Raw genomic sequence first — 144,179 nt, 5'->3', positions numbered from 1 at the left:
ACCGATATGGGTTCGGTTGGTATCAGGTTACGACTTCGAAATTAAAGCAATAAGTTAATTCGTTCATACTCAAAATACAACAAATTAACATATTTACATAAAAAAGACCATGCGAAACCAAAAATATAGGCATGTTGTAGCCTTGACCTGACGTCCAGAATGGATGGACTAAAAATAACTCACGGGGAAAACAACTCTGGGTAGCAATCGCGAGCTGACGCGAATTTGACCCGGATTTATTTGACGGTATAAACGATAAAAAAAACCCCGTATTTTTCGTTAGTGAACCGACAAGAATTTGAAAATGCAAAACAAATTAAAAGCAAATAAGAAGGTTTGGCGACCAATCACGTGATTGCGTCGCCAAACTTCTTAATTATTATATATAATGATTATTAGGTTATTTATTTAAATAAAAAAAACTAGTTAAGCAAGCCAAACAGGTTATGCATAATGTTATAAGTTATGGCTGCAAGATAAATTATTGTAGTTATTAATTCCTTGGTTTTGTAATTAAAAATAGGTTAGTGACACAACTTATTTGTCTTTTGCCTTCTATTTCGATGTAAAAGTGTATATATATATATATATATATATATATATATATATATATATATATATTGAATGAAAAATTATAATACGTTGATAACTTTTATAATTTACTTCGTATTTGATCTGAGACATATTACTTTCTTTAAAACTTTCCACAACCATGGTTTCGGTTTGGATGTAAAAAAAATACCTTACGACCCCCCGGTTGAAAAGTTCTGGTTCCATCACTGTTAGAAGATCATATTATACTCAAACTCTTTTCTTTCTCTCTAAGGGAACAAGCCTTAGAATTGACATAATTTCTTCCTTCTGGTTCCATCACCAACTGGGACCATTCGTCTTCTCTGAAGAATGTGTTGAATCATTCAACATATTAAAAGACAAACTTGTCAACGCACCAATCATGACTACACCCGATTGGACCCTTCTATTCGAAATCATGTGCGATACAAGTGAATTTGCAGTTGGAGTCGTATTCTTGACAACGCAAAGAAAAACATTTGCACCCAATTTACTACACTAGTAAAACTCTTAATAACGCATAAGAAAATTACACCACAATATAAAAAGAGTTATTAGGTGTAGTTTTTGCCTTTGAAAAATTTAGATCCTACCTGGTTTTTTCCAAAACCATAGTTTACACCGACCATGCCGCCATACGACACCTCTTCAACAAGCAAGATGCAAAACCCAGACTTGTCCGATGGATTCTACTACTCCAAGAATTCGAAATAGAAGTCAAGGACAAAAAGGGAGCAGATAATGTAGCCGCAGACCATCTTTCCCACTTAAAATGCCCAGCTTCAGAAGAACTTCACAACGAAATTATTGATGATTATTTTCCACACGAGGTTCTCATGCATATCCAAACGTTCATGAAAGCGGAGGATGAAAGTCCTTGGTTTGCCGACTTCGCGAACTATCTAGCTTGTGGAATCCAAAGAAAAGGACTAACTCATCAACAACAGAAGAAATTCTTCTTCGACCTTAAGTTCTACTTCTGGGAAGACCCTTACTTGTTTAGGATAGGAGTCGATCAGGTTGTTCGTAGGTGTGTATCAGGAAAGGAAACCTTAGATATCCTCAAACACCGCCATGAAGGACCAACTGGTGGACACCACAGTACTGCCATCACGGTCAGAAAAGTGTTTGATGAAGGATTTTTCTGGCCCACCATATATAATGACACACATGCTTTGATCCAAGCATGCAAAGCTTGTCAAAAATGAGATGGATCAAAAAAAGGAATTCAAATTTGTGAGATCTTTGATGTATGGGGAATAATTTCATGGGCCCATTTCCTAACTCATTCAGAAATAAATACGTCGTAGTAGCAGTGGAATACGTGTCTAAATAGGTGGAAGCACAAGCTCTTCCCACTAACGACGCTCGGGTTGTTGTACGATTTCTGAACAAGTTATTTTCACGATTCGGTACTCCAAAGGCCCTAATCAGCGAAAAATGTACTCACTTCTGCAACGCCCTTATGGACAAAGTCTTAGCACAATATGGAGTTCACCACCGTTTGGCAACACCGTATCACCCTCAGACCAATGGGCAAGTAGAAGTCTCGAATCAAGGGATAAAGAGGATCCTCGAAAGAACTATTGGGATGAAGCGCAAAAATTGGGCAGAAAAGTTAGATGACGCTTTGTAGGCCCTCAAGACGGCCGAAAAAACCCCCATAGAAACAACACCCTTAAAACTTGTTTATGGGAAAGCATGTCATCTACCCGTAGAACTAAAACACAAAGCTTATTTGGCTCTTAGAGCAGTGAATTTTGATCTAATGTCCATCGGTAAAAACCGAGAAGATAAATTCATGAGTTAGAAGAACTAAGAGCATTGGCCTATGAAAACTCCTGGTCTTACAAAGAAAAGACTAAACATCTACACAACGCCCACTTAAAAGGAAAAAAGAAGTTTCAAGTTGGCAAACGTGTACTATTATACAACACACGCTTACGTCTTATCCCAGGAAACCTAAAATCTCGTTGGACAGGTCCATATGTAGTCGAATCAGTTTTTGACTATGGGATAGTAGAGATTTCAAATTCAGACGACCACAAGTTCAAAGTTAATGGACATCAATTAAAACCATGCATTGATGGACCATTCGAAGCCGTCTCTGAGGTATTAATCCTCCACCAAAACCGATGAACATACTGCAAGTATTGTCTCGCCGAGACCTTCATTAAACCAGGCATTGTATATATGTTCCTTTGTTTACTTAAAATAAATAAATAAATAAATAAATAAAAAATATAATTAATCAAAACACAGGGGCGTGCTTCTTTTACCACGGATCCGTGCCACACAGTGTGGGCCGGAATCTTCGCTGCAAAAATCTTAGTCGGTCTGACTCTGTAGAAACACGTTATCGAGCTTCAATTACAATTGATCCATACATGGTGACAATCTACGATCTAGTTATTAGATATGCGTATGTGTGTAATAGATTAGTGAACGAAGTGTGTGAGTAAACAAAATGACAGAGTAACGGCTTGGGAGAAATACTTTAAACACACTTGTTAAATTACTAAGGCATGAACAACCTATTTATAGAAGACGAACGCCATTCGTTACACATGTCGTAACGAAAGGCCTTCATTCGTCTTCATTACAATAAGTAACATAATGGTATAGCGAATGACTCTTCTCTATACCCCATTCGTCAACATTCCATGACGAATGGGTACATAACAATAACGATTAAGGTCCATTCGTTAAACATCCTTAACGAATGGACACGTATAATAACGTAAACTCTCATTCGTTAAACATGCTTAAAAAATGGGCATACATAACTTAACGAATGGCATGGTAATTACCAAAATACCCTTACATAATAATAATAAATTACAAACGATTACAAAGACTCGAGACGATCAAAACCATGTACTAACAAACGCCCCCTCTTCCCGTGCTCTTTGTCTTTAAATTACTTAACTATTGTTCTTCCAATCACGACAACTATGAATCCCGAATGTGTGACATACACGTACAACACGTTGGAATTGGATAGCGCGATCATAATCCTCAAGTCTTGCAAAAAGTATCTTGTACTCGAACAAAACGTCATTGTCAGTCTCTGATAAATTAACGACCCACATAGGATCTATGGCTCATATAAAGTTAGTCTTCAGACCTTTATCCAAAACAATGACCGCCTCGCCCGTTCGGTTGTTGTAGTACCACCGATTGAATGACATGCGAAGATCTTGCGGAAAGGAATTCACCGCACTCGCTTCATCGTCTTTGGCGGCTTGAACTTCAACACGAGCTTTCTCCAACCAGTTTGAGAATCAATTTAAGAAATATATTTCTTGGTTGGCACCTACGGTTTACAAAATTTTAACCCGTGGTTGACCTCAAAGAGCAGATGTTGGTGAAACCATCCTACTAATTGATTTCCACCACGGTTAATAAAGGCCGAATAGCGAGTGTCCGCGCATCTCACCTCAGATGTAAGAGAACGCCAGTAACATACTGTTAGTGCACGGTTTTGCGTCTCGAGTCTTTGTATTTATCGTTTTGTATTTATTAATGAAAAGATATTATTATAATAGTCTAGTTCGTTAATGTATGTTTAGTTCGTTAAGGATGTTGAACGAACTAGATAGTTAATTTAAGTTTCCTCCCATTCGTTAAGGATGTTTAATGAATGCGAAGTAGTTCGTTATGTTAATTCCCATTCGTCATGGAATGTTGACGAATGGGGCATAACGAATCAGTTGATTCGTTATGTCTTGTTTATTTATATGTAATTTAACGAAGTAGACTCCAATTCGTTACGGGTTGTGTAATGAATTGGATCCATCTTCTATATATAGAGGCTTTGTCCTCTGATAATTTAAGTTTTGGAGATTAACGTAAACAAACTCTGTCCGATTCTCTCTGGCAACCAAACTTCAATTTAATCTAATATACTATACACATATTACAACTAACATAACATATATATACATATAATCTATACCCATTAAGAGTAATCAATGAACTAGATCCTAGTAATCGTATTAACGGATCTTAGATCTGAGGTTCTCACAACTGGTATCAGAGCTTTCGGTGTTAGAATTGCTCTTGATATGGTGTTATAGATTGTTAATTGAAGGACTATCAATATAATTTTGAGTTTATGTAGTTTAATTTTGAATTCGGTTGTATTAACACTTGATTTAGGTGTTAATGGATTGATTTGAAGTGGATTTGTGTTGAGTAAGGTATAAGGAGTGTTTGAATGAATGGAATTGGTAATTGGATTGGATTTGAGTTGATTTTGGTTTGGATCTGAATTTGTCCGAAACAGAGTATGTGTTTGGCTCAATTATGTTCGGAAATTGATAAATTAGTATACGAGATGTGTTTATTTTGATTCGCGTTGAGTGTACGATTGATTTGAGCTACCGGGTGTACGATTTGGTGTTGTATTGAGGGAGTATTACGGATTTGGTTTGGTTGTGTGTTTTCATCAGATTTCCATATTTCTGGAAATTGATAATGAAGATTTGAAGATCTTCATCATCTGGTTGAAGATTCGTTATAAAATCTAATTCGTTACTGTTGGTACATGTGTGTCAGTAGTTCATAGTCTAGCATTTGTAATCGAGTCTGTAATGTAATTATGTTTATGAGTATGTTTATGTTTTTGTACGTGCGAAGTTGTCAACAAGTTCGCTCAGGCGAACTTGTTGAACCAGCGAAGTTATTGACAACTTCGCCTATAGCGAAGTTGTCGTGTATATAAACTGTTCAGCAGAACAGTTTGAGGGGTTGGTTTTTTAGGTTTTCGTTTCAGTTGTTCAGTGAACGTGTTACGTATCAGTGTCTGTAATTGTGACCTCGAGTCACGTGTTCGGTTATCTACATAACGTGTTCGTTCATTGCTCGTGTGTTTGGTTTATACATATTCTGCACTCGTATCTAACTACGCAGGGATTCCGCACCTGCGCAGATAGCGACATCCCGTGTACGATCCGTCCAGGAGCCTACAATTGGTATCAGAGCCATCGGCTCGATTGTGAGGTTCGGGATTTCACGCGGGTGTAGAAAACGTCTCGTTTGACCTATTCGCGGGACGTGTTTTTGTTGGGTTTGTGTTTTACTCGTGTTTGACAGTCATTTTCAAGCCATTACATCGATCGGAAACTGCTAGATTGACGAAATCAGATCTGAACAGTTTCCTTGTTCATCGGGCGAAGTTATCTCTTCAGGCGAAGTTGCCGTCACCGGAAGTAGGGTTTCGGCGAAGATATAAGGATTAAGCGAAGTTAACCACAACTTCGCCTAACCTCATAAGTTCGCCTCAGCGAAGTTATCCTCAACTTCGCTCACCTCCCAAGTTCGCTTACCTTCTAAGTTCACTCATTCTAAGCGAAGTTATTCTTAACTTCGTCAGTCAAGCGAATTTCTGACCCAGCGAAGTTACACTTTCCAGCGAAGTTAACTTTCAAGCGAAGTTATTCTCAACTTCGCCTATTGTGCTGTTTGGAAAATTTTTTTTAAATTTTCGGATTTTCGTGTTTTCAAAAAGATGTCGTCAATTAACATCTCCGATTTGGTCAAGATGGAAGTAGAAGCGGGGTCAGCCACTAAGGCCCCGAGGTTGATGAAAGGAACTGACTTCGTGGCATGGAAGGACAGATTCATCCAATACATTAAATATCAGGATGCAAAAATGTGGGTGTGCATCCAGGATGGATATATCCCTCCAACTATGCAATACGAAGGACGGGATGTGGTTAAGAAGTATAGCAAAATGGAGGACGAAGAAAAGAAAATGTACGAGGCCGAAAACAAGGCCCATGCTGCGATAACAATGGCACTTCCTCAAGAGGTTCTCCATACGTTCCGAAAGTACACTTCTGCGAGAGAGCTTTGGGATGCTCTTGAAAATAGATTCGAGGGGAACGTGGGTATCCGTGCATCAAAGATTAAACTTTTAAAGACTCAGTTCTCCGTCTTCAAATTTTTGAAGAACGAATCACTGGATGATATTATCACCAGATACTATCATCTAATGACAGAGCTTAGCAATTATTTGATTGCTTACCGAGAAGAAGAGATCGTTGAAAAGCTTCTCGATGCTCTCCCACCGAAGTGGGAAATGTACACCGTTCTTATGAGGGAAGACAGAGACTTTCCTAATTATGATCTTGAAACGGCAGTAAACAAGCTCAGAACTTATGAGCTTAATATGGTTCGAAAAGAAACACCAACAGATCAGATACAAGACCCTGGTATGTATGGTGCAAAGGTTAACTCAGGCTCAAGTTCGAGGCCTGAATCTGCTGCTTATTACACAAAAGGGGAGTCAGGTTCTGACTCTTCTCATGAAGGAAACGTTTCTGTAAACTCGAATGGTGATGTCTGTTTCGTTGCTGGAGGATCAAGTACTTCAAAGCCTCAAGCATCCACAAGTGGTTTCTCTGCAAATACCTCAAGCAATAATTATTCCAAGATGCCTATGAGTGTAAAATCTGCTGAAGAGCAGTTTGCAGTCTATGCATCATTTATTGCTTCCTACGAAAACTACATCCAAGGGAAGATTATGGACCCTGCTGCTCTAGATGAGGATTACGACCAGATCGATGCTGATGATCTGGAGGAGATGGACTTGCAATGGCAAATGGCAATGATTGTAAGGCGAGTTAAACGGTTTATGAATAAAACTGGGAGAAAGTTTGTTGGTGGTAGGCCTGGATTCGACAAATCTAAGGTAAGGTGCTATAATTGTCAGCAATACGGGCACTTTGCCAAAGAATGCAGAAATGAAAGAGTTGAACGTGGACAAGGTCGGCCTACACAACACTCTGGATTTAACAGAGAGATTAATGCCATGTTGACCAGAGAAGCAGGTGAGTACAACTGGAACCTGCATTCAAATGAATCTGGTGAGCAAGCGAACATGGCTGAGGCTGAAGCTGAAGAATGTGAGAAGGTTGATGGAAATGAGAAAGCTACTGAAGAAGAAACAGCTTTCATGGCAGATGACAAGGATAATCGCTCCGAGGTACGTAATAAGAATATTTGTACTAATTGTGAGAATTTGTCTGAGCAACTAACAACAATAACTGATCAATACGTTCGTTTAGATGCTGAATTTAAAAATATTAAAGACGATCATCATTTTACTAAGGCAAGAGAAAACAGTTTTAAAGTTAAAATAAAAGCATGTGAAAAAGATGTCAAAAGCTTAAAGACTAAACTTGCTGAGAAAATTGAAATAATTGATCTTAGTTATGAAGTTTTAGAGGAAAAAACAAAATTGATTGCTGATCGAGATAAACAGATTGCTGACCACCAGGTGAAGGTGGTGGAACTGAATCGCAAACTTGAGCAGTTCAGGAATTCCTCGACAATCCTTGATCATCTCGTGAGTGATCAAGGTACCTCTGCAAAGAGGGGAGGAATCGGTTATCACGAGGTTCCACCACCCTTTAACCACAACTATACTTATAATCCGAGTGTTCAGAAATCTGTTGATTTCGAAGTTCCTCAGACAACTCCAATCAAGATTACAAGTGTAGAACCAAGTGTTAGCTGTGGCGAAACAAGTTCGCCTGTTTCTAGTGTGAATATTTCTGTTTCGAGTCCAGTCTCATCGGATTCGGATAAGTTGTCCGAATCTGGTCAGACAAAAGAGAAGGTAGGGTTATCCACCGGTGGAGATGAAAATAAAATTTCTAAAAAGAGTTCTCCACTCAATCCGTACGTCCCACCTTATGTGAGACGAACGGATGGTAACACTGCCTCTACATCCAAACCAACATTTGACAAGAAAATGGAGAGTCGATGTTGCTTTAGATGTAACAAGTTAGGACATCTAGTTGCAGATTGCCCGTTGAAGCCGAGATTCAGAGGTGTGAAGCCAAATAAAACTGAGTATAAGCGTCATTTTGTTACTGCTAAAAATGAAAACTCTACAAAATGCCAAAATGTAATGAATTCAAGTTTTCATAAAAACAAACCTCAGTTTTACAACCAAACCACAAGATATAACACTTACAATTCACAAAGGTTTGGGAGGCTTTACCCTCAATCTGCAAGGAGATTTCCTAACAGGACTTACAGAAATTATCCTGATGCTAACTTGAGAAAGCCAGGGTACGGGACGTATCGATCCAAGACCAATTGGTCTTGGGTCCCAAGATTCTAACTCTTTGTTTTATTGTGCAGGAACAGTTGAACAGGGCTGCCAACAATCTCTGGATTGTAGATAGCGGCTGTTCCCGGCACATGACAGGCAACAAACACTTGTTGCAAGATTTAAAACCTGTTCAGGGAGCAAGAGTTAGTTTTGCTGGTGAGAACGGTGGTAGGATTACTGGTAGAGGAACAGTGTCGAATGGGAGAATGACACTTGAGAATGTAAATTTTGTGGAGGAGTTAAAGCACAATCTGCTGAGTGTGTCGCAGATTTGTGATAAAGATTACACTGTCCATTTCACGAAGAATGAAGCAATTGTACTGAAGCCTGGTTTTCAGATACCAGACGAATGGATAGTTATGAAAGCTCCACGTGAAACGAATACATATGTGATGGACATGAGGTCTACTGAAATGGCCACCGGAGAATCTTGTTTAATGACAAAAGCAAGCGAATCAGAATCAGAATTGTGGCACAGGAGAATGGGACATATTCATCTTCGGAAGATGAACTTCATTGTCAAGAATGGGCTTGTGATGGGCGTTCCCTTAAAAAGTTTTAATTTTGAAGACAAATGTATAGCATGCAAGAAGGGAAAGCAACACAAGAAATCCCATCTCACCAAGAAGATTAACTCAATTGCCGGTACTCTAGAACTACTTCATATGGATCTCTTCGGTCCCGTGAATGTACAAAGTCTAGGAGGTACCTCTTACTGCTTGGTGATCACTGATGACTACTCGCGATATTCGTGGGTATATTTTCTGAAAACGAAAGATGAGACGGCTCAAATGGTGAAGAATCTAATTACAAAAGTTGAGAACGTCATGAGTAAATCAGTTAAATTCATCAGAAGTGACAATGGGACAGAGTTCAAGAACTTTGAAATGGAAATCTTCTGTCTTCAGAAGGGAATTGAACATCAATACAGCGCTCCGTATACTCCGCAACAGAATGGAGTGGCTGAAAGGAAGAACCGAACGTTAATTGAAGGAGCCAGAACTATGCTGGCAGACTCGAAGCTTCCTGTGATGTTCTGGGCTGAAGCAGTTGCTACAGCCTGCTATGTTCTGAATAGGGTGTTAACCGTTAAGAAACTTGGAAAAACTTGTTACGAGCTTATGCATGGAAGGAAGCCCAACTTGTGTGGTCTTGAACCATTTGGGTCTCCTTGTTCGATTTTGAAGACTAATTCGAAGTTTGGTGAAGTAGCTGATGAAGGAATCTTAGTCGGTTATGTAGTTGGGACTCCCAACAGACGGGTCTTCAATACGTCGACTTGCAAGGTGGAGGTAGTTTGTAACACCGACATTACTAGTTACCAATCGCCAAAACCAAGCAATGGACCTGCTGAGCTTTTCGACTATGTTAAGCTTTTTAAGTCGTTTAACGTACCTGATTTGAAAATTTCTGAAGAAGACGAAAGAGCTGTGACGAAGATGATACTTGATGACGAAGAGAATCTATTGCAACGACAGCTTATTGAGAAAAGTCAACCTTCCACATCAAACACTTTTAATACCCCTGCTGCCTTACCTGAAGTTGAGTTTATCAATCCATTTCACTCTCAGCCAGAAACAACCATTGATGAGATCTCTTCAAATTTGGAAGATAATTTGCATGTCGGTGCTGTTCCGACCACGAGAATTCACAAAGATCACCCTTTGGAGAATATTATAGGTGATGTGTCCTCAAGTGTACAAACCAGAAGTAGCTTGAATGAGCACACCTGTGTTTATACAAGCATAAAAGAAACGGGTATAATGAATGAATGTTTGTACTCCTGCTTTATTAGCCAGTTTGAACCGAAAAATTACCAAATGGCTCTTAAGGACAGCTCGTGGGTCCAGGCCATGCAAGAAGAGTTGGCTCAATTCGAGAAGATGGAAGTCTGGACTTTGGTTGAAAAACCAAGGAATGTGCATGCTATAGGCACAAAATGGGTGTTTAAGTGCAAGAGGGATGAAAAGGGGATTATCATAAGAAATAAGGCGAGGCTTGTTGTTAAAGGTTTTAATCAGCAAGAGGGTATTGATTACAATGAGGTGTTTGCTCCTGTCGCACGGTTAGAAGCGATTCGATTGTTTTTGGCGTTTGCTGCTTTTAAAAAGATGAAGGTATTTCAGTTGGATGTGAAGAGCGCGTTCCTAAATGGGAAAGTTGATGAGGTTGTGTATGTTGAGCAACCTCCGGGTTTTCCTGACCCAGACTTTCCTGATCACGTATACAGGTTGAGCAAGGCATTGTATGGGTTACATCAGGCACCTCGTGCCTGGTATTCAACGTTATCAGACTACTTGCTGGAAAACGGTTTTGAAAGGGGATTGATCGACAGTACGTTGTTTGTGAAGAGAGAAGGATGTGACTTCCTGCTGGTTCAAGTCTACGTGGATGATATCATTTTTGCTGCATCAAGAGTATCCATGTGTCAGGATTTTGAAGCGGTCATGAAGAAACGATTCGAGATGAGTGCTATGGGTGAACTAACTTTCTTTCTAGGATTGCAGGTTGATCAGAAGAATGACGGGATGTTCATTCATCAAACGAAGTACGTTCATGATGTGCTGAAGAGATTCAAGATGGAGGACAACTCTCCATATGACACTCCAATCTGCGTCAATCACAAATTGGGTGCTGAATCAGATGGTGACGCAGATGTGGACCCAACTCTGTATCGGGCGATAATAGGTTCATTAATGTATTTAACTGCTTCTAGGCCTGATATAATGTTTGCTGTTTGTCTTTGTGCACGTTTTCAGGCAAATCCGAAAGAATCTCATTTGAAAGGTGCAAAGAGGATACTACGGTATCTCAAGGGCAAGCCGAAGCTGGGGTTGTGGTACCCGAAGGGAGGAGACGTTGAACTGGTGGCATATACAGATTCTGATTATGGAGGATGCAATCAGAGTCGGAAGTCAACCACAGGAGGCTGTCAGTTTCTTGGTGGAAGATTAGTTTCCTGGCAGTGCAAGAAACAGACATCAGTTGCAATTTCAACATGCGAAGCTGAATACATGGCAGCATCCAACTGCTGCTCTCAGGTTTTGTGGATTCAGCAACAATTGCGCGACTATGGTCTGAATTTCTTACTCACTCCTATTTTAATTGATAACACTGCCGCCATCTCAGTAATTAACAATCCCGTGAAACATAGTAAAACCAAACATATTGACATTCGTCATCATTTCATACGGGATTGTGCTGAGAAGAAACTGATTAAGATCGAAAAAGTGGATACGCTAGAAAATTTTGCTGATATGTTTACAAAAGCGTTTGATAAATCCAGATTTCAAAACCTAATTGAGCTGAACGGGATGATCAATCCCGAGTAACCATGTCTTTATGTTTATTAAAAAAAAAAAAAAAAAAAAAAAAAAAAAACGTCACTATTGCTTAAAATTAGTCGGTTACCTCCGTTTGACGGACATATTCATGGATATGTTTTGGTCCTCGTTTCTACTTAGAAAATGAGGGTCGCCATTAACCAGATGACTGAAAGTATGATGTGTTTTCTTTCTGTTGCTGAAAATTAGTCGGTCATACATAGTTAGAAGGACACATACTTGTATGTGGTCGGTCCAGTTGATCCATTGGATCTTCAGGATTGCCGTTTACCTGAAGACTTTGACTTGATCGGGGTGACTGAAGTCAAAAGTTTTGTTAAAGGGAAATGAAATTACCTTTCAAGTCTATTACTTCGTATGAAGTAACTGTGCTATGTTTAACAGAAAATTGATCTAACCTTGGAAAATGATATATATACTGATTGTGTGTGCTTAACTGGTGAAGTTATTAGGCTTAAAAGGCTTTAGGACAATCATTGTATGTCATGGTAACTTTTTATGGTGCGTAAAAATAGATGTGATACAAACTAATTTTACTTGATTTTACGTGGAAACTCCTTAAGAGTTTTGTGTGTCTTCATATATATCTTTTCGAATGATAGGCAGAAAAGCGATTACCCAGTCATACACGAGCCCATATGTGTGCTGATTCCCGTGAAGAAAGCGTTTCAAGACACTGCAGTGATCCAGATTCGGGACTTGCAGTCATATTCTACTTTGAAGTATATGTTCAAAAAAAAAAAAAAAAAAAAAAAAAAATTATATATTTTTGAGTTATTGTAACATATTAGTGATCATAAATTCAAAACTTCTCTATCTTAGAGCAAGATGAACAACGGAAAACAGAAGAAGAATACATACAAGATAATCAGATACTATGAGTCGAAGTCAATTCGGGGTGACTTGGGGAAAGCCAAATACGCTTTGAGGATAGATAGGAGGCATCACTATTTCTGAGTTGTTGCCCACTTAAATTTTAAGGATTAATTGAACCTAACTCGTATCACAGAAACGATGAAAACCATCTTAAGTATATTACCTGCTTACAACCTGTCTCTATATGTCATAATACAGCTAAACACAGATCTATGTAACAGTCACACAGTTAGTATGATTCCTGTTAGGATCTTTTCTAAAACGTAGTAGTCCCTGAGTAGACTGAAATTTGATCCCTTATTTCGTTAAATTTTTATAAGTTTTTCTATTTTTGTAGTTGTATTATTGTATAACTGGTTACTTGAACTTGATCATATTTGTTTAACTCTTTTTGGAAGCTTCTAATGTTAAGTACAGGATTCTTCAAACTTAAAGGGTTGATTTTGAAATTACGGGCGAAGTTGTTGAATTCGGCGAAGTTGTTCTTAACTTCGCCTAGGCGAAGTTAAGCGTAACTTCGCCTGAACAAACTCCGCCCTATATAAGGACTTTTAAATCTGGAACAGTACCATATCTTTAAAAATTCCGGCGAACATAAAATCAAAAAACCAAATTATCCGGCGATCTTGTTTACATTCCGTTTTCGATCTTTGATTTCAGTTTCTAGTGTTCATTGACGGTATGTGTTGTCAATATCATTCCCAAACTTACTCGTTCGTTATAGTTTTACCCGGTTCGAGACCTCGGGTCGTCGAACCTTCAAAACCTAGTTTTTCAACCGTGTATTACGTGTTCATAGACGACCTTTACGTCTCAAAATCATTAATATATGCTGTTCTCCTCTCCTAAATCGTCAAATCGTTGCGAAAACATCGGATCTAAACCTTATGAATCTGAACAGTCGCCGTTTCAGATTCAGGCGAAGTTAGGGTTTAGGCGAAGTTATCTGCAACTTCGCCTGAAGCTTAATTTCGCCTGTGGCGAAGTTATCCGTAACTTCGCCTTGAACTCAAGTTCGCCTGTGGCGATGTTGTGATAAGGCGAAGTTATCATCAACTTCGCCTATACCAATTTACTTAACAGTTTTTAGACGAACTTACAGTTGAAGCGAAGTTGTTCCCAACTACTGCAGGGTTACCAAGTGTACCACCTGCGGTCACTTCTGCTGCTGATGTCCCGCCAACTCCGACGCCTACTTCTGACAACGAAAGGATTGCATCGCTAGAGCGGATTGTTGCTGAACAGACAAAGACCATTCACAGCCTAGTGGAATCCAATCGACTACAAGCAGCCCTCCTGGTTGAACACGGAAAAGTAATAGATGCCTTCAAGGCATTCTTGGCATCTCAGGGGGAGAAGACTTGTAGGGGAGATGAGTTGAGGACGAAACGGAGAGAAGATCATGACGATGATCCCAATGCACCGGAAGGTGCAGGTGGTGAGCTGCCAAGAACCTCTCAGGCTCTTGGGGCTTCCACAGCTGAGGGGGAGTCTACAAGCGCAGCCGGTGACGACGTTGCAGATGGTGATGATGATGCTGATGTTGAAGATGTTATAGATGCGTTGAAAGAGTTGGATGAGGAGGATGATGAGTTTATGAATGAAGATGATGTGCTGCCTGTTGATGAGATCGAGAGGATCGGAGAGCAGATTACTGTTGAAAACGTGATAGAAGAAGGTGAGATTGTAGATGACTCCGTGGAACACGAGATTCCGGAGGTTGAGAGACCAGAGTTGGGTGATGAGAGCGTGGTGGAAGATACTGAATGGGAGGAACAACCGAATTGGAAGGAGAGTTGTGCTCACTGGTTCATAAAGACGAAGAAGCCGGCGGTCCCTAAGATGTTCAGAAAAAGTTACAATATTAAGGGATACGCAGAAGCTAAGAAAGGAATTATCTGCTGGTTATATGACGAGCAGCTGCGGCTCTTCGTGATCAAGAGATACGATGGCATTCAGTACTTCAGAAGAACGTCGAGATCTCTAAACACACTGCCAGAATGTGAGGTAAAAGATTTAGCCAGATTGGGATTGATAAACAGAAGTGAAGACAACATGGCTAGAATCATCGGGAAGATCGTGTGGAAGGAGTGCGTTAAAGAGAAAAAGTTTGAGCTACTGAAACCACAAAAGGGGAAACTTGTCGAAGACAAGGATAGAGGTCTGAGAGTTGATGGAAAACCTTGGATGGTTATGAAATATAAACCGATCCGGTGCCTTAAAGAAGTACCGATGAAGCTCATGCCCAAGGACGTGCTGAAAGACCTAAAATGGTGGTTCGTGGATTGTGAGACAGCGGAGGCGGTTATGGAAGATGAGGATGAACAAGAAGTGCTTAGGGTTTACGACCCGATGCATCTTGTTAATCTATCGCAGGCTGATCTGAAAGTGCTCAACGAGAAGAAGATCTTCTACATTCCTGCTTGGAAGGATCAAGCTAGGAAATATCAACGGGTGGTGTCGGTGTGTGTTAGTGAGGGAGCGCACGCATAGAGATGCAAGATTACAAGACTCAAGATTTGAAGATCAAGATATGAAGCTACTGCCAAGGGGGAGTCTGTTGGTACATGTGTGTCAGTAGTTCATAGTCTAGCATTTGTAATCGAGTCTGTAATGTAATTATGTTTATGAGTATGTTTATGTTTTTGTACGTGCGAAGTTGTCAACAAGTTCGCTCAGGCAAACTTGTTGAACCAGCGAAGTTATTGACAACTTCGCCTATAGCGAAGTTGTCGTGTATATAAACTGTTCAGCGGAACAGTTTGAGGGGTTGGTTTTTTAGGTTTTCGTTTCAGTTGTTCAGTGAACGTATTACGTATCAGTGTCTGTAATTGTGACCTCGAGTCACGTGTTCGGTTATCTACATAACGTGTTCGTTCATTGCTCGTGTGTTTGGTTTATACATATTCTGCACTCGTATCTAACTACGCAGGGATTCCGCACCTGCGCAGATAGCGACATCCCGTGTACGATCCGTCCAGGAGCCTACAGTTACGTTAATTCGTTATTAATTCTATTTCGTTTAACTTAGTTTGTCAGACACGTGATCTGATTCGTTAACTCATTCTCTAAAAAACTCATGCCATGTGGCAAAGTTTGTTAGAACCGTTTTAACAACCTGCTTCATTAATTAACTGTATGTAAGGCCCCGAACCCGGTGGCCCTACTTTAGCGTTGGATTTACTCATAAACGCAGTTCTAAATATCAGAGTTAATTAAAACATTTGCGGAATATAAAAGCTTTCATAAAACATTTCGTAACAAAACACGTCTTGTCTTAAAACATCATTTTGTCTTTCAAAATTAACGAACATTAACTTAAACGTCTTGAGTCTTCCGATGCCAGCCTCTTATTCAGTGCCACGTGTCTCCTCAAGCGAGCTGCCTCATCCTACTCACCTGCGTGCATACTAAAAGTCAGCTACGCTGAGTGAGTTCTAGTTAATCGTACGCCATACAATACAACACATACATACATATCCGAAGATACATATCCATACTTCACTTGTTACCCTTCTGTTCTACATACATACTTGCTACCATACATACATACATATCTACAATCACTAACCTCAGTCAACCGAGAGTACGTTCATAGTCCGCCGTCTATACCTGTACTCACGATCGTGAACACGTAAAAGGTCCGCAGTCCTTACCTATGTTCACCATTCATGGTACGTACAAGGTCCGCCGTCCTTCCCTATACCATCATACATCCACAACACGTACAAGGTCCACGGTCCTTCCCTATGTTGCAACCTAATTCATAGCACGTACGAGGTCCGCAATCCTCCCCTATGCTAAAGCACGTATAAGGTCCACAGTCCTTTCCTGTGCTGACGCCTATCTATATTACGTTTAAGGTCCGCAGTCCTTATCTACGTTACGTATAAGGTCCGCAGTCCTTATCTACGTTGGCGTCTATCTCCTATAACACGTATAAGGCCCACCGTTCCTATCTACGTTTACATCTATCATCTACATCACGTATAAGGCACGCAGTCCTTAACTACGCCATCACCTGCCAAGTCTATGTCCAACAGAAGTTAGAGGGATTTGCCATCCTAACTTACTATGTCGAACGTAGAACTCACATACCATTCGTGTACCTGTGTACACATACTTCACATATACAATAATTACATTATAGCATAAGAACACTCTAGGCGTTCTTTACATCCTTCATTTAACAACCATACCCCTTGTCGTTACGTGCAATATCCGAAGATCGTTCACGCCCCGACAAGTATTCATTTGTAATATTCATACATCTTCGATATATAATATTCGTACCTTTTTTTTAACCTGACAGTACGCGCAATATCCGAAGATCGTTCGCGTACCGACAAGCAATCATTCATATCCATCACATATATCACATATGGCATACACTTATCACTTAGGATAAATGTATTAACAACACATCGAGTATGCACACAGCCCCGAAAACATAACAAGGAATGGGGCTAGAAACTCACCTGAACTCTGCTTCTTCCTCCGATAGTTGTAAATCCCTTCTTTAACTGAGCTCGGCTGACTGTATAAGTTACACGTATCAATACTCGCCTGATCTAATCTGGTGGCCTAGTATTAGCTTACTTTTACTTATCGTTTTAATCTATTCTCTAATCGAACTTGACTTTAGGCGAAGTTAAACCTTAGGCGAACTTAGCTTTAGGCGAAGTTAAACCTTAGGCGAACTTAGCTTTAGGCGAAGTTGTCATCAGGCGAACTTGGCTTTAGGCGAAGTTGTCATCAGGCGAACTTGGCTTTAGGCGACGTTGTCATCAGACGAACTTGGCTTTAGGCGAAGTTGTCATCAGGCGAACTTAGCTTGCAGGCGAAGTTCATCAGGCGAACTTGGCTTTAGGCGAAGTTGTCATCAGGCGAACTTAGCTTGCGGGCGAAGTTCATCAGGCGAACTTGGCTTGCAGGCGAAGTTGTCATCAGGCGAACTTGGCTTTAGGCCAAGTTGTCATCAGGCGAACTTAGCTTGCAGGCGAAGTTCATCAGGCGAACTTAGCTTGCAGGCGAAGTTGTCGTCTGCAGCTACTGTTCGTTCTTAAATCCCTTAATCACCTTCGTTTCTTAACCAAATAACTCGATTTAGGTACCCACGGGATCGTCTGACCAGCGCCTACAAACCCCAACCATCAAATCGACCTAACATCGATGTTTAAAGGGTGCGATTTAGGCATATAGGTTACGGGTTCTTTTTATCAATCGATTAACCCATCAGGTCATAACCATTTTCAGTAAGATTAGCTTTGTTGGATTCGTTTTTACCATACAAACTCAGATCTATCATTTCTTAAATCAACCCGAACCTACACGAACGATTTCTAACTATAAACGTAACTTGAACGAGTCGAACTACGAACACGGTTAAGCCTTGATGTTGTTTTGGTCCGTCACAACGTTCCAGCACCAACAAGCTCGGGTTTTCGCCTTTGGATCTTGGTTCGGGTCGTGTGTGTTTTGGGTGTGTGTGGAATATGTGAGAATGAGGATTAAATGGTGATTAATGGTATTTATATTTAGGGATCATGGGCTTAAGCCCATGGACTCTCCTTTCTTCTTTCATAACCCAAGTCCATAACCCATATCCATTACCCAACACTAGCCCGACCAATACCAACTCCTACTCTATTTATTTATTTCCCGATAACCCGAGTAAACTTTCCCTCTATTATTAAGTAATACAATTAATATTATTTTGGAAATTTCGGGATGTTACAAGTCTTCCCCCCTTAAAGAGGTTTCGTCCCCGAAACCAAACTTATTCCCTATAAAAGGAAAACTTCTTATATTTACACACTTTATCGAATCGCCTTTGCCTTCTGGGTTATCCTCCTTACTCCTGACTTTGCAGCCATCGAATGGTGGTCATGTGTTTTAGCTATTTAAGGTAGCTCGTCCATGAGACCCTCGATGTACCAAGACTCATCTCATACTTCCAAGGCTTCGATTAGTACTTTTAACACTATTGTCTAAAACAACCTTTCATCATAGCATAATAATCATTCATAACCAAACTCAATATATTACACGTCACTGATAAACATAAGTTTTAAACCTTAACACAAAACAAGTCCTTAAGCAAAAGTAACTTAATAAAACCATTGCATGAGCAATTATTCCTTCATCAAGTGTTCCTCTCTGCAGTTTCCCCAAGTCTTTATCCTTTCGCACCTCCCGCCCCTGATTCCTTGCAATCCCTAGCCATGTGGTCAGCTTTTCCGCATTTGAAGCACTTTGGACGATCAGGGCATTCTCGAGAATAATGCCCACTCTTTCCACACCGATAGCACCTGTCTGTCCCAGTCTTGCATTCTCCCCGGTGCACTCGCCCACACGTCTTACATGCATCCTTGTTCCCAACCTTGGCCTTCCTCTCATCAGTTGTTGTCACCATCTCGCCGGACCGCTTAGCAGAGGTAGCCCATTTCTTCTCCTTCTTTTCCTCCACCACCACATCGTCCTCAGCCAGGTCAGCGTAAACCACTTCTGCAAGTTCAACAGCAGAGTCAAAAGTAGCAGGTTTATTTTCCCTGACTAACATGCGGACTTTTGGTGGCAATCCCCTCACATAACATTTGATTCTCTGGACCTCAGTGTCAACCATATCAGGCACCAACCTAGATAGTCGGTTGAATTCAGTAGTATACTCACGATGCGTCATCATACCGGCCTTTAAATTCAGGAACTTCATCTCCGTCCTTTCAACCTCGGCATCTGCACAAAACTTCTTCATCACCAACTCTTCCAGATCGTCCCATCTCAACGCCTTGATCTCATCCCTAGTCTTTCTCTGCTCCACACTTTCCCACCAATACATAGCTTCTTCCTCAAATAACTGAGTAGCATAACCCACAACTTGGTCGGGACGGCATTCGCTAATGCGGATAATCTTGTCCATAGTGGTTATCCATTAGAGAGTAGCGATTGCGTCTCCCAACCCAGTCAGCTTTGGTGGGTCGCATCCTTTGAAGGACTTATGGTTGCACCCATCTTGGCCTCTTTTCCTGTCATCGACCTTCACAGACTTATCCTCACTCGAGGCCTCTCTTTCTCCTACCCCATCCTTCCTACCATCACCACCTGCCCCTTCAGCAGTTCGTTCACGGCTTCCAGCAGATCTTTCGGGATTCAGGTTCTTCACAGCAGCTACAGCTTGAACAATGGCTGCTTGAACTGCAGGGCTAAGTTGAACCTCTTCGTTGTTGTTCTGGTCTCCTCCAGCTGCGCTTCCTTCATCTTCGGTGTGGGAAGCTTCTTCTACCGAGGGTTGCCGGACAAGACGAGGCCTGCCGCGTCGTTCAGTGCGACCTCCAGCTCCAACCATCGTATTCTAAAAGGGAAAACACAAACATCATCACTCAAGGAACTATTTAGTACAAGGATAGCAAGGCTAACAGGTAATAACAGTGGCCAGCTGTGACTAGCTGATTACGTTGCTTTCCGTGTCCTATACACTTCCCTTTATGAGTCTATTTGTGCTGGTTCTACTTAAGCAGTTAATCAAATCAAACAATCAATTATCCCTATCCCTATCGTTCACGTATCTTTTCTTTCTCATTAACATATATCATTTAATCATACACTTTACCTTTACTGATCTTGCTTGAGCGACACATGGCATTCTTGAACTAGCATCTTCTTTCTTTTCTTACTTAAACCCCATTCTCTGTTCGAGTCAAAGCATGTAGGATGCTTAAATCTCTCGAACTTTGCTCTGATACCAACTTGTAAGGCCCCGAACCCGGTGGCCCTACTTTAGCGTTGGATTTACTCATAAACGCAGTTCTAAATATCAGAGTTAATTAAAACATTTGCGGAATATAAAAGCTTTCATAAAACATTTCGTAACAAAACACGTCTTGTCTTAAAACATCATTTTGTCTTTCAAAATTAACGAACATTAACTTAAACGTCTTGAGTCTTCCGATGCCAGCCTCTTATTCAGTGCCACGTGTCTCCTCAAGCGAGCTGCCTCATCCTACTCACCTGCGTGCATACTAAAAGTCAGCTACGCTGAGTGAGTTCTAGTTAATCGTACGCCATACAATACAACACATACATACATATCCGAAGATACATATCCATACTTCACTAGTTACCCTTCTGTTCTACATACATACTTGCTACCATACATACATACATATCTACAATCACTAACCACAGTCTACCGAGAGTACGTTCATAGTCCGCCGTCTATACCTGTACTCACGATCGTGAACACGTAAAAGGTCCGCAGTCCTTACCTATGTTCACCATTCATGGTACGTACAAGGTCCGCGGTCCTTCCCTATACCATCATACATCCACAACACGTACAAGGTCCACGGTCCTTCCCTATGTTGCAACCTAATTCATAGCACGTACGAGGTCCGCAGTCCTCCCCTATGCTAAAGCACGTATAAGGTCCACAGTCCTTTCCTGTGCTGACGCCTATCTATATTACGTATAAGGTCCGCAGTCCTTATCTACGTTACGTATAAGGTCCGCAGTCCTTATCTACGTTGGCGTCTATCTCCTATAACACGTATAAGGCCCACCGTCCCTATCTACGTTTACATCTATCATCTACATCACGTATAAGGCACGCAGTCCTTAACTACGCCATCACCTGCCAAGTCTATGTCCAACAGAAGTTAGAGGGATTTGCCATCCTAACTTACTATGTCGAACGTAGAACTCACATACCATTCGTGTACCTGTGTACACATACTTCACATATACAATAATTACATTATAGCATAAGAACACTCTAGGCGTTCTTTACATCCTTCATTTAACAACCATACCCCTTGTCGTTACGTGCAATATCCGAAGATCGTTCACGCCCCGACAAGTATTCATTTGTAATATTCATACATCTTCGATATATAATATTCGTACCTTTATTTTTAACCTGACAGTACGCGCAATATCCGAAGATCGTTCGCGTACCGACAAGCAATCATTCATATCCATCACATATATCACATATGGCATACACTTATCACTTAGGATAAATGTATTAACAACACATCGAGTATGCACACAGCCCCGAAAACATAACAAGGAATGGGGCTAGAAACTCACCTGAACTCTGCTTCTTCCTCCGATAGTTGTAAATCCCTTCTTTAACTGAGCTCGGCTGACTGTATAAGTTACACGTATCAATACTCGCCTGATCTAATCTGGTGGCCTAGTATTAGCTTACTTTTACTTATTGTTTTAATCTATTCTCTAATCGAACTTGACTTTAGGCGAAGTTAAACCTTAGGCGAACTTAGCTTTAGGCGAAGTTAAACCTTAGGCGAACTTAGCTTTAGGCGAAGTTGTCATCAGGCGAACTTGGCTTTAGGCGAAGTTGTCATCAGGCGAACTTGGCTTTAGGCGAAGTTGTCATCAGGAAAACTTAGCTTTAGGCGAAGTTGTCATCAGGCGAACTTAGCTTGCAGGCGAAGTTCATCAGGCGAACTTGGCTTTAGGCGAAGTTGTCATCAGGCGAACTTGGCTTTAGGCGAAGTTGTCATCAGGCGAACTTAGCTTGCGGGCGAAGTTCATCAGGCGAACTTGGCTTGCAGGCGATGTTGTTATCAGGCGAACTTGGCTTTAGGCGAAGTTTTCATCAGGCGAACTTAGCTTGCAGGCGAAGTTCATCAGGCGAACTTAGCTTGCAGGCGAAGTTGTCGTCTGCAGCTACTGTTCGTTCTTAAATCCCTTAATCACCTTCGTTTCTTAACCAAATAACTCGATTTAGGTACCCACGGGATCGTCTGACCAGCGCCTACAATCCCCAACCATCAAATCGACCTAACATCGATGTTTAAAGGGTGCGATTTAGGCATATAGGTTACGGGTTCTTTTTATCAATCGATTAACCCATCAGGTCATAACCATTTTCAGTAAGATTAGCTTTGTTGGATTCGTTTTTACCATACAAACTCAGATCTATCATTTCTCAAATCAACCCGAACCTACACGAACGATTTCTAACTATAAACGTACCTTGAACGAGTCGAACTACGAACACGGTTAAGCCTTGATGTTGTTTTGGTCCGTCACAACGTTCCAGCACCAACAAGCTCGGGTTTTCGCCTTCGGATCTTGGTTCGGGTCGTGTGTGTTTTGGGTGTGTGTGGAATATGTGAGAATGAGGATTAAATGGTGATTAATGGTATTTATATTTTGGGATCATGGGCTTAAGCCCATGGACTCTCCTTCCTTCTTTCATAACCCAAGTCCATAACCCATATCCATTACCCAACACTAGCCCGACCCATACCAACTCCTACTCTATTTATTTATTTCCCGATAACCCGAGTAAACTTTCCCTCTATTATTAAGTAATACAATTAATATTATTTTGGAAATTTCGGGATGTTACACTGTAGTTGATTCGTTATCAACTGTAGCTACTTCGAGTTCCTTGATTCGTCACCTTGAATCATTGATTTGTTACTTTGATTCGTTAAGATTGAATCATTGAATCGTTACTTTGATTCGTTATTGTCTATCCTGATTCGTTAAACTTATCCTTAGGATTGATTCGTCAACTTGACCTGATTCGTTGACTCAGTTCGTTGGTGATTCGTAACTGTTTCTTGTTCGTTACTCAGATAACAATCAATTCGTACAATTGATTTGTTATTTTCAGTTCGTTACAACTACTGTTCCCAGTCCGTTAAAACATTTTCATTTTTAGTCCTTGAAGTTTGATTGATTGTTACTTATCAAGATGGCTGGTTTGTATGCATTAGCTTCTCAAAACGTACTCATGCAACAAATGTTACAATTGGACACTGAAATTGGATCTCATTCCAAGTGTCCTCAACTGATGAAATTTAGTGACTTTGCTAAATGGGAACCTCGTTTTCGTGCTCATATAGGTTCTGTTCATCCTGATTGTTCCTATTGTCTTGATGAAGTATATATTGTACCAATGATTGGAGATGAAACAACTGGATTCACTCCTAAAGCTATTTCACAATATTCTCAAGATGAGAAAAAGGCGTTAGAGATTGAAACAAAAGCTTACTCGACTCTTACTATGGCTTTACCAGATAATATATTCCATCAAGAGGGAAGCATCAAGTTTAGTGCTTCTTTGTTTCAACACATCCGAATGAGAAGCCTGGGTAATACCGCAGAAAGTAAAAAAGTAATGTTAAAGTTTCAATTCAGAAACTTTAACTTACTCAAAGGTGAGACTGTTGAAGAAATGACAACTCGTTTCAATCATTTAATTACTGAGATGGACAAGTTGAAGATTGAACCTTCTGAATCAGACAAGTTAGATAAGATTACTCAACATTCTTGATGGTGTTGAAAGAGAATAATTATTTCAATAATGAAGATTTGATTACTTCTGAGTTTATATTGAAGCTCGGGAATATGATCTAAAGTGTCAAAAGTCATCTAAGGGAAGTCAAGATCCAGCCTTTTATGCTGGAAGTATGCCTTTGAGTTCAATAATATCTCTGGTCACTGCATTTTATAGTGATCCACGTGCATGCTTTTTAACTACTGGAAGTTCTGGGTCATTTGGTGCTTCTGGTTATTCTGGTGGGTCTGGAACTTCGGCTACTGCAAATCAATTCTCAGCACCACCGAATGTGAAACATGAAGGAGGCTGAACAAAATTTTGCCTTTTTGTGTGCCTTCATGACTTCTTATAAGAAACTGGTTAGTAGTAAAATTGCCACAAGTGAGTTGACTGATGAAGATTATGACCAAATTGATCCTAATGAGTTAGAGCTCATGGATTTAAAATGGAATATGGCAATGATTGTCAGAAAAGTGAAAAAGTTCATGCAAAGGACCGACAAAGATCTTCCCTCATTAAACAAGAAGGTTGGATTCGATAAACTGATAGTTAAATGTTATAACTGCAAAGAATTTGGACATTTTGCCAAGGAGTGTGACCAACCAAAGAAGGAGTACACTAGTTCTCAAAATCAAGATCAAATTTCTTCTGTGAAACGGGGTAATGATGCTGATACGTCTTCTGGAAAGAAACCATCTGCTTCTGGGTCACAAGCTTTGCTATCTGATGGAACTGATTGGTCACAAAGATTGTTGTGCAATGACAATCAAGCTAACTTGGTCATGTTCGAGTCAAATGAAAATTTTCAAGATGCAAGTGGGAGTGATTTATCTTCTGACAATGATACTGAGTCTGATTCTGATGACTCGTGTGAGAAGAAACCAGCTGCTTTTGCTTGCATGGCCAAAATTAACAAGATTAGTTCTTATGTTCCTAACTCTATTAATTTATAATGCTAATGTGTCTTGTGCTTATTGTGATAAAACTAAGCCTAAGATAGAATCATTGAAAAATCATAATGATTGTTTAGTGAGAGAAATTGCTTCGCTTAAGGATACTTATAGACAATCTTTAGAATCTTAAATGAGATCTTGGGAGAAAATTGAAGCATTGTATGTTAGTAATCATGATCTCAAAGCTGAGTTGTAAGTCAAAATGACAATTAACGATAAAAAATTTCAAGAAATCTTGAAACATCGTTCTAAGATAACTGAGCTTGAGAATGAAGTTCTTGAGTTGAAAAATAAGTTGGGCAAATTTAGAAACTCATCATTTTTGCTAAATGAGATAATCTAAGTATCTGGTAAGAAAAAATATTCTAAAAAAGGTGTAGGTTTTGTTGAAGTACCACCACCATTTTATAATAATTATACAGCAAATCCTTTTGCTAGAAAAGAAGAAGAAGTGATTGTGAATGAACCTATTGTTTCTTAAAAACCTAAACCAGTAATATAAGATAATGTTAAAGTCCAATCATCAACTCAAAAACATCATGTCTAAAGCAATAAAGTGTTTGTAGAGAATGTTGAGAAAGTTATCATTGAAGATGTGTTTGAACCAGAAGTGATACACAAATATCATAACATTCCATGTTCGAATCACATTTTATGTGAACCTCATGAATTTGAGGAGGCTGTGTATGGTTCACACACAACTCAAGTGAAAAAGGAGGGACAAGTTAAGGTTAAACCAGTGAATGTCAAGAAAACAGAAAAACCAACAATTTCTGATGAGGATTTGATGTATTTTATCAATCCTACTGTTTCTAAGCCATCAACTGCTCGTGTGTTTAAGCTTAAAGGAATAAGCACAATGTTCACTGAGAAATACATTCCACTCGATATCATCAAACCCGAATTGATTGAAAGTGTCTTTCACAATGAAACTTCTAAGGTACAAGACCTTGAAAACAAGTTTGTGAAATCTAAGACATCAAAAGTGGTAGATCTGTTGATAAAAGTAAAATGTTTGTTAAAATATGCTAAAAATGTTCAGTTTGTAAAGTCAAATGGAACTTATTCTTTACAAAGCTTTTCAAATTGTTCGAATTTGGATTTTTATATGAAACGGAAATCTGTGACTTTTGATGACTTTGATAAGGGTCCAATTGTTGGAGTTTATCATCAACCTTCAACTGCACATGTTTCTGCTAAACCATCACATGAACGTGTTGACATGAGAATGTGTTTTCTCTGTGGTGAACATGGCCACGTTGTCCGAAACTATGGATTGAAGAAATCCCAAAATCTTAATCCATTCATAAAGGAACAATCAAAACTTGTTCCTTTGATCTAGGAGATTTTGAGACGACCAACGTCGTTTGATGATGAAAATCACATTATGTTTTCTAATGTGAATCCACGAAAAGTGATTCATGTTAATGAGAACCTAAGTTATGTTAAGCCCAAATTTGTACCCACTGAACCAATTTGCAAAAATGTGAACGCGAATATTTTTGAAGCTGCTTACTTACGACGAAAGTTGAAAAGACCTGTGACATACTCACAAGTGGCTTAACAGTATTCAGATTCACTTAATGTTAAACTTCCAAGTGAAACTCAAGAGGTGCCCAAGACTGAGGCCTGGGCTGCCTTTTTGAACTAATCATTTTCTTTTCATGTGTAGGGTTCATCCAAGACTATTTCTGGGGAGAACTGTATAATGGACAGCGGATGTTCTCGTCATATTTCTGGCAATCTTGATCTCTTAACAAATATTAGAAATATTCAAGGAGGGTTGTTGCTTGTGCTGGGAATTCTGGGGGTATTATAATACAAGAAGGTGAAGTTTCGAATGCGCATATCACGTTTGAAAAAGTCAACTATTGTGATAAGGTTAATCATAATTTATTAAGTGTGTCACAAATTTGTGATAAGAAATACACTACTTTATTTATTGATAAAGAATGTCTGATTCTGAAACCGGGATACGTCATTCCCGAGGACATGGTTGTCATGCAATCCCCTCGATCGAATGATATTTATGTGTTAAACATGTCTTCTAAAGCATCAACTTCTGTGGAAACATGTTTTGTATCTAAGGCAACTGAAAAGGACACGATTCTCTGGCACAGAAGGATGAGTCATATTCATGTTAGGAAGATGAATTATTTAATGACTAATGACTTGGTAGAAGGTGTTTCCTTGAAACATTTTAAATTATCTAACCACTGTGTTGCTTGCAAAAAGGGCAAACAGAAAAAGTAGTCACACCCATCTAAGTTAATCAATACTAGTAACACTCCATTGGAACGACTTCATATGGATCTGTTCGGTCCTGTGAATCGTGCGAGTATCTCTAGAGATTGGTATTGTTTGGTCGACACTGATGACTATTCAAGATATTCACGGGTTTTATTTATGAGTTCAAAAGATTAAACACCCATTCTGGTTCAAAACTTAATCACTAAGATCGAATCACTATACAAACTGAAAGTGAGACGTATTCGAAGTTATAATGGTACGGAGTTTAGAAACAACGTGTTGGATTTGTTTTGTGTTCAAAAGGGAATTCATCGAAAATATAGTGCTCCTTACGTACCACAACAAAATGGGGTGGATGAAAGAAAAAAAAACAGAACATTGATTGAAGCAGCAAGAACTATGCTTGCAGATTCTAAGCTTCCTGTTCAATTATGGAATGAGGCTGTGAATACTGCTTGCTATACGCTCAATCGTGTTTTGATTGTGAAGAAGCTTCAAAAGACGAGTTATGAGCTTCTAAACAAGAGAAAACCTAATTTGAAGTACTTGGAACCATTTGGTTGTCCTTGTACTATGTTGAAGAAAGATGCGGGAAAATTTAAAGAAAAAGCTATTGAAATTTATTTCTTGGGTTACGCACCACCTAAGAAGAGAGTATTTAACTTTACCTCGGGTTGTGTAGAGGAATGGTATCATGTTGATTGTCAACGGTACACAACTCCTTCCCAAGGAAAAGGTCCTGATTGGATGTTTGATTATGAGAGTTTATTTAATTCTTTTACTCAAATGGAGGATCAATCGGATGAAGATTTGGTTCGTTCATATTTAGAAGATCAATTCTTACCTCCAAGACCTTCTAGTTCTATTTATGTTGATGCTTCACAAGATGATCTTCCTGATACATATGATGTAATTTCGATTTCATCTACTGATGGTCATTTTGTTGATTCTTCCTCGGCTCCACTTCCTAAAACACATGAGATTGGTGAATCATCTCATGATGTTGAGGAAAATCTTACTAACTTAACAGACAATGTTGTTGCTCTTGAGAATCCCACTCTTAGGATTCACAATTATCATCCAAAGGACAACATCATTGGGGAACTTGATGTGGGTGTGCAAACACGTCATCAAGTTGCTTCTTCAAGTGAGAATAATGTATTGTGTGCTTATGCAGATCTACATTCCTCTGGAACCGTAAATCTTGCCAAATACACTTGCTTCCTATCCCAAGTAGAGCCAACGACGACTCGTATGGCACTTGAAGATCCTTCTTGGGTAGAAGCAATGCAAGAGGAATTGCAACACAGTTTAACCGACTCGGTGTATGGGATCTTATTGATAAACCTGCTAGAGTCAAAAAGCCTATTCCGACTAAGTGGGTATTTAAATGTAAAAATGACGATCATGGAGTGATCGTGAGAAACAAAGCACGGCTAGTGGTGCAAGGTTTCCATCAGCAAGAGGGTATAGACTACACTGAGGTATATACTCCGGTTGCAAGATTGGAAGCTATACGAATCTTTCTGGCTTATGCGGCTTACAAGAAAATTAAAGTCTATCAAATGGACGTAAAAAAGTATTTTTCTCATGGGTGAATTACACGAGGAAGTGTTTGTTTTACATCCTCCTGTCTTTGAAGATCCTGATTATCCGGGCCGAGTTTACCGATTAAACCAGGCCCTGTATGGTCTACATCAAGCCCCGAGAGCTTGGTATGGCACGCTTGCCGACCATCTAACTGATAACGGCTTCAAGCGAGGGATTGTCGACTGCACGTTATTTTATAAGAATATTGGTGATGATCTTCTCCTCGTTCAGATATATGTCGACGATATTATCTTTGGGTCAACAAATGACATGTTATGTAAAGAGTTCGAGAAGTCAATGCAAAAAAAGTTCGAAATGAGCTTGATGGGAGAGATGAACTTTTTTTAGGGTTGCAGGTTCATCAATCTGCGAAAGGAATCTTTATTCACCAGACTAAGTATGTGAACGATGTCTTGAGCCGATTCAAGATAACTGCCGGAAAATTCCCTTCAACTCCTCTCCCTGTGGGTCACAATTTATCACCGGATGAATTGGAGGACACCGTCGATCCTACCCTTTATCGACCTATGATTGGTTCCTTAATGTATCTTACTTCTTCTCGATCTGACATAATGTTTGCAGTTTGTTTATGTTCTAGGTACCAAGCTAGTCCCCGAGTGACTCACCTGGCAACGGTCAAGCGTATTCTTCAATATCTGCGGGACAATCTTGACATCGGGTTATGGTACCCCAAGGACGATAACTTTGAACTCACCGCATTTTCTGACTCAGACTATGGAGGGTGCAAGATTAATTTCAAATCGACTACAGTAGGGTGTCAATTCTTAGGAAGCCGGCTTGTTTCATGGCAGTGTAAGAGAGCAGACAACGGTCTCCACTTCAACCGCTGAGGCAGAATATGTGGAAGCCTCGAGTTGCTGTTCACAGGTCTTATGGATCCAACAACATCTGCGCGACTACGGTTTGAAGTTTCTTACTACTCCAATTTTAATTGATAACTCTGCTGCCATTCGCATCACCAAAAATCCCGTATAACACTCTAAAACGAAGCATATCAAATTTGATATCATTTCTTACGGGATTTTTTTGAAAAGAAATTAAATGATCTTGAGAAAGTACATGCCGATTTTCAAAAAGCCTATCTATTTACCAAGGCATTTGACAAAACTTGTTTTAACTTTTTGCTAGGTTTAAATGGATTAAAAACCCTTGCTGATGTCCTGAAACAAGGATAATTATCTTTATTTTCTGTTTATTTTTTCTTTTATTTTTATGTTTTGGGTTTTAGGGGTGAAAAATTAGAAAATACAAAAAAATTGTGCTTTTAGCTTTTATAGATAAAATCCAAAAAAATTATAAAATTTTGAAAAATACAAAAAATATTGTGATTTGTTTTAAAGTATTATTGAAAATACAAAAAATTGAAAAATTGAAAAATCAAAAGTACTGTGTTTTTCTGTTTGTGTAGAAAAATCCGAAAAATCAAAAAGATTGTGAATTTTTAGTATGTTTATAAAAATTTTTTGAAAATTCAAAAAGATTGTGTTTTAAGTATGTAAAGAGAAAATCCAAAAAGATTTTTGCATACATTCGCTGAAAATTATGTCAATTACTCATATTTGAAGGACTTATACTTATATATGTTTGGCCCTGATATTTACTTGTAAATGTTCAGGATAGCCATTTACCAGACAATGAAAAGTATTTGGGTCGATTGTTATGCATTTTACTTTTTTCTCTCGCTGAAAATTATGTCAGTTATTTAAGTTTGTGGAACATGCTTGCATGTTTTGGTCCTGTTATCCACTTGTGGATTGAAATGATAGCCATTAATCTATAGACTGAAAGTGACTAGGGCGATTGAATTTATTATTTTATGCTCCTCAAAAATTGAGTTTTTGAAGCAAAAAATAGAAAATGATAGTACATTGATCATCTGGTCCCATATCTAGAAATAAATAAGCTTAAAAGACCGAGTGCTTAATTGCATTGGTGCATTGATATGTCTTAAACAAGCTGTTAGAGTAAAGTAGGTGATATAAACATAAAGAAACGCCAAATTGAAAGAGGTGTTAGTCTCTAACAAAAATCTCGGTAAGGATGGGAGAAATGTAATAGCCTATCATACTTAAGCATTATATTTGTTTGATCAATAAAAATAAAATAAAACAAATAACAGGCGTTAGGTTTCTGGACACTGTGAGTCTTTATATAGCTTAATCATCTGGGTATTCATATGCATGAATACTTCATACGCTTTTTGATCAAACCCAAAGTCATTAAACTTGATCATTATTGTACCTCGTACAAATAAAAACTACTAACTTGATCAAAATCCGCTGTTAGTCATACATTTGTTCCTCCCTTGCGCGCGTCTCAATACCAGTCTAAAACGGACCCCAGGGTATACAATGTATGTAAGCTGACAGATGGACTCGTGCATACTCATTCACAGTAAAGGAAACATAATGCATTGCTAAAAAATTTCTATAAATTCAAATTTTGATCAACAATATAATGGTTTAAGTCAAGTTGGGGTGATACGGTAAAAATAAAATTAAGCTTGAACCAAGATTAGAGGCTGATAGTTTCTGATATTATGTGCTCTAATTGAACATTTAATCATATCACAGAAACGCTTGAAAGTTTGTTATAAGATTTAGGTGGACAACATTATCAATGACCAACTTAACGCCGGTCACAATATCGCTGAAATATAAAACTGCGATAGACAGGCAATTTGGTCAATATAATTCTATGCTTAAACTCAAGAAAAAATTACTGCTTTTGAAAAAAAAACATACAAAAACACACAAATATTTTATTTTTAGTTTTATTTTTTATTTTCGGATATTTTTCTTGTAAATATTTTACATCAAAAATACAATATTCCAAAAATATTTTACTTTTCCCTTTACATATTATTTGATATACTTAAGTTAAGTGCTTAATCGTAAAACACGTTAAGATATTTGATCATCGGGATACGAGATTTTGTTATTTTATTTATGAATTTAAATATTCTTTTATTTAATTGATTTATTTATTCGATTTAAAATTAAATAAATCTAATTCGTTATTTATGAATAACGAATTGAGGTAATTTATAACGAATTACAATTCAGTTTGTTAACCTAATTCGCTTCCGCCACTCTGTAACGAATGACCTTTAGTTCGTTATATATAACTTAACGAATTAAGCACGAATTACTGCTAATTATTTATTTACCTGTTTAAGTCTAATGCGTGTGACACGTGTATTTAAATACGATGACGAATAGGTTGATTCGTTATTTCAAATTTGAACGAATCAAATGATTCGTTGTCTGGGAAACTGTGTCAAGCTGTGCCTTATAGGAATTCGTGAAACCCATTCGTCTCACTATTCATTTTCTTCCCACTTAAGCAACGAACCTCTGCCCAAATTTTCTAAAAATTCCGACCATAACGAAACGTTGTTTTAATTTTCAATTCTGAATCACAAAGTAATGGAGATCATTGTGTAATGATTTTTGTCAGTTTTGATGAACGTTTTAGGGGTTAATTAATCGATTATACTATCGGTTGTTAAGTTATACATAAAACCTACAATTTACCTAATCTATATCATGATTTGGTGCAAATGGACAATCTAAATCATGTTGCAATGTGTTTCCGAGATCCTTGTGATCATATGTTCGGCTTTACATCGTTGATTATGTGCTAATTGATTCAGCTTCAATCTTTGACTGTACATGTTCTTGCTAATTTTGACTTTGAATTTAATTAGTCAAACAATAAATCTTATTAGTGACCATTCGTCATCGAATTGAAACTAATTCGTGTTCAATTCGTTACTAAGGCTTAACGAATCACCTTTTTATAAACAATGATAACGAATCAAAGTCTATTCGTCTTTAATTCGTTATCCAGTCACTCTTGATTCGTTATGCCTAATTCATAGACTTTAATTGATAACGAATTAGTCAGTTCGTGATAACTTAACATCAGTTTGTTATAACGAATTAGCTTCTTTTTAATGAATGACATTATAAATTATTATATATTAATATTTTAATTTTTATAAATTTTAAGTTATATTAATATTATTTATTGATAATTTTACTAAATCTCGGAGTTATTTATTATCAGTTATGGCTGACAATATGGATCAAGATCCTCCTGCAGCTGACCACAACAACAACAAGAACAAGATCTTCCATTACTCCCATATGACAAAAAGCATAACATTTGTGCTTTTGTTGGTACTAAGTTTGCTGACGATGATATTTTTTGGGAGATGCTGGCTTTCATCCGTCTCTCACGTATCAACTATGTTGTCACTGTTAATCTTGAGGTTAGGTTCAGCATTATCCGTCAGTTCTGGAATACTGCTAGATATGTGGAGACGGAAAATCATATTGCTGCTGAGGTGAAAGAAAGACCAGTTGTAATATCAACTAAGACTATCCAACGAGTGTTGAGGTTTGGAGAAACTATGGATGACCCGAGTGAGTTCCACAAGGAATTGATTAGAGGGTTATTTGGCCGATTATTCTATTCTTGTGATCTTGAGATGTCCATGTATAACAAGGCATACTTGTGTCCCACAAACAAGTACTTACTACATGTTCTTATACATTGCCTTGGTGGACGAAAGGTGGTTTTGATGAATGTCGTATCATGCTTCAATCGGCATTCTTCGCGTTAATTCTGAACAAACCTTAACTTTTCTGAGATGATCTTCTATCATCTCAAAGAGAATTGTCTTGTAGAGAATTGCCGCAAGAAATTCTTAACGTATCCTCGATTTATCCGACTGCTTGTTCAGGATGCGATTCGTGATTTGGTGATCGATCCAACACTACGCGATGCTAAATTAAAGTTGGAGCATATGAAAGTGAATACAATGAGGAGGATGAAGCTGTATCGTCAAGATCCTCCACCAAGATTCAAGCGCTTGATTGGTCATGTATCCAATCATGATTATGTATGTCCTTCCAATGATCGCTGGATCCATGATGATTCGGATTCTGAGCGTGAAGAAGGTCAAGGTGGGAACAATGATGATGATGATGGTGACGATGGTGATGAAGGTGGAAATGATAACCAACGTCGTGTTGAGGTTGAGGCAGCTGCTGTTGAAGCTACTCAACGTAAAAGAAAAGGGAAAGAGATAGCTGGTGAAGGGTCATCCAAGCGTAGAGTGACTGCTGGTGCTGGTATATCTTTTGGAGTTCTGCCTCTAAGGTCGTCCATTATTCAAAGACCGGTGGTGCCGCTTACTACTAACACCCTGGAACTCACACTGACGACCACACTCACATCTGATCCTAGGCTTGGTATGATCCCACAATCTGTTTTATCTACATTGCCAAGGCCTACGACTTCTACATCGCGGTGGTTTCACCAACACCGACGATGATGCCACCACCGCCTATGGATATTTCATTTATGAGGCTTAATCGTCCTCAAGGTCGTGTTCAGCCAATTCCTCCCTCGTTTCATGCTATGACACAGGATCAACAGATGAATATGCTCGTGAGCTTAATTCATCTTTATGAAAATCAAATGTCTGCTGGCCGTCTTAATCAAGAGCATATGCTGGAAAATCAAAGAAAGTTGCTGAGCTATGTCTCTTTTTGCCAAAAAGAGACCAAAGCCCTTCGTGAGATTGTTACGTCTCAGGGGGTGAAGATAAAAGAACAAGAGGACATGATTCTGCAGCTTACATGTAAAGGAGATGAATTAAAGACGCTCAGAAATGATGATGAAGATCCATATGAGTCAGGTGTGGTGGAAGTGAGACGAAACAAACTCACGGCTCATCCTCCGGTGTAGGTACGAGCGGGGTAGCTGGTAATGTTGACAATCATTTGGTCATTTATCAAGACTCGACGAATGCTAAGCCAATTGAGTCGATAAAGGCTAACACTGTTATATTTATTGACAGTGAGGGGGTGATCAGAAGCATTGTGAATGCTGATGAAATTGAAGTGGGATAGTTTGTGGAACGGTCATTAACACGAGAGCAGATCTCTATACTGCTGGATTTGAATGAAGATGAGCTGAACGTGCTAGAGACTGAGAATGATATGGAAGTTGAGAATGACTAGGAGATCTTGAATGATCCAACGATTCAAATGAACGCATCATTTATTTATGAAGATGAGGAGGTCGAGATTGAGTATGTGACGGCTGAGGAATAGCCTGATCTATTTCAACGATCATACGTTGATCAGGGTGCTCCTGTATCTACTGAAGAAAACATCAAAGCAGCCGAAGATCATCTGGAGAAAGTCTCAAAGGGCAAGGTGTTGACACAAGGTTTGATTCGAAGCATGATCCATCTGTTGATGATATTCAAGGATAGTTTGCATATAGAGATAAGAGAGCACATAAGATTATTGATGCACACAGGTATGTTGATAAAGAGCTGAAAATGGAAGCTGTTGCATGTGCTCAAGCCAATCAGATGACTTCCTTTAAAGTTGTGTCTAAAGTAAGAGGTGACATTATTTCATGGCTTTACGATTCTGATTTAAAGGTCTGTATTGTTAAATGGGAGAATGGTGTTCAGTACTATGAAAACATTACTAACGTTCTCTCATTACCGCGTTGGGATGTTCGTACCCTCGCGTATCGGCCTTTCTTAAACCGTGGTGGGAATCACCAAGAAAATTGGTTCCACCAACATTTGCCGTTCGAGGTGAACCACGGGTTTAAATTCTTTAAGCCGCAGATACCAACCTGTAAACGTATTGACGAGATTGATCCAAGGACGGGTTAGAGGAAGCTCGTGCTTAAAGTAAAGCCGCCAAAGACGATGAAGCGTGTACCAATCAAGATGCTTAATCAACATATGTATTTATCTTTCAACCGCTGGTACTATGACAATCGTACTGGCGAGGCCGTTATTGTTTTGGGAAAGGGTTTAAAGACCGATCTGATTAAGATTATTGATCCAATGTGGCTCGTGAATTTGAATGAGACTGAAAATGACGTGCTCTTCAAGAATAAGATATTGATGGAGCGTCGTGAATACTATGACCGAGCAATGCAGTTTCAATGTGTTATTCGTGTATATCACGAGCATGGAATTCACAGCTGTCAGGACTGGCAGACGAAGCGCTTCAAATAAGTTAAAGACAAAGAGCTCAAGACGAGGGGGTGTCTGTTAGTGCACGGTTTTGAGTCTCGAGTCTTTGTAGTTATCGTTTGGTATTTATTAATGAAAAGGTGTTATTATAAAAGTCTAGTTCGTTAAAGTATGTCTAGTTCGTTGAGGATGTTTAACGAACTAGACAGTTAAGTTAAGTTTCCTCCCATTCGTTAAGGATGTTTAACGAATGGGAAGTAGTTCTTTATGTTTATTCCCATTCGTCATGGAATGTTGACGAATGGGGCATAACGAATCAGTTGATTTGTTATGTCTTGTTTATTTATATGTAATGTAACGAAGTGGACTCCAATTAGTTACGGGTTGTGTAACGAATTGGATCCATCTTCTATATATATAGGATTTGTCCTCTGATAATTTAAGTTTTGGAGATTAACGTAAACAAACTCTATCCGATTCTCTCTGGCATCCAAACTTCATTTAATCTAATATACTATACACATATTACAACTAATACATAACATATATATACATATAATCTATACCCATTAAGAGTAATCGATGAACTAGATACTAGTAATCGTATTAACGGATCTTAAATCTGAGATCTGAGGTTCTCACATATACTGAAAGTACTGCACACTGTTCTCCCTCTTGATAATACATACTCGTAACTCCGAATTATATAACCAAGAGACGATGACACGTTTGATGGTTTGCACGGCCCTGAAAGTAGTCTTCTGATTTGCTTTGGCACGTGCACTGACATCCAACTTGTGCTCTTGATCAACGTACCTATAAGCTTCAATGATATTCGAAGTTAGGGATTTGTTATGATCCCCGAACCATCCTTCAACATCAGGATCCAACGAACTCGACCCCTCTATTGATACGTTACCCTTCTTCTAAGTTGTCTTCTCAAGATGAACTTTGGCAGCCTTGACATCTTCTTCAGTAAATAAAGGAACACCATGATCAACATTTGAACATGTATAAAGATCAGAATACTCCTCCGCCGTCACATCTTCAATCTTAATCTCCTTGTCTGAGAGAACCCGCTATGGATCTAGCCGCGTCGATACATCGATTATACAATACGAACATGAATACTTTAAATACGGTTTCTTGATAAATAATGGATAAATTACATAATAAGTTATGGAGAGGATAAATAATAGATCTAGGACCTCACCCTCTCATATGTGTGATCTCTCTTAATTATAAGCATGGAACCACCTATTTATAGGCCACATGCTCCATTCGTTAAGTTAACTCTAATTCGTTATGCCTCCATAACGAATTAGACTCCATTCTTCAACATTCCATGACGAATGGTAATAACTTAACGAACTAGCCCTCATTCGTTATGCTTCCATAACAAATGGAATTATACATTAACGCACTATCCTAGATCACTAACGAATGGACCTCATTCACTATACAAACCATAGCAAATGGGCCATTTACAATAAATATTCAATCTAGACTATCTATAATTTATTCGATCGCTACGGACAACCAAAACAGTGCACTAACAGACACCCCCTTTTCCGTAGCTATCGAATACTTTAATCTTGAATACTTTAACTGCAAATCACCAGTCACCATACCATGCACTAACAGACACCCGCTTGACTGATGATTTTTGGGCTTGTGCAAACAGACAATCTTTAAATCTTTTCAGCAAACCAACAACTTGTAGCCTCTCATATCAGATCACCCCCTCAAAGTGAGCAACTCTTGGAGATCATCCCAATCATCCATTGGCGTATGATGTGGTTCAATCTTTCAACAATCAGCAGCAAGTCATCAGCTATCTGTCAGCACCGGTAAAGAAAAACATATCTTTACGTTTAACCTCGTCACACATCTTCGTGAACTACTCGATCATTCAACATCTTTCACTTTGGTTTTCCCTCTCTTGATAACCGGTATCCCAAATATACCCTTTGAAGCTCTTCCACATCCCATTTGCAAAGATGCACTAATGTTTGGGCATAAGATTCAGAGTTCCAACCTCCATTAATAAACCCCAAATGATCAAATTCTTCAATCCAGTGACAAGACTATCTCAGATCAAACCAAAAGCACCCCTCCACATCTCGAACGTCCTTCTGAATGTCTTCAAAGACATCAGCCGGTACCTCCCCCATTACATAAGCAAAAAGTTTAAGTCCCTCAGAAAGAAGTAAACGAACAGACACTCGTATCCCACATAGTCAAGTTTCAATCTAGAACAAATCAATCACCAATCGAAAAACAATTGCAATCTTGAACTCAGTTAAACGTAGCTTTGTCGCCATGAATTACCACCCGAATTGCAATAATTTTGCAAGAAACCTTGCAAATGTAGGAAGATACATGCTAAATAAACTCAAAAAAAGTTTTATCTCCCCATTTTCTTGACAAATTCAGCAAGGTCTTGAATAATCTTCAAAGTTCACAAAACAAACTCCTCTTTAAATTACTCGTGGGCTCCCCCTCGGCCAATTGAAACGCGTAAAAGTCGGCCAGAAAATATATTACCAAAATTTGAGAGAAGAGTACCCAATACATTAGGAACATCCCAGAAAAATTTCGATTAAGAAATTTTTTCCCGAGTTTCCCGCCAAAAATTCACCGAAAATTTTCTAAAAATATATATTTTCGCCAAAATTTGCAAGAATGAAAACTCACTTAATTACGAACGATAATTAAACATCCTTAACGAATCAGGAGGGGTAATAACTTAGATCTAATTCGCTAAACATCCTTAGCGAACTAGACTATACATTAACGAACTATAAAGATAACTTAATATTTTATTACATAAATAAAACGACAAATACATTAACGATAAATACAAAGACTCGAGACGCAAAACCGTGTACTAACAGACACCCCCTCGTCTTGAGATCTTTGTCTTTACTTTACTTGAAACGCTTGGACTGCCAATATCTACAACTATGAATCCCGTTCTCATAACATACACGCACGACGCGTTGGAACTGCATAGCCAGATCATAGTCTTCATTGCGCTCGATCAATATCTTATTCTTGTGTAGCACGTCGTTGTCGGTCTCAGTTAAGTTAACAAGCCACATCGGATCGATGATCTTGATTAGCTCGATCTTTAACCCTTTACCCAGGACAATGACGGCCTCGCCAGTTCGATTGTCGTAGTACCAGCGGTTGAAGGATAAATACATGTGTTGGTTCATCGTATTCACCAGCACACGTTTCATCATCTTCGGCGGCTTTACCTTAAGAACCAGCTTTTTCCATCCTGTTTTTGGATCGATCTCATCGATACGCTTGCGGATGGGAATTTGTGGTTTAAAATACTTAAACCCGTTGTTCACCTCAAACAACAAATGTTGGTGAAAACATTTTGCATGGTAGTCCTCGCCATGATTAATAAATGGACGATACGCCAGAGTGCGTACGTCTCATCTCGGTAATGAGAGAAGATCAAACATTAGTTCATTGTACTGAACGCCCTTCTCCTATTTAACGGTACATACTTTCATATCAGAATCTTAAATCCAAGAAATAATATCACCTTTCACTTTCGACATGGCCTTGTATGTAGTCTTCTGGTTGGCTTTGGCACGTTCAACAGCTTCTTCTTTCTGTTCCTGATCCACATACCGAACTGCCTTGATGATCTTACTAGCTTTCTTATGTCTGAACCATCTAAGAATGTCATCATCAGTTGGGTTTTCAAGCGAGTCAAATCTTGTATCAATGACCTTTTTTCCTTTGGACGTCTTCTCAAGATGATCTTCTGCTTCTTTGAAGGTTTCTTCATTATATATAGGAGCACCCTTATCAACATTGGTATGTTGAAACATATCAGGATATTCCTCAGCAGTCACATCCTCAACCTCAACCTCCTCATTCTCAAAAATAAAACCCGTACTCGTCTCAACATTCGGATCATTTAAGATCTCATCATCATTAATTACCTCAATGTCCTCCTCGGCCTCTAACACGGTCAATTCGTCTTCATTCAGACCAAGCAAGATAGCAATCTGCTCCCGTGTCAGTGACTTCTCAACAAACTGCCCCACAGCTATCTCATCGGCATTAACCATGCTTCTAATCACCCCCTCACCATCAATAAAATTAACTGTATTGGCCTCGATCATCTCAATTGGTTTAGCAGCCGAATGATCACAATAAATAATAACCTGCTTGCCTGAATCATCAACAGAACTCGTACCTGCACCAGAGGCAGGGTCTTGAGTTTGTTTAGTCTCACCACCATCACCAGACTCATCAGGATCCTCATCATCATTCTTGAGCTTTTTCAGCGCGTCATCTTTGCACGTAAGTTGCAAAATAAGCTCCTCTTGTTCTTTAATTTTCAACCCCTAAGACTCAACAATCTCACGAAGGGCCTTTGTTTTCTTTTGACAGAAAGAAACATAGCTGAGCAACTTCCTCTGGTTCTCCATCATACGTTCCTGAGTCATACGATCAGCAGAAATTTGATTTTCATACAAATGTAGGAGATTCAATACCATGCTCATTTGCTGATCGTGAGGTGATGCAGCAAAAGAAGGAAGAACATGCTGAACTGGACCCAAAGGTCGACTGAGCCTCAGAAATGAAATATCTGGTGGAGGCATCATTGTTGGTGTAGGAGGAACCACCAAAGTAGCAGTCGTCGGCCTTGGTATAGTGGATAATACTGAGTGAGGAATCATACCAAGTTGTGGATCCGACGTAAGCGTAGTCATCAATGTAAGCTCCGGGGTGCTAGTAGTGAGCGGCACCGCCGGGCGTTGAAGTGTGGACGACCTTGGAGGTTGAACTCCAAACGAGATGCCAGCCCCAGCTGACACTCGACGCTTAGAAGAGCCTTCAGAAGCTAACTCTTTTCCTTTCTCTTGCGTCGAGCAGCAATTGTAGCTGCTAAAGCCGCTTCAACCGCAGCTTGTTGTTCAAGGATAGCAGCATCACCATTACCACCATTACAACATGCATCATCATCACCATCATCACCCTCGTTCCCACCTGGTCCCTCCTCACGCTCGGAATCCGAATCATCATGGATCCAGCGATCATTGTCAGGACATACATAATCAGGATTTGCTGGATGACCAATCAATCTTTTAAATCTGGTAGGAGGAGATTAACGGTACTGTTTCATCCTTCTCATGGTGTCTGCCTTCATGTTGTCCAGAATAAACTTATCATTCACATCATTCGGGTCGAGCACCAAATCCCTGATAGCATCATTAACACACAGTTGAACGAAACCAGGATACATCAAAAACTTCACGCGTCGTTTTCCAGGAATACAATTTTCTTTCAGATGATCGAAGATTATTTCAGAAAAATTATAACGCTTATTCAAGACAAGTGCAACAAATTCCGATTGTAGCATAATGCGGCATTCGTCAAAACCAGCCTTTCGTCCACCAAGGCAGTGAATAAGAACATGAAGTAATTACTTGTATTGGGGACACAAGTATGCCTTGTTATACATAGACGCAGTAAGACTATTAGCATAAAACAATCGTCCAAACAGTCCTTGGATCAGATCCTTGTGGTATTCGCTTGGATCATCAATGGTGTCATCAAATCGTAATATCCTTCGAATAGTTTCAACAGATACGACAACTGGTTTGTTGTTAACCTCGGCAGCAATATGGTCCTCGGCTTCCACATATTGAGCAATGTTCCAGAATTGGCGAACAATGCTGAACCGAATGTCCGGATTAGCAGTAACAGCGTAATGGATACGAGAACGGCGTATAAATGCCAGCATATCACCAAAGACATCCTCATCTGGAAAGTTTGTGTCAACGAATGCACAAACGTTATGCCGTGTATCAAATGGAAGCAAAGGGACATCCTGAGCTTGTTGATCTTGTGGTGCATCAACAGGCGGATCTTGAGTTACGTTATCAGCCATTGAACTGTATAAATAAACCCGAAGAATAGTGAGAATTAAAAATAATAATACTTAAATAATAAATAAATAAATAAATAAGAATTTATATTTTAACATAAGAATTTTAAATTAAAAATAAACCATGTCATTCGATAAATAATCAGGTTGATTCGTTACAAAATCATCTGATTCGCTATCAAGTAAAATTTGACGAATAAGAAGTAGCGAATTACTATTGAGAGATAACGAATTAACAACTAGTTCGTTATAATTTATCGAATACATATATGATTCGTTAATAAAATCCGATTCGTTAATAAAATGGATTCGCTACTCTAGTTCGTGTGTTTTACTTAACGAATTGGACACGAATGAGTTCCAATTCGCTAAGCATAACGAATGGCCAAAAATAACCTTTGACTGCCCTGGTCAAGTTCAAAATTAACCAAGAACACAAACAGTCAAACGGACAAATATGATAACAATTACCCCATAATCAACGATGTATATCCAAACAAGTGACCATAAAGATCTCAGAAACACATTGTGATTCAAATGGTATATATTTGAGTGTTCAAAAACAGAATAAAAATTCAGTAAGTTAGGGTTTTAAACAAAGTATAAAAAGTCGATAGTCAAAGTTTATAATTGACCCAGCAATCAACAATCAAAAGATGATTAAAGATCACCATGGATCCCGGAAATCCATTCCGATTACAATCACAATGAATTGGTGTTCCAAAACCTGATAAAAAGAGGTTAAATTAAGATTTACGAAAACCTCGAAAAACCTCGAAAAACCGGTTACAAACTCACATAATTAACCCATCAAATAGGCATCAAATTTGATGAAAAGTAATGCGTTATGATCGTCTATACCTTATAAGCACACTGGTATACTCAAAACACCGAAAATCAAATGTTGATAATTATAAAACTTTTTGGCAGGGTAACCGTATAAAGCGAAGAAGAAGAGTGAATAGTAGGACGGTTCGTATGCACGCCGTCCTATATACACTGACATTGCACGATTCCCAAAGTAACGAATCAGATGATTCGTTCAAAATTTGAATTAACGAATCAGATGATTCGTTAGGTTTACATTAACACGTGTCATCACGAATTAGATTTTATTTTTGTCTAATTCGTTAACTTATGCATAACGAATTGAAGTCATTCGTTACAGAGTGCGGAAGCAAATTAGGGTAACGAACTAGGATGTAGTTCGTTAGAATAACCTAATTCGTTATTCATAATTAACGAATTAAACATTATTTAATTTTAAATAAATAAGTAAATTAAAAAAATGAATTAAATAAATAAAATAAAATTAAAGAATTAAATAATTGTAAATGTAACTTAAAATGTATTACCGAGAAACTTTATCTCGATAATCGAATACCTTAAAGACGTTTCAGGTTTTGACACCCTTTAATTAACATAAATAAAGTTATCATAAATAATATTAGAGCAGACGGCTGCTCTCGTTACATCGATTAAGGTGAAATCAAATATTTAAATATTATGTAAATTATAAAAACAAAATCTTTTTGATATTTTTGAAATTTTGTTAGAAAACGAAATATTTACCAGAAAATTATTCGAAAATTTTAAAACAAGAAAATATTTTTGTGTTTTTGTATAATTTTCAAAAGCAGTACATATTTTTGGATTTTTGTCGAGTTTGAACAGAGAATCATATTGATCAAATTTCATTTCCATCACAGCTTTATATTTCAGCGACATTGTGACTGGTGTTAAGTCGGTCGTTGGTATTGTTGTCCACTTAAATCTAATAACAAACTTTCAAGTGTTTTTGTGATATGATTAATGGTTCAATTAAAGCACAGAATATCAGAAACTATCAGCCTCTAATCTCGGTTCAAGCTTAATTTGATTTTTGCCATATCACCCCAACTTGACTTAAACCATTATATTGTTGATCAAAAATTGAATTTAAATAGAAATTTCTTAGTAATACATTGAGTTTCTTTTACTATGAGTGAATATGCACGAGTCCATCTGTCGGCTTGCATACATTGTATCCCATGGGGTCCGTTTCTTAATGGTATTGAGACGCGCGCAAGGGAGGAACAATGTATGACTAACAGCGGATTTTGATCAAGTCAGTAATATGGATTTATACGAAGTACAGCAGTGATCAAGTTTAATGACTTTGGGTTTGCTCTAAAAGCGAGTGAAATATCCATGCATATCAATACCCAGATGATTAAGCCGCATAAAGACTCACTGTGTCTAGAACCTCAAATCTTGTTATTTGCTTTATTTTATTTTTTAGTGATCAAACAAGTATTAGGCTTGAGTATGACAGGTTATTACATTTCTGTCATCCTCACCGAGACTTTTTCTAGAGACTAACACCTCTTTCAATTTAGCGTTTCTTTATGTTTATATCATATACTCTACTCTACTTGTTTGTTTTAAGACCTACCAATGCACCAATGCAATTAAACACACAGTCTTTTAAGATCATTTCTTGCTGGATATGGGGTCAAGATAGTCAATGTACTATCATTTTCTCTTTTTGCTTCAAAAAACTCAAAATTTTGAGGAGCACAAAACAAGATAAAGATAAATTTAATCGCCTCAGTTAACTTAAGTCTATAGATAAATGGCTGTTCTATCAATTCAATAAGTGAATAATAGGACCAAGACATGCAAACATACTTCACAAACTTATATAACCGACATAAATTTCAATGAGAAAATAATCTAAAACGCATAACGAGCGCCCCAACTACTTTCCATTATCAGGTGAATGGCTAACCTGATCATTTACAAGTAAATGTCAGGACCAATCAAGTACAAGTACATGTCCTTCAAATTTGGGTAATTGACATACTTTTCAGCGAACGTATGCAAAAAAAATTTTGGTTTTTCTCTATACATACTTAAAAACACAATCGTTTTGTCTTTTTCAATTTTCTTATAAACAAAATAAACTTCACAATCTTTTTGGTTTTTCAGATTTTTCTGTACAAACTGAAAAACACAATCTTTTTGACTTTTCAAATTTTAAAATGTTTTTAGATTTTCAAATTATTTAAGAAAACAGTAAAGAAATTACAGTATTTTTGATTTTTCAGGATTTTCTAATATTTTTGGATTTTAAAACTTTTAATGTGTTTTTGGGTTTTATCTATACACACGTAAAGCACAATATTTTTGTATTTTCTAATTTTTCACCCCCTAAAACCTAAAAACCATAATAAATTTTAAAATAAAATTAACAGAAAAGAAAGATAGTCATCCTTGTTTCAGGATATCAGCGAGGGTCTTCAATCCATTTAAACCAAGAAAAAATTGAAAACACGTTTTATCAAAGGCTTTGGTAAATAGATCGGCTTTCTGAAAGTCAGTATGTACTTTCTCAAGGTCGATTAACTTCTTCTCAAAGCAATCCCGTATAAAATGATATCGAATTTCGATATGTTTTGTTTTAGAATGTTGTACGGGATTCTTTGTGATAGATATAGCAGCAGAGTTATCAATCAAAATAGGAGTAGTAAGAAACTTCAAACCATAGTCGCGAAGATGTTGTTGTATCAACAAAACCTAGGAACAGCAACTCGACGCTGCAACATACTCAGCTTCGGCGGTTGAAGTGTAGACCGTTGTCTGCTTCTTACACTGCCAGAAAACAAGCCGGTTTCCTAAAAATTGACACCCTGCCGTCGTTGATTTGAAGTTGATCTTGCAACCTCCATAGTCCGAGTCTGAGAAGACAGTAAGCTCAAAGGTATCGTCCGTAGGGTACCACTACCCGATTTCTGGATTTCCCCTCAGATACTGAAGTATTCGCTTAACCGCAACTAGGTGAGTCACTAGGGGACTTGCTTGAAACCTAGCACAAAGACAAACAGTAAACATAATGTCAGGGCGAGAAGCCGTTAGATACATTAAAGAACCGATCATGGCACAATAGAGGGTAGGATCAACGGTATCCTCCAACATCCGGTGATAAATTGTGACCCACAGGGAGAGGAGTTGAAGGGATTTTTCTGGTAGATATCTTGAATCGGCTCAAGACATCGTTCACATACTTGGTCTGGTGAATAAAGATTCCGTTTGCAGACTAGTGAGCTTTCAACCCTAAGAAAAAATTCATCTCTCCAATCAAGCTCATTTCGAACTTTGTTTGCATGGACTTCTCGAACTCCTTACATAATGTGTCGTTTGTAGACCCAAAGATAATGTCGTCGACATAAATCTGAACTAGGAGAAGATCATCACTAACAGTCTTGTGAAATAAAGTGCAGTTGACAGTCCCTCACTTGAAACCATTATCAGACAGATGGTCTGCGAGTGTGCCATAACAAGCTCTCGGGGCTTGATGTAGACCATACAGGGCCTTGTTTAATCGGTAAACTCGGTCTGGATAATCAGGATCTTCAAAACCAGGAGGCTGTAAAACAAACACTTCCTCGTGTAGTTCATCATTGAGAAAAACACTTTTAACATCCATTTGATAGACCTTGATATTCTTATAAGCAGCATATGCCAGAAAGATTCGAATCAACTCTAATCTTGCAACTGGAGTATATACTTCAGTGTAATCAATACCCTCTTGCTGATGAAAACCTTGCACCACTAATCGTGCCTTGTTTCTCACGATCACCCCACGATCGTCTTTCTTTGTAGGTTCCCTGGACGGATCGCACGAGATATCTCGATCAACTCAGGTGCGGAATCCCTGCGTAGATCGTTACGAGTATAGAACACGAATCACACGAACACACGAAACGAACACACGTTATATAATAACTCAAACACGTGATACGATATCACTATTACAGACACACGTTACAGCTCTCGTAACAACTCGAACAAACTAACACGAACAACTAACTGGAACTCCACTCTAACCAAGCCGTAACCTAGATATATAAATACACGACAACTTCGCCTGGCATGTTCAGGCGAAGTTGTCCATAACTTCGCTTGACTAACAAGTTCGCCTAAACAGCGAACTTATCAGTAACTTCGCTTAAGACATATATAAAACATATTTAACATTACAGACTCGATTACAGACACTAGACTTTGAACTACTGACATTATGCACCAACAGACTCCCCCTTGGCAGTAGCTTCATGTCTTGATCTTCAAACACTTGTCTTGTAACCTTCAATCTCTTTGTCTTCATGCATGTACTCCTTCTCTCACACATACCGTGACTACTCGCTGATATTTCCTCGCTTCGTCTTTCCAAGCAGGAATATAAAATATCTTCTTTTCATTTAACACCTGCAGATCAGCTTTCGATAAATTAACAAGATGCATCGGATCATACACTCTTAGCACTTCTTGTTCGTCTTCGTCTTCCATCACGGCTTCAGCAGTCTGGCAATCAACATACCACCATTTAAGGTTCTTTAACACATCCTTGGGCATTGTCTTCATCGGCACATCTTTAAGACACCGAATCGGTTTGTACTTCATTACCATCCAAGGCTTGCCATCTACTCTCATTCCCCTTTCTTTATCTTCCACTAGCTTTCCCTTCTGTGGCTTTAATAACTCAAACTTCTTTTCTTTAATACTTTCTTTCCACACGATCTTCCCAATAACTCTGGCCATATTGTCGTCACTTCTATTAATCAACCCCAATCTAGCCAAATCCTTCACCTCACATTCAGGAAATGTATTGAGAGATCTCAACGTTCTCTTAAAGTATTGAATACCATCATATCTTTTCACCACGAACACTTTTAGCTGTTCATCATATAGCCAACAAATAATTCCTTTCTTCGACTCAGCGTAGCCTTTGATATTATAACTTTTCTTGAACATGGTTGGAACAGCAGGCTTCTTAGTTTTGATAAACTAATGAGCATAGCCTTCCTTCCACCTAGGCTGCTCATCCCATTCAGTCTCATCATTTGCCATCTCATTACCCATATCGGCTTTCTCAACATCTGGGATCTCGTGTTCAACAGTTTCCTCAATTATCTCACCCTCTTCAACATCTTCTTCAATCACAATCTGTGCGCCAATCTTCTCAATCTCCTCAATTGGCAGCACATCATCATCAAACAACACATCATCACTAAACATATCATCATCTAATTCTTTCAAAGCATCAATCACATCATCTTCATCATCAACCATCACCACCTCATCACCACCAACTGCACCTGCAGACTCCCCCTGAGCTGTGGAAGTCCCAAGAGCTTGAGTAGTTCTTGGCAACTCACCACCTGCACCTTTCGATGCATTGGGATCATCGTCTCTATCATTTCTCTTCTTTGTCCTTAACTCGTCGCCTTTACAGCTTGTCTCCCCCTGAGATGCCAAGAACTTCTTCATAGCATCTATAATTCTCCCATGTTCAACCAGGAGGGACGACTGTAGTTGATTCTCTGCTACAAGGCGCTGAATAGCCTGGGTCTGGACAAGATTCACCCTTGATTGTTCTGCCACGACCCGCTCAAGTGCAGCTATTCTCTCCGAGTCTGAGAGGGTTGCATCGAAATCAAACCTCATGTGAGATGTGTCTTGAGTATACTCAGCAGGGATTTCGAATGAAACCGGGACATCAGAAGCAGTTGTGGACGTAACCGCAGGTGGTATCGTGACCGACAACCCTGCAGTTGCAACGACTGTCGACTCAACAAATTGTGCAACCACCTCTGAAGGAGTAAGCGTTGGAGGTGGTAAAGACACAATCTCCGGAGTCGTCAGCTGACAAGTAGTAGATGGAATGCCGAAAGCTGATGATGTAGCCACCACGGGAACATCCGCGGCGCTTAAACTTGTGACCTGTAGTGATGTAGGAACAATCGACATACCTGACAGTGCGGGCGGAGCGAAACGTACAACTCTTGTAGTCTCTCCAGCTCCCATACCTGCACCTGTCCTTTCCCGTCTTGAACGTCTGATCAGTTTGTGAATATCTTCTTCTTCTTCTAACTCACTATCATCAACTGTCCTCTTTCTCTTCCCTAACGTCCTCTCTCGAGTCACCAACATCCTTCTCGCCTCATCCATAACATCATCAAGATCTGAGTCAGCCACCTTCGTAGCTGCTCTAGTAACACGCACAGTCGAGACACGTTCAACTGGGATCTGAACGTTCTCCTCTGGATCCACCCGATCCATATCGAAGAATCCTTGACCTCCGAATTCTGCATCAAGGTCCACTTCCTCCTCCGGTGACACAACAGGAGCAGCAGGTATAGCTTGAGATGCTCCTGCCTGTTGTGGTGCCGGGTCTCTGAACTCATCCCCACGAGCTGGCACATACCCCGGGTTTATTAAGTACCCAAAGAGTGGAGTATGCCTTGGACGCAGTTCAGGCTTGCTCCTCGCGCTGGATGTTCGGCATTGAGCGAAGATACGTTTGCTCACACTCTCCACGTATCTTATTGGACGTCGTTGAGGCAACGTGGGAGCAACATGATTCAAGATCATCTGAATGAATCTTGAATACATGATGAACCTCTCACGGGCCATCGCTCTTCTCTGTCTATCGATCTCGTAAAAGACAATCTGACTAAAGCTATAACGTTTGTTATAAGTCAGAGCAGTCATTGCTGACTGCATGGTCGCACCCATACCATCAGTGCCCGCCTTCCTCCCAGACATGCAGACAATCATTACATGCATGAGGAAGCGCCCTGATCGAGTAGGAAACCCTTCCTCCTCTGAGTATCACCTAATGGACCAGAATAGCCCATTCGGAGAAACGCTCCATCACGGAACGGAGCCATAAACTCTGTAGGGTCATCCCTAGTCTCCTCACCGAACCGTAAAGCCACCCGTATTTGTTCAGATGAGAACTGAACCTCTTGATTGTTGACGGTTGCTCGCATAACCGGGGGCTCAACGCGGCAATCGTATTCCACTGTCTGCCAAAAATCCTCAATATTGGGTAAGGAAATCGGCAGAGTCGTAGTGATTGCATGGAATATCCTCGAGCGAAGGAGGAAAGTAATAATCTCGCGGTAATCCTCAACACCACTCGCTTCCGGGTCTAAGGTGATATACATATTGTGACCCGGGAAGAATTGCCTCTGGTTATCTCCCCCGTCATCGCCACCAGCACCTCCAGCACCAGCAACAGCAGCCATATCTGCAACAAATGAACCAAGTTAGATACACGTTAAGGCATAACACAAGTTCGCTTGTTACCATGAGCGAAGTTGTGATAAAGTCTGTATAGGCGAAGTTAAAGATTGGGCGAAGTTGGGAACAACTTCGCTTCATCTTTAAGTTCGTCTAATAACTAATAAGTAAAAAGGTCCAGGCGAAGTTAATGATAACTTCGCCTCACCACAACATCGCCTCAGGCGAAGTTAAACCTCAGGCGAAGTTGCGGATAACTTCGCCTAATCCTTAAGTTCGCCTGAATCTGAAACGGCGACAGTAAGGTTTATGAAACAACGTGCAGTTGGTGATTTCGTGATTAAGGAATCCGGAAAACATGATTTTATGGTTATCTAGACGTTCAATGTGTGAACGACCACGTTAAAACAAGTTTGAAACCGGGTTTAAGGATCGAACGTCCGAGGTCACTAACCGGGTGTCGAAATAACCTAGGATTAACAACAATGACAAAGATTATAAGCTATGACGACACTACGAACCTTGAATCGATAACGGAAACTGAGAAAAAGAACAAAGATGAAATCGAAATACAAGTTCGCTGGTAATCGGATAAGTTCGCTGTAAATACGGAGGATAAGTTCGCTTGTTTTGAAAATTATGAACTGTTGACCTTAAAAATTCCTTTATATAGGAGCGGAGTTATACAGGCGAAGTTGCGGTTAACTTCGCCTACTGTTTAACAACTTCGCCTATATTTACAAAATCAAACCTTATAATTTGAACATTTTTCAATTAATTTTTAAAAACTTCCCTTTAAGAATTAAATGACACGATCAAGTCCAAGTAACCAGATATAAAAGCATACAACTACATAAAAAGAAAACTTTTAACAATTTAAAGTTTAAGGGATCAAATTTCAGTCTTTACAAGGGACTACTACGTTTTAGAAAAGATCCGAACAGGAATCATACTAATTACGTGACTGTCACATAGATCCGTGTTTAGCTGTATTATGATATAAAGAAACAGGTTGTAGGCAGGTAAATAACTTAAAATGGTTTTCATCATTTCTGTGATACGAGTTAGGTTCAATTATGCCTCAAAATTTAAGTGGGCAACAACTCAGAGATTATGATGCCTCCTATCTATTCTCAAAGCGTATTTGGCTTTCCCCAAGTCACCCCGAATTGACCTCGACCCATTGTGTCTGATTAAGTTTGTAAGTACTCTTCATCTGATTCCCGTTCTCTTTCTTACTTCATGATTGAGAAGTCTTGACATTTTTAGCTCTAAAATGTTTCAATAACTCATAAGGTATTTTTTTTTTTTTTTTTTAATAAACATTTGCATAGACATTCAGAGTAGTAATCAACTGCAAGTCCCGAATCTGGATCACTGCAGTTTCTTCACACACTATCTTTACGGGAATCAGAACATTTATGGGCTCGTGTATGACTGGGTAATCGCTTTTCTGCCTATCATTCGGAAAGATATATATGAAGACATGCAAAACTCTAAAGGAGTTTCCACGTAAAATCGAGTAGATTTAGTTTGTATCACATCTACTTTTACGCACCATAAAAAGCTACCATGATATACAATGACTGTTCTAAAGCCTTTTAAGCCTAATAACTTCACTAGTTAAGCACACAGAATCAGTATATCTATCATTTTCCAAGGTTGGATCAATTTTCTGTTAAACATAGCAAACGAACTTCTTACGAAGTAGTAGACTAGAAAAATAATTTCATTTCCCTCAAAAAATTTATGACTTCAAACGCCCCGATCAAGTCAAGTCTTCAGGTCAACGGCTATCCCGAAGATCCAATGGATCAGCTGGACCGACCACATACTAGTATGTGTCCTTCTAACTAAGTATGATCGACTAATTTTAAGCGAAAGAATGAAAACACATCATAAACCGCCCCGGTCACTTTCAGTCATCTGGTTAATGGCTATCCTCATATTCTACAAGTAGAAATGAGGACCAAACATGTCCTAAGACATGTCCTTCAAACTGAGGCAACCGACATAATTCTAAGCGATAGTGACGTTTTTTTTTTTTTTTTTAATAAACATAAAAAGCATGGTTACTCGGGATTGATCATCCCATTTAACTCAATAAGGTTTTGAAATCTTGATTTGTCAAACGCTTTAGTATATAAATCAGCGAAATTATCAACCGTATCCACCTTTTCAAGCACAATCAGTTTCTTCTCAGCACAATCCCGTATAAAATGATGACGTATGTCAATATGTTTAGTTTTACTGTGCTTCACGGGATTGTTAGTTACTGAGATAGCAGCTGTGTTATCAATGCAAATAGGAGTAAGTAAGAAATTCAGACCATAGTCGCGCAACTGTTGTTGAATCCAAAGAACCTGGGAGCAGCAGTTGGATGCTGCCATGTATTCTGCTTCACAGGTTGAAATTGCGACTGAAGTCTGCTTCTTACATTGCCACGACACCAATCTGCCACCAAGAAACTGACATCCACCTGTTGTTGATTTCCGACTCTGATTGCACCCTCCATAATCAGAATCTGTGTAAGCGACTAGCTCCAAGTCTCCTCCTCTCGGGTACCACAACCCCAGCTTCGGCTTGCCCTTGAGATACCGCAGTATCCTCTTCGCACCCTTCAAATGAGATTCTTTTGGGTTTGCCTGAAAGCGTGCACAAAGACAAACAGCAAACATTATATCAGGCCTAGAAGCAGTTAAGTACATTAAAGAACCTATAATAGCCCGATATTGAGTTGGGTCCACATCTGCATCGTTGTCTGAATCAGCACCCAATTTGTGATTGACGCAGACTGGAGTATCAAATGGAGAGCTGTCCTCCATTTTGAATCGTTTGAGAACATCATGGACATACTTCGTCTGATGAATGAACATCCCATCCTTCTTCTGATCAACCTGCAATCCTAAAAAGAAAGTTAGTTCACCCATAGCACTCATTTCAAACCTTTTCTTCATGACGGCCTCAAACTCCTGACACATGGAGACTTTTGATGCAGCAAAGATAATGTCATCCACGTAGACTTGCACCAGCAGGGAGTCGCTTCCTTCTCTCTTGAAGAACAACGTGCTATCAATCTTCCCTCTTTCAAACCCATTTTCAAGCAAGTAATCTGATAAAGTTGAGTACCAGGCACGAGGTGCCTGATGTAATCCATACAATGCCTTGCTTAATTTGTACACATGGTCTGGAAAGTCTGGGTCAGGAAAACCCGGAGGTTGCTCAACATACACAACCTCATCAACTTTCCCATTTAGGAATGCACTCTTTACGTCCAACTGAAAAACCTTCATCTTTTTATAAGCAGCAAATGCCAAAAACAATCTAATGGCTTCCAATCTTGCCACAGGAGCGAACACTTCATTATAATCAATCCCCTCTTGTTGATTAAAACCTTTAACGACTAGCCTCGCCTTGTTTCTTATAATAATCCCTTTCTCATCTCTCTTGCACTTAAACACCCATTTTGTGCCTATCGCATGCACATTCTTTGGTTTTTCAACCAAAGTCCAAACTTCCATTTTCTTGAATTGAGCCAACTCTTCTTGCATAGCTTCGACCCACGAGCTGTCCTTGAGAGCCATTTGATAATTCTTCGGTTCAATCTGGCTGATAAAGCAGGTGTACAAGCATTCGTTGATTATGCCTGTCTCCTTGATGCTTGTGTAAACACAGGTGTGCTCATTCAAGCTACGTCTTGTTTGTACACCGGAGGACACATCACCAATCACATTCTCCAAAGGGTGATCTTTATGAATTCTCGTGGTCGGAACAGAACCGACATGCAAATTGTCTTCCAAGTTAGAAGAGAGCTCGTCAATGGTTGTTTCATGCTGAGAGTGAAATGGATTGAAAAATTCTTCTTCAGTCGAGGCAGCAGGGGTATCGATAGCATTTGATGAGGAAGGTTGACATTTATCGATCAGCTGTCTTTGCAATAGATTTTCTTCCTCATCAAGGATCATCTTCGTAGCAACTCTCTCTTCTTCTTCAGCAATATCCAAATACGGTATGTTAAAAGACTTAAAAAGTTTAACATAGTCGAAAAACTCAGCAGGTCCGTTGCTTGGTTTTGGCGGTTGGTAACTTGTGATATCGGTGTTACACACCACCTCAACCTTGCTGGTCGATGTATTAAAGACACGTCTGTTGGGTGTCCCAACAACATAACCGACTAAGATTCCTTCATCGGCTACTTCACCAAATTTAGAATTTGTCTTTAAAATCGAACAAGGGGACCCGAATGGTTCAAGACCACTCAAGTTGGGCTTCCTCCCATGCATAAGCTCATAGCACGTTTTATTAAGTCGTTTAACCGTCAAGACTCTATTGAGGATATAGCAGGCTGTAGCAACAGCTTCAGCCCAGAACACCACAGGAAGCTTTGAATCAGCCAGCATAGTTCTGGCTCCTTCAATTAATGTTCTGTTCTTCCTTTCAGCCACTCCATTCTGTTGCGGTGTATACGGAGCGCTGTATTGGTGTTCAATCCCTTTCTGAAGGCAGAAGATCTCCATTTCAAAATTCTTGAACTCCGTTCCATTGTCACTTCTGATGAACTTAACCCTTTTATCCATAACGTTCTCAACTTTGGTAATCAAATTCTTCACCATCTGAGCCGTTTCATCTTTTGATTTCAGGAAATATACCCACGAATATCGTGAGTAGTCATCAGTGATCACCAAGCAGTATGAAGTACCTCCTAGACTTTTTGCATTCACGGGACCGAAGAGATCCATGTGAAGCAATTCTAGGGTACTGGCAATTGAATTGACCTTCTTGGTGTGATGGGATTTCTTGTGCTGCTTTCCCTTCTTGCACGGTAGACATTTGTCTTCAAAATTGAAACTTTTCAAGGGAACGCCCAGCACAAGCCCATTCTTGACAATGTGGTTCATCTTCCGAAGATGAATGTGCCCCATTCTCCTATGCCACAATTCGGACTCCGATTCGCTCGCTTTTGTCATAAGGCATGATTCTTCCGTGGCCATTTCAGTCGACCTCATATCCATAATATACGTATTTCTTTCACGTGGAGCCTTCATCACAATCCACTCCTCTGGTATCTGAAAACCAGGTTGCAACACAATCGCCTCATTCTTTGTAAAATGAACGGTGTACTCCTTATCACAGATCTGCGACACACTCAGCAGATTGTGCTTCAATTCTTCCACAAAGTTAACTTTCTCCAATGTCATCTTTCCGTTCGACACCGTTCCCATTCCTGTAATCTTGCCTCCACTTTCACCGGCAAAGCTCACTCTCCCTCCTTGAACAGGTTTCAAATCGTGTAACAAGTATTTGTTACCCGTCATGTGCCGGGAACAGCCGCTATCCATAACCCAAAGATTATTGGCAGCCCTGTTCAACTGTTCCTGCACGATAAAAGCAAAAGATTAGAATCTAGGGACCCAAGACCAATTGGTCTTGGATCTATACATCCCGAACTTCGGCTTTTCAAAGTTAGTACTTTGATAATTCCTGTAAGTCCTACTAGGATACCTCCTTGTAGATTGATTGTGAGGCCTTCCAAACCTTAGTGAATTGAAAGAATTATAGTTTGTGGTTTGGTTATTAGTAGTGTAAAACTGAGATTTGTTTTTATGAAAACCTGAATTAGTCACATTTTTGAATTTTGAATGGTTTTCATTTTTAGCAGTATGATAATTACTATTAGGCTTATTCTCAGTTTTAGTAGGTCTCACACCTCTGAATCGCTGCTTCAGAGGGCAATCTGCAACAAGATGTCCTAATTGATTACACCTAAAACAACACCTATGCTCAACTTTTTTATCAACCGGTGTTTTAGATGTTGAGGCTTTATTACAGCCCGTTCGTCTCACATATGGTGGGACATACGGGTTTAATGGAGTACTCTTTTTATTCGTCTTATCTTTATCTCCACCATTGGGTAATACCACCTCCTCTTTTGCCTTACCAGACTCGGATGACTTATCCGAATCCGATGAGACTGGACTTGGATCAGAAATTATAACACTTGAAACAGGCGAACTTGTTTCGCCTCCACTAACATTTGGTTCTTTACAAGTTACTTTAACTGGTACTGTCTGAGCAACCTCAAAGTCAACAGATTTCTGAACACTAGGGTTAAAAGTGTAATTGTGATTATACGGTGGTGGAACCTCATGATAACCAATTCCTCCTCTCTTAACAGAGGAACCTTGATCACTAACAAGGTGATCAAGAATAGCAGAGGAATTTCTGAACTGCTCTAGTTTTCTATTCAGTTCCACCACTTTTACCTGGTGATCAGCAATCTGTTTTTCTCTATCAGCAATTAGTTTGGTTTTTTCTTCCAAAACTTCATAGCTTAAATCAATCACTTCAATTTTTTCAGCAAGTTTTGTTTTTAGACTTTTAACATCTTTTTCACAAGCTTTTATTTTGACTTTATAGCTATTTTCTCTTGCTTTTGTAAAATGATGATCTTCTTTTAGGGTTTTAAATTCAGCATCCAACCTAACATACTGATCGGTTATAGTTGCTAATTGCTCAGAAAAGTTTTCACATTTAGAACATGTAGGTTTAGAACATACCTCGGAGAGCTGGTCTTTAACATCTGCCATAAAAGCTTTTTCTTCTCCGGTAACCTTCTCATTTCCTTCAGTTTCAACCTTCGCCAAATTTGCCTGCTCAAAAGTTTCTTTAGAATGCAGGTTCCAGTTGTATTCACCATCTTCTCTGGACATCATGGCACTATAATCTTTTATACCCTCATTATGCTGTGTAGACTTTCCTTGACCACGTTCTACACGCTCATTCCTGCACTCCTTAGCAAAGTGGCCGTTTTGCTGACAGTTGTAGCATCTCACCTTCGTCTTGTCGAACCCTGGCCTTCCACCGACAAACTTTCTTCCGGTCTTATTCATAAATCTTTTCACTCTTCTCACGATCATGGCCATCTGCCATTGTAGATCCATTTCTTCCATATCATCAGTATCAATCTGGTCATAGTCTTCATCCAACATAGCTGGATCAACAATCTTCCCTTGAATGTAGTTCTCATAGGAAGCAATAAAAGAAGCATAGAGACCTCTTCAGCAGACTTGACACTCATAGGCATCTTGGAGTAGTTGTGGCTGGGAATACTTGGAGAGCAACTACTCTTGCTTACCTGGGGTTGAGAACCACTCAATCCACCTGCTACATAGCAAACATCACCATTTGTGTTGGCTGACACATGCCCCTCATGTGATGAGTTGGCGCTCGACTCTCCCTTCGAGTAGTAGGCAGCAGATTCAGTCTTCGATCCTGAGCTAGTGTTGACTTTAGCTCCATACATACCTGGATCTTGAACCTGATCCGTAGGTGTCTCCTTTCTAACCATGTTAAGCTCAAAGGTTCTGAGCTTGTTGACTGCCGTTTCTAGATCATATGTGGGAAAGTCTTTGTCTTCCCTCATCAGCACAGTGTACATCTCCCATTTTGGTGGGAGAGCATCTAGAAGCTTCTCAACTATTTCTTCTTCTCGGTAGGAAATTGAATAGTTGCTCAATTCAGTCATCAGATGGTAATATCGAGTGATAATATCATCTAAAGATTCATTCTTCAAATACTTGAAGACTGAGAACTGGGTTTTGAGCAATTTTATCTTTGAAGCTCGGATTCCTACATTCCTTTCAAATCTGTTCTCAAGAGCTTCCCAAAGCTCTCTTGCTGACGTATACTTTCTAAACGTATGAAGGATCTCTTGTGGAAGAGCCATAGTAATAGCAGCATGAGCCTTGCTCTCGGCCTCATACATCTTTTTCTCTTCTTCTTCCATTTTGCTATACTTTTTGATTTGATCACGACCTTCATACTCCATAACTGGTGGAATATAACCATCCTGGATGCATACCCACATTTTCGCATCCTGGTATTTGACGTATTGTATGAACCGATCCTTCCATGCAACGAAATCGGTTCCCTTCAGCAATCTTGGGGCCTTAGTAGCTGACCCTGCTTCAACTTCCATCTTCACTAACTCAGAGATGTTAATCGACGACATCTTTCCTGAAAAGTAAGAAACCCGAAAAAAAATCAAAAAAATTTTCTGAATAGTACTGTAGGCGAAGTTACGGATAACTTCGCTTAAGCCTTAACTTCGCCGCTGATTAACTTCGCTGAAGAACTTCGCTGATGATTAACTTCGCTTAAGGTAAGCGAACTTAGGAGGTAGGCGGAGTTGTAGAGAACTTCGCTGAGTTAGGCGAACTTGAGAAGGTAGGCGAAGTTGTGGATAACTTCGCTTAACCTTATATCTTCGCTGAAACCCTACGTATCCTGACGGCAACTTCGCCTGATGAACACGGACGTTTTTGCAGATCTGAAATCTGGATTTTACGAGGTTTTTGATGGTGCAAAGGCTTGAATACGATGGTAGGAGGTAAGATTGACTCAAAAACACAGAAAACACGTCCCGCGAATAGTCGAAACGGGACGATTTCTACACCCGCGTGAATATCCCGAACCACACAATCGAGCAAATGCTCTGATACCAATTGTAGGTTCCCTGGACGGATCGCACGAGATATCTCGATCAACTCAGGTGCGGATTCCCTGCGTAGATCATTACGAGTATAGAACACGAATCACACGAACACACGAAACGAACACACGTTATATAATAACTCAAACACGTGATACGATATCACTATTACAGACACACGTTACAGCTCTCGTAACAACTCGAACAAACTAACACGAACAACTAACTGGAACTCCACTCTAACCAAGCCGTAACCTAGGTATATAAATACACGAAAACTTCGCCTGGCATGTTCAGGCGAAGTTGTCCATAACTTCGCTTGACTAACAAGTTCGCCTAAATAGCGAACTTGTCAGTAACTTCGCTTAAGACATATATAAAACATTATTAACATTACAGACTCGATTACAGACACTAGACTATGAACTACTGACATTATGCACCAACATTCTTACACTTAAATACCCACTTAGTTGGAATAGCTTTCTTGACTCTAGCAGGTTTTTCGATTAAATCCCAAACACCCAAACGTGCAAATTGCTGTAATTCTTCTTGCATAGCTTCTACCCAAGAAGGATCTTCAAGTGCCTTACGGGCTGCTGTCGGTTCTAGTTGAGATAGAAAGCAAGTGAATTTTGCAAGATTTACAATTCCCGATGAATGTAAATCAGCATATGCACACAATACATTATTCTCACTTGACGAAGCAACTTGATGACGTGTTTGAGCGCCCACATCAAGTTCTCCAATGATGTTTTCCTGTTGATGATAATTATGAATCCAAAGAGTGGGATTCTCATGAACAACAACATTATCAAATAAGTTAGTGTAATGTTCGCCAAATTTAGGAGATGAAACATTATCACTGTCAAGTTCAATAACCGGTTCATCAGCTTGATTGTCATCTGATGAAGAAGTAGATACATTATCAACCTGATTATCATCACATAGATCTTCAGTTGGAGCAGGAGTTGTAGCTTCAACATCATTAGAACTTGAAAATCTTGGAATGGCCAAATGATCTTCAAAGTATGCTCGAACCAGATCTTCGTCTATGTGTTCAGTCGATGGAGTAAATGAATTAAATAAGCCATCATAGTCAAACATCCAGTCGGGACCTTTCCCTTGAGGAGGAGTGGTGTACTTTTGACAGTCCACATGATACCATTCCTCAACACAACCAGAAGTGAAATTAAATACTCGTTTCTTTGGAGACGCATATCCCAAGAAATACCCTTCGATAACTTTCTCTTCAAATTTACTCGTATCCTTCTTCAACATTGTACAAGGACACCCAAACGGTTCCAAGGACTTTAGGTTAGGCTTTCGGTTGATTAAAAGCTCGTAACTTGTCTTTTTGAGTCGTTTAACAGTTAAAACCCGATTAAGCGTATAGCAAGTTGTATTCACCGCCTCATTCCAGAATTGTACGGGAAGCTTAGAATCAGCAAGCATAGTTCTTGCAGCTTCAGTTAAGGTTCTATTCTTTCGTTCAACAACACCGTTTTGTTGTGGTACATAGGGTGCACTGTATTCTCGATGAATTCCTTTTTGAATGCAAAAGAAATCCAATACAGTGTTCTTGAATTCAGTACCATTATCACTTCGAATTCTCTTCACCTTGTGTTTGTATAGTGATTAGATCTTAGTGATAAGGTTTTGTACCAAAACAGGCGTTTGATCTTTCGAACTCATAAATAACACCCATGAGTATCTTGAATAATCATCAGTGACAACAAGACAATACCAATCCCCAGAGATACTCGCACGATTCACCGGACCAAAGAGATCCATATGAAGTCGTTCAAGAGGAGTATCAATGGAATTCAATAACTTAGAAGGATGAGACTTTTTCTTCTGATTGCCCTTCTTTCATGCAATGCAGTGATCAGATAACTTAAAGTTCTTCAACGAAACACCCTCAACTAAGTCATTAGCCATTAAATAATTCATCTTTCGAACATGAATGTGACCCATTCTACGATGCCATAGAATAGAGTCCTTCTCGGTTGCTTTGGAGACAAAACATGTTTCGATAGACTTTGATACTTTAGAACTCATATTTAAGACATAAATATCATTTGATCGTGGTAATCGCATGACAACCATGTCCTCAGGAATCAAGTATCCCGGTTTCAAGATAAGACACTCTTTATCAGTAAATACCGTAGTGTACTTTTTATCATAGATTTACGACACACTCAATAAATTATGGTCCACCTTGTCACAGTAATTGAGCTTTTCAAAAGTAATGTGACATTTGAAACTTCACCTTCATGTGTGATCATGCCCCCAGAATTCCGAGCAAACGCTACATAACCTCCTTGAATATTTCTCACATTAGTTAAGAGGTTGAGATTTCCAGTGATATGACGAGAACATCCGCTATCCATTATCCAGTTTTCACCAGAAATGGTCTTGGATGTATCCTACACACAAAATAAAAATGATTAGTTTAAAAAGGCAACCCAGGCCTCAGTCTTGGGCACCTTTTGGTTTTCTTGATAAATTTTAAACTTAGCCGAATTCAACTGTTGTTCAGCAACTTGAGAATAAGTTACCGGCTTCTTAGACTTTCGTCTTAGATAAGCAGCTTGAACAATGTTTGAATTTGTGTTCTTACATATTGGCTCAGTTGGAATGAATTTTGGTTTCACTTGACCATGGGTTTCATTCACATGAATTACCTTTCGAGGATTCACGTTTGAAAACATAATGTGTGTATCATCCTCACACGACACAGGTCGTTTTAAAATCTCCTTTATCACAGGAACCGGTTTTGAATGTTCCTTGACAAAAGGATGGAGATTCTGAAATTTCTATTGACTACAATTTCTCACCACATGACCTTGTTGACCACACAAAAAGCAACTTCGCATGTCAACATGACCATGTTGAGGTTTGGCAGAAACATATGAAACAGAAGGTTGATAACTTACATTTTCAGTGAAACGTTTGGCCAAATCATCAGAAGTTACAGACTTCTCTTTCATATAAAAGTCAAGGTTAGAACAACTGGAAAAACTTTTCAATGTATCTGTTCCAGTTGATTTCACAAACTGGACCTTTTTAGCATGTTTTAACAATTGTTTTGCTTTAATTAACAGGTCTGATGAGTTCGATGTTTTGGCACAAACATATTGACGTTCCAAGTCTTTCAACTTGTCAGTTTCGTTGTAAAAGACGCTCTTAATTAGTTCCAGTTTAATGATACTAATCGGGATATCTTTTTCAGTGAACATTGTGTTTATTCCCTTTAACTTAAAAACCCTAGCAGATGAAGGCTTAGAACTAGGAGGTTTGATGAAACGCATCAAGTCCTCATCAGAAAGTTTTGGTTTTTCTGACTTCTTTGCCTTCACAGGTTTGACTTTCACTTATTCTTCCTTCTCCACATGAAGCTTGTTTGAACCATACACAGCTTCCTCAAATTCATGAGGTTCACAAAGAATGTGATTAGAACTTGGAATGTTCTTGTTTTTGTGTATTACCTCTGGTTCAAACACATCCTCAATAATTACTTTGTCAACATTTTCAACAAAGACTTTGTTGCTTTCCACGTGAGGTTTTTGAGATGCAAGTTGAGTTTTAACAATGTCAGTTTTAACAGGATTAGAATTTACTGAAATCACAGGTTCTTTCACAATCACATCTTCTTCTATTTTAGAAAAAGGATTTACTTTATAATCATTGTGAAAAGGTGGTGGAATTTCAGCAAAACCTATACCTTTCTTTGAATCTTTTTGTTTTCCAGACACTTCGATTATTTCGTTTAGCAAAAAGGAAGAGTTTCAAAATTTACCCAACTTGTTCTTTAACTCAAGAACCTCATTCTCAAGATCGGTTATCTTTGAACGATGTTTCAAGATTTCTTGAAACTTTTGGTCATTAATTGTCATTTTTACAGATAACTCAGCCTTGAGATCGTGGTTACTTGTCGACAATGCTTCAATCTTCTCTCGAGATCTCATTTGAGACTCAAGAGATTGTCGATAAGTATCCTTTAGTGAAGCAAATTCTCTCACTAAATTATCATTATGATTCTTTAAATACTCTAACTTAGGTTTGTTAGTTTCACATTCAACACAAGTTACTTTAACTAATGAAGTAGCAGAGATAGAATGACTAACCTCATTGATCTTAGCCATGCAAGCAAAAACAGTTAGAGGCTTGTCACAAGAGTCATCAGAATCAGATTCATAATCATTGTCAGAGGACATCTCACTTCCACTTGCATCTTTAAAGTCCTTAGTTAGCCCAAACATAGTTAAATTAGCTTGATTATCATTACACAGCAGTCGTTGTGACCAATCATTTCCATCAGCTAACATTGCTTGTGACCCAGAAGTAGATGGTTTCTTTTCAACATCATTACCTCGTGGTGTAGAAGAATTTTGATTTTGACCACGACGACCAGTATACTCCTTTTTCGGCTTGTCACGTTCTTTTAAAATGCCCGAACTCTTGACAATTGTAACATTTCACTTTTAACTTGTCAAATCCCAATTTCTTGTTCAAAGTAAGAAGATCTTTTCCAGTCCTTTGCATGAATCTCTTCACCTTACGGACAATCATAGCCATATTCCACTTCAAATCCATGATCTCTAAATCATCTGATCATAATCTTCATCAGTCAGATCACTTGTGGCTATCTTACTACTCACCAAATTTTCATATGAAGACATAAAGGATGTTAGAAAAGCAAAGTTTTGTTCAGCTTCCTTCATATTTACACTAGGTGGTGAAGCAAATGGATTTGTAATAGATGAATTTCCAGATCCAATAGAAACACCAGGTGATCCAGCAGTGTAAAAACATGCTCTTGGATCATAATAGATGGTCGTTTCATTTTTACTTGCATTATGTGTAAGAAATGCAGTGATTGGAAAAATAGTTGAACTTATAGGCATACTACCACCATAGAAAGCAGGATCTTGACTTTCCTTGGAAGACTTCTGACATTTAAGATCGTATTCTCTTGCTTCAATCTTTTGCAAGAATTCTGTTACAGTCAAGTCTTCATTCGTGAAATAGTTATTCTCTTTCAGAACCATTAAAAACGTAGAATAAGAACTTGGTAGTGCACTCTTGATAGTGTCAATCTTGTCAACCTCGGAAGTTTCCAATTTCATTTTGCCCATCTTAGCAATAAAGTGATTAAACCTAGTAGTCATCTCCTCAACTGTTTCTCCTTTCAATAAGTTAAAGTTTCGAAATTGAAACTTAGGCATTACCTTCTTACTCTCAGCTGTATTCCACATACTCCTCATACGAATATGTTGAAATAAGAAAGCACAGATCTTTATGCTTCCCACTTGGTGAAAGATGTTTTCGGGTAAAGCCATAGTAAGAGTAGAATAAGCCTTTGTCTCAATCTCTATTGCTTTCTTCTCTTCTTGTGAATACTGAGAAATAGATTTAGGAGTGTAACCAATAGTGTCATCTCCAATCATTGGAACAACATATACCTCATCTAAGCAATATGAGGAGTCAGGGTGAACAGAACCCAAATGAGCACGGAAACGGGGTTCCCATTTAGCAAAATCGCTACATTTCATCAACCTTGAACATTTCGAATGTGAGCCTATCGCAGTATCAAGTTGCAACATTTGTTGCATTAACATATTCTGTGAAGCTAGTGCATACATACCAGCCATGCTTGTCAAATAATAAACCTCAAACTCTAAGGGTTAAAATTGAAAATAATATTAACGAACTATGAACAGTTGTGACGAACTGTGAACAGTAATTGACGAATCACAACTTAACGAAGTTAAGATTGATTAGGTAAAGAATCAGAAATGGTTTTAACTAAACTGAAAGAAGTTAACGAATCTTGTCTGGTCAACAAAATTGATTTGACGAAATAAGTCAACGAATCAGATGGTCAACGAATCAGATGGTTTACTAACGAATTAGATAAACGAATCACTAAGAATAAGCTTAGCGAATCAGACGGTTATCTTTAACGAATCACTAAGAGAAGGCTTAGCGAATTAGATAACGAATACACTACAGTTGATAACGAATCAACTTATAGCGAATCAGGTTGTCACAACGGTTTGTAACAAACCTCTGACAACAAATGTCACGTGGCAAAAGTTGTTACAAAACAGTTTCCGAGGTAGGACACGTGTCACACGAATTAGTGAACACGAATTAGAATACTCAGGGAATTGGTTCACGAATCTGACGATATTATTAACGAATTAACTAATGTTATCAACGAATTAGCCAAACGAATTAGCCAAACAGTTAACGAATCAAGCTGAAAGGTTAACGAATTAAAGTGAATCTTCAAATCTTCAAACCTTCAAACTCAAATTTCCAGATTTCCGGAGAACTTATGAACACAGATCCAGAAATTAAATCTGGATTACTAACTCAATACTTAACCAAATCGTTCATGTAAACTACCAAAACACTCGGTAACACAACGTGAATCCAAATCTTACCATCTCGTATACTCAATTACCTTAAATAAAAACCAAACTGACCAAAAACAATCCCCTTTCTCTCGGCCAAACCAACAACCAAACCAAATCAATCAATCAATTCCAAATTCCAATTCCTCACTACCAAATCACATCAATACCTTTCCGTTTTCAAATCCAAACCAATCAATCCATTTCCAATTCTGAATCAACTTAATTCAATTCAAAATCAAACCGAATCTAAACTTAACACAAAATAACAATTAAACATCTATTAATAATGAATTAACTATCAAATCAAGAGCAAAAGAGCACCGAAAGCTCTGATACCACTTGTTTGTTCTCGTCAATCTCTAACACAGATATCAGATCTGATCTGTGTATAATTAACCTAATACGGATCTAGTTCGTAATTGCCAATGATCGTCAATAATACGTTATATGTATATATATATATATATATATATATATATATATTAATTGTATGTATGTGATAATAATAGTATGAAGCTTGAGAGTGAATCTGGGCAGAGGTTCGATAATTAAACTCAAAACTTAACATTAACTGTGGACTAAGGCTACTATAAATAGAAGATGGATCTAGTTTGTTAACATTCCATAACGAACTAGAATCCACTTCGTTACATACACTTAAATGAAATAACTTAACGAATCACCCCCTGATTTGTTAAACATCCTTAACGAATCAGGAGGGATAATAACTTATATCTAGTTCGCTAAACATCCTTAGCAAACTAGATTATACCTTAACGAACTCACCCAACAATAAAGATATTTGATCATGAGTCAGGGCATGATCAACGAACTCACCCTCCTCGATCTCATCGGCAGTAGCAGTACTCATCACCACAACTTTCTTGTAATCCATAATTAGTATGGTGTTGGCTTTGATCGACTCGATGGGCGTGGCATTAGTAGGATCTTGATAAACCACCAATCGTCGACCTTTATCCGCACCAACCCCACTACTTGTACCTGCAGCAGATGAACCGTGAGCTTGTTTCGGCTCACTGCCACTTGCACCAGCAGCATTAGGATCCTTGTCTTCATCATCATTCTTCAATTTCTTCAATGAATCGTCTTTACAAGTCAACTGAAGAATGAATTCCTCTTTTTTTTAATCCTCTCCCCCTTAGACGTAACAATCTCATGGAGTTCCTTTGTCTCTTTCTAATAGTTGAAGACATAACTCATCAGCCAATGTTGATTATTCAACATATGATCTTGCTGTTTTCGGTCAGCTGCCATTTGATTTTCAAACAGATGGATCAAACTCGATAACATATCCATCTGTTGACTATGCAGCAAGGCGTGAAAGTTAGGAGGAACAGGCTGCACTGGGCCTTGCGAACGAGTAACTCTCATATAAGATAAAGCCTAAGGTTGTATCAGCATTGTTGTAGTAGTAGGAGACGTTACCATCGATGTCACAAGAGGTGTGGGAAATGGAGATAGCAACGATTGAGGAATCGAAGTAGATCTCGGATATGATGAAGCCGTCGTCATTAGAGTGATTTCCGGGGTGCTATCAGTAAGCGACACCACAGGCCTTTGTTGCACAGACGACCTTGGAATTTGTGGACCTATCTCCACACCAGAACCATGTCTAATCTGACGCTTAGGCGGTTGTTCTGTCAGCTTCTCCTTTCCCTTGCGTTTTAGTTGAGCAGCATACGAACTAGCTGACTCAACCTCATTACGCCTACCATCACCCTCGTTTCAACCATCTCCATCGTTTGCATCATCATCACCACCTATGTTCCCACCTGGTCCCTCTTACAGTTCAGAATCCGAGTCTTCAAAGATCTAACGATCATTAAAAGGACATATATAATCAGGATTCGCCAAATACCCAATCAAACATTTGTTTCTTGGGAGATCCTCTACCGTCTGCTTCTAGTATGTCTTCATATGCTTCATTGTATCAGCATTCATGTGTTCTAGCTTCAACACATCATCTTTCAATGTTGGATAGATTACAATATCAGGAATCAGATCTTGTATAATTAGCTGAACAAACCGCGGATACATCAAAAACTTGTTGCGGTGATTCTTGACCATACAATTCTCCTTTAAATGATAAAAGATAGGATCGAAGAAATTGAACGGTTTGTTTAATATTAGCGCCACAAAGGCGGATTGGAGCATAATCTGACATTCATCAAAACCACCCTTCCGTTCCCCAAGGAAATGAATCAGAACGTGTAATAAATACTTGTATGGGGCACACAAGTAAGCTTTCTTGTATTGGGAACGATCCAGGTCTCCAGTGTAGAATAGTCTCTGAAATAATCCTCGGATCAACGCTTTATCGAACTCACATGGAATGTCCATGTTATTAGTAAACCTCAGCACCCGACGTATCACACCAAGAGTGATCGTGATAGTTGTCTTGTTAATCTCTGCAACTATGTGGTTCTCTGACTCCACATACTTAGCCGAATCCCAAAAAGGACGAAGCACGCTAAAATGTACTGAGACATTAGCGGTTATAGAATAGTAGATATGGGATCGGCGTAAGAATGCATGATATCACCAAATACTCCTTAATCAGCAAAGTTCTCCTATACGAACACACATATATTGTGCTTCTTATCATAGGCTAACTCAGGAGCAGCTGGTGCTTGTTGTTGTACTGGAGGTTGTTCTTGTTATGCAGAAACTTATGGATCAACAGCTGGGGCATCTTAAATTATCTTGTTAGCCATTGCTGTAATCACAAAAACCCAAAGATTAGTAAAATCGAACTTAACTAACTTAAAAATTACATTTTCATTTAATAGTTAATGAAAATTCATACTTAATGAAAATTCATACTGAGCAAGTATCATTCACTATCTCATTCTTTATGAGGAATGGCTTCATTTGTTATAACGAATGGATTGATTCGTTGTCTTCTCAAAATGAATGAAGGCATAACAAATGAATAAAAAGCATTCGTGAATTCTGTAAGACGAATGAAAGAGTCATTCGTTACAAAATCATACAAATAGGGCTGATTCGTTATACAATTTCAACGAATGTGTTCATTCGTATCAATTAAACACGAATGACCAAACATTCGTTAGTTATAACGAATAAGCACCAATAATTAACCAACTACTCAAAATTGTCAAAGTCAAGATTCGTAAGAACATAGACGGTGAACATGCAACAGATTTACAATTAACCCTTGAAACACGATAAATCAAAGTAAAGTGTGCATCAATAGACTCGTATATCCGTCGTATATTGACCCTAATCGACTAGACCTCAATACACTGTGTGTTACTAGTTCATTTGATTGATAAACATATACGGTTAAACATTTAATTAATTGACTCATCATATCTTAACGAAAATCAACAACACTTATTGTGTTTGATTCGTATTTACCTAATGTATCTAATCAATCAACAAAACTTGATTTAGTGAAGGTTGAAAAATTATTGAAAATTTTGGCAGGGTTTCTTTTAGGTGAGGGTAATATTCATGTGAATGAATGGGCGATTCGTTCACTCACTGTTTATTATATAGGAAGGATCTGCACGCAAAACTAGACACACAAATCACATTCATTAATTCAAAATTAACAAATGGTTCACATCCGTTGTCTCATTTGTTAACAAATGTTAACGAATCAATCATAAGTTAAAAAACTGTAACGAATCAACAAAGATTCGTTCATCATTCGTTATCACTATCAATGACCAATGAGGTCATATGTTACTAGTATAAGAGGACGTGAATAGGACAGTGAATGAGTACATTCTTTATTCTGTTTAAAACACGAATGACCTTCATTCGTTATAAAAAATGATAGCGAATGGATTATATTCGTTATGACCAATTATAACGAATAGGAGTTAAATAATCAATTAAAAATGAAAATTTTCGTTTTCAATTTCCATGAATTAAATAATGCATCAAAACCCGTGTCCCGATGAACCTTGCCATAAGAACTTACCACTCGAGATAAAATGCAATACATTAACGTGCTTTGCATTCAAAACACATAAGTTAAATGAAATTAACTTGAAATTGATTAACTTAAAAAGAATTAAATAAATGAATTAAATTAAGAAATTAAATATAAATGTGGGAAAATCTTTTTGGTATTTTCTTTTTTAAATTTATACCCATTAGCTCGGAAATCGAAAATAAAGCAGGAATCAAAATAAAAACAAAATAATTTATTTATTTATTTATTTTTATATTTTATGTTTTAGATTTTGTATATTTTCGAATTAAAAACAAATACTACTACGACAAAAATAACTATTCTATGAAAGTAGCACATATTTTTGTGAGTTGAGTAGAGAATCATACTGACCAAATTACCCTTCTACCTCAGTTTTATATTTCAGCGTTATTATGACTGGCGTTAAGTCTGTCATTGATATTTTTGTCCACTTAAAATTTAGAACAAACTTTCAAGCATTTTTGTGATATGATTGAGGTTCAATTAAAGCAAAGATTATAAGAAACTATCCGCCTCTAATGTCGATTCAGGCTTAATTTAACTTTTACCATGTCACCCCAACTTGACTTAAACCATTATGCATGAATATTAAAAATTTATGATTTATCAATTTGAATAAGCAATCTAAGCTCATAATCCCTACTACAAGGTATACCCCCGTTATCAAGCAATACACCAAGCTTCATTTACTGTGAGTGAGTATGCATGAGTTCATCTGTAGGCTTACAGACATTGTATCCCCTGGGGTCCGTTTCTTACTAGTATTAAGACGCACGCAAGGGAGGAACAATGTATGACTCACAATGGATTTTGATCAAGTAAGTAATGAGTTTGTACGAAGTACAACAGTGATCAAGTTTATTGACTTTGGGTTTGCTCTAAAAGCTTTTGAAATATTCAGATTTTGAATATCCATACAATAAGCCACATAAAAACTCACAGTGTCTAGAAACCGGATGTATCCCATCAATACAGGATTTGAGACCATAAGACCACACAACGTTGAAGTGTTAATTATAAACTAGAGGCATTTTATTTAGAACTTTTGTTATTGGTGATCAAATAGACATAAGGCTTGAGTATCACTGGCTATTACATTTCTGCCTTCATTACCGTGACTTTTGGAAGAGACTAACACCTCTTTCAAATTAACAATTCTTATGTTTATATCACATACTTTACTCTAACGATTTGTTTAAGACCTATGAATGCACCAATGCAGCTAAGCACACAGTTTTTTAAGCTTATTTCTTTCTAGATATGGGACTAGATGATCAATGTACTATCATTTTCTCTTTTTTATTCAAACTCATTTTCGAGGAGCATTTTTTAATGTTTTTGAATATTTGAAATATTTGAATGTTTTTTGTTTTTCTCTATACAAAGAACTAAGATAACTGAGCTTGAAATAAGGTTTTGGAGTTGAAAAGTAAACTAGACAAGTTTAGAAATTAATCCTTTTAGTTGAATGCAATTATTGAAGTATCTGGTAAACAAAAGGGTTATAAAAAATGGTTTAGGTTTTGTTGAAATTCCTCCACCATTTCATGATGACTATTCCGAAAATCCATTTGCCGGGAAAGAAGAAGTTGTAATCGAACCACTCATTCATGTGTAGAAATAGAAACAAAGTGACAAAGATAAATTCACTATTAAATCTTCAACTCAAGAACCACATATACAAAGCAACAAAATCTTTGTTGATAAAGTCATCATTGAGGATGTAGTTTGACCAGAAATTGTACACAAGGAATCGAACTTTCCACGTTCGAATCACATTTTGTGTGAACCTCATGAATTTGAGAAAGCTATTTACGGATCAAGCACATCTAAAATAAAAGATACTAACCCAACTAAAGTTAAGGCTAAGAAATCAGAAAAACCAAAAGTGTCTGATGCATATTTGATGCGCTCCATCAATCCAGCTCTTTCTAATGTAAACACTGGTAGAGCGTTTAAGTTAAAAGGTCTTAGCAAAGTGTTAACTGAAAAGGACATTCCACTTAATTTGATAAAGCCTGAGTTGATCGAAAGTGTCTTTAACAATGAAACTTCAAAGATACAAGATCTTAAGCATGCTTTTGCTAAATCTAAAGTATCAAACATAACAGATCCATTGGTTAAAGCCAAACAATTGTTAAAATCTGTTAAGAAAGTTCGTTTTGTTAACTCAACTAGAACTGACACATTATAGAGATTTTCTAATTGTTCAAACCTTGACTTTTATATGAAAAAAATCTGTTCCGATTGATCACTTGAACAAAGTGCATGCTTCTGGTGTTTCTAATCAATTTTCTGTTACACCAGTTTCTGTCAAGCCACAATGTACGTTTGTTGATATGAGAACATGCTTCTTATGTAGCAAACGTGGGCACGTTGTTAGAAACTGTGGAATGAAGAAATCACAGAATATTCATCCAGTTATCAAGGAAAAATCAAAACCAGTTCCTTTTGGTTAAAGAAATTCTGAAAAGACCTATGTCTTATGATGATGAGACTCACATCATGTTTTCTAATGTGAATCCACGCAAGGTGATTCATGTTGATGACAACAATGTTAATTTAAAACCCAAATTTGTTCCTACTGAACCAATTTGTAAAAGTGTTAGCACAAATGTAGTTCAAACTGCATACTTGAGACGAAAGTCAAAAAGGCCTGTGACTTATTCACAAGCAGCAAAACTGCATTTGGATTCAATCAAAATTAACTCTTCAATTGATATTAAAGAGGTGCCCAAGACTGAGGCTTGGGCTGCCTTTTTGTCAAATCATTTTACCTTTATCTGCAGAGTTTATCCAACACTATATCTTGTGAAAACTGGATTATGGATAGTGGATGCTCTCATCATATTACCAGCAACATTAACCTACTAACCAATGTCAAGAATATTCAAAGGGGTTATGTAGCGTTCGCGGGTAATTATGGAAGAATGATTACAAAGGAAGGAGATGTTTCGAATGGTAGTATTACATTTGAGAAAGTAAATTATTGTGATAAGGTGGATCACAATTTGTTAAGCGCGTCTCAAATTTGTGATAAGAAGTATACCACTATATTTACTGATAAAGAGTGCATAATACACAAACCAGGATATGTCATTCCATAAGACATATTTTTTATGCGGTCTCCTAGGTCAAATGATATTTATGTACTTAACATGAGTACTAAGGTATCGGCTAAGACTTCTGTTGAAACATGTTTTGTCTCAAAAGCAATTGAAAAAAGACTCGATTATGTGGAATATGCGTATGGGTCATATTCATGTCAGGAACATGAACTATCTGATGGAAAATGATTTGGTGGATGGGGTTTCCCTGAAGCCCTTCAAGCTGACCGATCACTGTATTGCATGCAAGAAGGGCAAACACAAAAAGAAGTCGCACCCATCTAAGTTATTTAATTCCATTGATGCTTCTTTGGAACGACTTCATATGGATTTGTTGGTCCTGTGAATCGTGCGAGTATTGTTGGAGATTGGTACTGACTAGTTGTCAATCGAACTTGACTTTAGGCGAAGTTAAACCTTAGGCGAACTTAGCTTTAGGCGAAGTTAAACCTTAGGCGAACTTAGCTTTAGGCGAAGTTGTCATCAGGCGAACTTGGCTTTAGGCGAAGTTGTCATCAGGCGAACTTGGCTTTAGGCGACGTTGTCATCAGGCGAACTTGGCTTTAGGCGAAGTTGTCATCAGGCGAACTTAGCTTGCAGGCGAAGTTCATCAGGCGAACTTGGCTTTAGGCGAAGTTGTCATCAGGCGAACTTAGCTTGTGGGCGAAGTTCATCAGGCGAACTTGGCTTGCAGGCGAAGTTGTCATCAGGCGAACTTGGCTTTAGGCGAAGTTGTCATCAGGCGAACTTGGCTTTAGGCGAAGTTGTCATCAGGCGAACTTAGCTTGCAGGTGAAGTTCATCAGGCGAACTTAGCTTGCAGGCGAAGTTGTCGTCTGCAGCTACTGTTCGTTCTTAAATCCCTTAATCACCTTCGTTTCTTAACCAAATAACTCGATTTAGGTACCCACGGGATCGTCTGACCAGCGCCTACAAACCCCAACCATCAAATTGACCTAACATCGATGTTTAAAGGGTGCGATTTAGGCATATAGGTTACGGGTTCTTTTTATCAATCGATTAACCCATCAGGTCATAACCATTTTCAGTAAGATTAGCTTTGTTGGATTCGTTTTTACCATACAAACTCAGATCTATCATTTCTTAAATCAACCCGAACCTACACGAACGATTTCTAACTATAAACGTACCTTGAACGAGTCGAACTACGAACACGGTTAAGCCTTGATGTTGTTTTGGTCCGTCACAACGTTCCAGCACCAACAAGCTCGGGTTTTCGCCTTTGGATCTTGGTTCGGGTCGTGTGTGTTTTGGGTGTGTGTGGAATATGTGAGAATGAGGATTAAATGGTGATTAATGGTATTTATATTTAGGGATCATGGGCTTAAGCCCATGGACTCTCCTTCCTTCTTTCATAACCCAAGTCCATAACCCATATCCATTACCCAACACTAGCCCGACCCATACCAACTCCTACTCTATTTATTTATTTCCCGATAACCCGAGTAAACTTTCCCTCTATTATTAAGTAATACAATTAATATTATTTTGGAAATTTCGGGATGTTACAAGTCTTCCCCCCTTAAAGAGGTTTCGTCCCCGAAACCAAACTTATTCCCTATAAAAGGAAAACTTCTTATATTTACACACTTTATCGAATCGCCTTTGCCTTCTGGGTTATCCTCCTTACTCCTGACTTTGCAGCCATCGAATGGTGGTCATGTGTTTTAGCTATTTAAGGTAGCTCGTCCATGAGACCCTCGATGTACCAAGACTCATCTCATCCTTCCAAGGCTTCGATTAGTACTTTTAACACTATTGTCTAAAACAACCTTTCATCATAGCATAATAATCATTCATAACCAAACTCAATATATTACACGTCACTGATAAACATAAGTTTTAAACCTTAACACAAAACAAGTCCTTAAGCAAAAGTAACTTAATAAAACCATTGCATGAGCAATTATTCCTTCATCAAGTGTTCCTCTCTGCAGTTTCCCCAAGTCTTTATCCTTTCGCACCTCCCGCCCCTGATTCCTTGCAATCCCTAGCCATGTGGTCAGCTTTTCCGCATTTGAAGCACTTTGGACGATCAGGGCATTCTCGAGAATAATGCCCACTCTTTCCACACCGATAGCACCTGTCTGTCCCAGTCTTGCATTCTCCCCGGTGCACTCGCCCACACGTCTTACATGCATCCTTGTTCCCAACCTTGGCCTTCCTCTCATCAGTTGTTGTCACCATCTCGCCGGACCGCTTAGCAGAGGTAGCCCATTTCTTCTCCTTCTTTTCCTCCACCACCACATCGTCCTCAGCCAGGTCAGCGTAAACCACTTCTGCAAGTTCAACAGCAGAGTCAAAAGTAGCAGGTTTATTTTCCCTGACTAACATGCGGACTTTTGGTGGCAATCCCCTCACATAACATTTGATTCTCTGGACCTCAGTGTCAACCATATCAGGCACCAACCTAGATAGTCGGTTGAATTCAGTAGTATACTCACGATGCGTCATCATACCGGCCTTTAAATTCAGGAACTTCATCTCCGTCCTTTCAACCTCGGCATCTGCACAAAACTTCTTCATCACCAACTCTTTCAGATCGTCCCATCTCAACGCCTTGATCTCATCCCTAGTCTTTCTCTGCTCCACACTTTCCCACCAATACATAGCTTCTTCCTCAAATGACTGAGTAGCATAACCCACAACTTGGTCGGGACGGCATTCGCTAATGCGGATAATCTTGTCCATAGTGGTTATCCATTGGAGAGTAGCGATTGCGTCTCCCAACCCAGTCAGCTTTGGCGGGTCGCATCCTTTGAAGGACTTATGGTTGCACCCATCTTGGCCTCTTTTCCTGTCATCGACCTTCACAGACTTATCCTCACTCGAGGCCTCTCTTTCTCCTACCCCATCCTTCCTACCATCACCACCTGCCCCTTCAGCAGTTCGTTCATGGCTTCCAGCAGATCTTTCGGGATTCAGGTTCTTCACAGCAGCAACTACAGCTTGAACAATGGCTGCTTGAACTGCAGGGCTAAGTTGAACCTCTTCGTTGTTGTTCTGGTCTCCTCCAGCTGCGCTTCCTTCATCTTAGGTGTGGGAAGCTTCTTCTACCGAGGGTTGCCGGACAAGACGAGGCCTGCCGCGTCGTTCAGTGCGACCTCCAGCTCCAGCAATGTCTCCAGCTCCAACCATCGTATTCTAAAAGGGAAAACACAAACATCATCACTCAAGGAACTATTTAGTACAAGGATAGCAAGGCTAACAGGTAATAACAGTGGCCAGCTGTGACTAGCTGATTACGTTGCTTTCCGTGTCCTATACACTTCCCTTTATGAGTCTATTTGTGCTGGTTCTACTTAAGCAGTTAATCAAATCAAACAATCAATTATCCCTATCCCTATCGTTCACGTATCTTTTCTTTCTCATTAACATATATCATTTAATCATACATTTTACCTTTACTGATCTTGCTTGAGCGACACATGGCATTCTTGAACTAGCATCTTCTTTCTTTTCTTACTTAAACCCCATTCTCTGTTCGAGTCCAAGCATGTAGGATGCTTAAATCTCTCGAACTTTGCTCTGATACCAACTTGTAAGGCCTCGAACCCGGTGGCCCTACTTTAGCGTTGGATTTACTCATAAACGCAGTTCTAAATATCAGAGTTAATTAAAACATTTGCGGAATATAAAAGCTTTCATAAAACATTTCGTAACAAAACACGTCTTGTCTTAAAACATCATTTTGTCTTTCAAAATTAACGAACATTAACTTAAACGTCTTGAGTCTTCCGATGCCAGCCTCTTATTCAGTGCCACGTGTCTCCTCAAGCGAGCTGCCTCATCCTACTCACCTGCGTGCATACTAAAAGTCAGCTACGCTGAGTGAGTTCTAGTTAATCGTACGCCATACAATACAACACATACATACATATCCGAAGATACATATCCATACTTCACTAGTTACCCTTCTGTTCTACATACATACTTGCTACCATACATACATACATATCTACAATCACTAACCTCAGTCTACCGAGAGTACGCTCATAGTCCGCCGTCTATACCTGTACTCACGATCGTGAACACGTAAAAGGTCCGCAGTCCTTACCTATGTTCACCATTCATGGTACGTACAAGGTCCGCGGTCCTTCCCTATACCATCATACATCCACAACACGTACAAGGTCCACGGTCCTTCCCTATGTTGCAACCTAATTCATAGCACGTACGAGGTCCGCAGTCCTCCCCTATGCTAAAGCACGTATAAGGTCCACAGTCCTTTCCTGTGCTGACGCCTATCTATATTACGTATAAGGTCCGCAGTCCTTATCTACGTTACGTATAAGGTCCGCAGTCCTTATCTACGTTGGCGTCTATCTCCTATAACACGTATAAGGCCCACCGTCCCTATCTACGTTTACATCTATCATCTACATCACGTATAAGGCACGCAGTCCTTAACTACGCCATCACCTGCCAAGTCTATGTCCAACAGAAGTTAGAGGGATTTGCCATCCTAACTTACTATGTCGAACGTAGAACTCACATACCATTCGTGTACCTGTGTACACATACTTCACATATACAATAATTACATTATAGCATAAGAACACTCTAGGCGTTCTTTACATCCTTCATTTAACAACCATACCCCTTGTCGTTACGTGCAATATCCGAAGATCGTTCACGCCCCGACAAGTATTCATTTGTAATATTCATACATCTTCGATATATAATATTCGTACCTTTATTTTTAACCTGACAGTACGCGCAATATCCGAAGATCGTTCGCGTACCGACAAGCAATCATTCATATCCATCACATATATCACATATGGCATACACTTATCACTTAGGATAAATGTATTAACAACACATCGAGTATGCACACAGCCCCGAAAACATAACAAGGAATGGGGCTAGAAACTCACCTGAACTCTGCTTCTTCCTCCGATAGTTGTAAATCCCTTCTTTAACTGAGCTCGGCTGACTGTATAAGTTACACGTATCAATACTCGCCTGATCTAATCTGGTGGCCTAGTATTAGCTTACTTTTACTTATTGTTTTAATCTATTCTCTAATCGAACTTGACTTTAGGCGAAGTTAAACCTTAGGCGAACTTAGCTTTAGGCGAAGTTAAACCTTAGGCGAACTTAGCTTTAGGCGAAGTTGTCATCAGGCGAACTTGGCTTTAGGCGAAGTTGTCATCAGGCAAACTTGGCTTTAGGCGAAGTTGTCATCAGGAAAACTTAGCTTTAGGCGAAGTTGTCATCAGGCGAACTTAGCTTGCAGGCGAAGTTCATCAGGCGAACTTGGCTTTAGGCGAAGTTGTCATCAGGCGAACTTAGCTTGCGGGCGATGTTCATCAGGCGAACTTGGCTTGCGGGCGATGTTGTCATCAGGCGAACTTGGCTTGAGGCGAAGTTTTCATCAGGCGAACTTAGCTTGCAGGCGAAGTTCATCAGGCGAACTTAGCTTGCAGGCGAAGTTGTCGTCTGCAGCTACTGTTCGTTCTTAAATCCCTTAATCACCTTCGTTTCTTAACCAAATAACTCGATTTAGGTACCCACGGGATCGTCTGACCAGCGCCTACAAACCCCAACCATCAAATCGACCTAACATCGATGTTTAAAAGGTGCGATTTAGGCATATAGGTTACGGGTTCTTTTTATCAATCGATTAACCCATCAGGTCATAACCATTTTCAGTAAGATTAGCTTTGTTGGATTCGTTTTTACCATACAAACTCAGATCTATCATTTCTAAAATCAACCCGAACCTACACGAACGATTTGTAACTATAAACGTACCTTGAACGAGTCGAACTACGAACACGGTTAAGCCTTGATGTTGTTTTGGTCCGTCACAACGTTCCAGCACCAACAAGCTCGGGTTTTCGCCTTCGGATCTTGGTTCGGGTCGTGTGTGTTTTGGGTGTGTGTGGAATATGTGAGAATGAGGATTAAATGGTGATTAATGGTATTTATATTTTGGGATCATGGGCTTAAGCCCATGGACTCTCCTTCCTTCTTTCATAACCCAAGTCCATAACCCATATCCATTACCCAACACTAGCCCGACCCATACCAACTCCTACTCTATTTATTTATTTCCCGATAACCCGAGTAAACTTTCCCTCTATTATTAAGTAATACAATTAATATTATTTTGGAAATTTCGGGATGTTACACTGTAGTTGATTCGTTATCAACTGTAGCTACTTCGAGTTCCTTGATTCGTCACCTTGAATCATTGATTTGTTACTTTGATTCGTTAAGATTGAATCATTGAATCGTTACTTTGATTCGTTATTGTCTGTCCTGATTCGTTAAACTTATCCTTAGGATTGATTCGTCAACTTGACCTGATTCGTTGACTCAGTTCGTTGGTGATTCGTTACTGTTTCTTGTTCGTTACTCAGATAACAATCAATTCGTACAATTGATTTGTTATTTTCAGTTCGTTACAACTACTGTTCCCAGTCCGTTAAAACATTTTCATTTTTAGTCCTTGAAGTTTGATTGATTGTTACTTATCAAGATGGCTGGTTTGTATGCATTAGCTTCTCAAAACGTACTCATGCAACAAATGTTACAATTGGACACTGAAATTGGATCTCATTCCAAGTGTCCTCGACTGATGAAATTTAGTGAATTTGCTAAATGGGAACCTCGTTTTCGTGCTCATATAGGTTCTGTTCATCCTGATTGTTCCTATTGTCTTGATGAAGTATATATTGTACCAATGATTGGAGATGAAACAACTGGATTCACTCCTAAAGCTATTTCACAATATTCTCAAGATGAGAAAAAGGCGTTAGAGATTGAAACAAAAGCTTACTCGACTCTTACTATGGCTTTACCAGATAATATATTCCATCAAGAGGGAAGCATCAAGTTTAGTGCTTCTTTGTTTCAACACATCCGAATGAGAAGCCTGGGTAATACCGCAGAAAGTAAAAAAGTAATGTTAAAGTTTCAATTCAGAAACTTTAACTTACTCAAAGGTGAGACTGTTGAAGAAATGACAACTCATTTCAATCATTTAATTACTGAGATGGACAAGTTGAAGATTGAACCTTCTGAATCAGACAAGTTAGATAAGATTACTCAACATTCTTGATGGTGTTGAAAGAGAATAATTATTTCAATAATGAAGATTTGATTACTTCTGAGTTTATATTGAAGCTCGGGAATATGATCTAAAGTGTCAAAAGTCATCTAAGGGAAGTCAAGATCCAGCCTTTTATGCTGGAAGTATGCCTTTGAGTTCAATAATATCTCTGGTCACTGCATTTTATAGTGATCCACGTGCATGCTTTTTAACTACTGGAAGTTCTGGGTCATTTGGTGCTTCTGGTTATTCTGGAGGGTCTGGAACTTCGGCTACTGCAAATCAATTCTCAGCACCACCGAATGTGAAACATGAAGGAGGCTGAACAAAATTTTGCCTTTTTGTGTGCCTTCATGACTTCTTATAAGAAACTGGTTAGTAGTAAAATTGCCACAAGTGAGTTGACTGATGAAGATTATGACCAAATTGATCCTAATGAGTTAGAGCTCATGGATTTAAAATGGAATATGGCAATGATTGTCAGAAAAGTTAAAAAGTTCATGCAAAGGACCGACAAAGATCTTCCCTCATTAAACAAGAAGGTTGGATTCGATAAACTGATAGTTAAATGTTATAACTGCCAAGAATTTGGACATTTTGCCAAGGAGTGTGACCAACCGAAGAAGGAGTACACTAGTTCTCAAAATCAAGATCAAATTTCTTCTGTGAAACGGGGTAATGATGCTGATACGTCTTCTGGAAAGAAACCATCTGCTTCTGGGTCACAAGCTTTGCTATCTGATGGAACTGATTGGTCACAAAGATTGTTGTGCAACGACAATCAAGCTAACTTGGTCATGTTCGAGTCAAATGAAAATTTTCAAGATGCAAGTGGGAGTGATTTATCTTCTGACAATGATACTGAGTCTGATTCTGATGACTCGTGTGAGAAGAAACCAGCTGCTTTTGCTTGCATGGCCAAAATTAACAAGATTAGTTCTTATGTTCCTAACTCTATTAATTTATAATGCTAATGTGTCTTGTGCTTATTGTGATAAAACTAAGCCTAAGATAGAATCATTGAAAAATCATAATGATTGTTTAGTGAGAGAAATTGCTTCGCTTAAGGATACTTATAGACAATCTTTAGAATCTTAAATGAGATCTTGGGAGAAAATTGAAGCATTGTATGTTAGTAATCATGATCTCAAAGCTGAGTTGTAAGTCAAAATGACAATTAACGATAAAAAATTTCAAGAAATCTTGAAACATCGTTCTAAGATAACTGAGCTTGAGAATGAAGTTCTTGAGTTGAAAAATAAGTTGGGCAAATTTAGAAACTCATCATTTTTGCTAAATGAGATAATCTAAGTATCTGGTAAGAAAAAATATTCTAAAAAAGGTGTAGGTTTTGTTGAAGTACCACCACCATTTTATAATAATTATACAGCAAATCCTTTTGCTAGAAAAGAAGAAGAAGTGATTGTGAATGAACCTATTGTTTCTTAAAAACCTAAACCAGTAATATATGATAATGTTAAAGTCCAATCATCAACTCAAAAACATCATGTCTAAAGCAATAAAGTGTTTGTAGAGAATGTTGAGAAAGTTATCATTGAAGATGTGTTTGAACCAGAAGTGATACACAAATATCATAACATTCCATGTTCGAATCACATTTTATGTGAACCTCATGAATTTGAGGAGGCTGTGTATGGTTCACACACAACTCAAGTGAAAAAGGAGGGACAAGTTAAGGTTAAACCAATGAATGTCAAGAAAACAGAAAAACCAACAATTTCTGATGAGGATTTGATGCATTTTATCAATCCTACTGTTTCTGAGCCATCAACTGCTCGTGTGTTTAAGCTTAAAGGAATAAGCACAATGTTCACTGAGAAATACATTCCACTCGATATCATCAAACCCGAATTGATTGAAAGTGTCTTTCACAATAAAACTTCTAAGGTACAAGACCTTGAAAACAAGTTTGTGAAATCTAAGACATCAAAAGTGGTAGATCTGTTGATAAAAGTAAAATGTTTGTTAAAATATGCTAAAAATGTTCAGTTTGTAAAGTCAAATGGAACTTATTCTTTACAAAGCTTTTCAAATTGTTCGAATTTGGATTTTTATATGAAACGGAAATCTGTGACTTTTGATGACTTTGATAAGGGTCCAATTGTTGGAGTTTATCATCAACCTTCAACTGCACATGTTTCTGCTAAACCATCACATGAACGTGTTGACATGAGAATGTGTTTTCTCTGTGGTGAACATGGCCACGTTGTCCGAAACTATGGATTGAAGAAATCCCAAAATCTTCATCCATTCATAAAGGAACAATCAAAACTCGTTCCTTTGATCTAGGAGATTTTGAGACGACCAACGTCGTTTGATGATGAAAATCACATTATGTTTTCTAATGTGAATCCACGAAAAGTGATTCATGTTAATGAGAACCTAAGTTATGTTAAGCCCAAATTTGTACCCACTGAACCAATTTGCAAAAATGTGAACGCGAATATTTTTGAAGCTGCTTACTTACGACGAAAGTTGAAAAGACCTGTGACATACTCACAAGTGGCTTAACAGTATTCAGATTCACTTAATGTTAAACTTCCAAGTGAAACTCAAGAGGTGCCCAAGACTGAGGCCTGGGCTGCCTTTTTGAACTAATCATTTTCTTTTCATGTGTAGGGTTCATCCAAGACTATTTCTGGGGAGAACTGTATAATGGACAGCGGATGTTCTCGTCATATTTCTGGCAATCTTGATCTCTTAACAAATATTAGAAATATTCAAGGAGGGTTGTTGCTTGTGCTGGGAATTCTGGGGGTATTATAATACAAGAAGGTGAAGTTTCGAATGCGCATATCACGTTTGAAAAAGTCAACTATTGTGATAAGGTTAATCATAATTTATTAAGTGTGTCACAAATTTGTGATAAGAAATACACTACTTTATTTATTGATAAAGAATGTCTGATTCTGAAACCGGGATACGTCATTCCCGAGGACATGGTTGTCATGCAATCCCCTCGATCGAATGATATTTATGTGTTAAACATGTCTTCTAAAGCATCAACTTCTGTGGAAACATGTTTTGTATCTAAGGCAACTGAAAAGGACACGATTCTCTGGCACAGAAGGATGAGTCATATTCATGTTAGGAAGATGAATTATTTAATGACTAATGACTTGGTAGAAGGTGTTTCCTTGAAACATTTTAAATTATCTAACCACTGTGTTGCTTGCAAAAAGGGCAAACAGAAAAAGTAGTCACACCCATCTAAGTTAATCAATACTAGTAACACTCCATTGGAACGACTTCATATGGATCTGTTCGGTCCTGTGAATCGTGCGAGTATCTCTAGAGATTGGTATTGTTTGGTCGACACTGATGACTATTCAAGATATTCACGGGTTTTATTTATGAGTTCAAAAGATTAAACACCCATTCTGGTTCAAAACTTAATCACTAAGATCGAATCACTATACAAACTGAAAGTGAGACGTATTCGAAGTTATAATGGTACGGAGTTTAGAAACAACGTGTTGGATTTGTTTTGTGTTCAAAAGGGAATTCATCGAAAATATAGTGCTCCTTACGTACCACAACAAAATGGGGTGGATGAAAGAAAAAAAACAGAACATTGATTGAAGCAGCAAGAACTATGCTTGCAGATTCTAAGCTTCCTGTTCAATTATGGAATGAGGCTGTGAATACTGCTTACTATACGCTCAATCGTGTTTTGATTGTGAAGAAGCTTCAAAAGACGAGTTATGAGCTTCTAAACAAGAGAAAACCTAATTTGAAGTACTTGGAACCATTTGGTTGTCCTTGTACTATGTTGAAGAAAGATGCGGGAAAATTTAAAGAAAAAGCTATTGAAATTTATTTCTTGGGTTACGCACCACCTAAGAAGAGAGTATTTAACTTTACCTCGGGTTGTGTAGAGGAATGGTATCATGTTGATTGTCAACGGTACACAACTCTTTCCCAAGGAAAAGGTCCTGATTGGATGTTTGATTATGAGAGTTTATTTAATTCTTTTACTCAAATGGAGGATCAATCGGATGAAGATTTGGTTCGTTCGTATTTAGAAGATCAATTCTTACCTCCAAGACCTTCTAGTTCTATTTATGTTGATGCTTCACAAGATGATCTTCCTGATACATATGATGTAATTTCGATTTCATCTACTGATGGTCATTTTGTTGATTCTTCCTCGGCTCCACTTCCTAAAACACATGAGATTGGTGAATCATCTCATGATGTTGAGGAAAATCTTACTAACTTAACAGACAATGTTGTTGCTCTTGAGAATCCCACTCTTAGGATTCACAATTATCATCCAAAGGACAACATCATTGGGGAACTTGATGTGGGTGTGCAAACACGTCATCAAGTTGCTTCTTCAAGTGAGAATAATGTATTGTGTGCTTATGCAGATCTACATTCCTCTGGAACCGTAAATCTTGCCAAATACACTTGCTTCCTATCCCAAGTAGAGCCAACGACGACTCGTATGGCACTTGAAGATCCTTCTTGGGTAGAAGCAATGCAAGAGGAATTGCAACACAGTTTAACCGACTCGGTGTATGGGATCTTATTGATAAACCTGCTAGAGTCAAAAAGCCTATTCCGACTAAGTGGGTATTTAAATGTAAAAATGACGATCATGGAGTGATCGTGAGAAACAAAGCACGGCTAGTGGTGCAAGGTTTCCATCAGCAAGAGGGTATAGACTACACTGAGGTATATGCTCCGGTTGCAAGATTGGAAGCTATACGAATCTTTCTGGCTTATGCGGCTTACAAGAATATTAAAGTCTATCAAATGGACGTAAAAAAGTATTTTTCTCATGGGCGAATTACACGAGAAAGTGTTTGTTTTACATCCTCCTGTCTTTGAAGATCCTGATTATCCGGGCCGAGTTTACCGATTAAACCAGGCCCTGTATGGTCTACATCAAGCCCCAAGAGCTTGGTATGGCACGCTTGCCGACCATCTAACTGATAACGGCTTCAAGCGAGGGATTGTCGACTGCACGTTATTTTATAAGAATATTGGTGATGATCTTCTCCTCGTTCAGATATATGTTGACGATATTATCTTTGGGTCAACAAATGACATGTTATGTAAAGAGTTCGAGAAGTCAATGCAAAAAACGTTCGAAATGAGCTTGATGGGAGAGATGAACTTTTTTTAGGGTTGCAGGTTCATCAATCTGCGAAAGGAATCTTTATTCACCAGACTAAGTATGTGAACGATGTCTTGAGCCGATTCAAGATAACTGCCGGAAAATTCCCTTCAACTCCTCTCCCTGTGGGTCACAATTTATCACCGGATGAATTGGAGGACACCGTCGATCCTACCCTTTATCGACCTATGATTGGTTCCTTAATGTATCTTACTGCTTCTCGATCTGACATAATGTTTGCAGTTTGTTTATGTTCTAGGTACCAAGCTAGTCCCCGAGTGACTCACCTGGCAACGGTCAAGCGTATTCTTCAATATCTGCGGGACAATCTTGACATCGGGTTATTGTACCCCAAGGACGATAACTTTGAACTCACCGCATTTTCTGACTCAGACTATGGAGGGTGGAAGATTAATTTCAAATCGACTACAGTAGGGTGTCAATTCTTAGGAAGCCGGCTTGTTTCATGGCAGTGTAAGAGAGCAGACAACGGTCTCCACTTCAACCGCTGAGGCAGAATATGTGGAAGCCTCGAGTTGCTGTTCACAGGTCTTATGGATCCAACAACATCTGCGCTACTACGGTTTGAAGTTTCTTACTACTCCAATTTTAATTGATAACTCTGCTGCCATTCGCATCACCAAAAATCCCGTATAACACTCTAAAACGAAGCATATCAAATTTGATATCATTTCTTACGGGATTGTTTTGAAAAGAAATTAAATGATCTTGAGAAAGTACATGCCGATTTTCAAAAAGCCTATCTATTTACCAAGGCATTTGACAAAACTTGTTTTAACTTTTTGCTTTGTTTAAATGGATTAAAAACCCTTGCTGATGTCCTGAAACAAGGATAATTATCTTTATTTTCTGTTTATTTTTTCTTTTATTTTTATGTTTTGGGTTTTAGGGGTGAAAAATTAGAAAATACAAAAAAATTGTGCTTTTAGCTTTTATAGATAAAATCCAAAAAAATTATAAAATTTTGAAAAATACAAAAAATATTGTGATTTGTTTTAAAGTATTATTGAAAATACAAAAACATTGAAAAATTGAAAAATCAAAAGTACTGTGTTTTTCTGTTTGTGTAGAAAAATCCGAAAAATCAAAAAGATTGTGAATTTTTAGTATGTTTATAAAAATTTTTTGAAAATTCAAAAAGATTGTGTTTTAAGTATGTAAAGAGAAAATCCAAAAAGATTTTTGCATACATTCGCTGAAAATTATGTCAATTACTCATATTTGAAGGACTTATACTTATATATGTTTGGCCCTGATATTTACTTGTAAATGTTCAGGATAGCCATTTACCAGACAATGAAAAGTATTTGGGTCGATTGCTATGCATTTTACTTTTTTCTCTCGCTGAAAATTATGTCAGTTATTTAAGTTTGTGGAACATGCTTGCATGTTTTGGTCCTGTTATCCACTTGTGGATTGAAATGATAGCCATTAATCTATAGACTGAAAGTGACTAGGGCGATTGAATTTATTATTTTATGCTCCTCAAAAATTGAGTTTTTGAAGCAAAAAATAGAAAATGATAGTACATTGATCATCTGGTCCCATATCCAGAAATAAATAAGCTTAAAAGACCGAGTGCTTAATTGCATTGGTGCATTGATATGTCTTAAACAAGCTGTTAGAGTAAAGTAGGTGATATAAACATAAAGAAACGCCAAATTGAAAGAGGTGTTAGTCTCTAACAAAAATCTCGGTAAGGATGGGAGAAATGTAATAGCCTATCATACTTAAGCATTATATTTGTTTGATCAATAAAAATAAAATAAAACAAATAATAGGCGTTAGGTTTCTGGACACTGTGAGTCTTTATATAGCTTAATCATCTGGGTATTCATATGCATGAATACTTCATACGCTTTTTGATCAAACCCAAAGTCATTAAACTTGATCATTCTTGTACCTCGTACAAATAAAAACTACTAACTTGATCAAAATCCGCTGTTAGTCATACATTTGTTCCTCCCTTGCGCGCGTCTCAATACCAGTCTAAAACGGACCCCAGGGTATACAATGTATGTAAGCTGACAGATGGACTCGTGCATACTCATTCACAGTAAAGGAAACTTAATGCATTGCTAAAAAATTTCTATAAATTCAAATTTTGATCAACAATATAATGGTTTAAGTCAAGTTGGGGTGATACGGTAAAAATAAAATTAAGCTTGAACCAAGATTAGAGGCTGATAGTTTCTGATATTATGTGCTCTAATTGAACATTTAATCATATCACAGAAACGCTTGAAAGTTTGTTATAAGATTTAGGTAGACAACATTATCAATGACCGACTTAACGCCGGTCACAATATCGCTGAAATATAAAACTGCGATAGACAGGCAATTTGATCAATATAATTCTATGCTTAAACTCAAGAAAAAGTTACTGCTTTTGAAAAAAAAAACATACAAAAACACACAAATATTTTATTTTTAGTTTTATTTTTTATTTTCGGATATTTTTCTTGTAAATATTTTACATCAAAAATACAATATTCCAAAAATATTTTACTTTTCCCTTTACATATTATTTGATATACTTAAGTTAAGTGCTTAATCGTAAAACACGTTAAGATATTTGATCATCGGGATACGAGATTTTGTTATTTTATTTATGAATTTAAATATTCTTTTATTTAATTGATTTGTTTATTCAATTTAAAATTAAATAAATCTAATTCGTTATTTATGAATAACGAATTGAGGTAATTTATAACGAATTACAATTCAGTTTGTTAACCTAATTCGCTTCCGCCACTCTGTAACGAATGACCTTTAGTTCGTTATATATAACTTAACGAATTAAGCACGAATTACTGCTAATTATTTATTTACCTGTTTAAGTCTAATGCGTGTGACACGTGTATTTAAATACGATGACGAATAGGTTGATTCGTTATTTCAAATTTGAACGAATCAAATGATTCGTTGTCTGGGAAACTGTGTCAAGCTGTGCCTTATAGGAATTCGTGAAACCCATTCGTCTCACTATTCATTTTCTTCCCACTTAAGCAACGAACCTCTGCCCAAATTTTCTAAAAATTCCGACCATAACGAAACGTTGTTTTAATTTTCAATTCTGAATCACAAAGTAATGGAGATCATTGTGTAATGATTTTTGTCAGTTTTGATGAACGTTTTAGGGGTTAATTAATCGATTATACTATCGGTTGTTAAGTTATAAATAAAACCTACAATTTACCTAATCTATATCACGATTTGGTGCAAATGGACAATCTAAATCATGTTGCAATGTGTTTCCGAGATCCTTGTGATCATATGTTCGGCTTTACATCGTTGATTATGTGCTAATTGATTCAGCTTCAATCTTTGACTGTACATGTTCTTGCTAATTTTGACTTTGAATTTAATTAGTCAAACAATAAATCTTATTAGTGACCATTCGTCATCGAATTGAAACTAATTCGTGTTCAATTCGTTACTAAGGCTTAACGAATCACCTTTTTATAAACAATGATAACGAATCAAAGTCTATTCGTCTTTAATTCGTTATCCAGTCACTCTTGATTCGTTATGCCTAATTCATAGACTTTAATTGATAACGAATTAGTCAGTTCGTGATAACTTAACATCAGTTTGTTATAACGAATTAGCTTCTTTTTAATGAATGACATTATAAATTATTATATATTAATATTTTAATTTTTATAAATTTTAAGTTATATTAATATTATTTATTGATAATTTTACTAAATCTCGGAGTTATTTATTATCAGTTATGGCTGACAATATGGATCAAGATCCTCCTGCAGCTGACCACAACAACAACAAGAACAAGATCTTCCATTACTCCCATATGACAAAAAGCATAACATTTGTGCTTTTGTTGGTACTAAGTTTGCTGACGATGATATTTTTTGGGAGATGCTGGCTTTCATCCGTCTCTCACGTATCAACTATGTTGTCACTGTTAATCTTGAGGTTCGGTTCAGCATTATCCGTCAGTTCTGGAATACTGCTAGATATGTGGAGACGGAAAATCATATTGCTGCTGAGGTGAAAGAAAGACCAGTTGTAATATCAACTAAGACTATCCAACGAGTGTTGAGGTTTGGAGAAACTATGAATGACCCGAGTGAGTTCCACAAGGAATTGATTAGAGGGTTATTTGGCCGATTATTCTATTCTTGTGATCTTGAGATGTCCATGTATAACAAGGCATACTTGTGTCCCACAAACAAGTACTTACTACATGTTCTTATACATTGCCTTGGTGGACGAAAGGTGGTTTTGATGAATGTCGTATCATGCTTCAATCGGCATTCTTCGCGTTAATTCTGAACAAACCTTAACTTTTCTGAGATGATCTTCTATCATCTCAAAGAGAATTGTCTTGTAGAGAATTGCCGCAAGAAATTCTTAACGTATCCTCGATTTATCCGACTGCTTGTTCAGGATGCGATTCGTGATTTGGTGATCGATCCAACACTACGCGATGCTAAATTAAAGTTGGAGCATATGAAAGCGAATACAATGAGGAGGATGAAGCTGTATCGTCAAGATCCTCCACCAAGATTCAAGCGCTTGATTGGTCATGTATCCAATCATGATTATGTATGTCCTTCCAATGATCGCTGGATCCATGATGATTCGGATTCTGAGCGTGAAGAAGGTCAAGGTGGGAACAATGATGATGATGATGGTGACGATGGTGATGAAGGTGGAAATGATAACCAACGTCGTGTTGAGGTTGAGGCAGCTGCTGTTGAAGCTACTCAACGTAAAAGAAAAGGGAAAGAGATAGCAGGTGAAGGGTCATCCAAGCGTAGAGTGACTGCTGGTGCTGGTATATCTTTTGGAGTTCTGCCTCTAAGGTCGTCCATTATTCAAAGACCGGTGGTGCCGCTTACTACTAACACCCTGGAACTCACACTGACGACCACACTCACATCTGATCCTAGGCTTGGTATGATCCCACAATCTGTTTTATCTACATTGCCAAGGCCTACGACTTCTACATCGCGGTGGTTTCACCAACACCGACGATGATGCCACCACCACCTATGGATATTTCCTACCTCGTTTCATGCTATGACACAGGATCAACAGATGAATATGCTCGTGAGCTTAATTCATCTTTATGAAAATCAAATGTCTGCTGGCCGTCTTAATCAAGAGCATATGCTGGAAAATCAAAGAAAGTTGCTGAGCTATGTCTCTTTTTGCCAAAAAGAGACCAAAGCCCTTCGTGAGATTGTTACGTCTCAGGGGGTGAAGATAAAAGAACAAGAGGACATGATTCTGCAGCTTACATGTAAAGGAGATGAATTAAAGACGCTCAGAAATGATGATGAAGATCCATATGAGTCAGGTGTGATGGAAGTGAGACGAAACAAACTCACGGCTCATCCTCCAGTGTAGGTACGAGCGGGGTAGCTGGTAATGTTGACAATCATTTGGTCATTTATCAAGACTCGACGAATGCTAAGCCAATTGAGTCGATAAAGGCTAACACTGTTATATTTATTGACAATGAGGGGGTGATCAGAAGCATTGTGAATGCTGATGAAATTGAAGTGGGATAGTTTGTGGAACGGTCATTAACACGAGAGCAGATCTCTATACTGCTGGATTTGAATGAAAATGAGCTGAACGTGCTAGAGACTGAGAATGATATGGAAGTTGAGAATGACTAGGAGATCTTGAATGATCCAACGATTCAAATGAACGCATCATTTATTTATGAAGATGAGGAGGTCGAGATTGAGTATGTGACGGCTGAGGAATAGCCTGATCTATTTCAACGATCATACGTTGATCAGGGTGCTCCTGTATCTACTGAAGAAAACATCAAAGCAGCCGAAGATCATCTGGAGAAAGTCTCAAAGGGCAAGGTGTTGACACAAGGTTTGATTCGAAGCATGATCCATCTGTTGATGATATTCAAGGATAGTTTGCATATAGAGATAAGAGAGCACATAAGATTATTGATGCACACAGGTATGTTGATAAAGAGCTGAAAATGGAAGCTGTTGCATGTGCTCAAGCCAATCAGATGACTTCCTTTAAAGTTGTGTCTAAAGTAAGAGGTGACATTATTTCATGGCTTTACGATTCTGATTTAAAGGTCTGTATTGTTAAATGGGAGAATGGTGTTCAGTACTATGAAAACATTACTAACGTTCTCTCATTACCGAGTTGGGATGTTCGTACCCTCGCGTATCGGCCTTTCTTAAACCGTGGTGGGAATCACCAAGAAAATTGGTTCCACCAACATTTGCCGTTCGAGGTGAACCACGGGTTTAAATTCTTTAAGCCGCAGATACCAACCCGTAAACGTATTGACGAGATTGATCCAAGGACGGGTTAGAGGAAGCTCGTGCTTAAAGTAAAGCCGCCAAAGACGATGAAGCGTGTACCAATCAAGATGCTTAATCAACATATGTATTTATCTTTCAACCGCTGGTACTATGACAATCGTACTGGCGAGGCCGTTATTGTTTTGGGAAAGGGTTTAAAGACCGATCTGATTAAGATTATTGATCCAATGTGGCTCGTGAATTTGAATGAGACTGAAAATGACGTGCTCTTCAAGAATAAGATATTGATGGAGCGTCGTGAATACTATAACCGAGCAATGCAGTTTCAATGTGTTATTCGTGTATATCACGAGCATGGAATTCACAGCTGTCAGGACTGGCAGACGAAGCGCTTCAAATAAGTTAAAGACAAAGAGCTCAAGACGAGGGGGTGTCTGTTAGTGCACGGTTTTGAGTCTCGAGTCTTTGTAGTTATCGTTTGGTATTTATTAATGAAAAGGTGTTATTATAAAAGTCTAGTTCGTTAATGTATGTCTAGTTCGTTGAGGATGTTTAACGAACTAGACAGTTAAGTTAAGTTTCCTCCCATTCGTTAAGGATGTTTAACGAATGGGAAGTAGTTCTTTATGTTTATTCCCATTCGTCATGGAATGTTGACGAATGGGGCATAACGAATCAGTTGATTTGTTATGTCTTGTTTATTTATATGTAATGTAACGAAGTGGACTCCAATTAGTTACGGGTTGTGTAACGAATTGGATCCATCTTCTATATATATAGGATTTGTCCTCTGATAATTTAAGTTTTGGAGATTAACGTAAACAAACTCTATCCGATTCTCTCTGGCATCCAAACTTCATTTAATCTAATATACTATACACATATTACAACTAATACATAACATATGTATACATATAATCTATACCCATTAAGAGTAATCGATGAACTAGATACTAGTAATCGTATTAACGGATCTTAAATCTGAGATCTGAGGTTCTCACATATACTGAAAGTACTGCACACTGTTCTCCCTCTTGATAATACATACCCGTAACTCCGAATTATATAACCAAGAGACGATGACACGTTTGATGGTTTGCACGGCCCTGAAAGTAGTCTTCTGATTTGCTTTGGCACGTGCACTGACATCCAACTTGTGCTCTTGATCAACGTACCTATAAGCTTCAATGATATTCGAAGTTAGGGATTTGTTATGATCCCCGAACCATCCTTCAACATCAGGATCCAACGAACTCGACCCCTCTATTGATATGTTACCCTTCTTCTAAGTTGTCTTCTCAAGATGATCTTTGGCAGCCTTGACATCTTCTTCAGTAAATAAAGGAACACCATGATCAACATTTGAACATGTATAAAGATCAGAATACTCCTCCGCCGTCACATCTTCAATCTTAATCTCCTTGTCTGAGAGAACCCGCTATGGATCTAGCCGCGTCGATACATCGATTATACAATACGAACATGAATACTTTAAATACGGTTTCTTGATAAATAATGGATAAATTACATAATAAGTTATGGAGAGGATAAATAATAGATCTAGGACCTCACCCTCTCATATGTGTGATCTCTCTTAATTATGAGCATGGAACCACCTATTTATAGGCCACATGCTCCATTCGTTAAGTTAACTCTAATTCGTTATGCCTCCATAACGAATTAGACTCCATTCTTCAACATTCCATGACGAATGGTAATAACTTAACGAACTAGCCCTCATTCGTTATGCTTCCATAACAAATGGAATTATACATTAACGCACTATCCTAGATCACTAACGAATGGACCTCATTCACTATACAAACCATAGCAAATGGGCCATTTACAATAAATATTCAATCTAGACTATCTATAATTTATTCGATCGCTACGGACAACCAAAACAGTGCACTAACAGACACCCCCTTTTCCGTAGCTATCGAATACTTTAATCTTGAATACTTTAACTGCAAATCACCAGTCACCATACCATGCACTAACAGACACCCGCTTGACTGATGATTTTTGGGCTTGTGCAAACAGACAATCTTTAAATCTTTTCAGCAAACCAACAACTTGTAGCCTCTCATATCAGATCACCCGCTCAAAGTGAGCAACTCTTGGAGATCATCCCAATCATCCATTGGCGTATGATATGGTTCAATCTTTCAACAATCAGCAGCAAGTCATCAGCTATCTGTCAGCACCGGTAAAGAAAAACATATCTTTACGTTTAACCTCGTCACACATCTTCGTGAACTACTCGATCATTCAACATCTTTCACTTTGGTTTTCCCTCTCTTGATAACCGGTATCCCAAATATACCCTTTGAAGCTCTTCCACATCCCATTTGCAAAGATGCACTAATGTTTGGGCATAAGATTCAGAGTTCCAACCTCCATTAATAAACCCCAAATGATCAAATTCTTCAATCCAGTGACAAGACTATCTCAGATCAAACCAAAAGCACCCCTCCACATCTCGAACGTCCTTCTGAATGTCTTCAAAGACATCAGCCGGTACCTCCCCCATTACATAAGCAAAAAGTTTAAGTCCCTCAGAAAGAAGTAAACGAACAGACACTCGTATCCCACATAGTCAAGTTTCAATCTAGAACAAATCAATCACCAATCGAAAAACAATTGCAATCTTGAACTCAGTTAAACGTAGCTTTGTCGCCATGAATTACCACCCGAATTGCAATAATTTTGCAAGAAACCTTGCAAATGTAGGAAGATACATGCTAAATAAACTCAAAAAAAGTTTTATCTCCCCCTTTTCTTGACAAATTCAGCAAGGTCTTGAATAATCTTCAAAGTTCACAAAACAAACTCCTCTTTAAATTACTCGTGGGCTCCCCCTCGGCCAATTGAAACGCGTAAAAGTCGGCCAGAAAATATATTACCAAAATTTGAGAGAAGAGTACCCAATACATTAGGAACATCCCAGAAAAATTTCGATTAAGAAATTTTTTCCCGAGTTTCCCGCCAAAAATTCACCGAAAATTTTCTAAAAATATATATTTTCGCCAAAATTTGCAAGAATGAAAACTCACTTAATTACGAACGATAATTAAACATCCTTAACGAATCAGGAGGGGTAATAACTTAGATCTAATTCGCTAAACATCCTTAGCGAACTAGACTATACATTAACGAACTATAAAGATAACTTAATATTTTATTACATAAATAAAACGACAAATACATTAACGATAAATACAAAGACTCGAGACGCAAAACCGTGTACTAACAGACACCCCCTCGTCTTGAGATCTTTGTCTTTACTTTACTTGAAACGCTTGGACTGCCAATATCTACAACTATGAATCCCGTTCTCATAACATACACGCACGACGCGTTGGAACTGCATAGCCAGATCATAGTCTTCATTGCGCTCGATCAATATCTTATTCTTGTGTAGCACGTCGTTGTCGGTCTCAGTTAAGTTAACAAGCCACATCGGATCGATGATCTTGATTAGCTCGATCTTTAACCCTTTACCCAGGACAATGACGGCCTCGCCAGTTCGATTGTCGTAGTACCAGTGGTTGAAGGATAAATACATGTGTTGGTTCATCGTATTCACCAGCACACGTTTCATCATCTTCGGCGGCTTTACCTTAAGAACCAGCTTTTTCCATCCTGTTTTTGGATCGATCTCATCGATACGCTTGCGGATGGGAATTTGTGGTTTAAAATACTTAAACCCGTTGTTCACCTCAAACAACAAATGTTGGTGAAAACATTTTGCATGGTAGTCCTCGCCATGATTAATAAATGGACGATACGCCAGAGTGCGTACGTCTCATCTCGGTAATGAGAGAAGATCAAACATTAGTTCATTGTACTGAACGCCCTTCTCCTATTTAACGGTACATACTTTCATATCAGAATCTTAAATCCAAGAAATAATATCACCTTTCACTTTCGACATGGCCTTGTATGTAGTCTTCTGGTTGGCTTTGGCACGTTCAACAGCTTCTTCTTTCTGTTCCTGATCCACATACCGAACTGCCTTGATGATCTTACTAGCTTTCTTATGTCTGAACCATCTAAGAATGTCATCATCAGTTGGGTTTTCAAGCGAGTCAAATCTTGTATCAATGACCTTTTTTCCTTTGGACGTCTTCTCAAGATGATCTTCTGCTTCTTTGACGGTTTCTTCATTATATATAGGAGCACCCTTATCAACATTGGTATGTTGAAACATATCAGGATATTCCTCAGCAGTCACATCCTCAACCTAAACCTCCTCATTCTCAAAAATAAAACCCGTACTCGTCTCAACATTCGGATCATTTAAGATCTCATCATCATTAATTACCTCAATGTCCTCCTCGGCCTCTAACACGGTCAATTCGTCTTCATTCAGACCAAGCAAGATAGCAATCTGCTCCCGTGTCAGTGACTTCTCAACAAACTGCCCCACAGCTATCTCATCGGCATTAACCATGCTTCTAATCACCCCCTCACCATCAATAAAATTAACTGTATTGGCCTCGATCATCTCAATTGGTTTAGCAGCCGAATGATCACAATAAATAATAACCTGCTTGCCTGAATCATCAACAGAACTCGTACCTGCACCAGAGGCAGGGTCTTGAGTTTGTTTAGTCTCACCACCATCACCAGACTCATCAGGATCCTCATCATCATTCTTGAGCTTTTTCAGCGCGTCATCTTTGCACGTAAGTTGCAAAATAAGCTCCTCTTGTTCTTTAATTTTCAACCCCTAAGACTCAACAATCTCACGAAGGGCCTTTGTTTTCTTTTGACAGAAAGAAACATAGCTGAGCAACTTCCTCTGGTTCTCCATCATACGTTCCTGAGTCATACGATCCGCAGAAATTTGATTTTCATACAAATGTAGGAGATTCAATACCATGCTCATTTGCTGATCGTGAGGTGATGCAGCAAAAGAAGGAAGAACATGCTGAACTGGACCCAAAGGTCGACTGAGCCTCAGAAATGAAATATCTGGTGGAGGCATCATTGTTGGTGTAGGAGGAACCACCAAAGTAGCAGTCGTCGGCCTTGGTATAGTGGATAATACTGAGTGAGGAATCATACCAAGTTGTGGATCCGACGTAAGCGTAGTCATCAATGTAAGCTCCGGGGTGCTAGTAGTGAGCGGCACCGCCGGGCGTTGAAGTGTGGACGACCTTGGAGGTTGAACTCCAAACGAGATGCCAGCCCCAGCTGACACTCGACGCTTAGAAGAGCCTTCAGAAGCTAACTCTTTTCCTTTCTCTTGCGTCGAGCAGCAATTGTAGCTGCTAAAGCCGCTTCAACCGCAGCTTGTTGTTCAAGGATAGCAGCATCACCATTACCACCATTACAACATGCATCATCATCACCATCATCACCCTCGTTCCCACCTGGTCCCTCCTCACGCTCGGAATCCGAATCATCATGGATCCAGCGATCATTGTCAGGACATACATAATCAGGATTTGCTGGATGACCAATCAATCTTTTAAATCTGGTAGGAGGAGATTAACGGTACTGTTTCATCCTTCTCATGGTGTCTGCCTTCATGTTGTCCAGAATAAACTTATCATTCACATCATTCGGGTCGAGCACCAAATCCCTGATAGCATCATTAACACACAGTTGAACGAAACCAGGATACATCAAAAACTTCACGCGTCGTTTTCCAGGAATACAATTTTCTTTCAGATGATCGAAGATCATTTCAGAAAAATTATAACGCTTGTTCAAGACAAGTGCAACAAATTCCGATTGTAGCATAATGCGGCATTCGTCAAAACCAGCCTTTCGTCCACCAAGGCAGTGAATAAGAACATGAAGTAATTACTTGTATTGGGGACACAAGTATGCCTTGTTATACATAGACGCAGTAAGACTATTAGCATAAAACAATCGTCCAAACAGTCCTTGGATCAGATCCTTGTGGTATTCGCTTGGATCATCAATGGTGTCATCAAATCGTAATATCCTTCGAATAGTTTCAACAGATACGACAACTGGTTTGTTGTTAACCTCGGCAGCAATATGGTCCTCGGCTTCCACATATTGAGCAATGTTCCAGAATTGGCGAACAATGCTGAACCGAATATCCGGATTAGCAGTAACAGCGTAATGGATACGAGAACGGCGTATAAATGCCAGCATATCACCAAAGACATCCTCATCTGGAAAGTTTGTGTCAACGAATGCACAAACGTTATGCCGTGTATCAAATGGAAGCAAAGGGACATCCTGAGCTTGTTGATCTTGTGGTGCATCAACAGGCGGATCTTGAGTTACGTTATCAGCCATTGAACTGTATAAATAAACCCGAAGAATAGTGAGAATTAAAAATAATAATACTTAAATAATAAATAAATAAGAATTTATATTTTAACATAAGAATTTTAAATTAAAAATAAACCATGTCATTCGATAAATAATCAGGTTGATTCGTTACAAAATCATCTGATTCGCTATCAAGTAAAATTTGACGAATAAGAAGTAGCGAATTACTATTGAGAGATAACGAATTAACAACTAGTTCGTTATAATTTATCGAATACATATATGATTCGTTAATAAAATCCGATTCGTTAATAAAATGGATTCGCTACTCTAGTTCGTGTGTTTTACTTAACGAATTGGACACGAATGAGTTCCAATTCGCTAAGCATAACGAATGGCCAAAAATAACCTTTGACTGCCCTGGTCAAGTTCAAAATTAACCAAGAACACAAACAGTCAAACGGACAAATATGATAACAATTACCCCATAATCAACGATGTATATCCAAACAAGTGACCATAAAGATCTCAGAAACACATTGTGATTCAAATGGTATATATTTGAGTGTTCAAAAACAGAATAAAAATTCAGTAAGTTAGGGTTTTAAACAAAGTATAAAAAGTCGATAGTCAAAGTTTATAATTAACCCAGCAATCAACAATCAAAAGATGATTAAATTTCATTTCCATCACAGCTTTATATTTCAGCGACATTGTGACTGGTGTTAAGTCGGTCGTTGGTATTGTTGTCCACTTAAATCTAATAACAAACTTTCAAGTGTTTTTGTGATATGATTAATGGTTCAATTAAAGCACAGAATATCAGAAACTATCAGCCTCTAATCTCGGTTCAAGCTTAATTTGATTTTTGCCATATCACCCCAACTTGACTTAAACCATTATATTGTTGATCAAAAATTGAATTTAAATAGAAATTTCTTAGTAATACATTGAGTTTCTTTTACTATGAGTGAATATGCACGAGTCCATCTGTCGGCTTGCATACATTGTATCCCATGGGGTCCGTTTCTTAATAGTATTGAGACGCGCGCAAGGGAGGAACAATGTATGACTAACAGCGGATTTTGATCAAGTCAGTAATATGGATTTATACGAAGTACAGCAGTGATCAAGTTTAATGACTTTGGGTTTGCTCTAAAAGCGAGTGAAATATCCATGCATATCAATACCCAGATGATTAAGCCGCATAAAGACTCACTGTGTCTAGAACCTCAAATCTTGTTATTTGCTTTATTTTATTTTTGAGTGATCAAACAAGTATTAGGCTTGAGTATGACAGGTTATTACATTTCTGTCATCCTCACCGAGACTTTTTCTAGAGACTAACACCTCTTTCAATTTAGCGTTTCTTTATGTTTATATCATATACTCTACTCTACTTGTTTGTTTTAAGACCTACCAATGCACCAATGCAATTAAACACACAGTCTTTTAAGATCATTTCTTGCTGGATATGGGGTCAAGATAGTCAATGTACTATCATTTTCTCTTTTTGCTTCAAAAAACTCAAAATTTTGAGGAGCACAAAACAAGATAAAGATAAATTTAATCGCCTCAGTTAACTTAAGTCTATAGATAAATGGCTGTTCTATCAATTCAACAAGTGAATAATAGGACCAAGACATGCAAACATACTTCACAAACTTATATAACCGACATAAATTTCAATGAGAAAATAATCTAAAACGCATAACGAGCGCCCCAACTACTTTCCATTATCAGGTGAATGGCTAACCTGATCATTTACAAGTAAATGTCAGGACCAATCAAGTACAAGTACATGTCCTTCAAATTTGGGTAATTGACATACTTTTCAGCGAACGTATGCAAAAAAAATTTTGGTTTTTCTCTATACATACTTAAAAACACAATCGTTTTGTCTTTTTCAATTTTCTTATAAACAAAATAAACTTCACAATCTTTTTGGTTTTTCAGATTTTTCTGTACAAACTGAAAAACACAATCTTTTTGACTTTTCAAATTTTAAAATGTTTTTAGATTTTCAAATTATTTAAGAAAACAGTAAAGAAATTACAGTATTTTTGATTTTTCAGGATTTTCTAATATTTTTGGATTTTAAAACTTTTAATGTGTTTTTGGGTTTTATCTATACACACGTAAAGCACAATATTTTTGTATTTTCTAATTTTTCACCCCCTAAAACCTAAAAACCATAATAAATTTTAAAATAAAATTAACAGAAAAGAAAGATAGTCATCCTTGTTTCAGGATATCAGCGAGGGTCTTCAATCCATTTAAACCAAGAAAAAATTGAAAACACGTTTTATCAAAGGCTTTGGTAAATATATCGGCTTTCTGAAAGTCAGTATGTACTTTCTCAAGGTCGATTAACTTCTTCTCAAAGCAATCCCGTATAAAATGATATCGAATTTCGATATGTTTTGTTTTAGAATGTTGTACGGGATTCTTTGTGATAGATATAGCAGCAGAGTTATCAATCAAAATAGGAGTAGTAAGAAACTTCAAACCATAGTCGCGAAGATGTTGTTGTATCAACAAAACCTAGGAACAGCAACTCGACGCTGCAACATACTCAGCTTCGGCGGTTGAAGTGTAGACCGTTGTCTGCTTCTTACACTGCCAGAAAACAAGCCGGTTTCCTAAAAATTGACACCCTGCCGTCGTTGATTTGAAGTTGATCTTGCAACCTCCATAGTCCGAGTCTGAGAAGACAGTAAGCTCAAAGGTATCGTCCGTAGGGTACCACTACCCGATTTCTGGATTTCCCCTCAGATACTGAAGTATTCGCTTAACCGCAACTAGGTGAGTCACTAGGGGACTTGCTTGAAACCTAGCACAAAGACAAACAGTAAACATAATGTCAGGGCGAGAAGCCGTTAGATACATTAAAGAACCGATCATGGCACAATAGAGGGTAGGATCAACGGTATCCTCCAACATCCGGTGATAAATTGTGACCCACAGGGAGAGGAGTTGAAGGGATTTTTCTGGTAGATATCTTGAATCGGCTCAAGACATCGTTCACATACTTGGTCTGGTGAATAAAGATTCCGTTTGCAGACTAGTGAGCTTTCAACCCTAAGAAAAAATTCATCTCTCCAATCAAGCTCATTTCGAACTTTGTTTGCATGGACTTCTCGAACTCCTTACATAATGTGTCGTTTGTAGACCCAAAGATAATGTCGTCGACATAAATCTGAACTAGGAGAAGATCATCACTAACAGTCTTGTGAAATAAAGTGCAGTTGACAGTCCCTCACTTGAAACCATTATCAGACAGATGGTCTGCGAGTGTGCCATAACAAGCTCTCGGGGCTTGATGTAGACCATACAGGGCCTTGTTTAATCGGTAAACTCGGTCTGGATAATCAGGATCTTCAAAACCAGGAGGCTGTAAAACAAACACTTCCTCGTGTAGTTCATCATTGAGAAAAACACTTTTAACATCCATTTGATAGACCTTGATATTCTTATAAGCAGCATATGCCAGAAAGATTCGAATCAACTCTAATCTTGCAACTGGAGTATATACTTCAGTGTAATCAATACCCTCTTGCTGATGAAAACCTTGCACCACTAATCGTGCCTTGTTTCTCACGATCACCCCACGATCGTCTTTCTTTGTAGGTTCCCTGGACGGATCGCACGAGATATCTCGATCAACTCAGGTGCGGAATCCCTGCGTAGATCGTTACGAGTATAGAACACGAATCACACGAACACACGAAACGAACACACGTTATATAATAACTCAAACACGTGATACGATATCACTATTACAGACACACGTTACAGCTCTCGTAACAACTCGAACAAACTAACACGAACAACTAACTGGAACTCCACTCTAACCAAGCCGTAACCTAGATATATAAATACACGACAACTTCGCCTGGCATGTTCAGGCGAAGTTGTCCATAACTTCGCTTGACTAACAAGTTCGCCTAAACAGCGAACTTATCAGTAACTTCGCTTAAGACATATATAAAACATATTTAACATTACAGACTCGATTACAGACACTAGACTTTGAACTACTGACATTATGCACCAACAGACTCCCCCTTGGCAGTAGCTTCATGTCTTGATCTTCAAACACTTGTCTTGTAACCTTCAATCTCTTTGTCTTCATGCATGTACTCCTTCTCTCACACATACCGTGACTACTCGCTGATATTTCCTCGCTTCGTCTTTCCAAGCAGGAATATAAAATATCTTCTTTTCATTTAACACCTGCAGATCAGCTTTCGATAAATTAACAAGATGCATCGGATCATACACTCTTAGCACTTCTTGTTCGTCTTCGTCTTCCATCACGGCTTCAGCAGTCTGGCAATCAACATACCACCATTTAAGGTTCTTTAACACATCCTTGGGCATTGTCTTCATCGGCACATCTTTAAGACACCGAATCGGTTTGTACTTCATTACCATCCAAGGCTTGCCATCTACTCTCATTCCCCTTTCTTTATCTTCCACTAGCTTTCCCTTCTGTGGCTTTAATAACTCAAACTTCTTTTCTTTAATACTTTCTTTCCACACGATCTTCCCAATAACTCTGGCCATATTGTCGTCACTTCTATTAATCAACCCCAATCTAGCCAAATCCTTCACCTCACATTCAGGAAATGTATTGAGAGATCTCAACGTTCTCTTAAAGTATTGAATACCATCATATCTTTTCACCACGAACACTTTTAGCTGTTCATCATATAGCCAACAAATAATTCCTTTCTTCGACTCAGCGTAGCCTTTGATATTATAACTTTTCTTGAACATGGTTGGAACAGCAGGCTTCTTAGTTTTGATAAACTAATGAGCATAGCCTTCCTTCCACCTAGGCTGCTCATCCCATTCAGTCTCATCATTTGCCATCTCATTACCCATATCGGCTTTCTCAACATCTGGGATCTCGTGTTCAACAGTTTCCTCAATTATCTCACCCTCTTCAACATCTTCTTCAATCACAATCTGTGCGCCAATCTTCTCAATCTCCTCAATTGGCAGCACATCATCATCAAACAACACATCATCACTAAACATATCATCATCTAATTCTTTCAAAGCATCAATCACATCATCTTCATCATCAACCATCACCACCTCATCACCACCAACTGCACCTGCAGACTCCCCCTGAGCTGTGGAAGTCCCAAGAGCTTGAGTAGTTCTTGGCAACTCACCACCTGCACCTTTCGATGCATTGGGATCATCGTCTCTATCATTTCTCTTCTTTGTCCTTAACTCGTCGCCTTTACAGCTTGTCTCCCCCTGAGATGCCAAGAACTTCTTCATAGCATCTATAATTCTCCCATGTTCAACCAGGAGGGACGACTGTAGTTGATTCTCTGCTACAAGGCGCTGAATAGCCTGGGTCTGGACAAGATTCACCCTTGATTGTTCTGCCACGACCCGCTCAAGTGCAGCTATTCTCTCCGAGTCTGAGAGGGTTGCATCGAAATCAAACCTCATGTGAGATGTGTCTTGAGTATACTCAGCAGGGATTTCGAATGAAACCGGGACATCAGAAGCAGTTGTGGACGTAACCGCAGGTGGTATCGTGACCGACAACCCTGCAGTTGCAACGACTGTCGACTCAACAAATTGTGCAACCACCTCTGAAGGAGTAAGCGTTGGAGGTGGTAAAGACACAATCTCCGGAGTCGTCAGCTGACAAGTAGTAGATGGAATGCCGAAAGCTGATGATGTAGCCACCACGGGAACATCCGCGGCGCTTAAACTTGTGACCTGTAGTGATGTAGGAACAATCGACATACCTGACAGTGCGGGCGGAGCGAAACGTACAACTCTTGTAGTCTCTCCAGCTCCCATACCTGCACCTGTCCTTTCCCGTCTTGAACGTCTGATCAGTTTGTGAATATCTTCTTCTTCTTCTAACTCACTATCATCAACTGTCCTCTTTCTCTTCCCTAACGTCCTCTCTCGAGTCACCAACATCCTTCTCGCCTCATCCATAACATCATCAAGATCTGAGTCAGCCACCTTCGTAGCTGCTCTAGTAACACGCACAGTCGAGACACGTTCAACTGGGATCTGAACGTTCTCCTCTGGATCCACCCGATCCATATCGAAGAATCCTTGACCTCCGAATTCTGCATCAAGGTCCACTTCCTCCTCCGGTGACACAACAGGAGCAGCAGGTATAGCTTGAGATGCTCCTGCCTGTTGTGGTGCCGGGTCTCTGAACTCATCCCCACGAGCTGGCACATACCCCGGGTTTATTAAGTACCCAAAGAGTGGAGTATGCCTTGGACGCAGTTCAGGCTTGCTCCTCGCGCTGGATGTTCGGCATTGAGCGAAGATACGTTTGCTCACACTCTCCACGTATCTTATTGGACGTCGTTGAGGCAACGTGGGAGCAACATGATTCAAGATCATCTGAATGAATCTTGAATACATGATGAACCTCTCACGGGCCATCGCTCTTCTCTGTCTATCGATCTCGTAAAAGACAATCTGACTAAAGCTATAACGTTTGTTATAAGTCAGAGCAGTCATTGCTGACTGCATGGTCGCACCCATACCATCAGTGCCCGCCTTCCTCCCAGACATGCAGACAATCATTACGTGCATGAGGAAGCGCCACTGATCGAGTAGGAAACCCTTCCTCCTCTGAGTATCACCTAATGGACCAGAATAGCCCATTCGGAGAAACGCTCCATCACGGAACGGAGCCACAAACTCTGTAGGGTCATCCCTAGTCTCCTCACCGAACCGTAAAGCCACCCGTATTTGTTCAGATGAGAACTGAACCTCTTGATTGTTGACGGTTGCTCGCATAACCGGGGGCTCAACGCGGCAATCGTATTCCACTGTCTGCCAAAAATCCTCAATATTGGGTAAGGAAATCGGCAGAGTCGTAGTGATTGCATGGAATATCCTCGAGCGAAGGAGGAAAGTAATAATCTCGCTGTAATCCTCAACACCACTCGCTTCCGGGTCTAAGGTGATATACATATTGTGACCCGGGAAGAATTGCCTCTGGTTATCTCCCCCGTCATCGCCACCAGCACCTCCAGCACCAGCAACAGCAGCCATATCTGCAACAAACGAACTAAGTTAGATACACGTTAAGGCATAACACAAGTTCGCTTGTTACCATGAGCGAAGTTGTGATAAAGTCTGTATAGGCGAAGTTAAAGATTGGGCGAAGTTGGGAACAACTTCGCTTCATCTTTAAGTTCGTCTAATAACTAATAAGTAAAAAGGTCCAGGCGAAGTTAATGATAACTTCGCCTCACCACAACATCGCCTCAGGCGAAGTTAAACCTCAGGCGAAGTTGCGGATAACTTCGCCTAATCCTTAAGTTCGCCTGAATCTGAAACGGCGACAGTAAGGTTTATGAAACAACGTGCAGTTGGTGATTTCGTGATTAAGGAATCCGGAAAACATGATTTTATGGTTATCTAGACGTTCAATGTGTGAACGACCACGTTAAAACAAGTTTGAAACCGGGTTTAAGGATCGAACGTCCGAGGTCACTAACCGGGTGTCGAAATAACCTAGGATTAACAACAATGACAAAGATTATAAGCTATGACGACACTACGAACCTTGAATCGATAACGGAAACTGAGAAAAAGAACAAAGATGAAATCGAAATACAAGTTCGCTGGTAATCGGATAAGTTCGCTGTAAATACGGAGGATAAGTTCGCTTGTTTTGAAAATTATGAACTGTTGACCTTAAAAATTCCTTTATATAGGAGCGGAGTTATACAGGCGAAGTTGCGGTTAACTTCGCCTACTGTTTAACAACTTCGCCTATATTTACAAAATCAAACCTTATAATTTGAACATTTTTCAATTAATTTTTAAAAACTTCCCTTTAAGAATTAAATGACACGATCAAGTCCAAGTAACCAGATATAAAAGCATACAACTACATAAAAAGAAAACTTTTAACAATTTAAAGTTTAAGGGATCAAATTTCAGTCTTTACAAGGGACTACTACGTTTTAGAAAAGATCCGAACAGGAATCATACTAATTACGTGACTGTCACATAGATCCGTGTTTAGCTGTATTATGATATAAAGAAACAGGTTGTAGGCAGGTAAATAACTTAAAATGGTTTTCATCATTTCTGTGATACGAGTTAGGTTCAATTATGCCTCAAAATTTAAGTGGGCAACAACTCAGAGATTATGATGCCTCCTATCTATTCTCAAAGCGTATTTGGCTTTCCCCAAGTCACCCCGAATTGACCTCGACCCATTGTGTCTGATTAAGTTTGTAAGTACTCTTCATCTGATTCCCGTTCTCTTTCTTACTTCATGATTGAGAAGTCTTGACATTTTTAGCTCTAAAATGTTTCAATAACTCATAAGGTATTTTTTTTTTTTTTAATAAACATTTGCATAGACATTCAGAGTAGTAATCAACTGCAAGTCCCGAATCTGGATCACTGCAGTTTCTTCACACACTATCTTTACGGGAATCAGAACATTTATGGGCTCGTGTATGACTGGGTAATCGCTTTTATGCCTATCATTCGGAAAGATATATATGAAGACATGCAAAACTCTAAAGGAGTTTCCACGTAAAATCGAGTAGATTTAGTTTGTATCACATCTACTTTTACGCACCATAAAAAGCTACCATGACATACAATGACTGTTCTAAAGCCTTTTAAGCCTAATAACTTCACTAGTTAAGCACACAGAATCAGTATATCTATCATTTTCCAAGGTTGGATCAATTTTCTGTTAAACATAGCAAACGAACTTCTTACGAAGTAGTAGACTAGAAAAATAATTTCATTTCCCTCAAAAAATTTATGACTTCAAACGCCCCGATCAAGTCAAGTCTTCAGGTCAACGGCTATCCCGAAGATCCAATGGATCAGCTGGACCGACCACATACTAGTATGTGTCCTTCTAACTAAGTATGATCGACTAATTTTAAGCGAAAGAATGAAAACACATCATAAACCGCCCCGGTCACTTTCAGTCATCTGGTTAATGGCTATCCTCATATTCTACAAGTAGAAATGAGGACCAAACATGTCCTAAGACATGTCCTTCAAACTGAGGCAACCGACATAATTCTAAGCAATAGTGACGTTTTTTTTTTTTTTTTTTTAATAAACATAAAAATCATGGTTACTCGGGATTGATCATCCCATTTAACTCAATAAGGTTTTGAAATCTTGATTTGTCAAACGCTTTAGTATATAAATCAGCGAAATTATCAAGCGTATCCACCTTTTCAAGCACAATCAGTTTCTTCTCAGCACAATCCCGTATAAAATGATGACGTATGTCAATATGTTTAGTTTTACTGTGCTTCACGGGATTGTTAGTTACTGAGATAGCAGCTGTGTTATCAATGCAAATAGGAGTAAGTAAGAAATTCAGACCATAGTCGCGCAACTGTTGTTGAATCCAAAGAACCTGGGAGCAGCAGTTGGATGCTGCCATGTATTCTGCTTCACAGGTTGAAATTGTGACTGAAGTCTGCTTCTTACATTGCCACGACACCAATCTGCCACCAAGAAACTGACATCCACCTGTTGTTGATTTCCGACTCTGATTGCACCCTCCATAATCAGAATCTGTGTAAGCGACTAGCTCCAAGTCTCCTCCTCTCGGGTACCACAACCCCAGCTTCGGCTTGCCCTTGAGATACCGCAGTATCCTCTTCGCACCCTTCAAATGAGATTCTTTTGGGTTTGCCTGAAAGCGTGCACAAAGACAAACAGCAAACATTATATCAGGCCTAGAAGCAGTTAAGTACATTAAAGAACCTATAATAGCCCGATATTGAGTTGGGTCCACATCTGCATCGTTGCCTGAATCAGCACCCAATTTGTGATTGACGCAGACTGGAGTATCAAATGGAGAGCTGTCCTCCATTTTGAATCGTTTGAGAACATCATGGACATACTTCGTCAGATGAATGAACATCCCATCCTTCTTCTGATCAACCTGCAATCCTAAAAAGAAAGTTAGTTCACCCATAGCACTCATTTCAAACCTTTTCTTCATGACGGCCTCAAACTCCTGACACATGGAGACTTTTGATGCAGCAAAGATAATGTCATCCACGTAGACTTGCACCAGCAGGGAGTCGCTTCCTTCTCTCTTGAAGAACAACGTGCTATCAATCTTCCCTCTTTCAAACCCATTTTCAAGCAAGTAATCTGATAAAGTTGAGTACCAGGCACGAGGTGCCTGATGTAATCCATACAATGCCTTGCTTAATTTGTACACATGGTCTGGAAAGTCTGGGTCAGGAAAACCCGGAGGTTGCTCAACATACACAACCTCATCAACTTTCCCATTTAGGAATGCACTCTTTACGTCCAACTGAAAAACCTTCATCTTTTTATAAGCAGCAAATGCCAAAAACAATCTAATGGCTTCCAATCTTGCCACAGGAGCGAACACTTCATTATAATCAATCCCATCTTGTTGATTAAAACCTTTAACGACTAGCCTCGCCTTGTTTCTTATAATAATCCCTTTCTCATCTCTCTTGCACTTAAACACCCATTTTGTGCCTATCGCATGCACATTCTTTGGTTTTTCAACCAAAGTCCAAACTTCCATTTTCTTGAATTGAGCCAACTCTTCTTGCATAGCTTCGACCCACGAGCTGTCCTTGAGAGCCATTTGATAATTCTTCGGTTCAATCTGGCTGATAAAGCAGGTGTACAAGCATTCGTTGATTATGCCTGTCTCCTTGATGCTTGTGTAAACACAGGTGTGCTCATTCAAGCTACGTCTTGTTTGTACACCGGAGGACACATCACCAATCACATTCTCCAAAGGGTGATCTTTATGAATTCTCGTGGTCGGAACAGAACCGACATGCAAATTGTCTTCCAAGTTAGAAGAGAGCTCGTCAATGGTTGTTTCATGCTGAGAGTGAAATGGATTGAAAAATTCTTCTTCAGTCGAGGCAGCAGGGGTATCGATAGCATTTGATGAGGAAGGTTGACATTTATCGATCAGCTGTCTTTGCAATAGATTTTCTTCCTCATCAAGGATCATCTTCGTAGCAACTCTCTCTTCTTCTTCAGCAATATCCAAATACGGTATGTTAAAAGACTTAAAAAGTTTAACATAGTCGAAAAACTCAGCAGGTCCGTTGCTTGGTTTTGGCGGTTGGTAACTTGTGATATCGGTGTTACACACCACCTCAACCTTGCTGGTCGATGTATTAAAGACACGTCTGTTGGGTGTCCCAACAACATAACCGACTAAGATTCCTTCATCGGCTACTTCACCAAATTTAGAATTTGTCTTTAAAATCGAACAAGGGGACCCGAATGGTTCAAGACCACTCAAGTTGGGCTTCCTCCCATGCATAAGCTCATAGCACGTTTTATTAAGTCGTTTAACCGTCAAGACTCTATTGAGGATATAGCAGGCTGTAGCAACAGCTTCAGCCCAGAACACCACAGGAAGCTTTGAATCAGCCAGCATAGTTCTGGCTCCTTCAATTAATGTTCTGTTCTTCCTTTCAGCCACTCCATTCTGTTGCGGTGTATACGGAGCGCTGTATTGGTGTTCAATCCCTTTCTGAAGGCAGAAGATCTCCATTTCAAAATTCTTGAACTCCGTTCCATTGTCACTTCTGATGAACTTAACCCTTTTATCCATAACGTTCTCAACTTTGGTAATCAAATTCTTCACCATCTGAGCCGTTTCATCTTTTGATTTCAGGAAATATACCCACGAATATCGTGAGTAGTCATCAGTGATCACCAAGCACTATGAAGTACCTCCTAGACTTTTTGCATTCACGGGACCGAAGAGATCCATGTGAAGCAATTCTAGGGTACTGGCAATTGAATTGACCTTCTTGGTGTGATGGGATTTCTTGTGCTGATTTCCCTTCTTGCACGGTAGACATTTGTCTTCAAAATTGAAACTTTTCAAGGGAACGCCCAGCACAAGCCCATTCTTGACAATGTGGTTCATCTTCCGAAGATGAATGTGCCCCATTCTCCTATGCCACAATTCGGACTCCGATTCGCTCGCTTTTGTCATAAGGCATGATTCTTCCGTGGCCATTTCAGTCGACCTCATATCCATAATATACGTATTTCTTTCACGTGGAGCCTTCATCACAATCCACTCCTCTGGTATCTGAAAACAGGTTGCAACACAATCGCCTCATTCTTTGTAAAATGAACGGTGTACTCCTTATCACAGATCTGCGACACACTCAGCAGATTGTGCTTCAATTCTTCCACAAAGTTAACTTTCTCCAATGTCATCTTTCCGTTCGACACCGTTCCCATTCCTGTAATCTTGCCTCCACTTTCACCGGCAAAGCTCACTCTCCCTCCTTGAACAGGTTTCAAATCGTGTAACAAGTATTTGTTACCCGTCATGTGCCGGGAACAGCCGCTATCCACAACCCAAAGATTATTGGCAGCCCTGTTCAACTGTTCCTGCACGATAAAAGCAAAAGATTAGAATCTAGGGACCCAAGACCAATTGGTCTTGGATCTATACATCCCGAACTTCGGCTTTTCAAAGTTAGTACTTTGATAATTCCTGTAAGTCCTACTAGGATACCTCCTTGTAGATTGATTGTGAGGCCTTCCAAACCTTAGTGAATTGAAAGAATTATAGTTTGTGGTTTGGTTATTAGTAGTGTAAAACTGAGATTTGTTTCTATGAAAACCTGAATTAGTCACATTTTTGAATTTTGAATGGTTTTCATTTTTAGCAGTATGATAATTACTATTAGGCTTATTCTCAGTTTTAGTAGGTCTCACACCTCTGAATCGCTGCTTCAGAGGGCAATCTGCAACAAGATGTCCTAATTGATTACACCTAAAACAACACCTATGCTCAACTTTTTTATCAACCGGTGTTTTAGATGTCGAGGCTTTATTACAGCCCGTTCGTCTCACATATGGTGGGACATACGGGTTTAATGGAGTACTCTTTTTATTCGTCTTATCTTTCTCTCCACCATTGGGTAATACCACCTCCTCTTTTGCCTTACCAGACTCGGATGACTTATCCGAATCCGATGAGACTGGACTTGGATCAGAAATTATAACACTTGAAACAGGCGAACTTGTTTCGCCTCCACTAACATTTGGTTCTTTACAAGTTACTTTAACTGGTACTGTCTGAGCAACCTCAAAGTCAACAGATTTCTGAACACTAGGGTTAAAAGTGTAATTGTGATTATACGGTGGTGGAACCTCATGATAACCAATTCCTCCTCTCTTAACAGAGGAACCTTGATCACTAACAAGGTGATCAAGAATAGCAGAGGAATTTCTGAACTGCTCTAGTTTTCTATTCAGTTCCACCACTTTTACCTGGTGATCAGCAATCTGTTTTTCTCTATCAGCAATTAGTTTGGTTTTTTCTTCCAAAACTTCATAGCTTAAATCAATCACTTCAATTTTTTCAGCAAGTTTTGTTTTTAGACTTTTAACATCTTTTTCACAAGCTTTTATTTTGACTTTATAGCTATTTTCTCTTGCTTTTGTAAAATGATGATCTTCTTTTAGGGTTTTAAATTCAGCATCCAACCTAACATACTGATCGGTTATAGTTGCTAATTGCTCAGACAAGTTTTCACATTTAGAACATGTAGGTTTAGAACATACCTCGGAGAGCTGGTCTTTAACATCTGCCATAAAAGCTTTTTCTTCTCCGGTAACCTTCTCATTTCCTTCAGTTTCAACCTTCGCCAAATTTGCCTGCTCAAAAGTTTCTTTAGAATGCAGGTTCCAGTTGTATTCACCATCTTCTCTGGACATCATGGCACTATAATCTTTTATACCCTCATTATGCTGTGTAGACTTTCCTTGACCACGTTCTACACGCTCATTCCTGCACTCCTTAGCAAAGTGGCTGTTTTGCTGACAGTTGTAGCATCTCACCTTCGTCTTGTCGAACCCTGGCCTTCCACCGACAAACTTTCTTCCGGTCTTATTCATAAATCTTTTCACTCTTCTCACGATCATGGCCATCTGCCATTGTAGATCCATTTCTTCCATATCATCAGCATCAATCTGGTCATAGTCTTCATCCAACATAGCTGGATCAACAATCTTCCCTTGAATGTAGTTCTCATAGGAAGCAATAAAAGAAGCATAGAGACCTCTTCAGCAGACTTGACACTCATAGGCATCTTGGAGTAGTTGTGGCTGGGAATACTTGGAGAGCAACTACTCTTGCTTACCTGGGGTTGAGAACCACTCGATCCACCTGCTACATAGCAAACATCACCATTTGTGTTGGCTGACACATGCCCCTCATGTGATGAGTTGGCGCTCGACTCTCCCTTCGAGTAGTAGGCAGCAGATTCAGTCTTCGATCCTGAGCTAGTGTTGACTTTAGCTCCATACATACCTGGATCTTGAACCTGATCCATAGGTGTCTCCTTTCTAACCATGTTAAGCTCAAAGGTTCTGAGCTTGTTGACTGCCGTTTCTAGATCATATGTGGGAAAGTCTTTGTCTTCCCTCATCAGCACAGTGTACATCTCCCATTTTGGTGGGAGAGCATCTAGAAGCTTCTCAACTATTTCTTCTTCTCGGTAGGAAATTGAATAGTTGCTCAATTCAGTCATCAGATGGTAATATCGAGTGATAATATCATCTAAAGATTCATTCTTCAAATACTTGAAGACTGAGAACTGGGTTTTGAGCAATTTTATCTTTGAAGCTCGGATTCCTACATTCCCTTCAAATCTGTTCTCAAGAGCTTCCCAAAGCTCTCTTGCTGACGTATACTTTCTAAACGTATGAAGGATCTCTTGTGGAAGAGCCATAGTAATAGCAGCATGAGCCTTGCTCTCGGCCTCATACATCTTTTTCTCTTCTTCTTCCATTTTGCTATACTTTTTGATTTGATCACGACCTTCATACTCCATAACTGGTGGAATATAACCATCCTGGATGCATACCCACATCTTCGCATCCTGGTATTTGACGTATTGTATGAACCGATCCTTCCATGCAACGAAATCGGTTCCCTTCAGCAATCTTGGGGCCTTAGTAGCTGACCCTGCTTCAACTTCCATCTTCACTAACTCAGAGATGTTAATCGACGACATCTTTCCTGAAAAGTAAGAAACCCGAAAAAAAATCAAAAAAATTTTCTGAATAGTACTGTAGGCGAAGTTACGGATAACTTCGCTTAAGCCTTAACTTCGCCGCTGATTAACTTCGCTGAAGAACTTCGCTGATGATTAACTTCGCTTAAGGTAAGCGAACTTAGGAGGTAGGCGGAGTTGTAGAGAACTTCGCTGAGTTAGGCGAACTTGAGAAGGTAGGCGAAGTTGTGGATAACTTCGCTTAACCTTATATCTTCGCTGAAACCCTACGTATCCTGACGGCAACTTCGCCTGATGAACACGGACGTTTTTGCAGATCTGAAATCTGGATTTTACGAGGTTTTTGACGGTGCAAAGGCTTGAATACGATGGTAGGAGGTAAGATTGACTCAAAAACACAGAAAACACGTCCCGCAAATAGTCGAAACGGGACGATTTCTACACCCGCGTGAATATCCCGAACCACACAATCGAGCAAATGCTCTGATACCAATTGTAGGTTCCCTGGACGGATCGCACGAGATATCTCGATCAACTCAGGTGCGGATTCCCTGCGTAGATCATTACGAGTATAGAACACGAATCACACGAACACACGAAACGAACACACGTTATATAATAACTCAAACACGTGATACGATATCACTATTACAGACACACGTTACAGCTCTCGTAACAACTCGAACAAACTAACACGAACAACTAACTGGAACTCCACTCTAACCAAGCCGTAACCTAGGTATATAAATACACGAAAACTTCGCCTGGCATGTTCAGGCGAAGTTGTCCATAACTTCGCTTGACTAACAAGTTCGCCTAAATAGCGAACTTGTCAGTAACTTCGCTTAAGACATATATAAAACATTATTAACATTACAGACTCGATTACAGACACTAGACTATGAACTACTGACATTATGCACCAACATTCTTACACTTAAATACCCACTTAGTTGGAATAGCTTTCTTGACTCTAGCAGGTTTTTCGATTAAATCCCAAACACCCAAACGTGCAAATTGCTGTAATTCTTCTTGCATAGCTTCTACCCAAGAAGGATCTTCAAGTGCCTTACGGGCTGCTGTCGGTTCTAGTTGAGATAGAAAGCAAGTGAATTTTGCAAGATTTACAATTCCCGATGAATGTAAATCAGCATATGCACACAATACATTATTCTCACTTGACGAAGCAACTTGATGACGTGTTTGAGCGCCCACATCAAGTTCTCCAATGATGTTTTCCTGTTGATGATAATTATGAATCCGAAGAGTGGGATTCTCAGGAACAACAACATTATCAAATAAGTTAGTGTAATGTTCGCCAAATTTAGGAGATGAAACATTATCACTGTCAAGTTCAATAACCGGTTCATCAGCTTGATTGTCATCTGATGAAGAAGTAGATACATTATCAACCTGATTATCATCACATAGATCTTCAGTTGGAGCAGGAGTTGTAGCTTCAACATCATTAGAACTTGAAAATCTTGGAATGGCCAAATGATCTTCAAAGTATGCTCGAACCAGATCTTCGTCTATGTGTTCAGTCGATGGAGTAAATGAATTAAATAAGCCATCATAGTCAAACATCTAGTCGGGACCTTTCCCTTGAGGAGGAGTGGTGTACTTTTGACAGTCCACATGATACCATTCCTCAACACAACCAGAAGTGAAATTAAATACTCGTTTCTTTGGAGACGCATATCCCAAGAAATACCCTTCGATAACTTTCTCTTCAAATTTACTCGTATCCTTCTTCAACATTGTACAAGGACACCCAAACGGTTCCAAGGACTTTAGGTTAGGCTTTCGGTTGATTAAAAGCTCGTAACTTGTCTTTTTGAGTCGTTTAACAGTTAAAACCCGATTAAGCGTATAGCAAGTTGTATTCACCGCCTCATTCCAGAATTGTACGGGAAGCTTAGAATCAGCAAGCATAGTTCTTGCAGCTTCAGTTAAGGTTCTATTCTTTCGTTCAACAACACCGTTTTGTTGTGGTACATAGGGTGCACTGTATTCTCGATGAATTCCTTTTTGAATGCAAAAGAAATCCAATACAGTGTTCTTGAATTCAGTACCATTATCACTTCGAATTCTCTTCACCTTGTGTTTGTATAGTGATTCGATCTTAGTGATAAGGTTTTGTACCAAAACAGGCGTTTGATCTTTCGAACTCATAAATAACACCCATGAGTATCTTGAATAATCATCAGTGACAACAAGACAATACCAATCCCCAGAGATACTCGCACGATTCACCGGACCAAAGAGATCCATATGAAGTCGTTCAAGAGGAGTATCAATGGAATTCAATAACTTAGAAGGATGAGACTTTTTCTTCTGATTGCCCTTCTTTCATGCAATGCAGTGATCAGATAACTTAAAGTTCTTCAACGAAACACCCTCAACTAAGTCATTAGCCATTAAATAATTCATCTTTCGAACATGAATGTGACCCATTCTACGATGCCATAGAATAGAGTCCTTCTCGGTTGCTTTGGAGACAAAACATGTTTCGATAGACTTTGATACTTTAGAACTCATATTTAAGACATAAATATCATTTGATCGTGGTGATCGCATGACAACCATGTCCTCAGGAATCACGTATCCCGGTTTCAAGATAAGACACTCTTTATCAGTAAATACCGTAGTGTACTTTTTATCATAGATTTACGACACACTCAATAAATTATGGTCCACCTTGTCACAGTAATTGAGCTTTTCAAAAGTAATGTGACATTTGAAACTTCACCTTCATGTGTGATCATGCCCCCAGAATTCCGAGCAAACGCTACATAACCTCCTTGAATATTTCTCACATTAGTTAAGAGGTTGAGATTTCCAGTGATATGACGAGAACATCCGCTATCCATTATCCAGTTTTCACCAGAAATGGTCTTGGATGTATCCTACACACAAAATAAAAATGATTAGTTTAAAAAGGCAACCCAGGCCTCAGTCTTGGGCACCTTTTGGTTTTCTTGAGAAATTTTAAACTTAGCCGAATTCAACTGTTGTTCAGCAACTTGAGAATAAGTTACCGGCTTCTTAGACTTTCGTCTTAGATAAGCAGCTTGAACAATGTTTGAATTTGTGTTCTTACATATTGGCTCAGTTGGAATGAATTTTGGTTTCACTTGACCATGGGTTTCATTCACATGAATTACCTTTCGAGGATTCACGTTTGAAAACATAATGTGTGTATCATCCTCACACGACACAGGTCGTTTTAAAATCTCCTTTATCACAGGAACCGGTTTTGAATGTTCCTTGACAAAAGGATGGAGATTCTGAAATTTCTATTGACTACAATTTCTCACCACATGACCTTGTTGACCACACAAAAAGCAACTTCGCATGTCAACATGACCATGTTGAGGTTTGGCAGAAACATATGCAACAGAAGGTTGATAACTTACATTTTCAGTGAAACGTTTGGCCAAATCATCAGAAGTTACAGACTTCTCTTTCATATAAAAGTCAAGGTTAGAACAACTGAAAAAACTTTTCAATGTATCTGTTCCAGTTGATTTCACAAACTGGACCTTTTTAGCATGTTTTAACAATTGTTTTGCTTTAATTAACAGGTCTGATGAGTTCGATGTTTTGGCACAAACATATTGGCGTTCCAAGTCTTTCAACTTGTCAGTTTCGTTGTAAAAGACGCTCTTAATTAGTTCCAGTTTAATGATACTAATCGGGATATCTTTTTCAGTGAACATTGTGTTTATTCCCTTTAACTTAAAAACCCTAGCAGATGAAGGCTTAGAACTAGGAGGTTTGATGAAACGCATCAAGTCCTCATCAGAAAGTTTTGGTTTTTCTGACTTCTTTGCCTTCACAGGTTTGACTTTCACTTATTCTTCCTTCTCCACATGAAGCTTGTTTGAACCATACACAGCTTCCTCAAATTCATGAGGTTCACAAAGAATGTGATTAGAACTTGGAATGTTCTTGTTTTTGTGTATTACCTCTGGTTCAAACACATCCTCAATAATTACTTTGTCAACATTTTCAACAAAGACTTTGTTGCTTTCCACGTGAGGTTTTTGAGATGCAAGTTGAGTTTTAACAATGTCAGTTTTAACAGGATTAGAATTTACTGAAATCACAGGTTCTTTCACAATCACATCTTCTTCTATTTTAGAAAAAGGATTTACTTTATAATCATTGTGAAAAGGTGGTGGAATTTCAGCAAAACCTATACCTTTCTTTGAATCTTTTTGTTTTCCAGACACTTCGATTATTTCGTTTAGCAAAAAGGAAGAGTTTCAAAATTTACCCAACTTGTTCTTTAACTCAAGAACCTCATTCTCAAGATCGGTTATCTTTGAACGATGTTTCAAGATTTCTTGAAACTTTTGGTCATTAATTGTCATTTTTACAGATAACTCAGCCTTGAGATCGTGGTTACTTGTCGACAATGCTTCAATCTTCTCTCGAGATCTCATTTGAGACTCAAGAGATTGTCGATAAGTATCCTTTAGTGAAGCAAATTCTCTCACTAAATTATCATTATGATTCTTTAAATACTCTAACTTAGGTTTGTTAGTTTCACATTCAACACAAGTTACTTTAACTAATGAAGTAGCAGAGATAGAATGACTAACCTCATTGATCTTAGCCATGCAAGCAAAAACAGTTGGAGGCTTGTCACAAGAGTCATCAGAATCAGATTCATAATCATTGTCAGAGGACATCTCACTTCCACTTGCATCTTTAAAGTCCTTAGTTAGCCCAAACATAGTTAAATTAGCTTGATTATCATTACACAGCAGTCGTTGTGACCAATCATTTCCATCAGCTAACATTGCTTGTGACCCAGAAGTAGATGGTTTCTTTTCAACATCATTACCTCGTGGTGTAGAAGAATTTTGATTTTGACCACGACGACCAGTATACTCCTTTTTCGGCTTGTCACGTTCTTTTAAAATGCCCGAACTCTTGACAATTGTAACATTTCACTTTTAACTTGTCAAATCCCAATTTCTTGTTCAAAGTAAGAAGATCTTTTCCAGTCCTTTGCATGAATCTCTTCACCTTACGGACAATCATAGCCATATTCCACTTCAAATCCATGATCTCTAAATCATCTGATCATAATCTTCATCAGTCAGATCACTTGTGGCTATCTTACTACTCACCAAATTTTCATATGAAGACATAAAGGATGTTAGAAAAGCAAAGTTTTGTTCAGCTTCCTTCATATTTACACTAGGTGGTGAAGCAAATGGATTTGTAGTAGATGAATTTCCAGATCCAATAGAAACACCAGGTGATCCAGCAGTGTAAAAACATGCTCTTGGATCATAATAGATGGTCGTTTCATTTTTACTTGCATTATGTGTAAGAAATGCAGTGATTGGAGAAATAGTTGAACTTATAGGCATACTACCACCATAGAAAGCAGGATCTTGACTTTCCTTGGAAGACTTCTGACATTTAAGATCGTATTCTCTTGCTTCAATCTTTTGCAAGAATTCTGTTGCAGTCAAGTCTTCATTCGTGAAATAGTTATTCTCTTTCAGAACCATTAAAAACGTAGAATAAGAACTTGGTAGTGCACTCTTGATAGTGTCAATCTTGTCAACCTCGGAAGTTTCCAATTTCATTTTGCCCATCTTAGCAATAAAGTGATTAAACCTAGTAGTCATCTCCTCAACTGTTTCTCCTTTCAATAAGTTAAAGTTTCGAAATTGAAACTTAGGCATTACCTTCTTACTCTCAGCTGTATTCCACATACTCCTCATACGAATATGTTGAAATAAGAAAGCACAGATCTTTATGCTTCCCACTTGGTGAAAGATGTTTTCGGGTAAAGCCATAGTAAGAGTAGAATAAGCCTTTGTCTCAATCTCTATTGCTTTCTTCTCTTCTTGTGAATACTGAGAAATAGATTTAGGAGTGTAACCAATAGTGTCATCTCCAATCATTGGAACAACATATACCTCATCTAAGCAATATGAGGAGTCAGGGTGAACAGAACCCAAATGAGCACGGAAACGGGGTTCCCATTTAGCAAAATCGCTACATTTCATCAACCTTGGACATTTCGAATGTGAGCCTATCGCAGTATCAAGTTGCAACATTTGTTGCATTAACATATTCTGTGAAGCTAGTGCATACATACCAGCCATGCTTGTCAAATAATAAACCTCAAACTCTAAGGGTTAAAATTGAAAATAATATTAACGAACTATGAACAGTTGTGACGAACTGTGAACAGTAATTGACGAATCACAACTTAACGAAGTTAAGATTGATTAGGTAAAGAATCAGAAATGGTTTTAACTAAACTGAAAGAAGTTAACGAATCTTGTCTGGTCAACAAAATTGATTTGACGAAATAAGTCAACGAATCAGATGGTCAACGAATCAGATGGTTTACTAACGAATTAGATAAACGAATCACTAAGAATAAGCTTAGCGAATCAGACGGTTATCTTTAACGAATCACTAAGAGAAGGCTTAGCGAATTAGATAACGAATACACTACAGTTGATAACGAATCAACTTATAGCGAATCAGGTTGTCACAACGGTTTGTAACAAACCTCTGACAACAAATGTCACGTGGCAAAAGTTGTTACAAAACAGTTTCCGAGGTAGGACACGTGTCACACGAATTAGTGAACACGAATTAGAATACTCAGGGAATTGGTTCACGAATCTGACGATATTATTAACGAATTAACTAATGTTATCAACGAATTAGCCAAACGAATTAGCCAAACAGTTAACGAATCAAGCTGAAAGGTTAACGAATTAAAGTGAATCTTCAAATCTTCAAACCTTCAAACTCAAATTTCCAGATTTCCGGAGAACTTATGAACACAGATCCAGAAATTAAATCTGGATTACTAACTCAATACTTAACCAAATCGTTCATGTAAACTACCAAAACACTCGGTAACACAACGTGAATCCAAATCTTACCATCTCGTATACTCAATTACCTTAAATAAAAACCAAACTGACCAAAAACTATCCCCTTTCTCTCGGCCAAACCAACAACCAAACCAAATCAATCAATCAATTCCAAATTCCAATTCCTCACTACCAAATCACATCAATACCTTTCCGTTTTCAAATCCAAACCAATCAATCCATTTCCAATTCTGAATCAACTTAATTCAATTCAAAATCAAACCGAATCTAAACTTAACACAAAATAACAATTAAACATCTATTAATAATGAATTAACTATCAAATCAAGAGCAAAAGAGCACCGAAAGCTCTGATACCACTTGTTTGTTCTCGTCAATCTCTAACACAGATATCAGATCTGATCTGTGTATAATTAACCTAATACGGATCTAGTTCGTAATTGCCAATGATCGTCAATAATACGTTATATGTATATATATATATATTAATTGTATGTATGTGATAATAATAGTATGAAGCTTGAGAGTGAATCTGGGCAGAGGTTCGATAATTAAACTCAAAACTTAACATTAAATGTGGACTAAGGCTACTATAAATAGAAGATGGATCTAGTTTGTTAACATTCCATAACGAACTAGAATCCACTTCGTTACATACACTTAAATGAAATAACTTAACGAATCACCCCCTGATTTGTTAAACATCCTTAACGAATCAGGAGGGATAATAACTTATATCTAGTTCGCTAAACATCCTTAGCAAACTAGACTATACCTTAACGAACTCACCCAACAATAAAGATATTTGATCATGAGTCAGGGCATGATCAACGAACTCACCCTCCTCGATCTCATCGGCAGTAGCAGTACTCATCACCACAACTTTCTTGTAATCCATAATTAGTATGGTGTTGGCTTTGATCGACTCGATGGGCGTGGCATTAGTAGGATCTTGATAAACCACCAATCGTCGACCTTTATCCGCACCAACCCCACTACTTGTACCTGCAGCAGATGAACCGTGAGCTTGTTTCGGCTCACTGCCACTTGCACCAGCAGCATCAGGATCCTTGTCTTCATCATCATTCTTCAATTTCTTCAATGAATCGTCTTTACAAGTCAACTGAAGAATGAATTCCTCTTTTTTTTAATCCTCTCCCCCTTAGACGTAACAATCTCATGGAGTTCCTTTGTCTCTTTCTAATAGTTGAAGACATAACTCATCAGCCAATGCTGATTATTCAACATATGATCTTGCTGTTTTCGGTCAGCTGCCATTTGATTTTCAAACAGATGGATCAAACTCGATAACATATCCATCTGTTGACTATGCAGCAAGGCGTGAAAGTTAGGAGGAACAGGCTGCACTGGGCCTTGCGAACGAGTAACTCTCATATAAGATAAAGCCTAAGGTTGTATCAGCATTGTTGTAGTAGTAGGAGACGTTACCATCGATGTCACAAGAGGTGTGGGAAATGGAGATAGCAACGATTGAGGAATCGAAGTAGATCTCGGATATGATGAAGCCGTCGTCATTAGAGTGATTTCCGGGGTGCTATCAGTAAGCGACACCACAGGCCTTTGTTGCACAGACGACCTTGGGATTTGTGGACCTATCTTCACACCAGAACCATGTCTAATCTGACGCTTAGGCGGTTGTTCTGTCAGCTTCTCCTTTCCCTTGCGTTTTAGTTGAGCAGCATACGAACTAGCTGACTCAACCTCATTACGCCTACCATCACCCTCGTTTCAACCATCTCCATCGTTTGCATCATCATCACCACCTATGTTCCCACCTGGTCCCTCTTACAGTTCAGAATTCGAGTCTTCAAAGATCTAACGATCATTAAAAGGACATATATAATCAGGATTCACCAAATACCCAATCAAACATTTGTTTCTTGGGAGATCCTCTACCGTCTGCTTCTAGTATGTCTTCATATGCTTCATTGTATCAGCATTCATGTGTTCTAGCTTCAACACATCATCTTTCAATGTTGGATAGATTACAATATCAGGAATCAGATCTTGTATAATTAGCTGAACAAACCGCGGATACATCAAAAACTTGTTGCGGTGATTCTTGACCATACAATTCTCCTTTAAATGATAAAAGATAGGATCGAAGAAATTGAACGGTTTGTTTAATATTAGCGCCACAAAGGCGGATTGGAGCATAATCTGACATTCATCAAAACCACCCTTCCGTTCCCCAAGGAAATGAATCAGAACGTGTAATAAATACTTGTATGGGGCACACAAGTAAGCTTTCTTGTATTGGGAACGATCCAGGTCTCCAGTGTAGAATAGTCTCTGAAATAATCCTCGGATCAACGCTTTATCGAACTCACATGGAATGTCCATGTTATTAGTAAACCTCAGCACCCGACGTATCACACCAAGAGTGATCGTGATAGTTGTCTTGTTAATCTCTGCAACTATGTGGTTCTCTGACTCCACATACTTAGCCGAATCCCAAAAAGGACGAAGCACGCTAAAATGTACTGAGACATTAGCGGTTATAGAATAGTAGATATGGGATCGGCGTAAGAATGCATGATATCACCAAATACTCCTTAATCAGCAAAGTTCTCCTATACGAACACACATATATTGTGCTTCTTATCATAGGCTAACTCAGGAGCAGCTGGTGCTTGTTGTTGTACTGGAGGTTGTTCTTGTTATGCAGAAACTTATGGATCAACAGCTGGGGCATCTTAAATTATCTTGTTAGCCATTGCTGTAATCACAAAAACACAAAGATTAGTAAAATCGAACTTAACTAACTTAAAAATTACATTTTCATTTAATAGTTAATGAAAATTCATACTTAATGAAAATTCATACTGAGCAAGTATCATTCACTATCTCATTCTTTATGAGGAATGGCTTCATTTGTTATAACGAATGGATTGATTCGTTGTCTTCTCAAAATGAATGAAGGCATAACAAATGAATAAAAAGCATTCGTGAATTCTGTAAGACGAATGAAAGAGTCATTCGTTACAAAATCATACGAATAGGGCTGATTCGTTATACAATTTCAACGAATGTGTTCATTCGTATCAATTAAACACGAATGACCAAACATTCGTTAGTTATAACGAATAAGCACCAATAATTAACCAACTACTCAAAATTGTCAAAGTCAAGATTCGTAAGAACATAGACGGTGAACATGCAACAGATTTACAATTAACCCTTGAAACACGATAAATCAAAGTAAATTTTGCATCAATAGACTCGTATATCCGTCGTATATTGACCCTAATCGACTAGACCTCAATACACTGTGTGTTACTAGTTCATTTGATTGATAAACATATACGGTTAAACATTTAATTAATTGACTCATCATATCTTAATGAAAATCAACAACACTTATTGTGTTTGATTCGTATTTACCTAATGTATCTAATCAATCAACAAAACTTGATTTAGTGAAGGTTGAAAAATTATTGAAAATTTTGGCAGGGTTTCTTTTAGGTGAGGGTAATATTCATGTGAACGAATGGGCGATTCGTTCACTCACTGTTTATTATATAGGAAGGATCTGCACGCAAAACTAGACACACAAATCACATTCATTAATTCAAAATTAACAAATGGTTCACATCCGTTGTCTCATTTGTTAACAAATGTTAACGAATCAATCATAAGTTAAAAAACTGTAACGAATCAACAAATATTCGTTCATCATTCGTTATCACTATCAATGACCAATGAGGTCATATGTTACTAGTATAAGAGGACGTGAATAGGACAGTGAATGAGTACATTCTTTATTCTGTTTAAAACACGAATGACCTTCATTCGTTATAAAAAATGATAGCGAATGGATTATATTCGTTATGACCAATTATAACGAATAGGAGTTAAATAATCAATTAAAAATGAAAATTTTCGTTTTCAATTTCCATGAATTAAATAATGCATCAAAACCCGTGTCCCGATGAACCTTGCCATAAGAACTTACCACTCGAGATAAAATGCAATACATTAACGTGCTTTGCATTCAAAACACATAAGTTAAATGAAATTAACTTGAAATTGATTAACTTAAAAAGAATTAAATAAATGAATTAAATTAAGAAATTAAATATAAATGTGGGAAAATCTTTTTGGTATTTCCTTTTTTAAATTTATACCCATTAGCTCGGAAATCGAAAATAAAGCAGGAATCAAAATAAAAACAAAATAATTTATTTATTTATTTATTTTTATATTTTATGTTTTAGATTTTGTATATTTTCGAATTAAAAACAAATACTACTACGACAAAAATAACTATTCTATGAAAGTAGCACATATTTTTGTGAGTTGAGTAGAGAATCATACTGACCAAATTACCCTTCTACCTCAGTTTTATATTTCAGCGTTATTATGACTGGCGTTAAGTCTGTCATTGATATTTTTGTCCACTTAAAATTTAGAACAAACTTTCAAGCATTTTTGTGATATGATTTAGGTTCAATTAAAGCAAAGATTATAAGAAACTATCCGCCTCTAATGTCGATTCAGGCTTAATTTAACTTTTACCATGTCACCCCAACTTGACTTAAACCATTATGCATGAATATTAAAAATTTATGATTTATCAATTTGAATAAGCAATCTAAGCTCATAATCCCTACTACAAGGTATACCCCCGTTATCAAGCAATACACCAAGCTTCATTTACTGTGAGTGAGTATGCATGAGTTCATCTGTAGGCTTACAGACATTGTATCCCCTGGGGTCCGTTTCTTACTAGTATTAAGACGCACGCAAGGGAGGAACAATGTATGACTCACAATGGATTTTGATCAAGTAAGTAATGAGTTTGTACGAAGTACAACAGTGATCAAGTTTATTGACTTTGGGTTTGCTCTAAAAGCTTTTGAAATATTCAGATTTTGAATATCCATACAATAAGCCACATAAAAACTCACAGTGTCTAGAAACCGGATGTATCCCATCAATACAGGATTTGAGACCATAAGACCACACAACGTTGAAGTGTTAATTATAAACTAGAGGCATTTTATTTAGAACTTTTGTTATTGGTGATCAAATAGACATAAGGCTTGAGTATCACTGGCTATTACATTTCTGCCTTCATTACCGTGACTTTTGGAAGAGACTAACACCTCTTTCAAATTAACAATTCTTATGTTTATATCACATATTTTACTCTAACGATTTGTTTAAGACCTATGAATGCACCAATGCAGCTAAGCACACAGTTTTTTAAGCTTATTTCTTTCTAGATATGGGACTAGATGATCAATGTACTATCATTTTCTCTTTTTTATTCAAACTCATTTTCGAGGAGCATTTTTTAATGTTTTTGAATATTTGAAATATTTGAATGTTTTTGGTTTTTCTCTATACAAAGAACTAAGATAACTGAGCTTGAAATAAGGTTTTGGAGTTGAAAAGTAAACTAGACAAGTTTAGAAATTAATCCTTTTAGTTGAATGCAATTATTGAAGTATCTGGTAAACAAAAGGGTTATAAAAAATGGTTTAGGTTTTGTTGAAATTCCTCCACCATTTCATGATGACTATTCCGAAAATCCATTTGCCGGGAAAGAAGAAGTTGTAATCGAACCACTCATTCATGTGTAGAAATAGAAACAAAGTGACAAAGATAAATTCACTATTAAATCTTCAACTCAAGAACCACATATACAAAGCAACAAAATCTTTGTTGATAAAGTCATCATTGAGGATGTAGTTTGACCAGAAATTGTACACAAGGAATCGAACTTTCCACGTTCGAATCACATTTTGTGTGAACCTCATGAATTTGAGAAAGCTATTTACGGATCAAGCACATCTAAAATAAAAGATACTAACCCAACTAAAGTTAAGGCTAAGAAATCAGAAAAACCAAAAGTGTCTGATGCATATTTGATGCGCTTCATCAATCCAGCTCTTTCTAATGTAAACACTGGTAGAGCGTTTAAGTTAAAAGGTCTTAGCAAAGTGTTAACTGAAAAGGACATTCCACTTAATTTGATAAAGCCTGAGTTGATCGAAAGTGTCTTTAACAATGAAACTTCAAAGATACAAGATCTTAAGCATGCTTTTGCTAAATCTAAAGTATCAAACATAACAGATCCATTGGTTAAAGCCAAACAATTGTTAAAATCTGTTAAGAAAGTTCGTTTTGTTAACTCAACTAGAACTGACACATTATAGAGATTTTCTAATTGTTCAAACCTTGACTTTTATATGAAAAAAATCTGTTCCGATTGATCACTTGAACAAAGTGCATGCTTCTGGTGTTTCTAATCAATTTTCTGTTACACCAGTTTCTGTCAAGCCACAATGTACGTTTGTTGATATGAGAACATGCTTCTTATGTAGCAAACGTGGGCACGTTGTTAGAAACTGTGGAATGAAGAAATCACAGAATATTCATCCAGTTATCAAGGAAAAATCAAAACCAGTTCCTTTTGGTTAAAGAAATTCTGAAAAGACCTATGTCTTATGATGATGAGACTCACATCATGTTTTCTAATGTGAATCCACGCAAGGTGATTCATGTTGATGACAACAATGTTAATTTAAAACCCAAATTTGTTCCTACTGAACCAATTTGTAAAAGTGTTAGCACAAATGTAGTTCAAACTGCATACTTGAGACGAAAGTCAAAAAGGCTTGTGACTTATTCACAAGCAGCAAAACTGCATTTGGATTCAATCAAAATTAACTCTTCAATTGATATTAAAGAGGTGCCCAAGACTGAGGCTTGGGCTGCCTTTTTGTCAAATCATTTTACCTTTATCTGCAGAGTTTATCCAACACTATATCTTGTGAAAACTGGATTATGGATAGTGGATGCTCTCATCATATTACCAGCAACATTAACCTACTAACCAATGTCAAGAATATTCAAAGGGGTTATGTAGCGTTCGCGGGTAATTATGGAAGAATGATTACAAAGGAAGGAGATGTTTCGAATGGTAGTATTACATTTGAGAAAGTAAATTATTGTGATAAGGTGGATCACAATTTGTTAAGCGCGTCTCAAATTTGTGATAAGAAGTATACCACTATATTTACTGATAAAGAGTGCATAATACACAAACCAGGATATGTCATTCCATAAGACATAGTTTTTATGCGGTCTCCTAGGTCAAATGATATTTATGTACTTAACATGAGTACTAAGGAATCGGCTAAGACTTCTGTTGAAACATGTTTTGTCTCAAAAGCAATTGAAAAAAGACTCGATTATGTGGAATATGCGTATGGGTCATATTCATGTCAGGAACATGAACTATCTGATGGAAAATGATTTGGTGGATGGGGTTTCCCTGAAGCACTTCAAGCTGACCGATCACTGTATTGCATGCAAGAAGGGCAAACACAAAAAGAAGTCGCACCCATCTAAGTTATTTAATTCCATTGATGCTTCTTTGGAACGACTTCATATGGATTTGTTGGTCCTGTGAATCGTGCGAGTATTGTTGGAGATTGGTACTGACTAGTTGTCAATGATGATTATTCGAGGTACTCATGGGTGTTATTTATTAGTTCTAAAGATCATACACCAATTCTTGTTCAAAATCTAATCACGAAGATCGAATCACTTTACAAACACAAGGTGAGACGTATTCGGAGCGATAATGGTATGGGGTTCATGAATAATATATTGGACTTATTTTGTATTCAAAAGGGAATCCATCGAGAATATAGTGCTCCATATGTACCACAACAGAATGGTGTAGTTGAACGAAAGAATCTAACATTGATTGAAGCAGCAACAACAATGCTTGCAGATTCAAAACTTCCTTTCCAATTTTGGAATGAGGAAGTGAACACTGCTTTCTGCACGCTTAATTGTGTTCTGATGGTTAAGAAGCTGGGTAAGACGAGTTACGAGCTTCTGAATAAACATAAGCCTAATTTAACGTTTTTGGAACCTTTCGGGTGTCCTTGCAAGATGTTGAAAGAGTGCGGGAAAATTCTAAGAAAAGGCAATTGAAGGTTATTTCTTAGGTTATGCATCGCGGAAGAAACGTATCTTCAACTTCACTTCGGTTTGTGTTGAGGAATGATATTATGTTGATTTCCAGAGTTACACAACACTTCCTACTGGTAAGGGTCCTGATTGGATGTTTGACTATGAGAGTTTATTTAATTTATTTACTCTTATAATTGATCTCCCTAATAAAGACTTGGTGTGTGCTTATTTGGAAGATTAATTGTTTTCCACACGAAGGGCTTCAACTTCTAATTATGATAATGTTCCATAAGATGATTATCATGATACGTCTGATGTTATTTCTATATCATCTGATGATGGTCATTTTGTTTATTCCTTTTTAGTATTGTTTCTAAAAGTTCATGAGGTTGGTGAATCATCTCATGATGCTGAAGAGAATCTCACTAATTTAACTGATAATGTTGTTATGCCTGAGAATCCGATACTTCGGATTCACATGTATCATCCTCAGGACAACATCATTAGTGATCTTGAAACTGCAGTTCAGACACGTCATCAGATTGCTAGTGCTAACGATTCTAACGTATTGTGTGCGTATGCCGATATGCATTCATCAGGAATCATGATTCTCACAAAATACACTTTTTTCTTTCTCAATGGAACCGATGAGTGTTCGTATGGTGCTTGAAGATTTGTCTTGGGAAGAAGCAATGCAAGAAAAGTTGCAGTAGTTCAATCGACTGGGTGTGTGGGATCTCATTGAAAATCCTGATCTAGTCAAGAAGCCTATTCTTACCAAATGGGTCTTTAAATGTAAGAAGGATGATCATGGGGTCATCGTTAGAAATAAAGAATGTTTGGTTGTGTAAGGATTTTATTAGCAAGCATACGTAGATTACACTGAAGTATATGCTCCTGTAGCAAGATTGGAGGCTATACGTATACTTTTTGGCCTATGCAGCTTTCAAGAATATTAAATTTTATCAAATGGACGTCAAGAGTGTGTTTCTCAATGGGGAAAATTATGAAGAGGTGTTCGGGAAATAGCCTCCTGGTTTTGAGGATCCAGACTATCCTGACTGTGTTTATCGTTTAAACAAGGCTCTTTATGATTTACACCAAGCCCCAAGAGCTTGGTACGACCCGCTTGCTGAACATCTGACGGATAGTGGCTTCAAATGAAGGACTGTGGGTTGTACTCTTTTCTACAAGACTGTCGGGGGAATATTTGCTCCTCGTCCAGATATATGTCAACGACATCATATTTGGTTCTACAAACGGCAAGCTGTGTAAAAATTTTGAGAAGTCAATGCAGACGAAATTGGAGATGTAGGAGATGAATTTCTTCATAATGTTGCAGGTTCATCAGTTTGACGCTGGAATTTTCATACATCAGACGAAATAAAGGATTGACATCTTGAACCGATTCAAGATAACTGCCGGAAAAATCCCTTCGACACCTCTACCCGTGGGTCACAATTTGTCACCGGATGAATTGGAGGATACCGTTGATACTACCTTATACCGAGCTATAATAGGTTCTTTAATGTATCTTACTACTTCTCATCCTGATATCATGTTTGCTGATTGTTTATGTGCCAGGTACCAATCGAGCCCCCGAGTGACTCATTTGGCGGCGGTTAAATATATACTTCTCTATCTGAGGGGTAATCCTGACACCGGGTTATGGTATCCCAAGGATGATATTGATCTCACTGCGTTTTCCGATTCGGACTACAGGGGTTGCAAAATCAACTTCAAGTCAACTACGACGGGTTGTCAATTTCTAGGAAGTCGGCTTGTTTCCTAGTAGTGTAAGAAGCAGAAAACGGTCTTCACATCAAACGCAGAGGCAGAGTATGTGGCAGCGTCGAGTTGCTGTTCAGAGGTTCTTTGGATCCAACAACACTAGTGGGATTACGCTTCAAAGTTTCTTACTACTCCCATATTTATTGATAACTCAGCTGCTATTTGTATCACGAAAAACCCCGTGCACCACTCTAAGACAAAGCATATAAAAATTCGATATCATTTTATCCGTGATTGTTTTGAAAATAAATTAATCGATCTGGAGAAGTTACACACGGATTTTCAGAAAGTTGATATGTTTACCAAAGATTTTGACAAAACTCGTTTTAACTTTTTGCTTGGTTTAAACGGATTGAAAACTCTTGCTGATATCATTAAACTCGGATAATCAACTTTAGTTTGTACGGTTTTTATTATAAAGTTTGGTTATCTTAGTGTTTTGGTTTTGATGGGGGGAAAGGGAAAATACAAAAATATTGTGATTTTAGTTTGTATAGAGAAAAATCAAAAACAATCAAATATTTCCAATATTCAAAAACATTAAAAAAATGCTCCTCAAAAATGGGTTTTGAAGCAAAAAGAGAATATGCTAGTACATTGATCATCTAGTCCCATATCCAGAAAGAATAACCTTAAAAGACTGTGTGCTTAGCTGCATTGGTGCATTCATAGGTCTTAATCAAATCGCTAGAGTAAAGTATGTGATATAAACATAAGAATTGTCAATTTGAAAGAGGTGTTAGTCTCTTCCAAAAGTCTTGGTAATGAAGTCATAAATGAAATAGCCAGTGATACTCAAGCCTTATGTGTGTTTGATCACCAAAAACAAAAGTCCTAAATAAAATGCATCTAGTTATAATTAACACTTCAACGGTGTATGGTCTTATGGCCTCAAATCCTGTATTGATGGGCAGGGGTGAAGCTATGTGGGGACCGGGGGTGGCACAGGCCACTGCCGTTTTCTCCGTTAGTAGGGTAAATTTCACGATTTTTCTCAAAAATTTTTATAGGTATTAAGCGCTGTCACCCCCGATGTATTTTTTCCAAAATGCTACCGGCCATTACTTAATTTTTTTTAAATATAATACCCCATCGTTTAGTTTTTTTCTAAAACCTCGTAATATTTATAAACAAAACTTACATTATAGTAGTCGAATAGTAAAAGATTTGTTTTTATAAATATTTTAGGTCTTTGCAATTCTTCTTCTAGGTGTTCACCCTTAGGGATGAGATCAGTAAATGTGCCGGTACTGATACCAAAATATTCGGTTCGATACCGGTATTGAAGGTAATGTTTGAGATATACCGGTACCAAAACTCAAAACTTTGGTATCAATTCGGTACCGACGGTACCAAATACGTACCGATTTTGGTACCGGTACCGGTATAAATACTGAATTTGCTTATCCCTACTCACCCTTTCTCTCGCATCATCATGAATATTTTAGGTCTTTGTTGGTTAAAAAATTATTTTGTTTTTTTATTGTAAGAACAATTTTTTGAATAAATGAAGAGAAAATAGATATAAGATGTCATATTGTTTGATCCGACCCGACCCGAATCACCGACACGAACCGAATCGTCGACCTAAAAATTTTTGAGTCTGTGACTTCGGTCACCCGTGACTAAGCCCAAGCTTCGCCACTGTTGATGGGATACATCCGGTTTCTAGACACTGTGAGTTTTTATGTGGTTTATTGTCTGGATATTCAAAATCTGAATATTTCAAAAGCTTTTAGAGCAAACCTAAAGTCAATAAACTTGATCACTGTTGTACTTCGTACAAACTCATTACTGACTTGATCAAAATCCAATGTGAGTCATACATTGTTCCTTCCTTGCGTGTGTCTTAATACTAGTAAGAAACGGACCCCAGGGGATACAATGTATGTAAGCCTACAGATGAACTCGTGCATACTCACTCACAGTAAAGGAATTTTGGTGTATTGCTTGATAACGGGGGTATACCTTGTAGTAGGGATTATGAGCTTAGATTGCTTATTCAAATTGATAAATCATAAATTTTGGATCTTCAGGCATAATGGTTTAAGTCAAGTTGGGGTGACATGGTAAAAGTTAAATTAAGCCTGAATCGAGATTAGAGGCACATAGTTTCTTATAATCTTTGCTTTAATTGAACCTAAATCATATCACAAAAATGCTTGAAATTTTGTTCTAAGATTTAAGTGGACAAAAATATCAATGACAGACTTAACGCTAAAATATAAACCTGAGGTGGAAGGGCGATTTGGTCGATATGGTTCTCTACTCAACTCATAAAAATATGTACTGCTTTCATATAATAGATTTTATTTTTGTCGTGTTCATTTTTAACTCGAAAATATACAAAATCCAATTAAAAAATAAAACAAAATATTTTGTTTTTATTTTGATTTTTGCTTTACTTTCGATTTCCGAGCTATAAGGTACATTTTGAAAAAGAAAATATCAAAAATATTTTCCCACGTTTATATTTAATTTCTTTATTTAATTCTTTTTAAGTTAATCGAATTCAAGTTGATTTCATTTAACTTATGTAAGGCCCCGTTACCGGTGCCTCACTTTAACGTTGGATTTACTCATAAACACAATTCTAAATATCAGAGTTAGTAAAAACATCCGCGGAATATTAAAAACATTCAAACCATTTCATTACATAACCATATTTCTTGTCTTAACGATCATTCCAAATCATTTAACATAAAACATTGTCTTTAAAATAACATAACATTTCCTTGAGATACCAGCTTCTTCAAGTCCATGCCATGTGTCTCCCCTTATGCAAGCTGCCTCAATCTACTCACCTGCGTGCATACTAAAAGTCAGCTACGCTGAGTGAGTTCTAGTTAATCATACGACATACAATCTGTTCACATACTCGCACACGTGCCCGAAGGTGTGTACATTATTCATACTTTATTTTACTTGCATAACTATCCCTACTATATAAAGAGCCTTCCGCCCTATAACCTCACAAATATTATAAGGTTCTGGTCCCCAACATCACAGATATTATTAGGGTCTGGTCCCTACCATCACAGATATTATAAGGGTCTGGTCATCCTCACAGATATTATAAGGGTCTGGTCCCCATCCTCACAGATATTATAAATCCTGGTCCCTATCCTCACACATATTATTAGGGTCTGGTCCCTATATATTGTGCTACTGTAACATACATGTCCTTTACATACTTGCCTTAATAACACGTGCAATATCCGAAGATCGTTCGCGTACTATTTGCATACCATACATAATCATTCATACATAACAAATTCTTCATACATACATCATTCATACATCATATATATCATTCATATCTTTAACTACAACCTGACGGTCCATGCAATATCCGGAGATCGTTCATGCACCGTCAAGCAATCATCATACATAATTCATATAAGGCATACACTTACCACTTAAGGTAAGTGTATTAACTATCACAACGAGTATGCACACAGCCCCGACAACATAACAAAAATGTGGGGCTAGAAACTCACCTGAATGCGATTACGTTCGCTGTTTATAGTTATTCCTTTCTTTAGCTGTGCGCGACTAACTGTATAACAATTTCACGTATCAATTATCTATCGCTACCCATATCGTATTTCTAGTTTAATTATCACCCACAACGAACAGAGGTCCGGGGGCAGCGCCCCTGGCAGCGGGGTATAGGGGCGGCAGCCACTAGCAGGGTCCAAGGGGCAGAGCCCCTAGCTGGGGTCGAGCCGCCAGGTCAGCTTGGAAAAACTTTATTTCCATTAACTGTCTTAATACATTTTCCATTAGGATTTTAAATTATTTTCTAATTATCTAACTCATTTCTTATAACAAATTAAGCCTGATTCGTTAACTAATTCGTTATCTTTCATGATCTAGTTCGTTAGCTGATTAGTTATGCTGGTTCGCTATCTCAACATGGTCTGGTTTGTTACTTGGTTCTTAATGAATTGGGTTCATAACGAACTGGTCCTTATAACGAATTGAACCCTATAACGAATGACCATCTGTAACGAATTGAACCTTTTAATTTGTTATCTCCTTTAACGAATGACTATAACGAATTGGGGCTAATTCGTTATCTTTTCCTTAACGAATCTGGATACTAACTAAGGCTAGTTCGTTAAGCTTCTTGTAACGAATCATCTGACGAATTGCCTCGTTAACGAATTAGGGTTAGGTCAGAGAATGCCAGAAACATTCTCTGACATTCCCTTCCTCGTACCAGCAACCTTTCCGGCGCCGTCGTCGCCGGAAAAACGCGGTTTTGCCGAAAAACGAGTTTTGACTCGTTTTCACCATTTTTTCCCCGTTCGATCCAGATTAGAGCTAGGGTGACCCCTAAGCTCATCTTAGGTTCGGTTTATACCCGATTCCACCCGGATCTCATGACTTAAATGGTTTAACGATGTCGTCTCGTCGTTTCATGACCATATCTAACGGGTTTAAGCTCATACAACATAATACTATCATTACCTTAGATCGGGATTGGTTTTCCTTGGTGATTTTGGCTAGAGAGAGAGAGCAATATGAGAGAGAGCTAAGTGTGTGTTTTGGGAGGTGTATGGAATATGTGTGAAAATGAATTAAATGGGTGATTTATGGTTTATATAATTATGGATCATGGGCTTAAGCCCATGGTCTTTTCCTCTTTCTTTCATAACCCAAGTCCCTAACCCATATCCATTTAACCCAACACTAACCCAACTCATAATAACTCGTATTTTATTTATTAACCGAAACTCGAAAACGGGATGTTACAACTTATGTGTTTTGAACGCAAAGCACGTTAAGGTATTGCAATTTACCCCGAGTGGTAAGTTCTTAAGTTAAAGTTCATCGGGACACGGGTTTTGATGCATTATTTAATTCAAGGAAATTGAAAACGAAAATTTTTATTTTTAATTGATTATTTAACTCCTATTCGTTATGATTGGTCATAACGAATAGAATCCATTTGCTATCATTTTGTATAATGAATGAAGGTCATTCGTGTTTAAAACAGAATAAAGAATGTACTCATTCTCTGTCCTATTCGTGTCCGCTTATACTAGTAACATATGACCTCATTGGTCATTGATAGTGATAACGAATGATGAACGAACCGTAGTTGATTCGTTGCAGTTTTTTAACTTATGATTGATTCGTTAACATTTGTTAACAAATGAGACAACGGATGTGAACCATTTGTTAATTTTGAATTAATGAATGGGATTCGTGTGTCTAGTTTTGCGTGCAGATCTGTCCTATATATCAAATATCACCCTCACCTAAAAGAAACCCTGCCAAAATTTTCAATAATTTTTCAACCTTCACTAAATCAAGTTTTGTTGATTGATTAAGATACATTAGGTAAATACGAATCAAACACAATAAGTCTTGTTGATTTTTGTTAACTTATGATGAGTCAATTAATCAAATGTTTAACCGTATATGTATATCAATCAAATGAACCAATAACACATAGTGTATTGAGGTTTAGTTGATTAGGGTCAATATACGATGGATATACGAGTCTATTGATGCAAACTTTACTTTGATTTATTGTGTTTCATGGGTTAATTGTAAAACTGTTGCATGTTGATTGTATATGTTCTTACTCATTTTTTACTTTGACAATTTGATTCAAAGTTGGATAATTATTGGTGCTTATTCGTTATAACTAACGAATGTTTGGTCATTTGTGTTTAATTGATACGAATGAACACATTCGTTGAAATTCTATAACGAATCAGCCCTATTCGTATGATTTTGTAATGAATGACTCTCTCATTCGTCTTACAGATATCACGAATGGTTTTTATTCATTCGTATGCCTTTATTCGTTTTGATAAGACAACGAATCAACCCATTCGTTATAACGAATGAAGCCATTCGTCATAACGAATGAGATAGTGAATGATACTAGCTCAGAATAAATTTTTCATTAAGTATTTAATGAAAATGTGATTTTTAAGGTAACTAAGTTCAATTTTACTAATCTTCGGGTTTTTGTGACTACAGCAATGGCTGACGAGACAACTCAAGATGCCCCAGCCGTTGATCCACAAGTTGCTGCATAGCAAGAACAACCTCCAGTACAACAACAGCAAGCACCAGCTGCTCCTGAGTTAGCCTATGACAAGAACCACAATATATGTGCATTCATATAGAAGAACTTTGCTGACCAAGACTTATTTGGTGATATCGTTGCTTTCTTACGATGATCCCGGATCTGCTATGCTATAACTGCTAATGTCCCAGTACATTTTAGCGTGCTCCGTCCTTTTTGGTATTCGGCTAAGTATGTGGTGTCAGAAAACCACATAGTTGCAGAGATTAACAAGACTACTATCACGATCATTCCTAGTGTGAAACGTCGGGTGCTGAGATTTACTGATAACATCGACATTCCATGTGAGTTCGATAAAGTGTTGATCCGAGGATTATTTCAGAGACTATTCTACACAGGAGACATAGATCGTTCCCAATACAACAAAGCTTACTTGAGTGCCCTATACAAGTATTTATTACAAGTTCAGATTGGGGAACTGAAGGGTGGTTTTGACGAATGTCGAATTATTCTCTAATCCGCATTTGTGGCGCTAATATTAAACAAACCGTTCAATATCTCCGATCTTATCTTTTATCATTTGAAGGAGAATTGTCTGGTCAAGAATCACCGCAACAAGTTTTTGATGTATCCGCGGTTCGTTCAGCTAATTATACAAGATCTGATTCCTGATATTGTAATCGATCAGACATTGAAAGATGATGTGTTGAAGCTAGAACACATGAATTGTAACATCCTAAAATTTTTATAATGTTAAATAAAAGAAAGTTATGTTTAGTGATTTCACGTTTTAGTTATTTAATGTCGAGTAAGGAACGGGTCATGGGCTTAGATTACGTAAGATGGGTTAAATGAGAATGGGCCTTGGGCCCGTGGGCTTGAGAGATATAAATACCCATCCCAAGCCCAAGATATCATTTTATTTCCATCTTTCTCTTTTACACACTCAAAAACACACACATAACCGACCGAGATCCGAAGTCGAGACCCGAGATTGTGCTGGTAGATCTGAGTTGGAAAGGTAAGAACTAATCCCGCCAAGCTAATATTACTGAAAATGGTTAGGATTTGACGGGTTAATCGGACCCGAAACACAACTGCTCAAATCGGACCCCTAAAACGTCGATTTTAGGCCGATTTGATGGTTGGGATTTGTAGGCGCCGATCATACGATTCCGTGGGTACCAAAATCGAGTTATTTGGCTAAGAAACGAAGGAGTTATGGGCAAACAGATCTGCAGCGCGACAACTTCGCCTTCATCTGGGCAACTTCGCCTTCAAGCGATGAACTTCGCCTGCAAGCTAAGTTCGCCTGATGAACTTCGCCTAAAAGCCAAGTTCGCCTGATGATAACTTCGCCTGAAGCCAAGTTCGCCTGATGGCAACTTCGCTGAAATGGTAACTTCGCCTAAGGTTTAACTTCGCCTAAAAGCCAAGTTCGCCTGAGGTTTAACTTCGCCTAAAAGCCAAGTTCGCCTGAGGTTTAACTTCGCCTAAAAGCCAAGTTCGCCTGAGGTTTAACTTCGCCTAAAAGCCAAGTTCGCCTGAAGTTTAACTTCGCCTAAAAGCCAAGTTCGCCTAAGGTTTAACTTCGCCTGAAGCCAAGTTCGCCTAAGGTTTAACTTCGCCTAAAGTAAAGTTCGCTTAGAAAATAAATTAAAAACCTAATGGAAAATGTGTTAAGGCAGTTATCGAAAAATAAAATTTTTCCAAGCTGACCTGGCAGCTTAACCCCAGCCAGGGGCTCTGCCCCTTGGACCCCGCTAGGGGCTGCCGCCCCTAGAACCCCGCTGCCAGGGGCGCTGCCCCCGGACCCCCGTTCGTTGTGGGTCATATATAGATAGAAATACAAAACGAGAAGTAGTAGTTAATTGATATGTGTAAATATTATACAGTTAGCCGAGCCCAGTTAAAGAAAGGAATTACGATCAACGGCGAGCGTAACAGGATCCAGGTGAGTTTCTAGCCCCATTCCTTGTTATGTTTTCGGGGCTGTGTGCATACTTGATGTGTTGTTAATACATTTATCCTAAGTGATAAGTATATGCCATATGTGATATATGTGATATGTAAGAATGATTGCTTGATGGTACGTGAACGATCTTCGGATATTGCACGTACTGTCAGGTTGTAACGTTATAAACATGGTAAGTATGATATGTATGAATGATTGCTTGATGGTACGTGAACGATCTTCGGATATTGCACGTACTGTCAGGTTGTAACGTTATAAATATGGCAAGTATGATATGTATGTTTATGTGTATGAACGTAATAAAGTTAATAAAAGAAGGAAATAACGGTTGTATGGTTGTATGGTTACGAAAAGGGTACCGAGCCCTAATAATACTCGAGGTATGATGTATGGTTGTATGGTAACGAAGAGGGAATCGAACCCTACTAATATTCGAAAACTAGGGACCAGACCCTAATAATATCTGTGATGTTAGGGACCAGACCCTTATAATATCTGTGATGTTAGGGACCAGACCCTTATAATATCTGTGATGTTAGGGACCAGACCCTTATAATATCTGTGATGTTAGGGACCAGACCCTTATAATATCTGTGATGTTAGGGACCAGACCCTTATAATATCTGTGATGTTAGGGACCAGACCCTTATAATATCTGTGATGTTAGGGACCAGACCCTTATAATATCTGTGAGGTTATAGGGCGAAAGGCTCTTTAAAACGTATGATTATGAATGTAAAGAAAGTATGTAAGTAAGAATGAAGGCATGAGTACTTATGTGTGTATGAAAGAAAGTTATGAGGTTAAGTACGTATGTATGTAATATGGTATTGTATGGTATTGTATGATTAACTAGAACTCACTCAGCGTAGCTGACTTTTAGTATGCACGCAGGTGAGTAGGTTGAGACAGCTGGCTTGAGTGGAGGACACATGGCAGAAGACTAAAGCCTGGCATCTGAAGATCTGATATGTTTATTAAGTTATGTTTTGATTTTGAAAGACAAGAGGAATGTTTTAAGACATGATTATGAATCGATATGTAATGTTTTATGAAAGTTTTATATTCCGCGTAAAGTTTTTAATTAACTCTGATATTTAGAACTGTGTTTATGAGTAAATCCAACACGAAAGTAGGGTTACCGGTAACGGGGCCTTACAAGTTGGTATCAGAGCCAGGTTCGAGAGATTTAAGCATCCTACATGCTTAGACTCGAACAGAGAATGGGATTTAAGTAAGAAAGGAAAGAAGATGCCAGTCCAAGAATGCCATGTGTCGCTCAAGCAAGATCAGTAAAGGTAAATTGTATGATTAAATGATATATGTTAATGAGAAAGAAAAGATATGTGAACGACAGGGATAGGAATAATTGATTGTTGATTTGACTAACTACTTAAGTAGAACCAGCACAAATAGACTCATAAAAGGAAGTGTATAGGACACGGAAAGTAACGTGATCAGCTAATCACAACTGGCCACTGTTATTACCTGTTAGCCTTACCATCCTTGTACTAAACGGTTCCTTGAGTGACGATGTTTGTGTTTTCCCCTTTAGAATACTAATGGCTGGAGCTGGAGAATTTGTTGAAACTGGGGGTCGCGCTGGGCGTCGTGGCAGGCCTCGTCTTGTCCGGCAACCCTCGGTGGAAGAAGCTTCCCACACCGAAGATGAAGGAAGCGCAGCTGGAGGAGACCAGAACAACAACGAGGAAGTTCAACTTAGCCCTGCAGTTCAAGCAGCCATCGTTCAGGCTGTAGTTGCTGCTGTGAAGAACCTGAATCCCGAAGGATCTGCTGGAAGCCGTGAGCGAACTGCTGAAGGGGCGGGTGGTGATGGTAGAAAGGATGGGGAAGGTGAAAGAGGGGCCTCGAGTGGGGTTAAGTCTGTGAAAGTCGATGATAGGAGAGGAGGACAAGGTGGGTGCAGCTATAAGTCCTTCAAAGGTTGTGACCCGCCAAAGCTGACTGGTTTAGGAGACGCAATCGCTACTCTCCAGTGGATAACCGCTATGGACAAGGTTATCCGCATTAGCGAATGCCGTCCAGACCAAGCTGTGGGTTATGCTACTCAGTCATTCGTAGATGAGGCTATGTATTGGTGGGAAAGTGTGGAGCAGAGAAAGACTAAGGATGAGATTGGAGCAATGAAGTGGGAAGATTTGAAAGAGTTGGTAATGAAGAAGTTCTGTGCAGATGCCGAGGTTGAAAGAACGGAGATGAAGTTCCAGAATTTAAAAGCCGGTATGATGACGCATCGTGAGTATACCACGGAGTTCAACCGACTATCTAGGTTGGTGCCTGACATGGTTGACACTGAGGTCAAGAGAATCAAATGTTATGTGAGGGGGTTGCCACAAAAGGTCCGCATGTTAGTCAGGGCGATTCAACCTGCTACTTTTGATTCGGCTGTTGGACTCGCGGAAATGGTCTATGCTGACGTGGCCGCGGATGATAGGGTGGAAAGGGACGAAGAGAAAGAGAAGAAAGGGGTCACTCCTGCTAAACGACCCGGTACTCAGTTATGGAACTCCAAGGATAAGAAACAGAAAGTGTGGGAGAAGAGATCGTGTAAGACCTGCGGAAAGAGGCATGGTGGTGAGTGCAAGTGGGGTAAAAGTTCTAATGTTTGTCTCAAATGTGGAAAGGCTCATGGTGGAGAATGCAGAATGGGGTCGAATGCCTGTTATAAGTGCGGGAAGGTAGGGCATTATGCCAATGAGTGCAGTGCGAAGCCAGCATGTTACAAATGTGGCAAGACAGGCCATATGTCAAGGGAGTGCACTGAAGGTGTAGCTGGAGGTAGTGGAAAGAAGGATGCCGATCAAGCTAGGCCCAGAACTAGAGCCTACATGTTGACCCAGGAACAAGCCAGGCAGATTCCGGATGTCGTCACAGGTACGTTTCTAGTGAACGATGTTTCTGCTTCTGTATTATTTGATTCTGGTGCGAATAGAAGTTTTGTAGCTACGACGTTTAGTAAACTAGCTAAAATGAAAGGCTGCCGAGTGTCTGAAACTTTTGTAGTAGAAACCGCAAGTGACACTTCGGTGAAAATAACAAAAATGGTTAAGAATTGTAAGATAGAGTTAGAGGGACACGAGTTCCCAGTTACTTTGTATGTTATGGCCTTAGGAGGGTTCGATGTAGTCTTGGGTATGGATTGGTTGTCTGAGTTTGAGGCTCAGATAGTATGTAAAAGTAAGATGATAAGGTTAAAGTCATTGGATGGTAGTGCGGTGACGATTTATGGTGATAAGGAGAGTTATGGGCTTAATGTCATTTCGATGATAAAAGCCGAGGGTTTGTTAAGGCGAGGGTGCGGTGCATACCTGGCGTATGTTGTCAACGCTACGGCCGAGACGAAAGAAATGAAGAATGTTCCTATTGTGCGCGACTACCCAGAAGTATTCCCTGAGGATCTTCCGGGGTTGCCACCTGAGCGAGAGATAGAATTTCAGATAGATCTAATACCAGGAGCCCAGCCCGTCGCGAAAGCGCCTTACCGTCTAGCACCGTCCGAGATGAAGGAATTGATGTCCCAACTGCAAGAACTCCTCGACAAGGGTTTTATCAGACCGAGTGTTTCTCCGTGGGGCGCACCGGTTTTGTTTGTGAAGAAAAAGGATGGAAGTATGAGAATGTGCATAGACTATCGTGAGTTGAATAAGCTTACGGTAAAGAATAGATACCCCTTGCCTAGGATTGACGATCTGTTTGACCAACTGCAAGGTTCGAGTTGGTTCTCACGAATAGATCTCAGATCAGGCTACCATCAGCTGAAGGTGAAAGAGGTAGACATCCCTAAAACAGCGTTCCGAACGCGGTATGGACACTACGAGTTCCTTGTAATGTCATTCGGTCTAACAAATGCTCCTGCAGCATTTATGGACATGATGAATAGGGTGTGTCGACCGATGTTGGATAAGTCGGTTATCGTCTTCATCGATGATATATTGATTTATTCAAAGAGTGAGTCTGACCATGCCGAGCATCTGAGAGAGGTATTGGAAGTTCTGAAGAAAGAAAGGTTGTATGCCAAGTTTTCGAAGTGCGCGTTCTGGTTAAGAGAAGTGCAATTTTTAGGTCATGTGGTTAATCCGGAGGGGATTACCGTGGACCCAGCTAAGATTGAAGCGATAACGAATTGGAAGACTCCGCAGAATCCGACTGATATACGAAGCTTCCTAGGGTTAGCTGGCTACTATAGGAGATTCATCGAAGGTTTCTCCAAGATAGCCGCACCGCTGACCGGTATGACCCGAAAGACGATAGTATTCAATTGGGGAAAGTTTCAGGAAGAAGCCTTTGAAGAATTGAAGAAGAGACTCACGCAAGCTCCAATCCTTACTTTACCCGATGGTGATGAGGATTTTGTTGTCTGTGCTGATGCCTCGCATCAAGGGTTAGGTTGCGTGTTGATGCAACGAGGGAAGGTGATAGCCTACGCGTCTAGACAGTTGAAGGTCCATGAGAGTACTTATCCGACGCATGATTTGGAGTTAGCAGCTGTAGTGCATGCTCTTAAGATATGGAGGCATTATCTGTACGGCACTAAGTGTACTATCTATACCGATCATAAGAGTTTAAAGTACTTCTTCGAGCAGAAAGAACTGAACATGAGACAGAGAAGATGGTTAGAATTGATAAAGGATTACGACTGTGAGATTAAGTATTACCCCGGTAAGGCTAACGTGGTCGCTGATGCGTTAAGTCGTAAGAATGAGGAAGTCCTTGTAACCGTGAAGTCATATAAGTTGATCATGAACTCAAGTCTTTTTGAAGAAATCATCAAAGTGCAGTCAGAAGTGTTAGTAGACGAAGGGTTAATAAAGAAAGAAAGGATTTATGGCCAGCAAGATGAGTTGATGGAAAACACTCATGGAGTTAAAACTAGATTTGACCGTATGTGGATTCCACGCCATGGTGATCTTAGAAGTCGAATCTTAGATGAAGCTCATAAGTCAAGGTACTCAATCCATCCTGGAGCTACAAAGATGTACCAAGACTTGAAAAGAGATTACTGGTGGCCAGGAATGAAGAATGATGTAGTGGATTATGTTAGTAAGTGCTTAACTTGCTTACAAGTCAAGGCCGAGCACCAAAAGCCTTATGGGAAGATGCAACCGCTAGAGATACCTGAGTGGAAATGGGAACACATCACCATGGATTTCATAACTAAGCTACCTCGTACAGCTAAGCATCATGATACCATCTGGGTGATTGTGGACCGTTTGACCAAGAGTGCTCACTTTCTGCCCATACGAGAGGCCATCTCGTCAGAAACGTTAGCAAGCTTGTTCATCAAGGAAGTGGTAACCAAGCATGGAGTACCGTTATCGATCGTGTCTGATAGGGATACACGGTTTACTTCGAGGTTCTGGAAGAAATTTCATGAAGCTATGGGGACGAGGTTGAACATCAGTACGGCGTATCATCCTCAAACCGATGGACAGTCTGAAAGGACGATCCAAACCCTTGAGGATATGCTACGTGCTTGCGTTTTAGATTTTGGTGGAAGTTGGGATGATCATCTGCATCTGGCAGAGTTCTCCTATAACAACAGTTACCATTCGAGTATTGGTATGCCACCGTTTGAGATGCTGTACGGTAGACGATGTAGAACCCCGGTGTGTTGGGGTGAGATTGGTCAGAAGGAAATGGGAAGTATAGAAGTGGTTCAAGAAACGTCTTCAAAGTTCGATCAGATCAAAGCAAGAATGAAAGCCGCTCAAGACAGACAAAAGTCTTATGCGGATAAGCGGCGACGACCAATTGAGTTTAACGTTGGCGACTATGTGATGCTTAAGGTCTCGCCTTGGAAAGGAATTATCCGTTTTAGAAAGAGAGGGAAGCTAAGTCCGAGGTACATTGGACCATTTAAAATTTTGTATCGTGTGGGGGAAGTAGCTTATAAGCTGGATTTACCCGATGAGTTAAAAGGAATTCATTCAACCTTCCATGTTTCTCATCTGAGGAAGTGTCTAGCTGATGACACGTCTCACGTGCCATTAATGGACATCGAGGTTGATGAACAATTGAACTACATCGAGCAACCGATAAAGATCGTTGATCGCAAGGAGAAGCAGCTTCGTCACAAGATTATACCCTTGGTAAAAGTGATATGGAAACACCGCAAGGGATCAGATGCTACTTGGGAAGTCGAGGATGAGATGCGCAAGTTTTACCCTAGTTTGTTTATGTAATAGTTAGGTTTCGGGGACGAAACCTCTTTAAGGGGGGAAGACTTGTAACATCCTAAAATTTTTATAATGTTAAATAAAAGAAAGTTATGTTTAGTGATTTCACGTTTTAGTTATTTAATGTCGAGTAAGGAACGGGTCATGGGCTTAGATTACGTAAGATGGGTTAAATGAGAATGGGCCTTGGGCCCGTGGGCTTGAGAGATATAAATACCCATCCCAAGCCCAAGATATCATTTTATTTCCATCTTTCTCTTTTACACACTCAAAAACACACACATAACCGACCGAGATCCGAAGTCGAGACCCGAGATTGTGCTGGTAGATCTGAGTTGGAAAGGTAAGAACTAATCCCGCCAAGCTAATATTACTGAAAATGGTTAGGATTTGACGGGTTAATCGGACCCGAAACACAACTGCTCAAATCGGACCCCTAAAACGTCGATTTTAGGCCGATTTGATGGTTGGGATTTGTAGGCGCCGATCATACGATTCCGTGGGTACCAAAATCGAGTTATTTGGCTAAGAAACGAAGGAGTTATGGGCAAACAGATCTGCAGCGCGACAACTTCGCCTTCATCTGGGCAACTTCGCCTTCAAGCGATGAACTTCGCCTGCAAGCTAAGTTCGCCTGATGAACTTCGCCTAAAAGCCAAGTTCGCCTGATGATAACTTCGCCTGAAGCCAAGTTCGCCTGATGGCAACTTCGCTGAAATGGTAACTTCGCCTAAGGTTTAACTTCGCCTAAAAGCCAAGTTCGCCTGAGGTTTAACTTCGCCTAAAAGCCAAGTTCGCCTGAGGTTTAACTTCGCCTAAAAGCCAAGTTCGCCTGAGGTTTAACTTCGCCTAAAAGCCAAGTTCGCCTGAAGTTTAACTTCGCCTAAAAGCCAAGTTCGCCTAAGGTTTAACTTCGCCTGAAGCCAAGTTCGCCTAAGGTTTAACTTCGCCTAAAGTAAAGTTCGCTTAGAAAATAAATTAAAAACCTAATGGAAAATGTGTTAAGGCAGTTATCGAAAAATAAAATTTTTCCAAGCTGACCTGGCAGCTTAACCCCAGCCAGGGGCTCTGCCCCTTGGACCCCGCTAGGGGCTGCCGCCCCTAGAACCCCGCTGCCAGGGGCGCTGCCCCCGGACCCCCGTTCGTTGTGGGTCATATATAGATAGAAATACAAAACGAGAAGTAGTAGTTAATTGATATGTGTAAATATTATACAGTTAGCCGAGCCCAGTTAAAGAAAGGAATTACGATCAACGGCGAGCGTAACAGGATCCAGGTGAGTTTCTAGCCCCATTCCTTGTTATGTTTTCGGGGCTGTGTGCATACTTGATGTGTTGTTAATACATTTATCCTAAGTGATAAGTATATGCCATATGTGATATATGTGATA

Source organism: Bidens hawaiensis, unplaced genomic scaffold, assembly GCF_021521415.1.
Source record: "Bidens hawaiensis isolate Kalapana, Puna unplaced genomic scaffold, B.hawaiensis_p1.1 tig00021193_1, whole genome shotgun sequence".
Lineage (NCBI taxonomy): Eukaryota > Viridiplantae > Streptophyta > Magnoliopsida > Asterales > Asteraceae > Bidens > Bidens hawaiensis.
This window is presented reverse-complemented; position numbering follows the sequence as displayed.